The sequence below is a fragment of the Schistocerca americana genome, unplaced genomic scaffold (assembly GCF_021461395.2).
Source record: "Schistocerca americana isolate TAMUIC-IGC-003095 unplaced genomic scaffold, iqSchAmer2.1 HiC_scaffold_13, whole genome shotgun sequence".
NCBI lineage: Eukaryota > Metazoa > Arthropoda > Insecta > Orthoptera > Acrididae > Schistocerca > Schistocerca americana.
Window position 1 is genome coordinate 32,455,701 of NW_025725371.1, and position 144,179 is coordinate 32,599,879.

The window sequence follows — 144,179 nt, forward strand, 5'->3', positions numbered from 1 at the left end:
TCACAGGAATGGTTCAAAGATAGTCAGTAAGAAGAGTCAGTTTTCTTCTACATAAGCCGGCATTGTGCCTTTTGTATTTAATTCCGATGCAATTTCTGTGTTTCATCGTCAATAAGAAGGTCAGAGGGACACAGTAAACCTGAAGTGAAGCATCGGAATCTATAACTAGTGTCACATGAATGGTTCATAACATAGACAGTAAGAAGAGTCAGTTTCCTTGTACTTAAGTCGGCATTGTGCCTTTTGTATTTAATTCCGATGCAATTTCTATAATTCATCGTCAATAAGAAGGTCAGAGGGATACAGTAAACCGGAAATGAAGCATCGGAATCTATAACTAGTGTCACGTGAATGGTTCAAAACATAGACAGTAAGAAGACTCAGTTATCTTGCACTTAAGTCGGCATTGTGCCTTTTGTATTTAATTCCGATGCCATTTCTGTGTTTCATCGTCAATAAGAAGGTCAGATGGATACAGTAAACCTGAAGTGAAGCATCGGAATCTATAACTAGATTCATAGGAATGGTTCAAAACGTAGACAGTAAGAAGAGTCAGTTTTCTTGTACGTAAGTCTGCATTGTGCCTTTTGTATTTAATTCCGATGCAATTTCTGTGCTTCATCGTCAGTAAGTAGGTCAGAGGGATACAGTAACCCTGAAGTGAAGCATCGGAATCTGTAACTAGTGTCACAGGAATGGTTCAAACATAGACAGTAAGAAGAGTCAGTTTTCTTGTACGTAAGTCTGCATTGTGACTTTTGTATTTAATTCCGATGCAATTTTATGTGTTTCATCATCAATAAGAAGGTCAGAGGAATACAGTAAACCTGAAGTGAAGCATCGGAATCTATAACTAGAATCACATGAATGGTTCAAACATAGACAGTAAGAATAATCAATTTCATTGTACATAAGTCGGAACTGTGCCTTTTGTATTTAATTCCGATGCAATTTCTGTGTTTCATCGTCAATAAGAAGGTCAGAGGGATACAGTAAAACTGAAGTGAAGCATCGGAATCTGTAACTAGTGACACATGAATTGTTCAAACATAGACAGTAAGAAGAGTCAGTTATCTTGCACTTAAGTCGGCATTGTGCCTTTTGTATTTAATTCCGATGCCATTTCTGTGTTTCATCGTCAATAAGAAGGTCAGAGGGATACAGTAAACCTGAAGTGAAGCATCGGAATCTATTACTAGTGTCACAGGAATGGCTCAAATCTTAGACAGTAAGAGGAGTCAGTTGTCCTGTACTTAAGTCGGCATTGTGCCTTTTGTATTTAATTCCGATGCAATTTCTATAATTCATCGTCAATAAGAAGGTCAGAGGGATACAGTAAACCGGAAATGAAGCATCGGAATCTATAACTAGTGTCACGTGAATGGTTCAAAACATAGACAGTAAGAAGACTCAGTTATCTAGCACTTAAGTCGGCATTGTGCCTTTTGTATTTAATTCCGATGCAATTTCTGTGTTCCATCGTCAAGAAAAAGGTCAGAGGGATACAGTAAACCGGAAATGAAGCATCGGAATCTATAACTAGTGTCACATGAATGGTTCAAAACATAGACAGTAAGAAGAGTCAGTTATCTTGCACTTAAGTCGGCATTGTGCCTTTTGTATTTAATTCCGATGCAATTTCTGTGCTTCATCGTCAAGAAGAAGGTCAGAGAGATACAGTAAACCTGAAGTGAAGCATCGGAATTAATAACTAGTGTCACAGGAATGGGTCAAAACATAGACAGTGAGAAGAGTCAGTTTTCTTGTACTTAAGTCGGCATTGTGCCTTTTCTATTTAATTCCGATGCAATTTCTGTGTTTCATCGTCAGTAAGTAGGTCAGAGGGATACAGTAACCCTGAAGTGAAGCATCGGAATCTGTAACTAGTGCCACAGGAATGGTTCAAACATAGACAGTAAGAAGAGTCAGTTTTCTTGTACGTAAGTCTGCATTGTGCCTTTTGTATTTAATTCCGATGCAATTTCTGTGTTTCATCATCAATAAGATGGTCAGAGGAATACAGTAAACCTGAAGTGAAGCGTCGGAATCTATAACTAGAATCACATGAATGGTTCAAACATAGACAGTAAGAAGAGTCAATTTTCTTGTACATAAGTCGGCACTGTGCCTTTTGTATTTAATTCCGATGTAATTTTTGTGTTTCATCGTCAATAAGAAGGTCAGAGGGATACAGTAAACCTGAAGTGAAGCATCGGAATCTGTAACTAGTGACACATGAATTGTTCAAACATAGACAGTAAGAAGAGTCAGTTTTCTTGTACATAAGCCGGCATTGTGCCTTTTGTATTTAATTCCGATGCAATTTCTGTGTTTCATCGTCAATAAGAAGGTCAGAGGGATACAGTAAACCTGAAGTGAAGCATCGGAATCTATTACTAGTGTCACAGGAATGGCTCAAAACTTAGACAGTAAGAGGACTCAGTTGTCTTGTTCTTAAGTCGGCATTGTGCCTTTTGTATTTAATTCCGTTGCAATTTCTGTGTTTGATCGTCAATAAGAAGGTCAGAGTGATACAGTAAAAATGAAGTGAAGCATCGGAATCTATAACTAGTGTAACAGGAATGGTTCAAACCATAGACAGTGTGAAGAGTCAGATTTCTTGATCATAAGTCGGCATTGTGCCTTTTGTATTTAACTCCGATGCAATTTCTGTGTTTCATCGTCAATAAAAAGGTCGGAGGTATACAGTGAACCTGAAGTGAAGCATCGGAAACTATAACTAGTGTCACAGGAATGGTTCAAAACATAGACAGAAAGAAGAGTCAGTTTTCTTGTACTTAAGTCGGCATTGTGCCTTTTGTATTTAATTCCGATGCAATTTCTGTGTTTCATCGTCAGTAAGTAGCTCAGAGGGATACAGTAACCCTGAAGTGAAGCATCGGAATCTATAATTAGTGTCACAGGAATGGTTCAAAACATAGACAGAAAGAAGAGTCAGTTTTCTTGTACTTAAGTCGGCATTGTGCCTTTTGTATTTAATTCCGATGCAATTTCTGTGTTTCATCGTCAGTAAGTAGCTCAGAGGGATACAGTAACCCTGAAGTGAAGCATCGGAATCTATAATTAGTGTCACAGGAATGGTTCAAACATAGACAGTAAGAAGAGTCAGTTTTCTTGTACGTAAGTCTGCATTGTGCCTTTTGTATTTAATTCCGATGCAATATCTGTGTTTCATCGTCCATACGAAGGTCAGAGGGATACAGTAAACCTGAAGTGAAGCATCGGAATCTGTAACTAGCGTCACAGGAATGGTTCAAACATAGACACTAAGAAGATTCAGTATGCTTGTACTTAAGACGGCATTTTGCCTTTTCTATTTAATTCCGATGCAATTTCTGTGTTTCACGGTCAATAAGAAGGTCAGAGGGGTACAGTGAACCTGAGGTGAAGCATCGGAATTTATAACTAGTGTCACAGGAATGGTTCAAAACTCAGACAGTAGGAAGAGTCAGTCTTCTTGTACTTAAGTCGGCAATGTTTTGAACCATTCCTCTGACACTAGTTACAGATTCCGATGCTTCACTTCAGGTTTACTGTATCCCTCTCACCTTCTTATTCGCGATGAAACATAAATTGCATCGCAATTAAATACATAATGGACAATGCCGACTTAAGTACAAGAAGAATGACTCATCTTACTGACTGTTTTGAACCATTCCTGTGTCACTAGTTATAGATTCCGAAGCTTCACTTCAGGTTTCACTCTATCCCTTTCACCTTCTTATTGACGATGAAACACAGAAATTGCATCGGAATTAAATACAAAAGGCACAATGCCAACTTAAGTACAAGAAGACTGACTCTTCTTACTGACTATGATTTGAACCATTCCTGTGAAACCAGTTATAGATTCCGATGCTTCTCTTCAGGTTTACTGTATCCCTTGTACCTTCTTATTGACGATGAAATACAGATATTGCATCGGAATTAAATTGAAATTGCACAATGCCGACGTAAGTACAAGAAGACTGACTCGTCTTACTGACTATGTGTTGAACCACTCCTGTGACACTAGTTAGAGATTCCAAAGCTTCACTTCAGGTTTACTGTATGCCTTGGACCTTCTTGTTGACGATGAAACACCGAAATTGCATCGGAATTAAATACAAAAGGCACAATGCCGACTTAAGTACAAGAAGACTGACTCTTCTTACTGACTATGTTTTGAACCATTCCTGTAACACTAGTTATAGATTCCGATGCTTCACTTCAGGTTTACTGTATCCCTCTCACCATCTTATTCGCGATGAGACACGAATTGCATCGGAACTAAATACCTAATGCACAATGCCGACTTAAGTACAAGAAGACTGACTCTTCTTACTGACTGTTTTGAACCATTCCTGTGACACTAGTTATAGATTCCGATGCTTCACTTCAGGTCTCACAGTATCCCTCTGACCTTCTTATTGACGATGAAACACAGAAATTGCATCGGAATTGATTACAAAAGGCACAATGCCAACTTAAGTACAAGAAGACTGTTTCTTCTTACTGACTATGATTTGAACCATTCCTGTGAAACCAGTTATAGATTCCGATGCTTCTCTCCAGGTTTACTGTATCCCTTGTACCTTCTTATTGACGATGAAATACAGATATTGCATCGGAATTAAATAGAAATTGCACAATGCCGACGTAAGTACAAGAAGACTGACTCTTCTTACTGACTATGTTTTGAACCATTCCTGTGACACTAGTTATAGATTCCGATGCTTCACTTCAGGTTTACTGTATCCCTCTCACCTTCTTATTCGCGATGAAACATAAGTTGCATCGGAATTAAATACATAATGCACAATGCCGACTTAAGTACAAGAAGACTGACTCTTCTTACTGACTGATTTGAACCATTCCTGTGACACTAGTTATAGATTCCGAAGCTTCACTTCAGGTTTCACTGTATCCCTCTGACCTTCTTATTGACGATGAAACACAGAAATTGCATCGGAATTAAATACAATAGGCACAATGCCAACTGAAGTACAAGAAGACTGACTCTTCTTACTGACTATGATTTGAACCTTTCCTGTGAAACCAGATATAGATTCCGATGCTTCTCTTCAGGTTTTTTGTATCCCTTGTACCTTCTTATTGACGATGAAATACAGATATTGCATCGGAATTAAATAGAAATTGCACAATGCCGACGTAAGTACAAGAAGACTGACTCTTCTTACTGACTATGTGTTGAACCACGCCTGTGACACTAGTTAGAGATTCCAAAGCTTCACTTCAGGTTCACTGTATCCCTTGGACCTTCTTATTGACGATGAAACACTGAAATTGCATCGGAATTAAATACAAAAGGCACAATGCCGACTTAAGTACAAGAAGACTGACTCTTCTTACTGTCTATGTTTTGAACCATTCCTGTGACGCTAGTTACAAATTCCGATGGTTCACTTCAAGGTTACTGTATCCCTCTGACCTTCTTATTGACGAAGAAACACAGAAATTGCATCGGAATTAAATACAAAAGGCACAATGCCGACTTAAGTACAAGAAGACTGACTCTTCCTACTGTCTATGCTTTGAACCATTCTTGTGACACTAGTTATAGATTCCGATGCTTCACTTAAGGTTTACTGTATCCCTCTGACCTTCTTATTGACGATGAAACACAGAAATTGCATCGGAATTAAATAGAAATTGCACAATGCCGACGTAAGTACAAGAGGACTGACTCTTCTTACTGACTATGATTTGAACCATTCCTGTGACACTAGTTAGAGATTCCAAAGCTTCACTTTAGGTTTACTGTATCCCTCTGACTTTCTTATTGGCGATGAAACAGAAATTGCATAGGAATTAAATACAAAATGCACAATGCCGACTTAAGTACAAGAAGACTGACTCTTCTTACTTACTGTATTGAACCATTCCTGTGACACTAGTTATAGATTCCGATGCATCACTTCAGGTTTCACTGTATCCCTCTGACCTTCTTATTGACAATGAAACACAGAAATTGCATCGGAATTATATACAAAAGGCACAATGCCAACTTAAGTTCAAGAAGACTGACTCTTCTTACTGACTATGATTTGAACCATTCCTGTGAAACCAGTTATAGATTCCGATGCTTCTCTTCGGGTTTACTGTATCCCTTGTACCTTCTTATTGACGATGAAATACAGATATTGCATCGGAATTAAATAGAAATTGCACAATGCCGACGTAAGTACAAGAAGACTGACTCTTCTTACTGACTTTGTGTTGAACCACTCCTGTGACACTAGTTAGAGATTCCAAAGCTTCACTTCAGGTTCCCTGTATTCCTTGGACCTTCTTATTGACGATGAAACACCGAAATTGCATCGGAATTAGATACAAAAGGCACAATGCTGACTTAAGTACAAGAAGACTGACTCTTGTTACTGACTATGTTTTGAACCATTCCTGTAACACTAGTTATAGATTCCGATGCTTCACTTCAGGTTTACTGTATCCCTCTCACCTTCTTATTCGCGATGAAACATAAATTGCATCGGAACTAAATACATAATGCACAATGCCGACTTAAGTACAAGAAGACTGACTCTTCTTACTGACTGTTTTGAACCATTCCTGTGACACTAGTTATAGATTCCGATGCTTCACTTCAGGTTTCACTGTATCCCTCTGACCTTCTTATTGACGATGAAATACAGAAATTGCATCGGAATCAAATACAAAAGTCACAATGCCAACTTAAGTACAAGAAGACTGTTTCTTCTTACCGACTATGATTTGAACCATTCCTGTGAAACCAGTTATAGATTCCGATGCTTCTCTTCAGGTTTACTGTATCCCTTGTACCTTCTTATTGACGATGAAATACAGATATTGCATCGGAATTAAATAGAAATTGTACAATGCCGACGTATGTACAAGAAGACTGACTCTTCTTACTGACTGTTTTGAACCATTCCTGTGACACTAGTTATAGATTCCGAAGCTTCACTTCAGGATTACTGTATCCCTCTGACCTTCTTATTGGCGATGAAACAGAAATTGCATCGGAATTAAATACAAAATGCACAATGCCGACTTAAGTACAAGAAGACTGTTTCTTCTTACCGACTATGATTTGAACCATTCCTGTGAAACCAGTTATAGATTCCGATGCTTCTCTTCAGGTTTACTGTATCCCTTGTACCTTCGTATTGACGATGAAATACAGATATTGCATCGGAATTAAATAGAAATTGCACAATGCCGACGTAAGTACAAGAAGACTGACTCTTCTTACTGACTGTTTTGAACCATTCCTGTGACACTAGTTATAGATTCCGAAGCTTCACTTCAGGATTACTGTATCCCTCTGACTTTCTTATTGGCGATGAAACAGAAATTGCATCGGAATTAAATACAAAATGCACAATGCCGACTTAAGTACAAGAAGACTGACTCTTCTTACTTACTGTATTGAACCATTCCTGTGACACTAGTTATAGATTCCGATGCTTCACTTCAGGTTTACTGTATCCCTTGGACGTTCTTATTAACGATGAAACACAGAAATTGCATCGGAATTAAATAGAAAAGGCACAATGCCGACTTAAGTACAAGGAGACTGACCCTTCTTACTTACTGTATTGAACCATTCCTGTGTCACTAGTTATAGATTCCGATGCTTCACTTCAGGTTTACTGTAACCCTTGGACGTTCTTATTAACGATGAAACACAGAAATTGCATTGGAATTAAATAGAAAAGGCACAATGGCGACTTAAGTACAAGAAGACTGACTCTTCTTACTGACTATGTTTTGATCCCCTCCTGTGACGCTAGTTACAGATTCCGATTCTTCACTTCAGGTTTACTGTATCCCTCTGACCTTCTTATTGACGGTGAAAAACAGAAATTGCATCGGAATTAAATACAAAAGACACAATGCCGACTTAAGTACAAGAAGACTGACTCTTCTTACTGACTATGTTTTGAACCATTCCTGTGACACTAGTTATAGATTCCGATGCTTCACTTCAGGTTTACTGTATCCCTCTGACCTTCTTATTGACGATGAAACACAAAAAATTGCATCGGAAATAAATACAAAAAGCACGATGCAGACTTAAGTACATGTATACTGAATCTTCCTACTGTCTATGTTTTGAACCATTCCTGTGAAACTAGTTAGAGATTCCGATGCTTCCCTTCAGGTTTACTGTATCCCTTTGACCTTCTTATTGACGATGAAAAACAGATATTGCATCGGATTTAAATACAAAAGGCACAATGCCGACTTAAGTACAAGAAGACTGACTCTTCTTACTGACTATGTTTTGAACCATTACTGTGACACTGGTTATAGATTCCCTTGTTTCACTTCAGGTTTACTGTATCCCTCTGACCTTCTAATTGACGATGAAACACAGAAATTGCATCGGAATTAAATACAAGAGGCTCAATGACGACTTTAGTACAAGAAGACTGACTCTTCTTACTGACTGTTTTGAACCATTTATGTGACATTAGTTATAGATTCCGACGCTTCACTTCAGGTTTACTGTTTCCCTCTGATATTCTTATTGACGATGAATCACAGAAATTGTATGGGAATTAAATACAAAATGCACAATGCCGACTTAAGTACAAGAAGACTGACTCTTCTTTTTGTCTATGTTTTGAACCATTCCTGTGACACTAGTTAGAGATTCCGATGCTTCCCTTCAGGTTTACTTTATCCCTCTGACCGTCTTATTGACGATGAAAAACAGAAATTGCATCGGAATTAAATACAAAAGGCACAATGCCGACTTAAGTACAAGAAGACTGACTCTTCTTACTGACTATGCTTTGAATCATTCCTGTGACACTAGTTATAGATTCCGATGCATCAGTTCAGGTTTACTGTATCCCTCTGATCTTCTTATTGACGATGAAACACAGAAATTGCATCGGAATTAAATACAAAAGGCACAATGCCGACTTAAGTAAAAGAAGACTGACTCTTCTTACTGTCTATGTTTTGAACCTATTCTGTGACACTAGTTTTAGATTCCGATGCTTCACTTCAGGTTTACTGAATCCCTCTGCCACTCTTATTGACTATGAAAAACAGAAATTACATCGGAATTAAATACAAAAATCACAATGCCGACTTAAGTACAAGAAGACTGACTCTTCTTACTGTCTATGTTTTGAACCATTCTGTGACACTAGTCATAGATTCCGAAGCTTCACTTCAGGTTTACTGTATCAGTTGGACCTTCTTATTGACGATGAAAAACAGGCCGATGTATTGCATCTCGACGCAACTTGAGTGTTCCATCGTCATTAGGAGAACATAAACTTTACAATTAACAATCAGTTTTGCGTCGGATCCGAAAATCTAGAGTCACAGGAGAACGACAATATGGTGCCCGAGGCAGCAAAAGACCCTTGGAGACAAATCGGCTGGAGGCCAATGTATTGAATCGCGACGCAACTTGAGTGTTCCATCGTCATTAGGAGGCCCTGAACGTTACAATTAACAATCAGTTTTGCGTCGGATTCGAAAATCTAGAGTCACTGGAGACGGACCATAAGTTGCCCGAGGCAGCAATAGACCCTTGGAGACAAGTCGGCTGAAGTTCGATGTATTAAATCTCGACGCAATTTGAGTGTTCCATCGTCATTAGTAGGCCCTGAACGTTACAATTAACAATCAGTTTTGCGACGGATTAGAAAATCTAGACCCCCTTATGGTGCCCGAGGCAGCAAAAGACCCTTGGAGACAAGTCGGCTGGAGGACGATGTATTGACTCTCGACGCAATTTGACTGTTCCATCGTCATTAGGAGGCCCTGAACGTTACAATTAACTATCAGTTCTGCGTCGGATTCGAAAATCTAGTCTCACAGGAGAGCGACCATATGGTGCCCGAGGCAGCAATAGACCCATGGAGACAAGTCGGCTGGAGGCCGATGTATTGCATCTCGACGCATTTTGAGTGTTCCATCGACATTAGGTGGCCCTGAACGTCACAATTAACTATCAGTTTTGCGTCGGGTTCGAAAATCTAGACTCACAGGAGAACGATCATAAGCTGCCCGAGGCAGCAATAGACCCTTGGAGACAAGTCGGCTGGAGAACGATTTATTGGATCGCGACGCAATTTGAGTGTTCCTTCGTCATTAGGAGGCCCTGAACGTTACAATTAACTATCAGCTTTGCGTCGGATTCGAAAATCTAGACTCACTGGAGACGGGACCATAAGTTGACCGAGGCAACAACATCCCCTTGGAGACCAGTCCGCTGGAGGACGATGTATTGAATCGCGACGCAATTTGAGTGTTCCTTCGTTATTAGGAGGCCTTGAACGTTACAATTAACTATCAGTTTTGCTTCGGATTCGAAAATCTAGACTCACTGGAGACGGACCATTAGTTGCCCGAGGCAGCAATATCCCCTTGGAGACCAGTCCGCTGGAGGACGATGTATTGTATCTCGACGCAATTTGAGTGTTCTAACGTCATTAGGAGGCGCTGAACGTTACAATTCACTATCATTTTTGCGTCGGATCGAAAATCTAGACTCACAGGAGAAGGATCATATGGTGCCCGAGACAGCATTATTCCCTTGGAGACAAGTCGGCTGGAGGCCGATGTATTGACTCTCGACGCAATTTGAGTGTTCCATCGTCATTAGGAGAACATAAACTTTACAATTAACAATCAGTTCTGCGTCGGATTCGAAAATCTAGATTCACAGGAGAGCGACAATATGGTGCCCGAGGCAGCAATAGACCCTTGGAGACAAGTCGGCTGGAGGCCGATGTATTAAATCTCGAAGCAATTTGAGTGTTCCATCGTCATTAGGTGGCCCGGAACGGTACAATTAACTATCAGTTTTTCGTCCGATTGTAAAATCTAGACTCACAGGAGAACGACCATAAGGTGCCCGAGGTAGCAAAAGACCCTTGGAGACAAATCGGCTGAATGCCGATGTATTGAATCTCGACGAAATTTGAGTGTTCCATCGTCATTAGGAAGCCCTGAACATTACAATTATCAATCAGTTTCGCGTCGGATTCGAAAATCTAGACTCACAGAAAAGCGACGATTAGGAGCCCGAGGCAGCAATATCCTCTTGGATACAAGTCGGCTAGAGGACGATGTTTGAATCTCGAAGCAATTTGAGTGCTCCATCGTCATTAGGAGGCCCTGAACGTTACAATTAACAATCAGTTTTGCGTCGGATTAGAAAATCTAGACTCACAGGAGAACGACGATAAGGTGCCGTAGACCCTTGGAGACAAGTCGGCTGGAGGACGGTGTATTGGATCGCGACGCAATTTGAGTGTTCCTTCGTCATTAGGAGGCCCTGAACTTTACAAGTAACTATCAGTTTTGCGTCGGATTCGAAAATCTAGAGTCACTGAAGACGGACCATAAGTTGCCCGAGGCAGCAATATCCCCTTGGAGTCCGCTGGAGGACGATGTATTGAATCGCGACGCAACTTGAGTGTTCCATCGTGATTAGGAGGCCTTGAACGTTACAATTAACTATCAGTTCTGCGTCGGATTCGAAAATCTAGACTCACAGGAGAGGGACCATAAGGAGCCCGAGGCATAACAGACCCTTGGAGACAAGTCGGCTGGTGGCCGATGTATTGAATCTCGACCCAATTCGAGTGTTCCAACGTCATTAGGAGGGCATTAACGTTACAATTAACTATCAGTTCTGCGTCGGATTCGAAAATCTAGACTCACAGGAGAACGACCATAAGGTGCCCGAGGCAGCAATAGACCCTTGGAGACAAGTCGGCTGAAGGACGATGTATTAATTCTCGACGCTATTTGAGTGTTCCATCGTCATTAGGGGGCCCTGAACGTTACAATTAACTGTCATTTTAGCGTCGGATTCGAAAATCTACTCACAGGAGAACGATCGTAAGGTGCCCGAGACAGCAATATCCCCTTGGAGACATGTCGGCTGAAGGACGATGAATTGGATCGCGACGCAATTTGAGTGTTCCAACGTCATTAGGAGGGCATTAACGTTAGAATTAACTATCATTTTTGCGTCGGATTCGAAAATCTAGACTCACAGGAGAGCGACCATATGGTGCCCCAGGCAGTAATAGACCCTTGTAGTCAAGTCAGCTGGGGGACGATGTTTTGACTCTCGAGCCAATTTCAGTGTTCCATCGTCATTAGGATGCGCTGAACGTTACAATTAACTATCATTTTAGCGTCGGATTCGAATATCTAGTCACAGGAGAAGGATCATTTGGTGCCCGAGTCAGCAAAATCCCCTAGGATACAAGTCGGCCGGAGGACGATGTATTAAATCTCGACGCAATTTGAGTGTTCCATCGTCATTAGGAGGCCCTGAACGTTACAATTAACTATCAGTTTTGCGTCGGGTTCGAAAATCTAAACTCACAGGAGAACGATCATAAGGTGCCCGAGGCAGCAATATCCCCTTGGATACAAGTCGGCTGGAGGACGATGTATTGAATCTCGACGCAATGTTAGTGTTCCATCGTTATTATGAGGCCCTGAACGTTACAATTAACAATCAGTTTTGCGTCGGATTACAAAATGTAGACACACAGGAGAACGACCATAAGGTGCCCGACGCTGCAATTGACCCCTGGAGACAAGTCGGCTGAAGGACGATGTATTGAATCTCGACGCAATTTGAGTGTTCCATCGACATTAGGAAGCCCTGAACATTACAATTAACAATCAGTTTCGCGTCGGATTCGAAAATCTAGACTCACAGGAGAGCGACCATTAGGAGCCCGAGGCAGCAATATCCTCTTGGATACAAGTCGGCTAGAGGACGATGTATTGAATCTCGACGCAATTTGAGTGTTCCATCGTCATTAGGAGGACAGAACGTTACAATTAACTATCATTTTTGCGTCGAATTCGAAAATGTAGTCTCACAGGAGAACGACCGTAAGGTGCCCGAGGCTGCAATAGACCCTTGGAGACAAGTCGGCTGGAGGACGATGTAATGGATCGCGACGCAATTTGAGTGTTCTAACGTCATTAGGAGGCGCTGAACGTTATAATTCACTATAATTTTTGCGTCGAATCGAAATTCTAGACTCACAGGAGAAGGATCATATGGTGCCCTGAGACAGCAATATCCCCTTGGAGACAAGTCGGCTGGAGGCCGATGTATTGACTCTGGACGCAATTTGAATGTTCAATCGTCATTAGGAGGCCCTGAACGTTACAATTAATTATCAGTTATGCGTCGGATTCGTAAATGTAGACTCAGAAGTGAACGACCAAAAGGTGCCCGAAGCAGCAGTAGACTCTTGGAGACAAGTCGGCTGGAGGCCGGTGTATTGAATTTCGATGCAATTTGAGTTTCCATCGTCATTAGGAGGCCCTGAACGTTACAATTAATTATCAGATTTGCGTCGGATTCGAAAATCTAGAGTCACAGTAGAACGAACATAAGTTGCCCGAGGCAGCAATATCCCCTTGGAGACAAGTCGGCTGAAGGACGATGTATTGAATCTCGACGCAATTTGAGTTTTACATCGTCATTAGGAGACCCTGAACGTTACAATTAACTATCAGTTTTGCGTCGGATCCGTTAATCTAGACTCACAGGAGATCGACCATAAGGTGCCCCAGGCAGTAATAGACCCTTGGAGACAAGTCGGCTTGAGGACGATTTATTGGATGGCGACGCAATTTTAGTGTTCCATCGTAATTAGGAGGCTCTGAATGTTACAATTAACTATCGGTTTTTGGTCGGATTCGAAATTCTGGACTTACTGGCGACGGACCATAAGGTGCCCGAGGCAGCAATATCCCCTTGGAGACTAGTTCGCCGGAGGACGATGTATTGAATCTGGACGCAATTTGAGTGTTCCATCGCCATGAGGAGACCCTGAACTTTACTAATAACTATCAGTTATGTGTCGAATTCGAAAATCTAGACTCACAGGAGAACGACCACAAGGTGCCCGAGGCAGCAATAGACGTTTGGAGACAAGTCGGCTGGAGGCAGATGTATTAAATCTCGACGCAATTTGAGTGTTCCATCGTCATTAAGAGGCGCTGAACGTTGCAATTAACTATCAGTAATGCGTCGGATTCGAAAATCTAGACTCATTGGATGGCGACGCAATTTTAGTGTTCCATCGTAACTAGGAGGCTCTGAATGTTACAATTAACTATCGGTTTTTGGTCGGATTCGAAATTCTGGACTCACTGGAGACGGACCATAAGGTGCCCGAAGCAGCAATATCCCCTTGGAGACCAATCCGCTTTAGGACGATGTATTGAATCGCTACACAATTTGAGTGCTCCATCGTCATTAGGAGGCCCTGAACGTTACAGTTAACTATCAGTTATGCGTCGGATTCGAAATTCTAGACTCACAGGAGAACGATCATAAGGTGCCCGAGGCAGCAATAGACCCTTGGAAACAAGTCGGCTGGAGGACGATGTATTGAATCTCGACGCAATTTGAGTGTTCCATCGTCATTAGGAGGCCCTGAACGTTACAATTAACTATCAGTTTTTCGTCGGATTCGAAAATCTAGACTCTCTGGAAACGGACCATAAGGTGCCCGAGGCAGCAATATCCCCTTGGAGACCAGTCCGCTGGAGGCCGATGTATTGAATCTCGACGCAATTTGAGTGTTCCATCGTCATTAGGAGGCCCTGAACGTTACAATTAACTATCAGTTCTGCGTCCGATTCGAAAATCTAGACGATGCAATTTCTGTGTTTCATCGTCAATAAGAAGGTCAGAGGGATACAGTAAACCTGAAGTGAAGCATCGTAATCTATAACTAGTGTCACAGGAATGGTTCAAAACAGTCAGTACGAAGAGTCAGTCTTCTTGTACTTAAGTCGGCATTGTGCATTTTGTATTTAATTCCGAAGCAATTTCAGTGTTTCATCGTCAATAAGAAGGTCCAAGGGATACAGTAAACCTGAAGTGAACCATCGGAATCTATAACTAGCGTCACAGGAATGGTTCAAAACATAGACAGTAAGAAGGGTCAGCCTTCTTGTACCTAAGTCGGAATTGTGCCTTATGTATTTAATTCCGATGCAATTTCTGTATTTCGTCGCCAATAAGAAGGTCCAAAGGATACAGTAAACCTGAAGTGAAGCATCGGAATCTATAACTAGTGTCACAGGAATGGTTCAAAATAGTCAGTAAGAAGAGTCAGTCTTCTTGTACTTAAGTCAGCATTGTGAATTTTGTATTTAATTCCGATGAAATATCTGTGTTTCATCGTCATAAGAGGGTCCAAGGGATACAGTAGACCCGGAGTGAAGCATCGGAATCTATAACTAGTTTCACAGGAATGGTTCAAAACGTAGTCAGTAAGAAGAGTCAGACTTCTTGTACTTAAGTCGGCATTGTGCCTTTTCTATTTAATTCCAATGCAATTTCTGTGTTTCATTGTCAATAAGAAGGTCAGAGGGATACAGTAAACCTGAAGGGAAGCATCGTAATCTCTAACTAGTGTCACAGGAATGGCTCAAAACATAGTCAGTAAGAAGAGTCAGTCTTCTTGTACTTAATTCGGCATTGTGCCTTTTGTATTTAATTCCGATGCAATCTCTGTGTTTCATCGTCAATAAGAAGGTCCAAGGGATACAGTAAACCTGAAGTGAAGCATCGGAATCTGTAACTAGCGTCACAGGAATGGTTCAAAACATAGACACTAAAGAAGATTCAGTATGCTTGTACTTAAGACGGCATTTTGCCTTTTCTATTCAATTCAGATGCAATTTCTGTGTTTCATCGTCAATAAGAAGGTCAGAGGGATACAGTGAACCTGAGGTGAAGCATCGGAATCTATAACTAGTGTCACAGGAATGGTTCAAAACATAGACAGTAGGAAGAGTCATCCTTCTTGTACTTAAGTCGGCATTGGGCCTTTTGTATTTAGTTCCGATGCAATTTCTGTGTTTCATCGTCAATAAGAAGGTCCTAGAGATAGAGTAAACCTGAAGTGAAGCATCGGAATCTATAACTAGTGTCACAGGAATGGTTCAAATCATAGTCAGTAAGAAGAGTCAGTCTTCTTGTACTTAAGTCAGCATTGTGAATTTTGTATTTAACTCAGATGCAATTTCTGTGTTTCATCGTCAATAAGAGGGTCCAAGGTATACAGTAGACCTGGAGTGAAGCATCGGAATCTATAACTAGTTTCACAGGAATGGTTCAAAACGTAGTCAGTAAGAAGAGTCAGACTTCTTGTACTTAAGTCGGCATTGTGCCTTTTCTATTTAATTCCAATGCAATTTCTGTGTTTCATCGTCAATAAGAAGATCAGAGGGATACAGTAAACCTGAAGGGAAGCATCGGAATCTCTAACTAGTTTCACAGGAATGGTTCAAAACGTAGTCAGTAAGAAGAGTCAGACTTCTTGTACTTAAGTCGGCATTGTGCCTTTTCTATTTAATTCCAATGCAATTTCTGTGTTTCATCGTCAATAAGCAGCTCTGAGGGATACAGTAAGCCTGAAGTGAACCATCGGAATCTATAACTAGTGTAACTGGAATGGTTCAAAACATAGACAGTAAGAGGAGTCAGGCTTCTAGTACCTTAGTCGACATTGTGCCTTTTCTATTTAATTCCGATGCAATTACTGTGTTTCATCGTCAATAAGACGGTCCAAGGGATATAGTAAACCTGAAGTGATTCATCGTAAACTATAACTAGTGTCACAGGAATGGTTCATAACATAGTCAGTAAGAAGAGACAGTCTTCTAGTACTTAAGTCGGCATTGTGCTTTTTCTATTTAATTCCGATGCAATTTCTGTATTTCATCGTCAATAAGAAGGTCAGAGGGATACAGTAAACCTGAAGTGAAGCATCGTAATCTATAACTAGTGTTACAGGAATGGTTCAAAACAGTCAGTACGAAGAGTCAGTTTTCTTGTACTTAAGTCGGCATTGTGCCTTTTGTATTTAATCCCGAAGCAATTTCTGTGTTTCATCGTCAATAAGAAGGTCCAAGGGATACAGTAAACCTGAAGTGGAGCATCGGAATCTATAACTAGTGTCACAGGAATGGTTCAAAACAAAGGCAGTAAGAAGAGTCAGTCTTCTTGTACTTAAGTCGGCATTGTGATTTTCTATTTAATTCCGATGCAATTTCTGTATTTCGTCGCCAATAAGAAGGTCCAAAGGATACAGTAAACCTGAAGTGAAGCATCAGAATCTGTAACTAATGTCACAGGAATCGTTCAAAGCATAGGCAGTAGGATGAGTCATCCTTCTTGTACTTAAGTCGGCATTGGGCCTTTTGTATTTAGTTCCGATGCAATTTCTGTGTTTCATCGTCAATAAGAAGGTCCTAGGGATAGAGTAAACCTGAAGTGAAGCATCGGAATCTATAACTAGTGTCACAGGAATGGTTCAAAACATAGTCAGTAAGAAGAGTCAGTCTTCTTGTACTTAAGTCGGCATTGTGCCTTTTGTATTTAATTCCGATGCAATTTCTGTGTTTCATCGTCAATAAGTAGGTCAGAGGGATACAGTAAACCTGAAGTGAAGCATCGGAATCTATAACTAGTGTCACAGGAATGGTTCAAAATAGTCAGTAAGAAGAGTCAGTCTTCTTGTACTTAAGTCTGCATTTGAATTTTGTATTTAATTCCGATGCAATTTCTGTGATTCATCGTCAATAAGAGGGTCCAAGGGATACAGTAGACCTGGAGTGAAGCATCGGAATCTATAACTAGTTTCACAGGAATGGTTCAAAACGTAGTCAGTAAGAAGAGTCAGACTTCTTGTACTTAAGTCGGCATTGTGCCTTTTCTATTTAATTCCAATGCAATTTCTGTGTTTCATCGTCAATAAGAAGGTCAGAGGGATACAGTAAACCTGATGGGAAGCATCGGAATCTCTAACTAGTGTCACAGGAATGGTTCAAAACATAGTCAGTAAGAAGAGTCAGTCTTCTTGAACTTAATTCGGCATTGTGCCTTTTGTATTTAATTCCGATGCAATCTCTGTGTTTCATCGTCAATAAGAAGGTCCAAGGGATACAGTATACCTGAAGTGAAGCATCGGAATCTGTAACTAGCGTCACAGGAATGGTTCAAAACATAGACACTAAGAAGATTCAGTATGCTTGTACTTAAGACGGCATTTTGCCTTTTCTATTTAATTCCGATGCAATATCTGTGTTTCATCGTCTATAAGAAGGTCAGAGGGATACAGTGAATATGAGGTGAAGCATCGGAATCTATAACTAGTGTCACAGGAATGGTTCAAAACATAGACAGTAGGAAGAGTCATCCTTCTTGTACTTAGGTCGGCATTGGGCCTTTTGTATTTAGTTCCGATGCAATATCTGTGTTTCATCGTCAATAAGAAGGTCTTAGGGATAGAGTAAACCTGAAGTGAAGCATCGGAATCTATAACTGGTGTCACAGGAATGGTTCAAAACATAGTCAGTAAGAAGAGTCAGTCTTCTTGTACTTAAGTCAGCATTGTGAATTTTGTATTTAATTCAGATGCAATTTCTGTGTTTCATCGTCAATAAGAGGGTCCAAGGGATACAGTAGACCTGGAGTGAAGCATCGGAATCTATAACTAGAGTCACAGGAATGGTTCAAAACGTAGTCAGTAAGAAGAGTCAGACTTCTTGTACTTAAGTCGGCATTGTGCCTTTTCTATTTAATTCCAATGCAATTTCAGTGTTTCATCGTCAATAAGAAGGTCAGAGGGATACAGTAAACCTGAAGGGAAGCATCGGAAACTCTAACTAGTTTCACAGGAATGGTTCAAAACATAGTCAGTAAGAAGAGTCAGTCTTCTTGTACTTAATTCGGCATTGTGCCTTATGTATCTAATTCCGATGCAATCTCTGTGTTTCATCGTCAATAGGAAGGTCAGAGGGATACAGTGAACCTGAGGTGAAACATCGGAATCTATAACTAGTGTCACAGGAATGGTTCAAAACATACACAGTAGGAAGAGTCAGTCTTCTTGTACTTAAGTCGGCATTGTGCCTTTTCTATTTAATTCCGATGCAATTTCTGTGTTTCATCGTCAATAAGAAGGTCAGAGGGATACAGTTACCCTGAAGTGAAGCATCGTAATCTGTAACTTATGTCACAGGAATGGTTCAAAACATAGACAGTAAGAAGAGTCAGTCTTCTTGTACTTAAGTCGGCATTGTGCCTTTTCTATTAAATTCCGATGCAATTTCTGTATTTCATCGTCAATAAGAAGGTCCATGGGATACAGTAAGCCTGAAGTGAAGCATCGGAATCTATAACTAGTGTCACTGGAATGGTTCAAACATAGACAGTAAGGAGACTCGGTCTTCTTGTACTTACGTCGGCATTGTGCCTTTTGTATTCAATTCCGATGCAATTTCTGTGTTTCATCGACAATAAGAAGGTCAGAGGGATGCAATAAACCTAAAGTGAAACATCGGAATCTATAACTAGTGTCACAGGAATGGTTCAAAACATCGACAGTAAGAAGTGGCAGTCTTCTTGTACGTAAGTCGGCATTGTGCCTTTTGTATTTAATTCCGATGCAATTTCTGTGTTACATCGTCAATAAGAAGGTGCACGGGATACAGTAAACCTGAAGTGAAGAATCGGAATCTATAACTAGTGTCACAAGAATGGTTCAAAACATAGACAGTAAGAAGAGTCAGTCTTCTAGTACTTAAGTCGGCATTGTCCCTTTAGTATTTCATTCCGATGCAATTTCTGTGTTTCATCGTCAATAAGAAGGTCAGAGGGATACATTAAACCTGAAGTGAAGCATCGTAATCTATAACTAGTGTCACAGGTATGGTTCAAAACAGTCTGTAAGAAGAGTCAGTCTTCTTGTACTTAAGTCGGCATTGTGCTTTTCTATTTAATTCCGATGCAATTTCTGTATTTCGTCGCAAATAAGAAGGTCCAAAGGATACAGTAAACCTGAAGTGAAGCATCGGAATCTATAACTAATGTCACAGGAATCGTTCAAATCATAGACAGTAGGAAGAGTCATCCTTCTTGTACATAAGTCGGCATTGGGCCTTTTGTATTTAGTTCCGATGCAATTTCTGTGTTTCATCGTCAATAAGAAGGTCCTAGGGATAGAGTAAACCTGAAGTGAAGCATCGGAATCTGTAACTAGTGTCACAGGAATGGTTCAAAACATAGTCAGTAAGAAGAGTCAGTCTTCGTGTACTTAAGTTGGCATTGTGCCTTTTGTATTTAATTCCGATGCAATTTCTGTGTTTCATCGTCAATACAAAGGTCCAAGGGATACAGTAAACCTGAAGTGAAGCATCGGAATCTAAAACTAGTGTCACAGGAATTGATCAAAACATAGTCAGTAAGAAGCGTCATTCTTCTTGTACTTTAGTTGGCATTGTTCCTTTTCTATTTAATTCCGATCCAATTTCTGTGTTTCATCGGCAATTAGTAGGTCAGTGGGATACAGTAAACCTGAAGTGAAGCATCGGAATCTATAACTAGTGTCACAGGAATGGTTCAAAACAGTCAGTAAGAAGAGTCAGTCTTACTGTACTTAAGTCGGCGTTGTGAATTTTGTATTTACTTCCGATGCAATTTCTGTGTTTCATCGTCAATAAGAGGGTCCAAGGGATACAGTAGACCTGGAGTGAAGCATCGGAATCTATAACTAGTGTCACAGGAATGGTTCATATCATAGACAGTAAGAAGAGTCAGTCTTCTTGTACTTAAGTCGGCATTGTGCCTTTTGTATTTAATTCCGATGCAATTTCTGTGTTTAATCGTCAAAAAGAAGGTCAGAGGGATACAGTACACCTGAAGTGAAGCATCGGAATCTATAACTAGTGTCACAGGAATGGTTCAAACATAGACAGTAGGAAGAGTCAGTCTTCTTGTACTTAAGTCAGCATTGTGCCTTTTGTATTTAATTCCGATGCAATCTCTGTGTTTCATCGTCAATAGGAAGGTCCAAGGGATACAGTAAACCTGAAGTGAAGCATCGGAATCTGTAACTAGCGTCACAGGAATGGTTCAAAACATAGACACTAAGAAGATTCAGTATGCTTGTACTTAAGACGGCATTTTGCCTTTTCTATTTAATTCCGATGCAATTTCTGTGTTTCATCGGCAATTAGTAGGTCAGAGGGATACAGTAAACCTGAAGTGAAGCATCGGAATCTATAACTAGTGTCACAGGAATGGTTCAAAACAGTCAGTAAGAAGAGTCAGTCTTACTGTACTTAAGTCGGCGTTGTGAATTTTGTATTTACTTCCGATGCAATTTCTGTGTTTCATCGTCAATAAGAGGGTCCAAGGGATACAGTAGACCTGGAGTGAAGCATCGGAATCTATAACTAGTGTCACAGGAATGGTTCATATCATAGACAGTAAGAAGAGTCAGTCTTCTTGTACTTAAGTCGGCATTGTGCCTTTTGTATTTAATTCCGATGCAATTTCTGTGTTTAATCGTCAAAAAGAAGGTCAGAGGGATACAGTACACCTGAAGTGAAGCATCGGAATCTATAACTAGTGTCACAGGAATGGTTCAAACATAGACAGTAGGAAGAGTCAGTCTTCTTGTACTTAAGTCAGCATTGTGCCTTTTGTATTTAATTCCGATGCAATCTCTGTGTTTCATCGTCAATAAGAAGGTCAGAGGGATACAGTGAACCTGAGGTGAAGCATCGGAATCTATAACTAGTGTCACAGGAATGGTTCAAAACATACACAGTAGGCAGAGTCTGTCTTCTTGTACTTAAGTCGGCATTGTGCCTTTTCTATTTAATTCCGATGCCATTTCTGTGTTTCATCGTCAATAAGAAGGTCAGAGGGATACAGTAACCCTGAAGTGAAGCATCGTAATCTGTAACTTATGTCACAGGAATGGTTCAAAACATAGACAGTAAGAAGAGTAGGTCTTCTTGTACTTAAGTCGGCATTGTGCATTTTCTATTAAATTCCGATGCAATTTCTGTATTTCATCGTCAACAAGAAGGTCCATGGGGTACAGTAAGCCTGAAGTGAAGCATCGGAATCTATAACTAGTGTCACTGGAATGGTTCAAAACATAGACAGTAAGGAGACTCGGTCTTCTTGTACTTACGTCGGCATTGTGCCTTTTTTATTCAATTCCGATGCAATTTCCGTGTTTCATCGACAATAAGAAGGTCAGAGGGATACAATAAACCTAAAGTGAAACATCGGAATCTGTAACTAGTGTCACAGGAATGGTTCAAAACATCGACAGTAAGAAGTGGCAGTCTTCTTGTACGTAAGTCGGCATTGTGCTTTTTGTATTTAATTCCGATGCAATTTCTGTGTTACATCGTCAATAAGAAGGTGCACGGGATACAGTAAACCTGAAGTGAAGCATCGGAATCTATAACTAGTGTCACAAGAATGGTTCAAAACATAGACAGTAAGAAGAGTCAGTCTTCTTGTACTTAAGTCGGCATTGTCCCTTTAGTATATCATTCCGATGCAATTTCTGTGTTTCATCGTCAATAAGAAGGTCAGAGGGATACATTAAACCTGAAGTGAAGCATCGTAATCTATAACTAGTGTCACAGGTATGGTTCAAAACAGTCTGTAAGAAGAGTCAGTCTTCTTGTACTTAAGTCGGCATTGTGCCTTTTGTATTTAATTCCGAAGCAATTTCTGTGTTTCATCGTCAATAAGAAGGGCCAAGGAATACAGTAAACCTGAAGTGAAGCATCGGAATCCATAACTAGTGTCACAGGAATGGTTCAAAACAAAGGCAGTTAGATGAGTCAGTCTTCTTGTACTTAAGTCGGCATTGTGCTTTTCTATTTAATTCCGATGCAATTTCTGTATTTCGTCGCCAATAAGAAGGTCCAAAGGATACAGTAAACCTGAAGTGAAGCATCGGAATCTATAACTAATGTCACAGGAATCGTTCAAATCATAGACAGTAGGAAGAGTCATCCTTCTTGTACATAAGTCGGCATTGGGCCTTTTGTATTTAATTCCGATGCAATTTCTGTGTTTCATCGTCAATACAAAGGTCCAAGGGATACAGTAAACCTGAAGTGAAGCATCGGAATCTAAAACTAGTGTCACAGGAATTGATCAAAACATAGTCAGTAAGAAGCGTCAGTCTTCTTGTACTTTAGTTGGCATTGTTCCTTTTCTATTTAATTCCGATCCAATTTCTGTGTTTCATCCTCAATTAGTAGGTCAGAGGGATACAGTAAACCTGAAGTGAAGCATCGGAATCTATAACTAATGTCACAAGAGTCGTTCAAAACAAAGACAGTAGAAAGTGTCAGTCTTCTTGTACTTAAGTCGGCATTGTGCCTTTTCTAATTAATTCCGATGCAATTTCAGTGATTCATCGTCAATAAGAATGTCAGAGTTCTACAGTAACCCTGAAGTGAAGCATCGGTATCTGTAACTAGCGTCACAGGAATGGTTCAAAACATAGTCAGTAATAAGAGTCAGTCTTCTTGTACTTAAGTCCGCATTGTGCCTTTTCTATTTAATTCCGATGCAATTTCTGTGTTTCATCGCCAATAAGAAAGTGCAAGGGATACAGTAAACCTGAAGTGAAGCATCGGAATCCATAACTAGTGTCACAGGTATGGTTCAAAAGATAGTCAGTAAGGAGAGTCAGTCTTCTTGTGCTTAAGTCGGCATTGTGCCTTTTCCATTTAATTCCGATGCAATATCTGTGTTTCATCGTCAATACGAAGGTCAGAGGGATACAGTAAACCTGAAGTGAGGCATCGGGATCTATAACTAGTGTCACAGGAATGGTTCCAAACATAATCAGTATGAAGAGTCAGTCTTCTTGTACTTAAGTCGGCATTGTGCCTTTTCTATTTAATTCCGATGCTATTTCTGTGTTTCATCGTCAATAAGAAGGTCTAAGGGATACAGTAAACCTGAAGTGAATCATCGTAATCTATAACTAGTGTCACAAGAATGGTTCTAAACATAGTCAGTACGCAGAGTCAGTCTTCTTGTACTTAAGTGGGCATTGTGCCTTTTGTATTTAATTCCGATGCAATTTCTGTGTTTCGTCGTCAATAAGGAGGTCTCAGGGATACAGTAAACCTGAAGTGAACCATCGGAATCTATAACTAGCGTCACAGGAATGGTTCAAAACATAGACAGTAAGAAGGGTCAGCCTTCTTGTACCTAAGTCGGAATTGTGCCTTATGTATTTAATTCCGATGCAATATCTGTGTTTCATCGTCAATAAGAAGGTGCAAGGGGTACAGTAAACCTGAAGTGAAGCATCGGAATCAATAACTAGTGTCACAGGAATGGTTCAAAACATAGACAGTAAGAGGAGTCAGTCTTCTTGTACATAAGTCGGCATTGTGCCTTTTGTATTTAATTCCGATGCAATTTCTGTGTTTCATCGTCAGTAAGAAGGTCAGAGGGATACAGTAAACCTGAAGTGAAGCATCGGAATCTATAACTAGTGTCACAGGAATAGTTCAAAACAGTCAGTAAGAAGAGTCAATCTTCTTGTACTTAAGTCGGCATTCTGCCTTTTGTATTTAATTCCGATGCATTTTCTGTGTTTCATCGTCAATAAGAAGGTCCAAGGGATACAGTAAACTTGAAGTGAAGCATCGGAATCTATAACTAGTGTCACAGTAATGGTTCAAATCGTAGACAGTAAGAAGAGTCAGTCTTCTTGTACTTAAGTCGGCAATGTGCCTTTTGTATTCAATTCCGATGCAACTTCTGTGTTTCATCGACAATAATAAGGTCAGAGGGATACAGTAAACCTGAAGTGAAGCATCGGAATCTATAACTAATGTCACAGGAATCGTTCAAAGCATAGACAGTAGAAAGAGTCAGTCTTCTTGTACTTAAGTCGGCATTGTGCTTTTCTATTTAATTCCGATGCAATTGCTGTATTTCGTCGCCAATAAGAAGGTCCAAAGGATACAGTAAACCTGAAGTGAAGCATCGGAATCTATAACTAATGTCACAGGAATCGTTCAAAGTATAGACAGTAGGAAGAGTCATCCTTCTTGTACTTAAGTCGGCATTGGGCCTTTTGCATTTAGTTCCGATGCAAATTTCTGTGTTTCATCGTCAATAAGTAGGTCCAAGGGATAGAGTAAACCTTAAGTAAAGCATCGGAATCTGTAACTAGTGTCACAGGAATGGTTCAAAACATAGTCAGTAAGAAGAGTCAGTCATCTTGTACTTAAGTCGGCATTGTGCCAATTGTATTTAATTCCGATGAAATTTCTGTGTTTCACCGTCAATACAAAGGTCCAAGGGATACAGTAAAAATGAAGTGAAGCCTCGGAATCTAAAACTAGTGTCACAGGAATTGATCAAAACATAGTCAGTAAGAAGAGTCAGTCTTCTTGTACTTAAGTTGGCATTGTGCCTTTTGTATTTAATTCCGATGCAATTTCTGTGTTTTATCGTCAACAAGTAGGTCAGAGGGATACAGTAAACCTGAAGTGAAGCTTCGGAATCTATAACTAGTGTCACAGGAATGGTTCAAAACAATCAGTAAGTAGAGTCAGTCTTCCTGTACTTAAGTCGGCATTGTGAATTTTGTATTTAATTCCGATGCAATTACTGTGTTTCATCGTCAATAAGGGGGTCCAAGGGTTACAGTAGACATGGAGTGAAGCATCGGAATATATAACTAGTGTCACAGGAATGGTTCATATCATAGACAGTATGAAGAGTCAGTCTTCTTGTACTTAAGTCGGCATTGTGCCTTTTGTATTTAACTCCGATGCAATTTCTGTGTTTAATCGTCAAAAAGAAGGTCAGAGGGATACAGTACACCTGAAGTGAAGCATCGGAATCTATAACTAGTGTCACAAAAATGGATCAAACATAGACAGTAGGAAGAGTCAGTCTTCTTGTACTTAAGTCGGCATTGTGGCTTTTCTATTTAATTCCGATGCAATTTCTGTGTTTCATCGTCAATAAGAAGGTCCAAGGGATACAGTGAACCTGAAGTGAAGCATCGGAATCTATAACTAGTGTCACAAAAATGGTTCAAACATAGACAGTAGGAAGAGTCAGTCTTCTTGTACTTAAGTCGGCATTGTGCCTTTTGTATTCAATTCCGATGCAATTTCTGTATTTCGTTCGCTAATAAGAAGGTCCAAAGGATACAGTAAACCTGAAGTGAAGCATCGGAATCTATAACTAATGTCACAGGAATCGTTCAAAAAAAAGACAGTAGAAAGTGTCAGTCTTCTTGTACTTAAGTCGGCATTGTGCCTTTTCTATTTAATTCCGATGCAATTTCTGTGATTCATCGTCAATAAGAATGTCAGAGTTCTACAGTAACCCTGAAGTGAAGCATCGGAATCTGTAACTAGCGTCACAGGAATGGTTCAAAACATAGTCAGTAAGAAGAGTCAGTCTTCTAGGACTTAAGTCCGCATTGTGCCTTTTCTATTTAATTCCGATGCAATTTCTGTGTTTCATCGCCAATAAGAAGGTGCAAGGGATACAGTAAACCTGAAGTGAAGCATCGGAATCTATAACTAGTGTCACAGGAATGTTTCAAAAAATAGTCAGTAAGGAGAGTCAGTCTTCTTGTACTTAAGTCGGCATTGTGCCTTTTGTATTTAATTCCGATGAAATTTCTGTGTTTCGTCGTCAATAAGAAGGTCTCACGGATACAGTAAACCTGAAGTGAACCATCGGAATCTATAACTAGTGTCACAGGAATGGTTCAAACATAGACAGTAAGAAGGGACAGCCTTCTTGTACCTAAGTCGGCATTGTGCCTTTTGTATTTAATTCCGAAGCAATAACTGTGTTTCATCGTCAATTAGAAGGTGCAAGAGATACAGTAAACCTGAAGTGAATCATCGTAATCTATAACTAGTGTCACAGGAATGGTTCAAACATAGTCAGTACGATTAGTCATTCTTCTACTTAAGTCGGCATTGTGCCTTTTGTATTTAATTCCGATGCATTTTCTGTGTTTCATCGTCAATAAGAGGGTCCAAGGGATACAGTAAACCTGAAGTGAAGCATCGGAATCTATAACTAGTGTCACAGGAATGATTCAAATCATAGACAGTAAGAAGAGTCAGTCTTCTTGTACTTAAGTCGGCAATGTGCCTTTTCTATTTAATTCCAATGCAATTTCTGTATTTCGTCGCCAATAAGACGGTCCAAAGGATACAGTAAACCTGAAGTGAAGCATCGGAATCTATAACTAATGTCACAGGAATCGTTCAAAACATAGACAGTAGGAAGAGTCAGTCTTCGTGTACTTAAGTCGGCATTGTGCCTTTCTATTTAATTCCGATGCAATTTCTGTGTTGCATCGACAATAAGAAGGTTAGAGGGATACAGTAAACCTGAAGTGAAGCATCGGAATCTATAACTAGTGTCACAGGAATGGTTCAAAACAGTCAGTAAGAAGAGTCAGTCTTACTGTACTTAAGTCGGCGTTGTGAATTTTGTATTTACTTCCGATGCAATTTCTGTGTTTCATCGTCAATAAGAGGGTCCAAGGGATACAGTAGACCTGGAGTGAAGCATCGGAATCTATAACTAGTGTCACAGGAATGGTTCATATCATAGACAGTAAGAAGAGTCAGTCTTCTTGTACTTAAGTCGGCATTGTGCCTTTTGTATTTAATTCCGATGCAATTTCTGTGTTTAATCGTCAAAAAGAAGGTCAGAGGGATACAGTACACCTGAAGTGAAGCATCGGAATCTATAACTAGTGTCACAGGAATGGTTCAAACACAGACAGTAGGAAGAGTCAGTCTTCTTGTACTTAAGTCAGCATTGTGCCTTTTGTATTTAATTCCGATGCAATCTCTGTGTCTCATCGTCAATAAGAAGGTCAGAGGGATACAGTGAACCTGAGGTGAAGCATCGGAATCTATAACTAGTGTCACAGGAATGGTTCAAAACATACACAGTAGGCAGAGTCTGTCTTCTTGTACTTAAGTCGGCATTGTGCCTTTTCTATTTAATTCCGATGCCATTTCTGTGTTTCATCGTCAATAAGAAGGTCAGAGGGATACAGTAACCCTGAAGTGAAGCATCGTAATCTGTAACTTATGTCACAGGAATGGTTCAAAACATAGACAGTAAGAAGAGTAGGTCTTCTTGTACTTAAGTCGGCATTGTGCCTTTTCTATTAAATTCCGATGCAATTTCTGTATTTCATCGTCAACAAGAAGGTCCATGGGGTACAGTAAGCCTGAAGTGAAGCATCGGAATCTATAACTAGTGTCACTGGAATGGTTCAAAACATAGACAGTAAGGAGACTCGGTCTTCTTGTACTTACGTCGGCATTGTGCCTTTTTTATTCAATTCCGATGCAATTTCCGTGTTTCATCGACAATAAGAAGGTCAGAGGGATACAATAAACCTAAAGTGAAACATCGGAATCTGTAACTAGTGTCACAGGAATGGTTCAAAACATCGACAGTAAGAAGTGGCAGTCTTCTTGTACGTAAGTCGGCATTGTGCTTTTTGTATTTAATTCCGATGCAATTTCTGTGTTACATCGTCAATAAGAAGGTGCACGGGATACAGTAAACCTGAAGTGAAGCATCGGAATCTATAACTAGTGTCACAAGAATGGTTCAAAACATAGACAGTAAGAAGAGTCAGTCTTCTTGTACTTAAGTCGGCATTGTCCCTTTAGTATATCATTCCGATGCAATTTCTGTGTTTCATCGTCAATAAGAAGGTCAGAGGGATACATTAAACCTGAAGTGAAGCATCGTAATCTATAACTAGTGTCACAGGTATGGTTCAAAACAGTCTGTAAGAAGAGTCAGTCTTCTTGTACTTAAGTCGGCATTGTGCCTTTTGTATTTAATTCCGAAGCAATTTCTGTGTTTCATCGTCAATAAGAAGGGCCAAGGAATACAGTAAACCTGAAGTGAAGCATCGGAATCCATAACTAGTGTCACAGGAATGGTTCAAAACAAAGGCAGTTAGATGAGTCAGTCTTCTTGTACTTAAGTCGGCATTGTGCTTTTCTATTTAATTCCGATGCAATTTCTGTATTTCGTCGCCAATAAGAAGGTCCAAAGGATACAGTAAACCTGAAGTGAAGCATCGGAATCTATAACTAATGTCACAGGAATCGTTCAAATCATAGACAGTAGGAAGAGTCATCCTTCTTGTACATAAGTCGGCATTGGGCCTTTTGTATTTAATTCCGATGCAATTTCTGTGTTTCATCGTCAATACAAAGGTCCAAGGGATACAGTAAACCTGAAGTGAAGCATCGGAATCTAAAACTAGTGTCACAGGAATTGATCAAAACATAGTCAGTAAGAAGCGTCAGTCTTCTTGTACTTTAGTTGGCATTGTTCCTTTTCTATTTAATTCCGATCCAATTTCTGTGTTTCATCCTCAATTAGTAGGTCAGAGGGATACAGTAAACCTGAAGTGAAGCATCGGAATCTATAACTAATGTCACAGGAGTCGTTCAAAACAAAGACAGTAGAAAGTGTCAGTCTTCTTGTACTTAAGTCGGCATTGTGCCTTTTCTAATTAATTCCGATGCAATTTCAGTGATTCATCGTCAATAAGAATGTCAGAGTTCTACAGTAACCCTGAAGTGAAGCATCGGTATCTGTAACTAGCGTCACAGGAATGGTTCAAAACATAGTCAGTAATAAGAGTCAGTCTTCTTGTACTTAAGTCCGCATTGTGCCTTTTCTATTTAATTCCGATGCAATTTCTGTGTTTCATCGCCAATAAGAAAGTGCAAGGGATACAGTAAACCTGAAGTGAAGCATCGGAATCCATAACTAGTGTCACAGGTATGGTTCAAAAGATAGTCAGTAAGGAGAGTCAGTCTTCTTGTGCTTAAGTCGGCATTGTGCCTTTTCCATTTAATTCCGATGCAATATCTGTGTTTCATCGTCAATACGAAGGTCAGAGGGATACAGTAAACCTGAAGTGAGGCATCGGGATCTATAACTAGTGTCACAGGAATGGTTCCAAACATAATCAGTATGAAGAGTCAGTCTTCTTGTACTTAAGTCGGCATTGTGCCTTTTCTATTTAATTCCGATGCTATTTCTGTGTTTCATCGTCAATAAGAAGGTCTAAGGGATACAGTAAACCTGAAGTGAATCATCGTAATCTATAACTAGTGTCACAAGAATGGTTCTAAACATAGTCAGTACGCAGAGTCAGTCTTCTTGTACTTAAGTGGTCATTGTGCCTTTTGTATTTAATTCCGATGCAATTTCTGTGTTTCGTCGTCAATAAGGAGGTCTCAGGGATACAGTAAACCTGAAGTGAACCATCGGAATCTATAACTAGCGTCACAGGAATGGTTCAAAACATAGACAGTAAGAAGGGTCAGCCTTCTTGTACCTAAGTCGGAATTGTGCCTTATGTATTTAATTCCGATGCAATATCTGTGTTTCATCGTCAATAAGAAGGTGCAAGGGATACAGTAAACCTGAAGTGAAGCATCGGAATCAATAACTAGTGTCACAGGAATGGTTCAAAACATAGACAGTAAGAGGAGTCAGTCTTCTTGTACATAAGTCGGCATTGTGCCTTTTGTATTTAATTCCGATGCAATTTCTGTGTTTCATCGTCAGTAAGAAGGTCAGAGGGATACAGTAAACCTGAAGTGAAGCATCGGAATCTATAACTAGTGTCACAGGAATAGTTCAAAACAGTCAGTAAGAAGAGTCAATCTTCTTGTACTTAAGTCGGCATTCTGCCTTTTGTATTTAATTCCGATGCATTTTCTGTGTTTCATCGTCAATAAGAAGGTCCAAGGGATACAGTAAACTTGAAGTGAAGCATCGGAATCTATAACTAGTGTCACAGTAATGGTTCAAATCGTAGACAGTAAGAAGAGTCAGTCTTCTTGTACTTAAGTCGGCAATGTGCCTTTTGTATTCAATTCCGATGCAACTTCTGTGTTTCATCGACAATAATAAGGTCAGAGGGATACAGTAAACCTGAAGTGAAGCATCGGAATCTATAACTAATGTCACAGGAATCGTTCAAAGCATAGACAGTAGAAAGAGTCAGTCTTCTTGTACTTAAGTCGGCATTGTGCTTTTCTATTTAATTCCGATGCAATTGCTGTATTTCGTCGCCAATAAGAAGGTCCAAAGGATACAGTAAACCTGAAGTGAAGCATCGGAATCTATAACTAATGTCACAGGAATCGTTCAAAGCATAGACAGTAGGAAGAGTCATCCTTCTTGTACTTAAGTCGGCATTGGGCCTTTTGCATTTAGTTCCGATGCAAATTTCTGTGTTTCATCGTCAATAAGTAGGTCCAAGGGATAGAGTAAACCTTAAGTAAAGCATCGGAATCTGTAACTAGTGTCACAGGAATGGTTCAAAACATAGTCAGTAAGAAGAGTCAGTCATCTTGTACTTAAGTCGGCATTGTGCCAATTGTATTTAATTCCGATGAAATTTCTGTGTTTCACCGTCAATACAAAGGTCCAAGGGATACAGTAAAAATGAAGTGAAGCCTCGGAATCTAAAACTAGTGTCACAGGAATTGATCAAAACATGGTCAGTAAGAAGAGTCAGTCTTCTTGTACTTAAGTTGGCATTGTGCCTTTTGTATTTAATTCCGATGCAATTTCTGTGTTTTATCGTCAACAAGTAGGTCAGAGGGATACAGTAAACCTGAAGTGAAGCTTCGGAATCTATAACTAGTGTCACAGGAATGGTTCAAAACAATCAGTAAGTAGAGTCAGTCTTCCTGTACTTAAGTCGGCATTGTGAATTTTGTATTTAATTCCGATGCAATTACTGTGTTTCATCGTCAATAAGGGGGTCCAAGGGTTACAGTAGACATGGAGTGAAGCATCGGAATATATGACTAGTGTCACAGGAATGGTTCATATCATAGACAGTATGAAGAGTCAGTCTTCTTGTACTTAAGTCGGCATTGTGCCTTTTGTATTTAACTCCGATGCAATTTCTGTGTTTAATCGTCAAAAAGAAGGTCAGAGGGATACAGTACACCTGAAGTGAAGCATCGGAATCTATAACTAGTGTCACAAAAATGGATCAAACATAGACAGTAGGAAGAGTCAGTCTTCTTGTACTTAAGTCGGCATTGTGGCTTTTCTATTTAATTCCGATGCAATTTCTGTGTTTCATCGTCAATAAGAAGGTCCAAGGGATACAGTGAACCTGAAGTGAAGCATCGGAATCTATAACTAGTGTCACAAAAATGGTTCAAACATAGACAGTAGGAAGAGTCAGTCTTCTTGTACTTAAGTCGGCATTGTGCCTTTTGTATTCAATTCCGATGCAATTTCTGTATTTCGTTCGCCAATAAGAAGGTCCAAAGGATACAGTAAACCTGAAGTGAAGCATCGGAATCTATAACTAATGTCACAGGAATCGTTCAAAAAAAAGACAGTAGAAAGTGTCAGTCCTCTTGTACTTAAGTCGGCATTGTGCCTTTTCTATTTAATTCCGATGCAATTTCTGTGATTCATCGTCAATAAGAATGTCAGAGTTCTACAGTAACCCTGAAGTGAAGCATCGGAATCTGTAACTAGCGTCACAGGAATGGTTCAAAACATAGTCAGTAAGAAGAGTCAGTCTTCTAGGACTTAAGTCCGCATTGTGCCTTTTCTATTTAATTCCGATGCAATTTCTGTGTTTCATCGCCAATAAGAAGGTGCAAGGGATACAGTAAACCTGAAGTGAAGCATCGGAATCTATAACTAGTGTCACAGGAATGTTTCAAAAAATAGTCAGTAAGGAGAGTCAGTCTTCTTGTACTTAAGTCGGCATTGTGCCTTTTGTATTTAATTCCGATGAAATTTCTGTGTTTCGTCGTCAATAAGAAGGTCTCAGGGATACAGTAAACCTGAAGTGAACCATCGGAATCTATAACTAGTGTCACAGGAATGGTTCAAACATAGACAGTAAGAAGGGACAGCCTTCTTGTACCTAAGTCGGCATTGTGCCTTTTGTATTTAATTCCGAAGCAATAACTGTGTTTCATCGTCAATTAGAAGGTGCAAGAGATACAGTAAACCTGAAGTGAATCATCGTAATCTATAACTAGTGTCACAGGAATGGTTCAAACATAGTCAGTACGATTAGTCATTCTTCTACTTAAGTCGGCATTGTGCCTTTTGTATTTAATTCCGATGCATTTTCTGTGTTTCATCGTCAATAAGAGGGTCCAAGGGATACAGTAAACCTGAAGTGAAGCATCGGAATCTATAACTAGTGTCACAGGAATGATTCAAATCATAGACAGTAAGAAGAGTCAGTCTTCTTGTACTTAAGTCGGCAATGTGCCTTTTCTATTTAATTCCAATGCAATTTCTGTATTTCGTCGCCAATAAGACGGTCCAAAGGATACAGTAAACCTGAAGTGAAGCATCGGAATCTATAACTAATGTCACAGGAATCGTTCAAAACATAGACAGTAGGAAGAGTCAGTCTTCGTGTACTTAAGTCGGCATTGTGCCTTTCTATTTAATTCCGATGCAATTTCTGTGTTGCATCGACAATAAGAAGGTTAGAGGGATACAGTAAACCTGAAGGGAAGCATCGGAATCTATAACTAGTGTCACAGGAATGGTTCCAAACATAGTCAGTAAGAAGAGTCAGTCTTCTTGTACTTAAGACGGCATTGTGCCTTTTCTATTTAATTCCGATGCAATTTCTGTGTTTCATCGTCAATAAGAAGGTCCAAGGGATACCGTAAACCTGAAGTGAATCATCGTAATCTATAACTAGTGTCACAGGAATGGTTCAAAACATAGTCAGTACGATGAGTCATTCTTGTACTTAAGTCGGTTTTGTGCCTTTTGTATTTATTTCTGATGCTATTTCTGTGTTTCATGGTCAATAAGAAGGTTAGAGGGATACAGCAAACCTGAAGTGAAGCATCGGAATCTATAACTAGTGTCACAGGAATGGTTCAAAACATAGACAGCAAGAAGGGTCAGTCTTCTTGTACTTAAGTCGGCATTGTGCCTTTTCTATTTAATTCCGATGCAATATCTGCGTTTCATCGTCAAGAAGAAGGTGCAAGGGATACATTAGACCTGAAGTGAAGCATCGGAATCTTTAACTAGTGTCACAGGAATGGTCAAAACATAGTCAGTAAGAAGAGTCAGTCTTCTTGTGCTTATGTCGGCATTGTGCCTTTTCTATTTAATTCCAATGCAATATCTGTGTTTCATCGTCAATAAGAAGGTCGGAGGGATACAGTAAACCTGAAGTGTGGCATCGGAATCTATAACTAGTGTCACAGGAATGGTTCCAAACATAGTCAGTAAGAAGAGTCAATCTTCTTGTACTTAAGTCGGCATTGTGCCTTCTCTATTTAATTCCGATGCAATTTCTGTGTTTCATCCTCAATAAGAAGGTCCAAGGGATACAGTAAACCTGAAGTGAATTAGCGTAATCTATGACTAGTGTCACAAGAATGGTTCAAAACACAGTCAGTACGAAGAGTCAGTCTTCTTGTACTTAAGTCGGCATTGTGCCTTTTGTATTTCATTCCGATGCAATTTCTGTGTTTCGTCGTCAATAAGAAGGTACGAGGGATACAGTAAACCTGAAGTGAAGCATCGGAATCTGTAAGTAGTGTCACAGGAATGGTTCAAAACATAGACAGTAAGAAGGGTCAGTCTTCTTGTACTTAAGTCGGCATTGTGCCTTTTGTATTTAATTCCGATTCAATTTCTGTGTTTCATCGTCAATAAAATGGACAGAGGGAAACATGAACCTGAAGTGAAGCATCGAAATCTATAACTAGTGTCACAGGAATTGTTCAAAACAGTCAGTAAGAAGAGTCAATCTTCTTGTACTTAAGTCGGAATTGTGCCTTTTGTATTTAATTCCGATGTATTTTCAGTGTTTCATCGTCAATATGAAGGTCCAAGGGATACAGTAAACCTGAAGTGAAGCATCGGAATCTATAACTAGTGTCACAGGAATGGTTCTAATCTTAGACAGTAAGAAGAGTCAGTCTTCTTGTACTTAAGTCGGCAATGTGCATTTTCTATTTAATTCCAATGCAATTTCTGTATTTCGTCGCCAATAAGAAGATCCAAAGGATACAGTAAACCTGAAGTGAAGCATCGGAATCCGTAACTAGTGTCACAGGAATGGTTCAAGACATTGACAGTAGGAAGAGCCAGTCTTTTTGTACTTAAGTCGGCATTACGCCTTTTGTATTTAATTCGGATGCAATATCTGTGTTTCATCGTCAATAAGAATGTCCAAGGGATACAGTAAACCTGAAGTGAAGCATCGGAATCTGTAACTAGCGTCACAGGAATGGTTCCAAAGATAGTCAGTAAGGAGAGTCAGTCTTCTTGTGCTTAAGTCGGCATTGTGCCTTTTCCATTTAATTCCGATGCAATATCTGTGTTTCATCGTCAATACGAAGGTCAGAGGGATACAGTAAACCTGAAGTGAGGCATCGGAATCTATAACTAGTGTCACAGGAATGGTTCCAAACATAATCAGTAAGAAGAGTCAGTGTTCTTGTACTTAAGTCGGCATTGTGCCATTTCTATTTAATTACGATGCAATTTCAGTGTTTCATCGTTAATAAGAGGGTCCAAGGGATACAGTAAACCTGAAGTGAATCATCGTAATCTATAAGTAGTGTCACAAGAATGGTTCTAAACATAGTCAGTACGATGAGTCATTCTTGTACTTAAGTCGGTATTGTGCCTTTTGTATTTATTTCCGATGCTATTTCTGTGTTTCATGGTCAATAAGAAGGTCAGAGGGATACAGTAAACCTGAAGTGAAGCATCGGAATCTATAACTAGTGTCACAGGAATGGTTCAAAACATAGACAGCAATAAGGGTCAGTCTTCTTGTACTTAAGTCGGCATTGTGCCTTTTCTATTTAATTCCGATGCAATATCTGCGTTTCATCGTCAAGAAGAAGGTGCAAGGGATACATTAGACCTGAAGTGAAGCATCGGAATCTTTAACTAGTGTCACAGGAATGGTCAAAACATAGTCAGTAAGAAGAGTCAGTCTTCTTGTGCTTAAGTCGGCATTGTGCCTTTTCCATTTAATTCCGATGCAATATCTGTGTTTCATCGTCAATAAGAAGGTCAGAGGGATACAGTAAACCTGAAGTGAGGCATCGGAATCTATAACTAGTGTCACAGGAATGGTTCCAAACATAATCAGTAAGAAGAGTCAATCTTCTTGTACTTAACTCGGCATTGTGCCTTTTGTATTTAATTCCGATGCAATTTCTGTGTTTCGTCGTCAATAAGAAGGTCTGAGGGATCCAGTAAACCTAAAGTGAAGCATCGGAATCCATAAATAGTGTCACAGGAATGGTTCAATACATAGACAGTGAGAAGGGTCAGTCTTCTTGTACCTAAGTCGGCATTGTGCATTTTGTATTTAATTCCGATGCAATATCTGTGTTTCATCGTGAAAAAGAAGGTCAGAGGGTTACAGTAAGACTAAAGTGAAGCATCGGAATCTATAACTAGTGTCACAGGAATGGTTCAAAACAGTCAGTAAGAAGAGTCAGTCTTCTTGTACTTAAGTCGGCAGTGTGCCTTTTGTATTTCATTCCGATGCAATTTCTGTACTTCGTCACCAATACGAAGGTCCAAAGGATACAGTAAACATGAAGTGAAGCATCGGAATCTACAACTAATGTCACAGGAATCGTTCAAAACATAGACAGTAAGAAGAGTCAGTCTTCTTGTACTTAAGTCAGCATTGTGCCTTTTGTATTTAATTCCGATGCAATTACTGTGTTTCTACGTCAAAAAGAAGGTCATAGGGATACAGTAAACCTGAAGAGAAGCATTGGAATCTGTAACTAGCGTCACAGGAATGGTTCAAAACATAGTCAGTAAGAAGAGTCAGTCTCCTTGTACTTGAGTCGGCATTGTAATTTCTCTATTTAATGCCGATGCAATTTCAGTGTTTCATCGTCAATAAGAATGTCAGAAGGATACAGTTACCCTGAAGTGAAGCATTGGAATCCTTAACTAGTGTCACAGGAATGGTTCAAAACATAGTCAGTAAGAAGAGTCGGTCTTCTTGTACTTAAGTCGGCATTTTGCCTTTTCTATTTAATTCCGATGCAATATCTGTGTTTCATCGTCAACAAGAAGGTCCAAGGGATACAGTAAACCTGAAGTGAATCATCGTAATCTATAACTGGTGGCACAGGAATGGTTCAGAACATAGTCAGTACGATGAGTCATTCTTCTACTTAAGTCGACATTGTGCCTTTCGTATTTAATTCCGATGCATTTTCTGTGTTTCATCGTCAATAAGAAGGTCCAAGGGATACAGTAAACCTGAAGTGAAGCATCGGAATCTATAACTAGTGTCACAGGAATGGTTCAAATCATAGACAGTAAGAAGAGTCAGTCTTCTTGTACTTAGGTCGGCAATGTGCCTTTTCTATTTAATTCCAATGCAATTTCTGTATTTCGTCGCCAATAAGAAGGTCCGAAGGATACAGTAAACCTGAAGTGAAGCATCGGAATCTATAACTAAGGCCACAGGAATCGTTCAAAGCATAGACAGTAGGAGGAGTCAGTCTTCTTGTACTTAAGTCGGCATTGTGCCTTTTCTATTTAATTCCGATGCAATTTCTGTGTTGCATCGACAATAAGAAGGTTAGAGGGATACAGTAAACCTGAAGTGAAGCATCGGAATCTATAACTAGTGTCACAGGAATGGTTCCAAACATAGTCAGTAAGAAGAGTCAGTCTTCTTGTACATATGTCGGCATAGTGCCTTTGCTATTTAATTCCGATGCAATTTCTGTGTTTCATCGTCAGTAAGAAGGTCCAAGGGATACAGTAAACCAGAAGTGAATCATCGTAATCTATAACTAGTGTCACAGGAATGGTTCAAAACATAGTTAGTACGATGAGTCATTCTTGTACTTAAGTCGGTATTGTGCGTTTTATACTTATTTCCGCTGCTATTTCTGTTTTTCATGGTAAATAAGAAGGTCACAGGGATTCAGTAAACCTGAAGTGAAGCATCGGAATCTATAACTAGTGTCACAGGAATGGTTCAAATCATAGACAGTAAGAAGGGTCAGTCTTCTTGTACTTAAGTCGGCATTGTGCAATTTGTATTTAATTCCGATGCAATATCTGTGTTTCATCATCAAGAAGAAGGTGCAAGGGATACAGTAAACCTGAAGTGAAGCATCGGAAGCTTAAACTAGTGTCACAGGAATGGTTCAAAGCATAGTCAGTAAGAAGAGTCAGTCTTCTTGTGCTTAAGTCGGCATTGTGCCTTTTCTATTTAATTCCAATGCAATATCTGTGTTTCATCGTCAATAAGAATGTCAGAGTGATACAGTTACCCTGAAGTGAAGCATCGGAATCTATAACTAGTGTCACAGGAATGGTTCAAAACATAGTCAGTAAGAAGAGTCGCTCTTCTGGTACTTAAGTCGGCATTTTGCCTTTTCTATTTAATTCCGATGCAATATCTGTGTTTCATCGTCAACAAGAAGGTCCAAGGGATACAGTAAACCTGAAGTGAATCATCGTAATCTATAACTGGTGTCACAGGAATGGTTCAAAACATAGTCAGTACGATGAGTCATTCTTCTACTTAAGTCGACATTGTGCCTTTCGTATTTAATTCCGATGCATTTTCTGTGTTTCATCGTCAATAAGAAGGTCCAAGGGATACAGTAAAACCTGAAGTAAAGCTTCGGAATCTATAACTAGTGTCACAGGAATGGTTCAAATCATAGACAGTAAGAAGAGTCAGTCTTCTTGTACTTAGGTCGGCAATGTGCCTTTTCTATTTAATTCCAATGCACGTTCTGTATTTCGTCGCCAATAAGATGGTCCGAAGGATACAGTAAACCTGAAGTGAAGCATCGGAATCTATAACTAAGGTCACAGGAATCGTTCAAAACATAGACAGTAGGAAGAGTCAGTCTTCTTGTACTTAAGTCGGCATTGTGCCTTTTCTATTTAATTCCGATGCAATTTCTGTGTTGCATCGACAATAAGAAGATTAGAGGGATACAGTAAACCTGAAGTGAAGCATCGGAATCTATAACTAGTGTCACAGGAATGGTTCAAAACATAGTCAGTAAGAAGAGTCGGTCTTCTTGTACTTAAGTCGGCATTGTGCCTTTTCTATTTCATTCCTATCCAATATCTGTGTTTCATCGTCAATAAGAAGGTCAGAGGGATAAAGTAAACCTGAAGTGAGGCATCGGATTCTATAACTAGTGTCACAGGAATGGTTCCAAACATAGTCAGTAAGAAGAGACAGTCTTCTTGTACTTATGTCGGCATTGTGCCTTTGCTATTTAATTCCGATGCAATTTCTGTGTTTCATCGTCAGTAAGAAGGTCCAAGGGATACAGTACACCAGAAGTGAATCATCGTAATCTATAACTAGTGTCACAGGAATGGTTCAAAACATAGTTATTACGATGAGTCATTCTTGTACTTAAGTCGGTATTGTGCCTTTTATACTTATTTCCGATGCTATTTCTGAGTTTCATGGTCAATAAGAAGGTCAGAGGGATTCAGTAAACCTGAAGTGAAGCATCGGAATCTATAACTAGTGTCACAGGAATGGTTCAAATCATAGACAGTAAGAAGGGTCAGTCTTCTTGTACTTAAGTCGGCATTGTGCATTTTGTATTTAATTCCGATGCAATATCTGTGTTTCATCGTCAAGAAGAAGGTGCAAGGGATACAGTAAACCTGAAGTGAAGCATCGGAATCTGTAACTAGTGTCACAGGAATGGTTCAAAACATAGACAGTAAGAAGGGTCAGTCTTCTTGAACTTAAGTCGGAATTGTGCATTTTGTATTTAATTCTGATGCAATATCTGTGTGTCATCGTCAATAAGAAGGTGCAAGGGATACAGTAAACCTGAAGTGAAGCATCGGAATCTATAACTAGTGTCACAGGAATGGTTCAAATCATAGACAGTAAGAAGAGTCAGTCTTCTTGTACTTAAGTCGGCTTTGTGCCTTTTGTATTTAATTCCGATGCAATTTCTGTGTTTCATCGTCAATAAGAAGTTCAGAGGGAAACATGAACCTGAAGTGAAGCATCGGAATCTATAACTAGTGTCACAGGAATGGTTCAAAACAGTCAGTAAGAAGAGTCAATCTTCTTGTACTTAGGTCGGCATTGTGCCTTTTGTATTTAATTCCGATGCATTTTCTGTGTTTCATCGTCAATAATAAGGTCCAAGGGATACAGTAAACCTGAAGTGAAGCATCGGAATCTATAACTAGTGTCGCAGGAAAGGTTCTAATCATAGACAGTAAGAAGAGTCAGTCTTCTAGTACTTAAGACGGCATTGTGCCTTTTGTATTTAATTCCGATGCAATATCTGTGTTTCGTCGTCAATAAGAACGTCTGAGGGATACAGTAAGCCTGAAGTGAAGCATCGGAATCTATAAATAGTGTGACAGGAATGGTTCAAAACATAGACAGTATGAAGGGTCAGTCTTCTTGTACCTAAGTCGGCATTCTGCATTTTGTATTTAATTCCGATGCAATATCAGTGTTTCATCGTCAATAAGATTGTCAGAGGGATACAGTAACTCTGAAGTGAAGCATCGGAATCTGTAACTAGCGTCACAGGAATGGTTCAAAACATAGACTGAGAGAAGAATCAGTCTTCTTGTACTTAAGTCCGCATTGTGCCTTTTCTATTTAATTCCGATGCAATTACTGTGTCTCATCGTCAATAAGAAGGTCCAAGGGATACAGTAAACCTGAAGTGAAGCATCGGAATCTATAACTAGTGTCACTGGAATGGTTCAAAACATAGACAGTAAGAAGAGTCAGTCTTCGTGTACTTAAGTCGGCATTGTGCCTTTTGTATTTAATTCCGATGCATTTTCTGTGTTTCATCGTCAATAATATGGTCCAAGGGATACAGTAAACCTGAAGTGAGCATCGGAATCTATAACTAGTGTCACAGCAATGGTTCTAATCATAGACAGTAAGAAGAGTCAGTCTTCTTGTACTTAAGTCGGCAATGTGCCTTTTCTATTTAATTCCAATGCAATTTCTGTATTTCGTCGCCAATAAGAAGGTCCAAAGGATACAGTAAACCTGAAGTGAAGCATCGGATCTATAACTAATGTCACAGGTATCGTTCAAAACATAGATAGTAGGAAGAGTCAGTCTTCTTGTACTTAAGTCGGCATTGAGCATTTTGTATTTAATTCCGAAGCAATTTCTGTGTTTCATCGTCAAAAAGAAGGTCAGAGGGATACAGTAAGCCTGAAGTGAAGCATCGGAATCCGTAACTAGTGTCACAGGAACGGTTCAAGAGATAGACAGTAGGAAGAGCAAGTCTTTTTGTACTTAAGTCGGCATTACGCCTTTTGTATTTAATTCCGATGCAATATCTATGTTTCATCATCAATAAGGAGGTCCAAGAGATACAGTGAACCTGAAGTGAAGCATCGGAATCTGTAACTAGGGTCACAGGAATGGTTAAAAGCATAGTCAGTAAGAAGAGTCAGTCTTCTTGTACTTAAGTCGGCATTGTGCCTTTTCTATTTAATTCCGATGCAATTTCTGTGTTTCATCGTCAATACGAACGTGCAAGGGATACAGTAAACCTGAAGTGAAGCATCGGAATCTATAACTAGTGTCACAGGAATGGTTCAAAAGATAGTCAGTAAGGAGAGTCAGTCTTCTTGTGCTTAAGTCGGCATTGTGCCTTTTCCATTTAATTCCGATGCAATATCTGTGTTTTATCGTCAATAAGAAGGTCAGAGGGATACAGTAAACCTGAAGTGAGGCATCGGAATCTATAACTAGTGTCACAGGAATGTTTACAAACATAATCAGTAAGAAGAGTCAGTCTTCTTGTACTTAAGTCGGCATTGTGCCTTTCCTATTTAATTCCGATGCAATTTCAGTGTTTCATCGTCAATAAGAAGGTCCAAGGGATACAGTAAACCTGAAGTAAATCATCGTAATCTATAACTAGTGTCACAAGAATGGTTCTAAACATAGTCAGTACGAAGAGTCAGTCTTCTTGTACTTAAGTCAGCATTGTGCCTTTTCTATTTAATTCCGATTAAATTTCTGTGTCTCATCGTGAATAAGTAGGTCCAAGGGATACAGTAAACCTGAAGTGAAGCGTCGGAATCTATAACTAGTGTCACTGGAATGGTTCAAAACATAGACATTAAGAAGAGTCAGTCTTCTTGTACTTAAGTCGGCATTGTGCCTTTTCTATTTAATTTCGATGCAATTTTATGTGTTTCATCGTCAATAAGAAGGTCAGAGGGATAAACTAAACCTGAAGTGAAGCATCGGAATCTATAACTAGTGTCACAGGAATGGTTCAAAACATAGTCAGTAAGAAGAGTCTGTCTTCTTGTACTTAAGTCGGCATTGTGCCTTTTGTATTTATTTCCGATGCAATATCTGTGTTTCATCGTCAATAAGAAGGTCAGAGGGATACAGTAAACCTGAAGTGAGGCATCGGAATTTGTAACTAGTGTAACAGCAATGGTTCCAAACACAGTCAGTAAGAAGAGTCAGTCTTCTTGTACTTAAGTCGGCATTGTGCCTTTTGTATTTAATTCCGATGCAATTTCTGTGTTTCATCGTCAATAAGAAGGTCCAAGGGATACAGGATACCTGAAGTGAATCATCGTAATTTATAACTAGTGTCTAAGAAATGGTTCAAACATAGTCAGTACGAAGAGTCAGTCTTCTTATACTTAAGTCCGCAATGTGCCTTTTGTATTTAATTCCGATGCTATTTGTGTGTTTCATGGTCAATAAGAAGGTCAGAGGGATACAGTAAACCTGAAGTGAAGCATCGGAATATATAACTAGTGTCACAGGAATGGTTCAAAACATAGACAGTAAGAAGTGTCAGTCTTCTTGTACTTAATTGGCATAGTGCCTTTCGTATATAATTCCAATGCAATATCTGTGTTTCATCGTCAATAAGAAGGTGCAAGGGATACAGTAAACCAGGGCTATACAGTATATCTGAAGTGAAGCATCGGAATCTATAACTAGTGTCACAGGATTGGTTCAAAACTTAGACAGTAGGAAGAGTCAGTCTTCTTGTACTGAAGTCGGCATTGTGCCTTTTCTATTTAATTCCGATGCTATTTCTGTGTTTCATCGTCAAAAAGAAGGTCAGAGGGATACAGTAAGCCTGAAGTGAAGCATCGGAATCTATAACTGGTGTCACAGGAATGGTTCAAAACAGTCAGTTAGAAGAGTCAGTCTTCTTATACTTAAGTCGCCATTCTGCCTTTTGTATTTAATTCCGATGCAATTTCTGTGTTTCATCGTCAATAAGAAGGTCAGAGGGATACAGTAAACTTGAAGTGAAGCATCGGAATATATAACTAGTGTCACAGGAATGGTTCAAAACAGTCAGTAAGAAGAGTCAATCTTCTTGTACTTAAGTCGGCATTGTGCCTTTTGTATTTAATTCCGATGCATTTTCTGTGTTTCATCGTCAATAAGAAGGTCCAAGGGATACAGAAAACCTGAAGTTAAGCATCGGAATATATAACTAGTGTCACAGGTATGGTTCAAACATAGACAGTAAGAAGAGTCAATCTTCTTGTACTTAAGTCGGCATTGTGCCTTTTGTATTTAATTCCGATGCATTTTCTGTGTTTCATCGTCAATAAGAAGGTCTAAGGGATACAGTGAACCTGAAGTGAGGCATCGAAATCTATAAATAGTGTCACAGGAATGGTTCAAATCATAGACAGTCAGAAGGGTCAGTCTTCTTGTACCTAAGACGGCATTGTGCCTTTTGTATTTAATTCCGATGCAATATCTGTGTTTCATCGTCAATAAGATTGTCAGAGGGATACAGTAACCCTGAAGTGAAGCGTCGGAATCTGTAACTAGCGTCACAGGAATGGTTCAAAACATAGACAGAAAGAAGAATCAGTCTTCTTGTACTTAAGTCGGCATTGTGCCTTTTCTATTTAATTCCGATTAAATTTCTGTGTCTCATCGTGAATAAGAAGGTCCAAGGGATACAGTAAACCTGAAGTGAAGCATCGAAATCTATAACTAGTGTCACTGGAATGGTTCAAAACATAGACAGTAAGAAGAGTCAGTCTTCTTGTACATAAGTCGGCATTGTGCCTTTTCTATTTAATTTCGATGCAATTTTATGTGTTTCATCGTCAATAAGATGGTCAGAGGGATAAACTAAACCTGAAGTGAAGCATCGGAATCTATAACTAGTGTCACAGGAATGGTTCAAAACATAGTCAGTAAGAAGAGTCAGTCTTCTTGTACTTAAGTCGGCATTGTGCCTTTTGTATTTAATTCCGATGCAATATCTGTGTTACAACGTCAATAAGAAGGTCAGAGCGATACAGTAAACCTGAAGTGAGGCATCGGAATTTGTAACTAGTGTAACAGGAATGGTTCCAAACACAGTCAGTAAGAAGAGTCAGTCTTCTTGTACTTAAGTCGGCATTGTGCCTTTTGTATTTAATTCCGATGCAATTTCTGTGTTTCATCGTCAATAAGAAGGTCCAAGGGATACAGGATACCTGAAGTGAATCATCGTAATTTATAACTAGTGTCACAGGAATGGTTCAAAACATAGTCAGTACGAAGAGTCAGTCTTCTTATACTTAAGTCCGCAATGTGCCTTTTGTATTTAATTCCGATGCTATTTGTGTGTTTCATGGTAAATAAGAAGGTCAGAGGGACACAGTAAACCTGAAGTGAAGCATCGGAATATATAACTAGTGTCACAGGAATGGTTCAAAACATAGACAGTAAGAAGGGTCAGTCTTCTTGTACTTAATTGGCATTGTGCCTTTCGTATTTAATTCCGATGCAATATCTGCGTTTCATCGTCAATAAGATGGTGCAAGGGATACAGTAAACCAGGGCTATACCGTAAATCTGAAGTGAAGCATCGGAATCTATAACTAGTGTCACAGGAATGGTTCAAACATATACAGTAGGAAGCGTCAGTCTTCTTGTACTTAAGTCGGCATTGTGCCTTTCGTATTTAAGTCCGATGCAATTTCTGTGTTTCATCGTCAAAAAGAAGGTCAGAGGGATACAGTAAACCTGAAGTGAAGCATCGGAATCTGTAACTAGTGTCACAGGAATGATTCAAAACATAGACAGTAGGAAGAGTCAGTCTATTTGTACTTAAGTCGGCATTGTGCCTTTTGTATTTAATTCCGATGCAATTTCTATGTTTCATCGTCAATTAGAATGTCAGAGGGATACAGTAACCCTGAAGTGAAGCATCGGAATCTGTAACTAGCGTCACAGGAATGGTTCAAAACATAGACAGAAAGAAGAGTCAGTCTTCTTGTACTTTAGTCGGCATTGTGCCTTTTCTATTTATTTCCGATGCAATTTCTGTCTTTCATGGTCATTTAGATGGTCCCAGGGATACAGTAAACATGAAGTGAAGCATCGGAATCTATAACTAGTGTCACAGGAATGGTTCAAAACATAGTCAGTAAGAAGATTCAGTCTTCTAGTACTTAAGTCGGCATTGTGCCTTATCTATTTAATTCCGATGCAATATCTGTGTTTCATCGTCAATAAGAAGGTAAGAGGGATACAGAAAACCTGAATTGAGGCATCGGAATCTATAACTAGCGTCACAGGAATGGTTCAAAGCATAGACAGAAAGAAGAGTCAGTCTTCTTGTACTTAAGTCGGCATTGTGCCTTTTGTATTTAATTCCGATGCAATATCTGTGTTTCATCGTCAATAAGAAGGTGCAAGGGATACAGTAAACCTGAAGTGAAGCATCGGAATCTATAACTAGTGTCACAGGAATGGTTCAAAACATAGACAGTAAGAAGAGTCAGTCTTCTTCTACTTAAGTCGGCATTGTGCCTTTTGTATTTAATTCCGATGCAATTTCTGTGTTTCATCGTCAATAAGAAGGTGCAAGGGATACAGTAAACCTGAAGTGAAGCATCGGAATCTATAACTAGTGTCACAGGAATGGTTCAAAACAGTCAGTAAGAAGAGTCAATCTTCTTGTACTTAAATCGGCATTGTGCCTTTTGTATTTAATTCCGGTGCATTATCTGTGTTTCATCGTCAATAAGAAGGTCCAAGGGATACAGTAAACCTGAAGTGAAGCATCGGAATATTTAACTAGTGTCACAGGAATGGTTCAAACATACACAGTAAGAAGAGTCAGTCCTCTTGTACTTAGGCCGGCAATGTGACTTTTCTATTTAATTCCAATGCAATTTCTGTATTACGTCACCAATAAGAAGGTCTAAAGTATACAGTAAACCTGAAGTGAAGCATCGGAATCTATAAGTAATGTCACAGGAATCGTTCAAAACGTAGACAGTAGGAAGAGTCAGTCTTCTTGTACTTAAGTCGGCATTGTGCCTTCTCTATTTAATTCCGATGCAATTTCTGTGTTTCACCGTCAATAAGAATGTCAGAGGGATACAGTAAACCTGAAGTGAAGCATCGGAATCTATAAGTAATGTCACAGGAATCGTTCAAAACATAGACTGTAGGAAGAGTCAGTCTTCTTGTACTGAAGTCGGCATTGTGCCCTTTGTATTTAATTCCGAAGCATTTCTGTGTTTCAACGTCAAAAAGAAGGTCAGAGGTATACAGTAAACCTGAAGTGAAGCATCGGAATCTATAACTGGTGTCACAGGAATGGTTCAAAACAGTCAGTAAGAAGAGTCAGTCTTCTTATACTTAAGTCGGCACTCTGCCTTTTGTATTTAATTCCGATGCAATTTCTGTCTTTCATCGTCAATAAGAAGGTCAGAGGGATACAGTAAACCTGAAGTGAAGCATCGGAATCTATAACTAGTGTCACAGGAATGGTTCAAAACAGTTAGTAAGAAGAGTCGGTCTTCTTGTACATAAGTCGGCATTGTGCCTTTTGTATATAATTCCGATGCAATTTCTGTACTTCGTCGCCAATAAGAAGGTCCAAAGGATACAGTAAACCTGAAGTGAAGCGTCGGAATCTATAACTAATGTCACAGGAATCGTTCAAAACATAGACAGTAGGAAGTGTCAGTCTTCTTGTACTTAAGTCGGCATTGTGCCTTTTGTATTTAAGTCCGATGCAATTTCTGTGTTTCATCGTCAAAAAGAAGGTCAGAGGGATACAGTAACCTGAAGTGAAGCATCGGAATCTGTAACTAGTGTCACAGGAATGTTTCAAAACATAGACAGTAGGAAGAGTCAGTCTTTTTGTACATAAGTCGGCATTGTGCCTTTTGTATTTAATTCCGATGCTATTTCTGTGTTTAATCGTCAATAAGAATGTCAGAGGGATACAGTAACCCTGAAGTGAAGCATCGTAATCTGTAACTAGCGTCACAGGAATGGTTCAAAGCATAGACAGAAAGAAGAGTCAGTCTTCTTGTACTTAAGTCGGCATTGTGCTATTTCTATTTATTTCCGATGCAATTTCTGTGTTTCATCGTCAATAAGAAAGTCCCAGGGATACAGTAAACCTGAACTGAAGCATCGGAATCTATAACTAGTGTCACAGGAATGGTTCAAAACATAGACAGTAAGAAGAAACAGTCTTCTTGTACTTAAGTCGGCATTGTACCTTATCTATTTAATTCCGATGCAATTTCTGTGTTTCATCGTCAATAAGATGGTCACAGGGATACAGTAAGCCTGAAGTGAAGCATCGGAATCTATAACTAGTGTCACAGGAATGGTTCAAAACATAGTCAGTAAGAAGAGTCAGTCTTCTTGTACTTAAGTCGGCATTGTGCCTTATCTATTTAATTCCGATGTAATATCTGTGTTTCATCGTCAATAAGAAGGTCAGAGGGATACGGAAAACCTGACGTGAGGCATCGGAATCTATAACTAGTGTCACAGGAATGGTTCAAAACATAGTCAGTACGAAGGGTCAGTCTTCTTGTACTTAAGTCGGCATTGTGCCATTTGTACTTAATTCCGATGCTATTTCTGTGTTTCATGGTCAATAAGAAGGTCAGAGGGATACAGTAAACCTGAAGTGAACCATCGGAATCTATAACTAGTGTCACAGGAATGGTTCAAAACATAGACATTAAGAAGGGTCAGTCTTCTTGTACTTAAGTCGGCATTGTGCCTTTTGTACTTAATTCCGGTGCAATATCTCTGTTTCATCGTCAATAAGAAGGTGCAGGGTTATACAGTAAATCTGAAGTGAAGCATCGGAATCTATAACTAGTGTCACAGGATTGGTTCAAAACTTAGACAGTAGGAAGAGTCAGTGTTCTTGTACTGAAGTCGGCATTGTGCCTTTTCTATTTAATTCCGATGCAATTTCTGTGATTCGTCGTCAAAAAGAAGGTCAGAGGGATACAGTAAACCTGAAGTGAAGCATCGGAATCTATAACTGGTGTCACAGGAATGGTTCAAAACAGTCAGTAAGAAGAGTCAGTCTTCTTACACTTAAGTCGCCATACTGCCTTTTGTATTTAAATCCGATGCAATTTCTGTGTTTCATCGTCAATAAGAAGGTCAGAGGGATACAGTAAATCTGAAGTGAAGCATCGGAATATATAACTAGTGTCACAGGAATGGTTCAAAACAGTCAGTAAGAAGAGTCAATCTTCTTGTACTTAGGTCGGCATTGTGCCTTTTGTTTTTAATTCCGATGCATTTTCTGTGTTTCATCGTCAATAAGAAGGTCCAAGGGATACAGCAAACCTGAAGTTAAGCATCGGAATATATAACTAGTGTCACAGGAATGGTTCAAACATAGACAGTAAGAAGAGTCAATCTTCTTGTACTTAAGTCGGCATTGTGCCTTTTGTATTTAATTCCGATACATTTTCTGTGTTTCATCGTCAATAAGAAGGTCCAAGGGATACAGTAAACCTGAAGTGAAGCATCGGAATCTATAACTAGTGTCACAGGAATGGTTCAAATCATAGACAGTAAGAAGAGTCAGTCTTCTTGTACTTAAGTCAGCAATGTGCATTTTGTATTTAATTCCAATGCAATTTCTGTATTTCGTCGCCAATAAGAAGGTCCAAAGGATACAGTAAACCTGAAGTGAAGCGTTGGTATCTATAACTAATGTCACAGGAATCGTTCAAAACATAGACAGAAAGAAGAGTCAGTCTTCTTGTACTTAAGTCGGCATTGTGCCTTTTGTATTTAATTCCGATGCAAATTCTGTGTTTCATCGTCAATAAGAATGTCAGAGGGATACAGTAACCCTGAAGTGAAGCATCGGAATCTGTAACTAGCGTCACAGGAATGGTTCAAAACATAGACAGAAAGAAGAGTCAGTCTTCTTGTACTTAAGTCGGCATTGTGCCTTTTCTATTTATTTCCGATGCAATTTCTGTGTTTCATCGTCAATTAGAAGGTCCCAGGGATACAGTAAACATGAAGTGAAGCATCGGAATCTATAACTAGTGTCACAGGAATGGTTCAAAACATAGACAGTAAGAAGAGTCAGTCTTCTTATACGTAAGTCGGCATTGTGCCTTTTCTATTTAATTCCGATGCTATTTCTGTGTTCCATCGTCAATACGAAGGTCACAGGGATACAGTAAACCTGAAGTGAAGCATCGGAATCTATAACTAGTGTCACAGGAATGGTTCAAAACATAGTCAGTAAGAAGAGTCAGTCTTCTTGTACTTAAGTCGGCATTGTGCCTTATCTATTTAATTCCGATGCAAAATCTGTGTTTCATCGTCAATAAGAAGGTCAGAGGGATACAGAAAACCTGAAGTGAGGCATCGGAATCTATAACTAGCGTCACATTAATGGTTCAAAGCATAGTCAGTAAGAAGATTCAGTCTTCTTGTACTTAAGTCGGCATTGTGCCTTATCTATTTAATTCCGATGCAATATCTGTGTTTCATCGTCAATAAGAAGGTCAGAGGGATACAGAAAACCTGAAGTGAGGCATCGGAATCTATAACTAGCGTCACAGGAATGGTTCAAAACATAGACAGAAAGAAGTGTCAGTCTTCTTGTACTTAAGTCGGCATTGTGCCTTTTGTATTTAATTTCGAAGCTATTTCTGCATTTCGTCGTCAATTAGAAGGTCCAAAGGATACAGTAAACCTGAAGTGAAGCATCGGAATCAATAACTAATGTCACAGGAATCGTTCAAAGCATAGACAGTAGGAAGAGTCAGTCTTCTTGTACTTAAGTCGGCATTGTGCCTTTTGTATTTAATTCCGATGCAATTTCTGTGTTTCATCGTCAAAAAGAAGGTCAGAGGGATACAGTAAACCTGAAGTGAGGCATCGGAATCTGTATCTAGTGTCACAGGAATGGTTCAAAACATAGACAGTTGGAAGAGTCAGTCTTCTTGTACTTTAGTCGGCATTGTGCCTTTTGTATTTAATTCCGATGCAATATCTGTGTTTCATCGTCAATAAGAAGGTGCAAGGGGGACAGTAAACCTGAAGTGAAGCATCGGAATCTATAACTAGTGTCACAGGAATGGTTCAAAACATAGACAGTAAGAAGAGTCAGTCTTCTTCTACTTAAGTCGGCATTGTGCCTTTTGTATTTAATTCCGATGCAATTTCTGTGTTTCATCGTCAATAAGAAGGTCAGAGGAATACAGTAAACCTGAAGTGAAGCATCGGAATCTATAACTAGTGTCACAGGAATGGTTCAAAACAGTCAGTAAGAAGAGTCAATCTTCGTGTACTTAAGTCGGCATTGTGCCTTTTGTATTTAATTCCGGTGCATTTTCTATGTTTCATCGTCAATAAGAAGGTCCAAGGGATACAGTAAACCTGAAGTGAAGCATCGGAATATTTAACTAGTGTCACAGGAATGGTTCAAACATAGACAGTAAGAAGAGTCAGTCCTCTTGTACTTAAGCCGGCAATGTGCCTTTTCTATTTAATTCCAATGCAATTTCTGTATTTCGTCGCCAACAAGAAGGTCCAAAGGATACAGTAAACCTGAAGTGAAGCATCGGAATCTATAAGTAATGTCACAGGAATCGTTCAAAACATAGACAGTAGGAAGAGTCAGGCTTCTTGTACTTAAGTCGGCATTGTGCCTTTTCTATTTAATTCCGATGCATTTTCTGTGTTTCATCGTCAATAAGAATGTCAGAGGGATACAGTAACCCTGAAGTGAAGCATCGGAATATATAACTAGTGTCACAGGAATGGTTCAAACATAGTCAGTAAGAAGAGTCAGTCCTCTTGTACTTAAGCCGGCAATGTGCCTTTTCTATTTAATTCCAATGAAATCTCTGTATTTCGTCGCCAATACGTAGGTCCAAAGCATACAGTAAACCTGAAGTGAAGCGTCGGAATCTATAAGTAATGTCACAGAAATCGTTCAAAACATAGACTGTAGGAAGAGTCAGTCTTCTTGTACTTAAGTCGGCATTGTGCCCTTTGTATTTAATTCCGAAGCATTTCTGTGTTTCATCGTCAAAAAGAAGGTCAGAGGGATACAGTAAACCTGAAGTGAAGCATCGGAATCTATAACTGGTGTCACAGGAATGGTTCAAAACAGTCAGTAATAAGAGTCAGTCTTCTTATACTTAAGTCGGCACTCTGCCTTTTGTATTTAATTCCGATGCAATTTCTGTCTTTCATCGTCAATAAGAAGGTCAGAGGGATACAGTAAACCTGAAGTGAAGCATCGGAATCTATAACTGGTGTCACAGGAATGGTTCAAAACAGTCAGTAAGAAGAGTCAGTCTTCTTACACTTAAGTCGCCATACTGCCTTTTGTATTTAATTCCGATGCAATTTCTGTGTTTCATCGTCAATAAGAAGGTCAGAGGGATACAGTAAACCTGAAGTGAAGCATCGGAATATATAACTAGTGTCACAGGAATGGTTCAAAACAGTAAGTAAGAAGAGTCAATCTTCTTGTACTTAAGTCGGCATTGTGCCTTTTGTATTTAATTCCGATGCATTTTCTGTGTTTCATCGTCAATAAGAAGGTCCAAGGGATACAGCAAGCCTGAAGTTAAGCATCGGAATATATAACCAGTGTCACAGGAATGGTTCAAACACAGACAGTAAGAAGAGTCAATCTTCTTGTACTTAAGTCGGCATTGTGCCTTTTGTATTTAATTCCGATGCATTTTCTGTGTTTCATCGTCAATAAGAAGGTCCAAGGGATACAGTAAACCTGAAGTGAAGCATCGGAATCTATAACTAGTGTCACAGGAATGGTTCAAATCATAGACAGTAAGAAGAGTCAGTCTTCTTGTACTTAAGTCAGCAATGTGCATTTTGTATTTAATTCCAATGCAATTTCTGTATATCGTCGCCAATAAGAAGGTCCAAAGGATACAGTAAACCTGAAGTGAAGCATTGGAATCTATAACTAGTAACACAGGAATGGTTCAAAACAGTCAGTAAGAAGAGTCAGTCTTCTTGTACATAAGTCGGCATTGTGCCTTTTGTATTTAATTCCGATGCAAATTCTGTACTTCGTCGGCAATAAGAAGGTCCGAAGGTTACAGTAAACCTGAAGTGAAGCGTCGGTATCTATAACTAATGTCACAGGAATCGTTCAAAACATAGACAGTAGGAAGTGTCAGTCTTCTTGTACTTAAGTCGGCATTGTGCCTCTTGTATTTAAGTCCGATGCAATTTCTGTGTTTCATCGTCAAAAAGAAGGTCAGAGGGATACAGTAAACCTGAAGTGAAGCATCGGAAACTGTAACTAGTGTCGCAGGAATGATTCAAAACATAGACAGTAGGAAGAGTCAGTCTTTTTGTACTTAAGTCGGCATTGTGCCTTTTGTATTTAATTCCGATGCAATTTCTATGTTTCATCGTCAATAAGAATGTCAGAGGGATACAGTAACCCTGAAGTGAAGCATCGGAATCTGTAACTAGCGTCACAGGAATGGTTCAAAACATAGACAGAAAGAAGAGTCAGTCTTCTTGTACTTAAGTCGGCATTGTGCCTTTTGTATTTAATTACGAAGCTATTTCTGCATTTCGTCGCCAATTAGAAGGTCCAAAGGATACAGTAAACCTGAAGTTAAGCATCGGAATCAATAACTAATGTCATAGGAATCGTTCAAAACATAGACAGTAGGAAGAGTCAGTCTTCTTGTACTTAAGTCGGCATTGTGCCTTTTGTATTTAATTCCGATGCCATTTCTGTGTTTCATCGTCAAAAAGAAGGTCAGAGGGATACAGTAAACCTGAAGTGAGGCATCGGAATCTGTATCTAGTGTCACAGGAATGGTTGAAAACATAGACAGTTGGAAGAGTCAGTCTTCTTGTACTTTAGTCGGCATTGTGCCTTTTGTATTTAATTCCGATGCAATATCTGTGTTTCATCGTCAATAAGAAGGTCCAAGGGATACAGTAACCCTGAAGTGAAGCATCGGAATCTGTAACTAGCGTCGCAGGAATGGTTTAAATCATAGACAGAAAGAAAAGTCAGTCTTCTTGTACTTAAGTCGGCATTGTGCCTTTTCTTTTTAATTCCAATGCAATTTCTGTGTTTCATCGTAGATAAGAAGGTCCAAGGGATACAGAAAACCTGAAGTGAAGCATCGGAATCTATAACTTGTGTCACAGGAATGGTTCAAAACATAGTCAGTAAGAAGAGTCAGTCTTCTTGTACTTAAGTCGACATTGTGCCTTTACTATGTAATTCCGATGCATTATCTGTGTTTCAACGTCAATAAGAAGGTCAGAGGGATACAGTAAACCTGAAGTGAGGCATCGGAATCTATAACTAGTGTCACAGGAATGGATCCAAACATAGTCAGTAAGAAGAGTCAGTCTTCTTGTACTTAAGTCGGCATTGTGCTTTTGTATTTAATTCCGATGCAATTTCTGTGTTTCTTCGTCAATAAGAAGGTCCAAGGGATACAGTAAACCCAAAGTGAAGCATCGGAATCTATAACTAGTGTCACAGGAAAGGTTCAAAACATAGACAGTAAGAAGAGTCAGTCTTCTTGTACTTAAGTCGGAATTGTGCTTTTTGTATTTAATTCCGATGCAATTTCTGTATTTCATCGTCAAAAAGAAGTTCAGAGGGATACAGTAAACCTGAAGTGAATCATCGTAATCTATAACTAGTGTCACAGGAATGGTTCAAAACATAGTCAGTACGAAGAGTCAGTCTTCTTGTACTTAAGTCGGCATTGTGCCTTTTGTTTTTAATTCCGATGCAATTTCTGTGTTTCATCGTCAATAAGAAGGTCAGTGGGATACAGTAAACCTGTAGTGAAGCATGGGAATCTATAACTAGTGTCACAGGAATGGTTCTAAACATAGACAGAAAGAAGGGTCAGTCTTCTTGTACTTAAGTCGGCATTGTGCCTTTTGTATTTAATTCCGATGCAATATCTGTGTTTCATCGTCAATAAGAAGATGCAAGGGATACAGTAAACCTGAAGTGAAGCATCGGAATCTATAACTAGTGTCACAGGAATGGTTCTAAACATAGACAGTAAGAAGGGTCAGTCTTCTTGTACTTAAGTCGGCATTGTGCTTTTGTGTTTAATTCCGATGCAATTTCTGTGTTTCTTCGTCAATAAGAAGGTCCAAGGGATACAGTAAACCTGAAGTGAAGCATCGGAATCTATAACTAGTGTCACAGGAAAGGTTCAAAACATAGACAGTAAGAAGAGTCAGTCTTCTTGTACTTACGTCGCCAATGTGCCTTATCTTTTTAATTCCAATGCAATTTATGTATTTCGTCGCCAATAAGAAAGTCCAAAGGATATAGTAAACCTGAAGTGAAGCATCGGAATCTATAACTAATGTCACAGGAATCGTTCAAACATAGACAGTAGGAGGAGTCAGTCTTCTTGTACTTAAGTCGGCATTGGGGCTTTTGTATTTAGTTCCGATGCAATTTCTGTGCTTCATCGTCAATAAGAAGGTCCTAGGGATAGAGTAAACCTGAAGTGAAGCATCGGAAACTATAACTAGTGTCACAGGAATGGTTCAATACGTAGACAGTAAGAAGGGTCAGTCTTCTTGTACTTAAGTCGGCATTGTGCCTTTTGTATTTAATTCCGATGCAATATCTGTGTTTCATCGTCAATAAGAAGGTGCAAGGGATACAGTAAACCTGAAGTGAAGCATCGGAATCTATAACTAGTGTCACAGGACAGTTCAAAACATAGACAGTAAGAAGAGTCAGTCTTCGTGTACTTACGTCGGCAATGTGCCTTATCTATTTAATTCCAATGCAATTTCTGTATTTCGTCGCCAATAAGAAAGTCCAAAGGATATAGTACACCTGAAGGGAAGCATCGGAATCTATAACTAATGTCACAGGAATCGTTCAAACATAGACAGCAGGAAGAGTCAGTCTTCTTGTACTTAAGTCGGCATTGTGCCTTTGTATTTAGTTCCGATACAATTTCTGTGTTTCATCGTCAATAAGAAGGTCCTAGGGATAGAGTTAACCTGAAGTGAAGCATCGGAAACTATAACTAGTGTCACAGGAATGGTTCAATACGTAGACAGTTAGAAGGGTCAGTCTTCTTGTACTTAAGTCGGCATTGTGCCTTTTGTATTTAATTCCGATGCAATATCTGTGTTTCACCGTCAATAAGAAGGTGCAAGGGATACAGTAAACCTGAAGTGAAGCTTCGGAATCTATAACTAGTGTCACAGGAATGGTTCAAAACATAGTCAGTAAGATGAGACAGTCTTTTTGTGCTTAAGTCGGCATTGTGCCTTTTCTATTTAATTCCAATGCAATATCTGTGTTTCATCGTCAATAAGAAGGTCAGAGGGATACAGTAAACGTGAAGTGAAGTCTCGGAATCTATAACAAGTGTCACAGGAATGGTTCAAAACAGTCAGTAAGAAGAGTCAGTCTTCTAGTACTTAAGTCGGCATTGTGCCTTTAGTATTTAATTCCGAAGCTATGTCTGCATTTCGTCGCCAATTAGAAGGTCCAAAGGATACAGTAAACCTGAAGTGAAGCAGCGGAATCAATAACTATTGTCACAGGAATCGATCAAAACATAAACAGTAGGAAGAGTCAGTCTTCTTGTACTTAAGTCGGCATTGTGCTTCTTGTATTTAAATCCGATGCAATTTCTGTGTTTCATCGTCAAAAAGAAGTTCAGAGGGATACAGTAAACCTGAAGTGAAGCATCGGAATCTATAACTAGTGTCACAGGAATGGTTCAAAACATAGACAGTAAGAAGAGTCAGTCTTCTTCTACTTAAGTCGGCATTGTGCCTTTTGTATTTAATTCCGATGCAATTTCTGTGTTTCATCGTCAATAAGAAGGTCAGAGGGATACAGTAAACCTGAAGTGAAGCATCGGAATCTATAACTAGTGTCACAGGAATGGTTCAAAACAGTCAGTAAGAAGAGTCAATCTTCTTGTACTTAAGTCGGCATTGTGCCTTTTGTATTTAATTACGTTGCATTTTCTATGTTTCATCGTCAATAAGAAGGTCCAAGGGATACAGTAAACCTGAAGTGAAGCATCGGAATATTTAACTAGTGTCACAGGAATGGTTCAAACATAGACAGTAAGAAGAGTCAGTCCTCTTGTACTTAAGCCGGCAATGTGCCTTTTCTATTTAATACCAATGCAATTTCTGTATTTCGTCGCCAACAAGAAGGTCCAAAGGATACAGTAAACCTGAAGTGAAGCATCGGAATCTATAAGTAATGTCACAGGAATCGTTCAAAACATAGACAGTAGGAAGAGTCAGTCTTCTTGTACTTAAGTCGGCATTGTGCCTTCTCTATTTAATTCCGATGCAATTTCTGTGTTTCATCGTCAATAAGATGTCAGAGGGATACAGTAACCCTGAAGTGAAGCATCGGAATATATAACTAGTGTCACAGGAATGGTTCAAACATAGACAGTAAGAAGAGTCAGTCCTCTTGTACTTAAGCCGGCAATGTGCCTTTTCTATTTAATTCCAATGCAATTTCTGTATTTCGTCGCCAATACGTAGGTCCAAAGCATACAGTAAACCTGAAGTGAAGCATCGGAATCTATAAGTAATGTCACAGGAATCGTTCATAACATAGACTGTAGGAAGAGTCAGTCTTCTTGTACTTAAGTCGGCATTGTGCCCTTTGTATTTAATTCCGAAGCATTTCTGTGTTTCATCGTCAAAAAGAAGGTCAGAGGGATACAGTAAACCTGAAGTGAAGCATCGGAATCTATAACTGGTGTCACAGGAATGGTTCAAAACAGTCAGTAAGAAGAGTCAGTCTTCTTATACTTAAGTCGGCACTCTGCCTTTTGTATTTAATTCCGATGCAAATTCTGTACTTCGTCGGCAATAAGAAGGTCCGATGGATACAGTAAACCTGAAGTGAAGCGTCGGTATCTATAACTAATGTCACAGGAATCGTTCAAAACATAGACAGTAGGAAGTGTCAGTCTTCGTGTACTTAGGTCGGCATTGTGCCTCTTGTATTTAAGTCCGATGCAATTTCTGTGTTTCATCGTCAAAAAGAAGGTCAGAAGGATACAGTAAACCTGAAGTGAAGCATCGGAAACTGTAACTAGTGTCACAGGAATTATTCAAAACATAGACAGTAGGAAGAGTCAGTCTTCTTGTACTTAAGTCGGCATTGTGCTTTTTGTCTTTAAATCCGATGCAATTTCTGTGTTTCATCGTCAAAAAGAAGTTCAGAGGGATACAGTAAACCTGAAGTGAAGCATCGGAATCTGTAACTAGTGTCACAGGAATGGTTCAACACATAGACAGTAGGAAGAGTCAGTCTTCTTGTACTTAAGTCGGCATTGTGCCTTTTGTATTTAATTCCGATGCAATATCTGTGTTTCATCGTCAATAAGAAGGTCCAAGGGATACAGTAACCCTGAAGTGAAGCATCGGAATCTGAAACTAGCGTCACAGGAATGGTTCAAAACATAGACAGAAAGAAGAGTCAGTCTTCTTGTAATTTAGTCGGCATATTGCCTTATCTAATCAATTCCGATGCAATATCTGTGTTTCATCGTCAATAAGAACGTCAGAGGGATACAGAAAACCTAAAGTGAGGCATCGGAATCTATAACTAGCGTCACAGGAATGGTTCAAAACATAGACAGAAAGAAGAGTCAGTCTTCTTGTACTTAAGTCGGCATTGTGCCTTTTCTATTTAATTCCGATGCAATATCTGTGTTTCAACGTCAATAACAAGGTCAGAGGGATACAGTAAACCTGAAGTGAGGCATCGGAATCTATAACTAGTGTCACAGGAATGGATCCAAACATAGTCATTAAGAAGAGTCAGTCTTCTTGTACTTAAATGGGCATTGTGCTTTTGTATTTAATTCCGATGCAATTTCTGTGTTTCTTCGTCAATAAGAAGGTCCAAGGGAAACTGTAAACCTAAAGTGAAGCATCGGAATCTATAACTAGTGTCACAGGACAGGTTCAAAACATAGTCAGTACGAAGAGTCAGTCTTCTTTTACTTAAGTCGGCATTGTGCCTTTTGTTTTTAATTCCGATGCAATTTCTGTGTTTCATCGTCAATAAGAAGGTCAGTGGGATACAGTAAACCTGAAGTGAAGCATCGGAATCTATAACTAGTGTCACAGGAATGGTTCCAAACATAGACAGTAAGAAGGGTCAGTCTTCTTGTACTTATGTCGGCATTGTGCCTTTTGTATTTAATTCCGATGCAATATCTGTGTTTCATCGTCAATAAGAAGGTGCAAGGGATACAGTAAACCTGAAGTGAAGCATCGGAATCTATAACTAGTGTCACAGGAATGGTTCAAAACATTGACAGTAAGAAGGGTCAGTCTTCTTGTATTTATGTCGGCATTGTGCTTTTGTATTTAATTCCGATGCAATTTCTGTGTTTCTTCGTCAATAAGAGGGTCCAAGGGATACAGTAAACCTAAAGTGAAGCATCGGAATCTATAACTAGTGTCACAGGAAAGGTTCAAAACATAGACAGTAAGAAGAGTCAGTCTTCTTGTACTTACGTCGGCAATGTGCCTTATCTATTTAATTCCAATGCAATTTCTGTATTTCGTCGCCAATAAGAAAGTCCAAAGGATATAGTACACCTGAAGTGAAGCATCGGAATCTATAACTAATGTCACAGGAATCGTTCAAACATAGACAGTAGGAAGAGTCAGTCTTCTTGTACTTAAGTCGGCATTGTGCCCTTTGTATTTAGTTCCGATACAATTTCTGTGTTTCATCGTCAATAAGAAGGTCCTAGGGATAGAGTTAACCTGAAGTGAAGCATCGGAAACTATAACTAGTGTCACAGGAATGGTTCAATACGTAGACAGTTAGAAGGGTCAGTCTTCTTGTACTTAAGTCGGCATTGTGCCTTTTGTAATTAATTCCAATGCAATATCAGTGTTTCATCGTCAATAAGAAGGTCAGAGGGATACAGTAAACCTGAAGTGAAGCCTCGGAATCTATAACAAGTGTCACAGGAATGGTTCAAAACAGTCAGTAAGAAGAGTCAGTCTTCTAGTACTTAAGTCGGCATTGTGCCTTTAGTATTTAATTCCGAAGCTATTTCTGCATTTCGTCGCCAATTAGAAGGTCCAAAGGATACAGTAAACCTGAAGTGAAGCATCGGAATCAATAACTATTGTCACAGGAATCGATCAAAACATAAACAGTAGGAAGAGTCAGTCTTCTTGTACTTAAGTCGGCATTGTGCTTTTTGTATTTAAATCCGATGCAATTTCTGTGTTTCATCGTCAAAAAGAAGTTCAGAGGGATACAGTAAACCTGAAGTGAAGCATCGGAATCTATAACTAGTGTCACAGGAATGGTTCAAAACATAGACAGTAAGAAGAGTCAGTCTTCTTCTACTTAAGTCGGCATTGTGCCTTTTGTATTTAATTCCGATGCAATTTCTGTGTTTCATCGTCAATAAGAAGGTCAGAGGGATACAGTAAACCTGAAGTGAAGCATCGGAAACTGTAACCAGTGTCACAGGAATGATTCAAAACATAGACAGTAGGAAGAGTCAGTCTTCTTGTACTTAAGTCGGCATTGTGCTTTTTGTCTTTAAATCCGATGCAATTTCTGTGTTTCATCGTCAAAAAGAAGTTCAGAGGGATACAGTAAACCTGAAGTGAAGCATCGGAATCTGTAACTAGTGTCACAGGAATGGTTCAACACATAGACAGTAGGAAGAGTCAGTCTTCTTGTACTTAAGTCGGCATTGTGCCTTTTGTATTTAATTCCGATGCAATATCTGTGTTTCATCGTCAATAAGAAGGTCCAAGGGATACAGTAACCCTGAAGTGAAGCATCGGAATCTGAAACTAGCGTCACAGGAATGGTTCAAGACATAGACAGAAAGAAGAGTCAGTCTTCTTGTAATTTAGTCGGCATTGTGCCTTATCTAATCAATTCCGATGCAATATCTGTGTTTCATCGTCAATAAGAAGGTCAGAGGGATACAGAAAACCTAAAGTGAGGCTTCGGAATCTATAACTAGCGTCACAGGAATGGTTCAAAACATAGACAGAAAGAAGAGTCAGTCTTCTTGTACTTAAGTCGGCATTGTGCCTTTTCTATTTAATTCCGATGCAATATCTGTGTTTCAACGTCAATAACAAGGTCAGAGGGATACAGTTAACCTGAAGTGAGGCATCGGAATCTATAACTAGTGTCACAGGAATGGATCCAAACATAGTCATTAAGAAGAGTCAGTCTTCTTGTACTTAAATAGGCATTGTGCTTTTGTATTTAATTCCGATGCAATTTCTGTGTTTCTTCGTCAATAAGAAGGTCCAAGGGAAACTGTAAACCTAAAGTGAAGCATCGGAATCTATAACTAGTGTCACAGGACAGGTTCAAAACATAGTCAGTACGAAGAGTCAGTCTTCTTGTACTTACGTCGGCAATGTGCCTTATCTATTTAATTCCAATGCAATTTCTGTATTTCGTCGCCAATAAGAAAGTCCAAAGGATATAGTACAGCTGAAGTGAAGCATCGGAATCTATAACTAATGTCACAGGAATCGTTCAAACATAGACAGTAGGAAGAGTCAGTCTTCTTGTACTTAAGTCGGCATTGTGCCTTTTGTATTTAGTTCCGATCCAATTACTGTGTTTCATCGTCAATAAGAAGGTCCTAGGGATAGAGTTAAGCTGAAGTGAAGCATCGGAAACTGTAACTAGTGTCACAGGAATGGTTCAATACGTAGACAGTTAGAAGGGTCAGTCTTCTTGTACTTAAGTCGGCATTGTGCCTTTTGTATTTAATTCCGATGCAATATCTGTGTTTCACCGTCAATAAGAAGGTGCAAGGGATACAGTAAACCTGAAGTGAAGCATCGGAATCTATAACTAGTGTCACAGGAATGGTTCAAAACATAGTCAGTAAGAAGAGACAGTCTTTTTGTGCTTAAGTCGGCATTGTGCCTTTTCTATTTAATTCCAATGCAATATCTGTGTTTCATCGTCAATAAGAAGGTCAGAGGGATACAGTAAACCTGAAGTGAAGCCTCGGAATCTATAACAAGTGTCACAGGAATGGTTCAAAACAGTCAGTAAGAAGAGTCAGTCTTCTAGTACTTAAGTCGGCATTGTGCCTTTAGTATTTAATTCCGAAGCTATTTCTGCATTTCGTCGCCAATTAGAAGGTCCAAAGGATACAGTAAACCTGAAGTGAAGCATCGGAATCCATAACTATTGTCACAGGAATCGATCAAAACATAAACAGTAGGAAGAGTCAGTCTTCTTGTACTTAAGTCGGCATTGTGCTTTTTGTATTTAAATCCGATGCAATTTCTGTGTTTCATCGTCAAAAAGAAGTTCAGAGGGATACAGTAAACCTGAAGTGAAGCATCGGAATCTATAACTAGTGTCACAGGAATGGTTCAAAACAGTCAGTAAAAAGAGTCAATCTTCTTGTACTTAAGTCGGCATTGTGCCTTTTGTATTTAATTCCGTTGCATTTTCTATGTTTCATCGTCAATAAGAAGGTCCAAGGGATACAGTAAACCTGAAGTGAAGCATCGGAATATTTAACTAGTGTCACAGGAATGGTTCAAACATAGACAGTAAGAAGAGTCAGTCCTCTTGTACTTAAGCCGGCAATGTGCCTTTTCTATTTAATTCCAATGCAATTTCTGTATTTCGTCGCCAACAAGAAGGTCCAAAGGATACAGTAAACCTGAAGTGAAGCATCGGAATCTATAAGTAATGTCACAGGAATCGTTCAAAACATAGACAGTAGGAAGAGTCAGTCTTCTTGTACTTAAGTCGGCATTGTGCCTTCTCTATTTAATTCCGATGCAATTTCTGTGTTTCATCGTCAATAAGAATGTCAGAGGGATACAGTAACCCTGAAGTGAAGCATCGGAATATATAACTAGTGTCACAGGAATGGTTCAAACATAGACAGTAAGAAGAGTCAGTCCTCTTGTACTTAAGCCGGCAATGTGCCTTTTCTATTTAATTCCAATGCAATTTCTGTATTTCGTCGCCAATACGTAGGTCCAAAGCATACAGTAAACCTGAAGTGAAGCATCGGAATCTATAAGTAATGTCACAGGAATCGTTCAAAACATAGACTGTAGGAAGAGTCAGTCTTCTTGTACTTAAGTCGGCATTGTGCCCTTTGTATTTAATTCCGAAGCATTTCTGTGTTTCAACGTCAAAAAGAAGGTCAGAGGGATACAGTAAACCTGAAGTGAAGCATCGGAATCTATAACTGGTGTCACAGGAATGGTTCAAAACAGTCAGTAAGATGAGTCAGTCTTCTTATACTTAAGTCGGCACTCTGCCTTTTGTATTTAATTCCGATGCAATTTCTCTCTTTCATCGTCAATAAGAAGGTCAGAGGGATACAGTAAACCTGAAGTGTAGCATCGGAATCTATAACTAGTGTCACAGGAATGGTTCACAACAGTCAGTAAGAAGAGTCGGTCTTCTTGTACATAAGTCGGCATTGTGCCTTTTGTATATAATTCCGATGCAATTTCTGTACTTCGTCGCCAATAAGAAGGTCCAAAGGATACAGTAAACCTGAAGTGAAGCGTCGGAATCTAAAACTAATATCACAGGAATCGTTCAAAACATAGACAGTAGGAAGTGTCAGTCTTCTTGTACTTAAGTCGGCATTGTGCCTTTTGTATTTAAGTCCGATGCAATTTCTGTGTTTCATCGTCAAAACGAAGGTCAGAGGGATACAGTAAACCTGAAGTGAAGCATCGGAATCTGTAACTAGTGTCACAGGAATGATTCAAAACATAGACAGTAGGAAGAGTCAGTCTTTTTGTACATAAGTCGGCATTGTGCCTTTTGTATTTAATTCCGATGCTATTTCTGTGTTTAATCGCCAATAAGTATGTCAGAGGGATACAGTAACCCTGAAGTGAAGCATCGTAATCTGTAACTAGCGTCACAGGAATGGTTCAAAGCATAGACAGGAAGAAGAGTCAGTCTTCTTGTACTTAAGTCGGCATTGTGCTATTTATATTTATTTCCGATGCAATTTCTGTGTTTCATCGTCAATAAGAAGGTCCCAGAGATACGGTAAACCTGAACTGAAGCATCGGAATCTATAACTAGTGTCACAGGAATGGTTCAAAACATAGACAGTAAGAAGAGTCAGTCTTCTTGTACTTAAGTCGGCATTGTACCTTATCTATTTAATTCCGATGCAATTTCTGTGTTTCATCGTCAATAAGAAGGTCACAGGGATACACTAAACCTGAAGTGAAGCATCGGAATCTATAACTAGTGTCACAGGAATGGTTCAAATCATAGTCAGTAACAAGAGTCAGTCTTCTTGTACTTAAGTCGGCATTGTGCCTTATCTATTTAATTCCGATGCAATATCTGTGTTTCATCGTCAATAAGAAGGTCAGAGGGATACACAAAACCTGACGTGAGGCATCGGAATCTATAACTAGTGTCACAGGAATGGTTCAAAACATAGTCAGTACGAAGAGTCAGTCTTCTTGTACTTAAGTCGGCATTGTGCCTTTTGTACTTAATTCCGATGCTATTTCTGTGTTTCATGGTCAATAAGAAGGTCAGAGGGATACAGTAAACCTGAAGTGAACCATCGGAATCTATAACTAGTGTCACAGGAATGATTCAAAACATAGACATTAAGAAGGGTCAGTCTTCTTGTACTTATGTCGGCATTGTGCCTTTTGTACTTAATTCCGGTGAAATATCTCTGTTTCATCGTCAATAAGAAGGTGCAGGGTTATACAGTAAATCTGAAGTGAAGCATCGGAATCTATAACTAGTGTCACAGGATTGGTTCAAAACTTAGACAGTAGGAAGAGTCAGTCTTCTTGTACTGAAGTCGGCATTGTGCCTTTTCTATTTAATTCCGATGCAATTTCTGTGATTCATCGTCAAAAAGAAGGTCAGAGGGATACAGTAAACCTGAAGTGAAGCATCGGAATCTATAACTGGTGTCACAGGAATGGTTCAAAGCAGTCAGTAAGAAGAGTCAGTCTTCTTATACTTAAGTCGCCATACTGCCTTTTGTATTTAATTCCGATGCAATTTCTGTGTTTCATCGTCAATAAGAAGGTCAGAGGGATACAGTAATCCTGAAGTGAAGCATCGGAATATATAACTAGTGTCACAGGAATGGTTCAAAACAGTCAGTAAGAAGAGTCAATCTTCTTGTACATAAGTCGGCATTGTGCCTTTTGTATATAATTCCGATGCATTTTCTGTGTTTCATCGTCAATAAGAAGGTCCAAGGGATACAGCAAGCCTGAAGTTAAGCATCGGAATATATAACTAGTGTCACAGGAATGGTTCAAACATAGACAGTAAGAAGAGTCAATCTTCTTGTACTTAAGTCGGCATTGTGCCTTTTGTATTTAATTCCGATGCATTTTCTGTGTTTCATCGTCAATAAGAAGGTCCAAGGGATACAGTAAACCTGAAGTGAAGCATCGGAATCTATAACTAGTGTCACAGGAATGGTTCAAATCATAGACAGTAAGAAGAGTCAGTCTTCTTGTACTTAAGTCAGCAATGTGCATTTTGTATTTAATTCCAATGCAATTTCTGTATTTCGTCGGCAATAAGAAGGTCCAAAGGATACAGTAAACCTGAAGTGAAGCATTGGAATCTATAACTAGTAACACAGGAATGGTTCAAAACAGTCAGTAAGAAGAGTCAGTCTTCTTGTACATAAGTCGGCATTGTGCCTTTTGTATTTAATTCCGATGCAAATTCTGTACTTCGTCGGCAATAAGAAGGTCCGAAGGATACAGTAAACCTGAAGTGAAGCGACGGTATCTATAACTAATGTCACAGGAATCGTTCAAAACATAGACAGTAGGAAGTGTCAGTCTTCTTGTACTTAGATCGGCATTGTGCCTCTTGTATTTAAGTCCCATGCAATTTCTGTGTTTCATCGTCAAAAAGAAGGTCAGAGGGATACAGTAAACCTGAAGTGAAGCATCGGAAACTGTAACTAGTGTCACAGGAATGATTCAAAACATAGACAGTAGGAAGAGTCAGTCTTCTTGTACTTAAGTCGGCATTGTGCTTTTTGTCTTTAAATACGATGCAATTTCTGTGTTTCATCGTCAAAAAGAAGTTCAGAGGGATACAGTAAACCTGAAGTGAAGCATCGGAATCTGTAACTAGTGTCACAGGAATGGTTCAACACATAGACAGTAGGAAGAGTCAGTCTTCTTGTACTTAAGTCGGCATTGTGCCTTTTGTATTTAATTCCGATGCAATATCTGTGTTTCATCGTCAATAAGAAGGTCCAAGGGATACAGTAACCCTGAAGTGAAGCATCGGAATCTGAAACTAGCGTCACAGGAATGGTTCAAAACATAGACAGAAAGAAGAGTCAGTCTTCTTGTAATTAAGTCGGCATTGTGCCTTATCTAATTAATTCCGATGCAATATCTGTGTTTCATCGTCAATAAGAAGGTCAGAGGGATACAGAAAACCTAAAGTGAGGCATCGGAATCTATAACTAGCGTCACAGGAATGGTTCAAAATATAGACAGAAAGAAGAGTCAGTCTTCTTGTATTTAAGTCGGTATTGTGCCTTTTCTATTTAATTCCGATGCAATATCTGTGTTTCAACGTCAATAACAAGGTCAGAGGGATACAGTAAACCTGAAGTGAGGCATCGGAATCTATAACTAGTGTCACAGGAATGGATCCAAACATAGTCAGTAAGAAGAGTCAGTCTTCTTGTACTTAAATAGGCATTGTGCTTTTGTATTTAATTCCGATGCAATTTCTGTGTTTCTTCGTCAATAAGAAGGTCCAAGGGAAACTGTAAACCTAAAGTGAAGTATCGGAATCTATAACTATTGTCACAGGAAAGGTTCAAAACATAGACAGTAAGAAGAGTCAGTCTTCTTGTACTTAAGTCGGCATTGTGCTTTTTGTATTTAATTCCGATGCAATTTCTGTGTTTAATCGTCAAAAAGAAGTTCAGAGGCATACAGTAAACCTGAAGTGAATCATCGTAATCTATAACTAGTGTCACAGGAATGGTTCAAACATAGTCATTACGAAGAGTCAGTCTTCTTGTACTTAAGTCGGCATTGTGCCTATTGTTTTTAATTCCGATGCAATTTCTGTGTTTCATCGTCAATAAGAAGGTCAGTGGGATACAGTAAACCTGAAGTGAAGCATCGGAATCTATAACTAGTGTCACAGGAATGGTTCCAAACATAGACAGTAAGAAGGGTCAGTCTTCTTGTACTTAAGTCGGCATTGTGCCTTTTGTATTTGATTCCGATGCAATATCTGTGTTTCATCGTCAATAAGAAGGTGCAAGGGATACAGTAAACCTGAAGTGAAGCATCGGAATCTATAACTAGTGTCACAGGAATGGTTCAAAGCATAGACAGTAAGAAGGGTCAGTCTTCTTGTATTTATGTCGGCATTGTGCTTTTGTAATTAATTCCGATGCAATTTCTGTGTTTCTTCGTCAATAAGAGGGTCCAAGGGGTACAGTAAACCTAAAGTGAAGCATCGGAATCTATAACTAGTGTCACAGGAAAGGTTCAAAACATAGACAGGAAGAAGAGTCAGTCTTCTTGTACTTACGTCGGCAATGTGCCTTATCTATTTAATTCCAATGCAATTTCTGTATTTCGTCGCCAATAAGAAAGTCCAAAGGATATAGTACACCTGAAGTGAAGCATCGGAATCTATAACTAATGTCACAGGAATCGTTCAAACATAGAGAGTAGGAAGAGTCAGTCTTCTTGTACTTAAGTCGGCATTGTGCCTTTTGTATTTAGTTCCGATACAATTTCTGTGTTTCATCGTCAATAAGAAGGTCCTAGGGATAGAGTTAACCTGAAGTGAAGCATCGGAAACTATAACTAGTGTCACAGGAATGGTTCAATACGTAGACAGTTAGAAGGGTCAGTCTTCTTGTACTTAAGTCGGCATTGTGCCTTTTGTATTTAATTCCGATGCAATATCTGTGTTTCACCGTCAATAAGAAGGTGCAAGGGATACAGTAAACCTGAAGTGAAGCATCGGAATCTATAACAAGTGTCACAGGAATGGTTCAAAACAGTCAGTAAGAAGAGTCAGTCTTCTAGTACTTAAGTCGGCATTGTGCCTTTAGTATTTAATTCCGAAGCTATTTCTGCATTTCGTCGCCAATTAGAAGGTACAAAGGATACAGTAAACCTGAAGTGAAGCATCGGAATCAATAACTATTGTCACAGGAATCGATCAAAACATAAACAGTAGGAAGAGTCAGTCTTCTTGTACTTAAGTCGGCATTGTGCTTTTTGTATTTAAATCCGATGCAATTTCTGTGTTTCATCGTCAAAAAGAAGTTCAGAGGGATACAGTAAACCTGAAGTGAAGCATCGGAATCTATAACTAGTGTCACAGGAATGGTTCAAAACATAGTCAGTACGAAGAGTTAGTCTTCTTGTACTTAAGTCGGCATTGTGCCTTTTCTATTTAATTCCGATGCAATATCTGTGTTTTAACGTCAATAACAAGGTCAGAGGGATACAGTAAACCTGAAGTGAGGCATCGGAATCTATAACTAGTGTCACAGGAATGGATCCAAATATAGTCAGTTAGAAGAGTCAGTCTTCTTGTACTTAAATAGGCATTGTGCTTTTGTATTTAATTCCGATGCAATTTCTGTGTTTCTTCGTCAATAAGAAGGTCCAAGGGAAACTGTAAACCTAAAGTGAAGTATCGGAATCTATAACTAGTGTCACAGGAAAGGTTCAAAACATAGACAGTAAGAAGAGTCAGTCTTCTTGTACTTAAGTCGGCATTGTGCTTTTTGAATTTAATTCCGATGCAATTTCTGTGTTTCATCGTCAAAAAGAAGTTCAGAGGGATACAGTAAACCTGAAGTGAATCATCGTAATCTATAACTAGTGTCGCAGGAATGGTTCAAAGCATAGTCAGTACGAAGAGTTAGTCTTCTTGTACTTAAGTCGGCATTGTGCCTTTTGTTTTTAATTCCGATGCAATTTCTGTGTTTCATCGTCAATAAGAAGGTCAGTGGGATACAGTAAACCTGAAGTGAAGCATCGGAATCTATAACTAGTGTCACAGGAATGGTTCTGAACATAGACTGCAAGAAGGGTCAGTCTTCTTGTACTTAAGTCGGCATTGTGCCTTTTGTATTTAATTCCGATGCAATATCTGTGTTTCATCGTCAATAAGAAGGTGCAAGGGATACAGTAAACCTGAAGTGAAGCATCGGAATCTATAACTAGTGTCACAGGAATGGTTCAAAACATAGACAGTAAGAAGGGTCAGTCTTCTTGTACTTAAGTCGGCATTGTGCTTTTGTATTTAATTCCGATGCAATTTCTGTGTTTCTTCGTCAATAAGAGGGTCCAAGGGATACAGTAAACCTAAAGTGAAGCATCGGAATCTATAACTAGTGTCACAGGAAAGGTTCAAACATAGACAGTAAGAAGAGTCAGTCTTCTTGTACTAACGTCGGCAATGTGCCTTATCTATTTAATTCCAATGCAATTTCTGTATTTCGACGCCAATAAGAAAGTCCAAAGGATATAGTACACCTGAAGTGAAGCATCGGAATCTATAACTAATAACACAGGAATCGTTCAAACATAGACAGTAGGAAGAGTCAGTCTTCTTGTACTTAAGTCGGCATTGTGCCTTTTGTATTTAGTTCCGATGCAATTTCTGTGTTTCATCGTCAAAAAGCAGTTCAGAGGGATACAGTAAACCTGAAGTGAAGCATCGGAATCTGTAACTAGTGTCACAGGAATGGTTCAACACATAGACAGTAGGAAGAGTCAGTCTTCTTGTGCTGAAGTCGGCATTGTGCCGTTTCTATTTAATTCCAAAGCAATATCTGTGTTTCATCTTCAATAAGAAGGTCAGAGCGATACAGTAAACCTGAAGTGAAGCCTCGGAATCTACAACAAGTGTCACAGGAATGGTGCAAAACAGTCAGTAAGAAGAGTCAGTCTTCTTGTGCTTAAGTCGGCATTGTGCCTTTAGTATTTAATTCCGAAGCCATTTCTGCATTTCGTCGCCAATTAGAAGGTCCAAAGGATACAGTAAAAATGAAGTGAAGCATCGAAATCAATAACTATTGTCAGAGGAGTCGATCAAAGCATAGACAGTAGGAGGAGTCAGTCTTCTTGTACTTACGTCGGCATTGTGCTTTTTGTATTTAATTCCGATGCAATTTCTGTGTTTCATCGTCAAAAAGAAGTTCAGAGTGATACAGTAAACCTGAAGTGAAGCATCGGAATCTGTAACTAGTGTCGTAGGAATGGTTCAACACATAGACAGTAGGAAGAGTCAGTCTTCTTGTACTTAAGTCGGCATTGTGCCTTTTGTATTTAATTCCGATGCAATATCTGTGTTTCATCGTCAATAAGAAGGTCCAAGGGATACAGTAACCCTGAAGTGACGCATCGGAATCTGTAACTAGCGTCACAGGAATGGTTCAAATCATAGACAGAAAGAAGAGGCAGTCTTCTTGTAATTAAGTCGGCATTGTGCCTTTTCTATTTAATTCCGATGCAATTTCTGTGTTTCATCGTCAATAAGAAGGTCCTAGCGATACAGTAAACCTGAAGTGAAGCATCGGAATCTATAACTAGTGTCACAGGAATGGTTCAAAACATAGACAGTAAGAAGAGTCAGTCTTCTTGTACTTAAGTCGGCATTGTGCCTTTTCTATTTAATTCCGATGCAATTTCTGTGTTTCATCGTCAAGAAGAAGGTCAGAGGGATACAGTAAACCTGAAGTGAAGCATCGGAATCTATAACTAGTGTCACAGGAATGGTATAAATCATAGTCAGTGAGAAGAGTCAGACTTCTTGTACTTAAGTCGGCATTGTGCCTTTTCTATTTAATTCCGATGCAATATCTGTGTTTCATCGTCAATAAGAAGGTCAGAGGGATACAGTAAACCTGAAGTGAGGCATCGGAATCTATAACTAGTGTCACAGGAATGGTTCAAATCATAGTCAGTACGAAGAGTCAGTCTTCTTGTGCTTAAGTCGGCATTGTGCCTTTTGTATTTAATTCCGATGCAATATCTGTGTTTCATCGTCAATAAGAAGGTGCAAGGGATACAGTAAACGTGAAGTGAAGCATCGGAATCTATAACTAGTGTCACAGGAACGGTTCTAAACATAGACAGTAAGAAGGGTCAGACTTATTGTACTTAAGTCGGCATTGTGCCTTTTGTATTTAATTCCGATGCAATTTCTGTGTTTCATCGTCAATAACAAGGTCAGAGGGATACAGTAAACCTGAAGTGAAGCATCGGAATCTATAAATAGTGTCACAGGAATGGATCAAAACTGTCAGTAAGAAGAGTCAATCTTCTTGTACTTAAGTCGGCATTGTGCCTTTTGAATTTAATTCCGATGCATTATCTGTGTTTCATCGTCAATAAGAAGGTCCAAGGATTACAGTAAACCTGAAGTGAGGCATCGGAATCTATAACTAGTGTCTCAGGAATGGTTCTAAACACAGACAGTAAGAAGGGTCAGTCTTCTAGTACTTAAGTCGGCATTGTGCCTTTTGTATTTAATTCCGATGCAATTTCTGTGTTTCATCGTCAAAGAGGTCAGAGGGATACAGTAAACCTGAAGTGAAGCATCGGAATCTATAACTAGTGTCACAGGAATGGTTCAAAACAGTCAGTAAGAAGAGTCAATCTTCTTGTACTTAAGTCGGCATTGTGCCTTTTGTATTTAATTCCGATGCATTTTCTGTGTTTCATCGTCAATAAGAAGGTCCAAGGATTACAGTAAACCTGAAGTGAGGCATCGGTATCTATAACTAGTGTCACAGGAAAGGTTCAAAACATAGACAGTAAGAAGAGTCAGTCTTCTTGTACTTACGTCGGCAATGTGATTTATCTATTTAATTCCAATGCAATTTCTGTATTTCGTCGCCAATAAGAAAGTCCAAAGGGTTTAGTAAACCTGAAGTGAGGCATCGGAATTTATAACTAATGTCACAGGAATCGTTCAAACATAATGTAGGAAGAGTCAGTCTTCTTGTACTTAAGTCGGCATTGTGTATTTTGTATTTAATTCCGATGCAATTTCTGTGTTTCATCGTCAGTAAGAAGATCAGAGGGATACAGTAAATCTGAAGTGAAGCATCGGAATATATAACTAGAGTCACAGGAATGGTTCGAAACACAGACAGTAAGAAGGGTAAGTCTTCTTGTACTTAAGCCGGCATTGTGCCTTTTGTATTTAATTCCGATGCAATATCTGTGTTTCATCGTCAATAAGAAGGTGCAAGGGATACAGTAAACGTGAAGTGAAGCATCGGAATCTATAACTAGTGTCACAGGAATGGTTCTAAACATAGACAGTAAGAAGGGTCAGACTTCTTGTACTTAAGTCGGCATTGTGCCTTTTGTATTGAATTCCGATGCAATTTCTGTGTTTCATCGTCAATAACAAGGTCAGAGGGATACAGTAAACCTGAAGTGAAGCATCGGAATCTATAAATAGTGTCACAGGAATGGATCAAAACAGTCAGTAAGAAGAGTCAATCTTCTTGTACTTAAGTCGGCATTGTGCCTTTTGAATTTAATTCCGATGCATTTTCTGTGTTTCATCGTCAATAAGAAGGTCCAAGGATTACAGTAAACCTGAAGTGAGGCATCGGAATCTATAACTAGTGTCTCAGGAATGGTTCTAAACACAGACAGTAAGAAGGGTCAGTCTTCTAGTACTTAAGTCGGCATTGTGCCTTTTGTATTTAATTCCGATGCAATTTCTGTGTTTCACCGTCAAAGTGGTCAGAGGGATACAGTAAACCTGAAGTGAAGCATCGGAATCTATAACTAGTGTCACAGGAATGGTTCAAAGCAGTCAGTAAGAAGAGTCAATCTTCTTGTACTTAAGTCGGCATTGTGTCTTTTGTATTTAATTCCGATGCATTTTCTGTGTTTCATCGTCAATAAGAAGGTCCAAGGATTACAGTAAACCTGAAGTGAGGCATCGGTATCTATAACTAGTGTCACAGGAAAGGTTCAAAACATAGACAGTAAGAAGAGTCAGTCTTCTTGTACTTACGTCGGCAATGTGATTTATCTATTTAATTCCAATGCAATTTCTGTATTTCGTCGCCAATAAGAAAGTCCAAAGGGTTTAGTAAACCTGAAGTGAAGCATCGGAATTTATAACTAATGTCACAGGAATCGTTCAAACATAATGTAGGAAGAGTCAGTCTTCTTGTACTTAAGTCGGCATTGTGTATTTTGTATTTAATTCCGATGCAATTTCTGTGTTTCATCGTCAGTAAGACGGTCAGAGGGATACAGTAAACCTGAAGTGAAGCATCGGAATATATAACTAGAGTCACAGGAATGGTTCGAAACACAGACAGTAAGAAGGGTCAGTCTTCTTGTACTTAAGCCGGCATTGTGCCTTTTGTATTTAATTCCGATGCAATATCTGTGTTTCATCGTCAATAAGAAGGTGCAAGGGATACAGTAAACCTGAAGTGAAGCATCGGAATCTATAACTAGTGTCACAGGAATGGTTCTAAACATAGACAGTAAGAAGGGTCAGTCTTCTTTTACTTAAGTCGGCCTTGTGCCTTTTGTATTTAATTCCGAAGCTATTTCTGCATTTCGTCGCCAATTAGAAGGCCCAAAGGATACAGTAAACCTGAAGTGAAGCTTCGGAATCAAAAACTAATGTCACAGGAATGGTTCTAAACATAGACAGTAAGAAGGGTCAGACTTCATGTACTTAAGTCGGCATTGTGCCTTTTGTATTTAATTCCGATGCAATTTCTGTGTTTCATCGTCAATAACAAGGTCAGAGGGATACAGTAAACCTGAAGTGAAGCATCGGAATCTATAAATAGTATCACAGGAATGGATCAAAACAGTCAGTAAGAAGAGTCAATCTTCTTGTACTTAAGTCGGCATTGTGCCTTTTGAATTTAATTCCGATGCATTTTCTGTGTTTCATCGTCAATAAGAAGGTCCAAGGATTACAGTAAACCTGAAGTGAGGCATCGGAATCTATAACTAGTGTCTCAGGAATGTTTCTTAACACAGACAGTAAGAAGGGTCAGTCTTCTAGTACTTAAGTCGGCATTGTGCCTTTTGTATTTAATTCCGATGCAATTTCTGTGTTTCATCGTCAAAGAGGTCAGAGGGATACAGTAAACCTGAAGTGAAGCATCGGAATCTATAACTAGTGTCACAGGAATGGTTCAAAACAGTCAGTAAGAAGAGTCAATCTTCTTGTACTTAGTCGGCATTGTGCCTTTTGTATTTAATTCCGATGCATTTTCTGTGTTTCATCGTCAATAAGAAGGTCCAAGGATTACAGAAAACCTGAAGTGAGGCATCGGTATCTATAACTAGTGTCACAGGAAAGGTTCAAAACATAGACAGTAAGAAGAGTCAGTCTTCTTGTACTTAAGTCGGCATTGTGTATTTTGTATTTAATTCCGATGCAATTTCTGTGTTTCATCGTCAGTAAGAAGATCAGAGGGATACAGTAAATCTGAAGTGAAGCATCGGAATATATAACTAGAGTCACAGGAATGGTTCGAAGCACAGACAGTAAGAAGGGTAAGTCTTCTTGTACTTAAGGCGGCATTGTGCCTTTTGTATTTAATTCCGATGCAATATCTGTGTTTCATCGTCAATAAGAAGGTGCAAGGGATACAGTAAACGTGAAGTGAAGCATCGGAATCTATAACTAGTGTCACAGGAATGGTTCTAAACATAGACAGTAAGAAGGGTCAGTCTTCTTTTACTTAAGTCGGCCTTGTGCCTTTTGTATTTAATTCCGAAGCTATTTCTGCATTTCGTCGCCAATTAGAAGGCCCAAAGGATACAGTAAACCTGAAGTGAAGCATCGGAATCAAAAACTAATGTCACAGGAATCGTTCAAAACATAGACAGCAGGAAGAGTCAGTCTTCTTGTACTTAAGTCGGCATTGTGCCTTTTGTATTTAATTCCGATGCAATTTCAGTGTTTCATCGTCAAAAAGAAGTTCAGAGGGATACAGTAAACCTGAAGTGAAGCATCGCAATCTGTAACTACTGTCGCAGGAATGGTTCAAAACAAAGACAGTAGGAAGAGTCAGTCTTCTTGTACTTAATTCGGCATTGTGCCTTTTGTATTTAATTCCGATGAAATATCTGAGTTTCATCGTCAATTAGAAGGTCCAACGGATACAGTAACCCTGAAGTGAAGCATCGGAATCTGTAACTAGCGTCACAGGAATGGTTCAAAACATAGACAGAAAGAAGAGTCAGACCTCTTGTACTTCAGTCGGCATTGTGCCTTTTCTATTTAATTCCGATGCAATTTCTGTAATTCATCGTCCATAAGAAGGTCCAAGGGATACAGTAAACCTGAAGTGAAGCATCGGAATTTTTAACTAATGTCACAGGAATCGTTCAAACATAACTGTTGGAAGAGTCAGTCTTCTTGTACTTAAGTCGGCATTGTGTATTTTGTATTTAATTCCGATGCAATATCTGTGTTTCATCGTCAATAAGAAGGTCAGAGGGATACAGTAAACCTGAAGTGAGGCATCGGAATCTATAACTAGTGTCACAGGAATGGTTCCAAACTTAGTCAGTAAGAAGAATCAGTCTTCTTGTACTTAAGTCGGCATTGTGCCTTTTCTATTTAATTCCGATGCAATTTCTGTGTTTCATCGTCAATAAGAAGGTACAAGGGATACGGTAAACCTGAAGTGAATCATCGTAATCTATAACAAGAGTCACAGGAATGGTTCAAAACATAGTCAGTACGAAGAGTCAGTCTTCTTGTACTTAAGTCGGCATTGTGCCTTTTGTATTTAATTCCGATGCAATTTCTGTGTTTCATCGTCAATAAGAAGGTCAGAGGGATACAGTAAACCTGAAGTGAAGCATCGGAATCTATAACTAGAGTCACAGGAATGGTTCTAAACATAGACAATAAGAAGGGTCAGTCTTCTTGTACCTAAGCCGGCATTGTGCCTTTTGTATTTAATTCCGATGCAATATCTGTGTTTCATCGTCAATAAGAAGGTGCAAGGGATACAGTAAACGTGAAGTGAAGCATCGGAATCTATAACTAGTGTCACAGGAATGGTTCTAAACATAGACAGTAAGAAGGGTCAGTCTTCTTGTACTTAAGTCGGCATTGTGCCTTTTGTATTTAATTCCGATGCAATTTCTGTGTTTCATCGTCAATAACAAGGTCAGAGGGATACAGTAAACCTGAAGTGAAGCATCGGAATCTATAAATAGTGTCACAGGAATGGATCAAAACAGTCAGTAAGAAGAGTCAATCTTCTTGTACTTAAGTCGGCATTGTGCCTTTTGAATTTAATTCCGATGCATTTTCTGTGTTTCATCGTCAATAAGAAGGTCCAAGGATTACAGTAACCCTGAAGTGAGGCATCGGAATCTATAACTAGTGTCTCAGGAATGGTTCTAAACACAGACAGTAAGAAGGGTCAGTCTTCTAGTACTTAAGTCGGCATTGTGCCTTTTGTATTTAATTCCGATGCAATTTCTGTGTTTCATCGTCAAAGAGGTCAGAGGGATACAGTAAACCTGAAGTGAAGCATCGGAATCTATAACTAGTGTCACAGGCATGGTTCAAAACAGTCAGTAAGAAGAGTCAATCTTCTTGTACTTAAGTCGGCATTGTGCCTTTTGTTTTTAATTCCGATGCATTTTCTGTGTTTCATCGTCAATAAGAAGGTCCAAGGATTACAGTAAACCTGAAGTGAGGCATCGGTATCTATAACTAGAGTCACAGGAAAGGTTCAAAACATAGACAGTACGAAGAGTCAGTCTTCTTGTACTTACGTCGGCAATGTGATTTATCTATTTAATTCCAATGCAATTTCTGTATTTCGTCGCCAATAAGAAAGTCCAAAGGGTTTAGTAAACCTGAAGTGAAGCATCGGAATTTATAACTAATGTCACAGGAATCGTTCAAACATAATGTAGGAAGAGTCAGTCTTCTTGTACTTAAGTCGGCATTGTGTATTTTGTATTTAATTCCGATTCAATTTCTGTGTTTCATCGTCAGTAAGAAGATCAGAGGGATACAGTAAATCTGAAGTGAAGCATCGGAATATATAACTAGAGTCACAGGAATGGTTCGAAGCACAGACAGTAAGAAGGGTAAGTCTTCTTGTACTTAAGCCGGCATTGTGCCTTTTGTATTTAATTCCGATGCAATATCTGTGTTTCATCGTCAATAAGAAGGTGCAAGGGATACAGTAAACGTGAAGTGAAGCATCGGAATCTATAACTAGTGTCACAGGAATGGTTCTAAACATAGACAGTAAGAAGGGTCAGACTTCTTGTACTTAAGTCGGCATTGTGCCTTTTGTATTTAATTCCGATGCAATTTCTGTGTTTTATCGTCAATAACAAGGTCAGAGGGATACAGTAAACCTGAAGTGAAGCATCGGAATCTATAAATAGTGTCACAGGAATGGATCAAAACAGTCTGTGAGAAGAGTCAATCTTCTTGTACTTAAGTCGGCATTGTGCCTTTTGAATTTAATTCCGATGCATTTTCTGTGTTTCATCGTCAATAAGAAGGTCCAAGGATTACAGTAAACCTGAAGTGAGGCATCGGAATCTATAACTAGTGTCTCAGGAATGGTTCTAAACACAGACAGTAAGAAGGGTCAGTCTTCTAGTACTTAAGTCGGCACTGTGCCTTTTGTATTTAATTCCGATGCAATTTCTGTGTTGCATCGTCAAAGTGGTCAGAGTTATACAGTAAACCTGAATCGAAACATCGGAATCTATAACTAGTGTCACAGGAATGGTTCAAAGCAGTCAGTAAGAAGAGTCAATCTTCTTGTACTTAAGTCGGCATTGTGTCTTTTGTATTTAATTCCGATGCATTTTCTGTGTTTCATCGTCAATAAGAAGGTCCAAGAATTACAGTAAACCTGAAGTGAGGCATCGGTATCTATAACTAGTGTCACAGGAAAGGTTCAAAACATAGACAGTAAGAAGAGTCAGTCTTCTTGTACTTACGTCGGCAATGTGATTTATCTATTTAATTCCAATGCAATTTCTGTATTTCGTCGCCAATAAGAAAGTCCAAAGGGTTTAGTAAACCTGAAGTGAAGCATCGGAATTTATAACTAATGTCACAGGAATCGTTCAAACATAATGTAGGAAGAGTCAGTCTTCTTGTACTTAAGTCGGCATTGTGTATTTTGTATTTAATTCCGATGCAATTTCTGTGTTTCATCGTCAGTAAGACGGTCAGAGGGATACAGTAAACCTGAAGTGAAGCATCGGAATATATAACTAGAGTCACAGGAATGGTTCGAAACACAGACAGTAAGAAGGGTAAGTCTTCTTGTACTTAAGCCGGCATTGTGCCTTTTGTATTTAATTCCGATGCAATATCTGTGTTTCATCGTCAATAAGAAGGTGCAAGGGATACAGTAAACCTGAAGTGAAGCATCGGAATCTATAACTAGTGTCACAGGAATGGTTCTAAACGTAGACAGTAAGAAGGGTCAGTCTTCTTTTACTTAAGTCGGCCTTGTGCCTTTTGTATTTAATTCCGAAGCTATTTCTGCATTTCGTCGCCAATTAGAAGGCCCAAAGGATACAGTAAACCTGAAGTGAAGCTTCGGAATCAAAAACTAATGTCACAGGAATGGTTCTAAACATAGACAGTAAGAAGGGTCAGACTTCATGTACTTAAGTCGGCATTGTGCCTTTTGTATTTAATTCCGATGCAATTTCTGTGTTTCATCGTCAATAACAAGGTCAGAGGGATACAGTAAACCTGAAGTGAAGCATCGGAATCTATAAATAGTGTCACAGGAATGGATCAAACAGTCAGTAAGAAGAGTCAATCTTCTTGTACTTAAGTCGGCATTGTGCCTTTTGTATTTAATTCCGATGCATTTTCTGTGTTTCATCGTCAATAAGAAGGTCCAAGGATTACAGTAAACCTGAAGTGAGGCATCGGTATCTATAACTAGTGTCACAGGAAAGGTTCAAAACATAGACAGTAAGAAGAGTCAGTCTTCTTGTACTTACGTCGGCAATGTGATTTATCTATTTAATTCCAATGCAATTTCTGTATTTCGTCGCCAATAAGAAAGTCCAAAGGGTTTAGTAAACCTGAAGTGAAGCATCGGAATTTATAACTAATGTCACAGGAATCGTTCAAACATAATGTAGGAAGAGTCAGTCTTCTTGTACTTAAGTCGGCATTGTGTATTTTGTATTTAATTCCGATGCAATTTCTGTGTTTCATCGTCAGTAAGAAGATCAGAGGGATACAGTAAATCTGAAGTGAAGCATCGGAATATATAACTAGAGTCACAGGAATGGTTCGAAGCACAGACAGTAAGAAGGGTAAGTCTTCTTGTACTTAAGCCGGCATTGTGCCTTTTGTATTTAATTCCGATGCAATATCTGTGTTTCATCGTCAATAAGAAGGTGCAAGGGATACAGTAAACGTGAAGTGATGCATCGGAATCTATAACTAGTGTCACAGGAATGGTTCTAAACATAGACAGTAAGAAGGGTCAGTCTTCTTTTACTTAAGTCGGCCTTGTGCCTTTTGTATTTAATTCCGAAGCTATTTCTGCATTTCGTCGCCAATTAGAATTCCCAAAGGATACAGTAAACCTGAAGTGAAGCATCGGAATCAAAAACTAATGTCACAGGAATCGTTCAAAACATAGACAGTAGGAAGAGTCAGTCTTCTTGTACTTAAGTCGGCATTGTGCCTTTTGTATTTAATTCCGATGCAATTTCAGTGTTTCATCGTCAAAAAGAAGTTCAGAGGGATACAGTAAACCTGAAGTGAAGCATCGGAATCTGTAACTACTGTCGCAGGAATGGTTCAAAACAAAGACAGTAGGAACAGTCAGTCTTCTTGTACTTAAGTCGGCATTGTGCCTTTTGTATTTAATTCCGATGAAATAACTGAGTTTCATCGTCAATTAGAAGGTCCAAGGGATACAGTAACCATGAAGTGAAGCATCGGAATCTGTAACTAGCGTCACAGGAATGGTTCAAAACATAGACAGAAAGAAGAGTCAGACCTCTTGTACTTCAGTCGGCATTGTGCCTTTTCTATTTAATTCCGATGCAATTTCTGTAATTCATCGTCCATACGAAGGTCCAAGGGATACAGTAAACCTGAAGTGAAGCATCGGAATTTATAACTAATGTCACAGGAATCGTTCAAACATAACTGTAGGAAGAGTCAGTCTTCTTGTACTTAAGTCGGCATTGTGTATTTTGTATTTAATTCCGATGCAATTTCTGTGTTTCATTGTCAGTAAGAAAGTCAGAGGGATACAGTAAACCTGAAGTGAAGCATCGGAATCTATAACTAGTGTCACAGGAATGGTTTAAATCATAGTCAGTGAGAAGAGTCAGACTTCTTGTACTTAGGTCGGCATTGTGCCTTTTCTATTTAATTCCGATGCAATATCTGTGTTTCATCGTCAATAAGAAGGTGCAAGGGATACAGTAAACCTGAAGTGAAGCATCGGAATCTATAACTAGAGTCACAGGAATGGTTCTAAACATAGAAAGTAAGAAGGGTCAGTCTTCTTGTACTTAAGCCGGCATTGTGCCTTTTGTATTTAATTCCGATGCAATATCTGTGTTTCATCGTCAATAAGAAGGTGCAAGGGATACAGTAAACGTGAAGTGAAGCATCGGAATCTATAACTAGTGTCACAGGAATGGTTCTAAACATAGAAAGTAAGAAGGGTCAGTCTTCTTGTACTTAAGTCGGCATTGTGACTTTTGTATTTAATTCCGATGCAATTTCTGTGTTTCATCGTCAATAACAAGGTCAGAGGGATACAGTAAACCTGAAGTGAAGCATCGGAATCTATAAATAGTGTCACAGGAATGGATCAAAACAGTCAGTAAGAAGAGTCAATCTCCTTGTACTTAAGTCGGCATTGTGCCTTTTGAATTTAATTCCGATGCATTTTCTGTGTTTCATCGTCAATAAGAAGGTCCAAGGATTACAGTAAACCTGAAGTGAGGCATCGGAATCTATAACTAGTGTCTCAGGAATGGTTCAAAACACAGACAGTAAGAAGGGTCAGTCTTCTAGTACTTAAGTCGGCATTGTGCCTTTTGTATTTAATTCCGATGCAATTTCTGTGTTTCACCGTCAAAGTGGTCAGAGGGATACAGTAAACCTGAAGTGAAGCATCGGAATCTATAACTAGTGTCACAGGAATGGTTCAAAGCAGTCAGTAAGAAGAGTCAATCTTCTTGTACTTAAGTCGGCATTGTGTCTTTTGTATTTAATTCCGATGCATTTTCTGTGTTTCATCGTCAATAAGAAGGTCCAAGGATTACAGTAAACCTGAAGTGAGGCATCGGTATCTATAACTAGTGTCACAGGAAAGGTTCAAAACATAGACAGTAAGAAGAGTCAGTCTTCTTGTACTTACGTCGGCAATGTGATTTATCTATTTAATTCCAATGCAATTTCTGTATTTCGTCGCCAATAAGAAAGTCCAAAGGGTTTAGTAAACCTGAAGTGAAGCATCGGAATTTATAACTAATGTCACAGGAATCGTTCAAACATAATGTAGGAAGAGTCAGTCTTCTTGTACTTAAGTCGGCATTGTGTATTTTGTATTTAATTCCGATGCAATTTCTGTGTTTCATCGTCAGTAAGACGGTCAGAGGGATACAGTAAACCTGAAGTGAAGCATCGGAATATATAACTAGAGTCACAGGAATGGTTCGAAACACAGACAGTAAGAAGGGTCAGTCTTCTTGTACTTAAGCCGGCATTGTGCCTTTTGTATTTAATTCCGATGCAATATCTGTGTTTCATCGTCAATAAGAAGGTGCAAGGGATACAGTAAACCTGAAGTGAAGCATCGGAATCTATAACTAGTGTCACAGGAATGGTTCTAAACATAGACAGTAAGAAGGGTCAGTCTTCTTTTACTTAAGTCGGCCTTGTGCCTTTTGTATTTAATTCCGAAGCTATTTCTGCATTTCGTCGCCAATTAGAAGGCCCAAAGGATACAGTAAACCTGAAGTGAAGCTTCGGAATCAAAAACTAATGTCACAGGAATGGTTCTAAACATAGACAGTAAGAAGGGTCAGACTTCATGTACTTAAGTCGGCATTGTGCCTTTTGTATTTAATTCCGATGCAATTTCTGTGTTTCATCGTCAATAACAAGGTCAGAGGGATACAGTAAACCTGAAGTGAAGCATCGGAATCTATAAATAGTATCACAGGAATGGATCAAAACAGTCAGTAAGAAGAGTCAATCTTCTTGTACTTAAGTCGGCATTGTGCCTTTTGAATTTAATTCCGATGCATTTTCTGTGTTTCATCGTCAATAAGAAGGTCCAAGGGTTACAGTAAACCTGAAGTGAGGCATCGGAATCTATAACTAGTGTCTCAGGAATGTTTCTTAACACAGACAGTAAGAAGGGTCAGTCTTCTAGTACTTAAGTCGGCATTGTGCCTTTTGTATTTAATTCCGATGCAATTTCTGTGTTTCATCGTCAAAGAGGTCAGAGGGATACAGTAAACGTGAAGTGAAGCATCGGAATCTATAACTAGTGTCACAGGAATGGTTCAAAACAGTCAGTAAGAATAGTCAATCTTCTTGTACTTAAGTCGGCATTGTGCCTTTTGTATTTAATTCCGATGCATTTTCTGTGTTTCATCGTCAATAAGAAGGTCCAAGGATTACAGTAAACCTGAAGTGAGGCATCGGTATCTATAACTAGTGTCACAGGAATGGTTCATAACATAGACAGTAGGAAGAGTCAGTCTTCTTGTACTTAAGTCGGCATTGTGCCTTTTGTATTTAATTCCGATGCAATTTCAGTGTTTCATCGTCAAAAAGAAGTTCAGAGGGATACAGTAAACCTGAAGTGAAGCATCGCAATCTGTAACTACTGTCGCAGAAATGGTTCAAAACAAAGACAGTAGGAAGAGTCAGTCTTCTTGTACTTAATTCGGCATTGTGCCTTTTGTATTTAATTCCGACGAAATATCTGAGTTTCATCGTCAATTAGAAGGTCCAACGGATACAGTAACCCTGAAGTGAAGCATCGGAATCTGTAACTAGCGTCACAGGAATGGTTCAAAACATAGACAGAAAGAAGAGTCAGACCTCTTGTACTTCAGTCGGCATTGTGCCTTTTCTATTTAATTCCGATGCAATTTCTGTAATTCATCGTCCATAAGAAGGTCCAAGGGATACAGTAAACCTGAAGTGAAGCATCGGAATTTTTAACTAATGTCACAGGAATCGTTCAAACATAACTGTTGGAAGAGTCAGTCTTCTTGTACTTAAGTCGGCATTGTGTATTTTGTATTTAATTCCGATGCAATTTCTGTGTTTCATCGTCAGTAAGAAGGTCAGAGGGATACAGTAAACCTGAAGTGAAGCATCGGAATCTATAACTAGTGTCACATGAATGGTTTAAATCATAGTCAGTGAGAAGAGTCAGACTTCTTGTACTTAGGTCGGCATTGTGCCTTTTCTATTTAATTCCGATGCAATATCTGTGTTTCATCGTCAATAAGAAGGTCAGAGGGATACAGTAAACCTGAAGTGAGGCATCGGAATCTATAACTAGTGTCACAGGAATGGTTCCAAACTTAGTCAGTAAGAAGAATCAGTCTTCTTGTACTTAAGTCGGCATTGTGACTTTTCTATTTAATTCCGATGCAATTTCTGTGTTTCATCGTCAATAAGAAGGTACAAGATATACGGTAAACCTGAAGTGAATCATCGTAATCTATAACTAGTGTCACAGGAATGGTTCAAAACATAGTCAGTACGAAGAGTCAGTCTTCTTGTACTTAAGTCGGCATTGTGCCTTTTGTATTTAATTCCGATGCAATTTCTGTGTTTCATCGTCAATAAGAAGGTCAGAGGGATACAGTAAACCTGAAGTGAAGCATCGGAATCTATAACTAGAGTCACAGGAATGGTTCTAAACATAGACAGTAAGAAGGGTCAGTCTTCTTGTACTTAAGCCGGCATTGTGCCTTTTGTATTTAATTCCGATGCAATATCTGTGTTTCATCGTCAATAAGAAGGTGCAAGGGATACAGTAAACGTGAAGTGAAGCATCGGAATCTATAACTAGTGTCACAGGAATGGTTCTAAACATAGACAGTAAGAAGGGTCAGTCTTCTTGTACTTAAGTCGGCATTGTGCCTTTTGTATTTAATTCCGATGCAATTTCTGTGTTTCATCGTCAATAACAAGGTCAGAGGGATACAGTAAACCTGAAGTGAAGCATCGGAATCTATAAATAGTGTCACAGGAATGGATCAAAACAGTCAGTAAGAAGAGTCAATCTTCTTGTACTTAAGTCGGCATTGTGCCTTTTGAATTTAATTCCGATGCATTTTCTGTGTTTCATCGTCAATAAGAAGGTCCAAGGATTACAGTAAACCTGAAGTGAGGCATCGGAATCTATAACTAGTGTCTCAGGAATGGTTCTAAACACAGACAGTAAGAAGGGTCAGTCTTCTAGTACTTAAGTCGGCATTGTGCCTTTTGTATTTAATTCCGATGCAATTTCTGTGTTTCATCGTCAAAGAGGTCAGAGGGATACAGTAAACCTGAAGTGAAGCATCGGAATCTATAACTAGTGTCACAGGCATGGTTCAAAACAGTCAGTAAGAAGAGTCAATCTTGTTGTACTTAAGTCGGCATTGTGCCTTTTGTATTTAATTCCGATGCATTTTCTGTGTTTCATCGTCAATAAGAAGGTCCAAGGATTACAGTAAACCTGAAGTGAGGCATCGGTATCTATAACTAGAGTCACAGGAAAGGTTCAAAACATAGACAGTAAGAAGAGTCAGTCTTCTTGTACTTACGTCGGCGTTGTGATTTATCTATTTAATTCCAATGCAATTTCTGTATTTCGTCGCCAATAAGAAAGTCCAAAGGGTTTAGTAAACCTGAAGTGAAGCATCGGAATTTACAACTAATGTCACAGGAATCGTTCAAACATAATGTAGGAAGAGTCAGTCTTCTTGTACTTAAGTCGGCATTGTGTATTTTGTATTTAATTCCGATGCAATTTCTGTGTTTCATCGTCAGTAAGAAGATCAGAGGGATACAGTAAATCTGAATTGAAGCATCGGAATATATAAGTAGAGTCACAGGAATGGTTCGAAGCACAGACAGTAAGAAGGGTAAGTCTTCTTGTACTTAAGCCGGCATTGTGCCTTTTGTATTTAATTCCGATGCAATATCTGTGTTTCATCGTCAATAAGAAGATGCAAGGGATACAGTAAACGTGAAGTGAAGCATCGGAATCTATAACTAGTGTCACAGGAAAGGTTCAAAACATAGACAGTAAGAAGAGTCAGTCTTCTTGTACTTACGACGGCAATATGCCTTATCTATTTAATTCCAATGCAATTTCTGTATTTCGTCGCCAATAAGAAAGTCCAAAGGGTTTAGTAAACCTGAAGTGAAGCATCGGAATTTATAACTAATGTCACAGGAATCGTTCAAACATAACTGTAGGAAGAGTCAGTCTTCTTGTACTTGAGTCGGCATTGTGTATTTTGTATTTAATTCCGATGCAATTTCTGTGTTTCATCGTCAATTAGAAGGTGCAAGGGATACAGTAAACGTGAAGTGAAGCATCGGAATCTATAACTAGTGTCACAGGAATGGTTCTAAACATAGACAGTAAGAAGGGTCAGTCTTCTTGTACTTAAGTCGGCATTGTGCCTTTTGTATTTAATTCCGATGCAATTTCTGTGTTTCATCGTCAATAACAAGGTCAGAGGGATACAGTAAACCTGAAGTGAAGCATCGGAATCTATAAATAGTGTCACAGGAATGGATCAAAACAGTCAGTAAGAAGAGTCAATCTCCTTGTACTTAAGTCGGCATTGTGCCTTTTGAATTTAATTCCGATGCATTTTCTGTGTTTCATCGCCAATAAGAAGGTCCAAGGATTACAGTAAACCTGAAGTGAGGCATCGGAATCTATAACTAGTGTCTCAGGAATGGTTCTAAACATAGACAGTAAGAAGGGTCAGTCTTCTAGTACTTAAGTCGGCATTGTGCCTTTTGTATTTAATTCCGATGCAATTTCTGTGTTTCATCGTCAAAGAGGTCAGAGGGATACAGTAAACCTGAAGTGAAGCATCGGAATCTGTAACTAGTGTCACAGGAATGGTTCAAAACAGTCAGTAAGAAGAGTCAATCTTCTTGTACTTAAGTCGGCATTGTGCCTTTTGTATTTAATTCCGATGCATTTTCTGTGTTTCATCGTCAATAAGAAGGTCAAAGGATTACAGTAAACCTGAAGTGAGGCATCGGAATCTATAACTAGTGTCACAGGAAAGGTTCAAAACATAGACAGTAAGAAGAGTCAGTCTTCTTGTACTTACGACGGCAATATGCCTTATCTATTTAATTCCAATGCAATTTCTGTATTTCGTCGCCAATAAGAAAGTCCAAAGGGTTTAGTAAACCTGAAGTGAAGCATCGGAATTTATAACTAATGTCACAGGAATCGTTCAAACATAACTGTAGGAAGAGTCAGTCTTCTTGTACTTAAGTCGGCATTGTGTATTTTGTATTTAATTCCGATGCAATTTCTGTGTTTCATCGTCAATTAGAAGGTCCAAGGGATACAGTAACCCTGAAGTGAAGCATCGGAATCTGTAACTAGCGTCACAGGAATGGTTCAAAACATAGACAGAAAGAAGAGTCAGTCCTCTTGTACTTCAGTCTGCATTGTGCCTTTTCTATTTAATTCCGATGCAATTTCTGTGTTTCATCGTCAATAAGAAGGTCCAAGGGATACAGTAAACCTGAAGTGACGCATCGGAATCTATAATTAGTGTCACAGGAAAGGTTCAAAATATAGACAGTAAGAAGAGTCAGTCTTCTTGTACTTAAGTCGGCATTGTGCCTTTGCTATTTAATTCCGATGCAATTTCTGTGTTTCATAGTCAATAAGAAGGTCAGAGGGATACAGTAAACCTGAAGTGTAGCATCGGAATCTATAACTAGTGTCACAGGAATGGTTCAAAACATAGTCATTTAGAAGAGTCAGTCTTATTGTACTTAAGTCGGCATTGTGCCTTTTCTATTTAATTCCGATGCAACATCTGTGTTTCATCGACAATAAGAAGGTCAGAGGGATACAGTAAACCTGAAGTGAGACATCGGAATCTATAACTAGTGTCACAGGAATGGTTCCAAACATAGTCAGTAAGAAGATTCGGTCTTCTTGTTCATAAGTCGGCATTGTGCCTTTTCTATTTAATTCAGATGCAATTTCTGTGTTTCATCGTCAATAAGAAGGTCCAAGGGATACAGTAAACCTGAAGTGAATCATCGTAATCTATAACTAGTGTCACAAGAATGGTTCAAAACATAGTCACTACGAAGAGTCAGTCTTCTTGTACTTAAGTCGGCATTGTGCCTTTTGTATTTAATTGCGATGCAATTTCTGTGTTTCATCGTCAATAAGAAGGTCAGAGGAATACAGTAAACCTGAAGTGAAGCATCGGAATCTATAACTAGTGTCACAGGAATGGTTCTAAACATAGACAGTAAGAAGGGTCGGTCTTCTTGTACATAAGTCGGCATTGTGCTTTTTGTATTTAATTCCGATGCAATATCTGTGTTTCATCGCCATTAGGAGGGTGCATGGGATACAGTAAACCTGAAGTGAAGCATCGGAATCTATAACTAGTGTCACAGGAATGGTTCTAAACATAGACAGTAAGAAGGGTCAGTCTTCTTGTACTAAAGTCGGCATTGTGCCTTTTGTATTTAATTCCGATGCAATTTCTGTGTTTCATCGTCAATAAAAAGGTCAGAGGGATACAGTAAACCTGAAGTGAAGCATCGGAATCTATAACTAGTGTCACAGGAATGATTCAAACAGTCAGTAAGAAGAGTCAATCTTCTTGTACTTAAGTCGGCATTGTGCCTTTTGTATTTAATTCCGATACATTTTCTGTGTTTCATCGTCAATAAGAAGGTCCTAGGGATAGAGTAAACCTGAAGTGAAGCATCGGAATCTATAACTAGAGTCACAGGAATGGTTCTAAACATAGACAGTAAGAAGGGTCAGTCTTCTTGTACTTAAGTCGGCATTGTGCCTTTTGTATTTAATTCCGATGCAATATCTGTGCTTCACCGTCAATAAGAAGGTGAAAGGGATACAGTAAACCTGAAGAGAAGCATCGGAATCTATAACTAGTGTCACAGGAATGGTTCAAACATAGTCAGTAAGAAGAGTCAGTCTTCTTGTGCTTAAGTCGGCATTGTGCCTTTTCTATTTAATTCCAAAGCAATATCTGTGTTTCATCGTCAATAAGAAGGTCCGAGGGATACAGTAAACCTGAAGTGAAGCATCGAAATCAATAACTATTGTCACAGGAGTCGATCAAAGCATAGACAGTAGGAAGAGTCAGTCTTCTTGTACTTACGTCGGCATTGTGCTTTTTGTATTTAATTCCGATGCAATTTCTGTGTTTCATCGTCAAAAAGAAGTTCAGAGTGATACAGTAAACCTGAAGTGAAGCATCGGAATCTGTAACTAGTGTCGTAGGAATGGTTCAACACATAGACAGTAGGAAAAGTCAGTCTTCTTGTACTTAAGTCGGCATTGTGCCTTTTGTATTTAATTCCGATGCAATATCTGTGTTTCATCGTCAATAAGAAGGTCCAAGGGATACAGTAATCCTGAAGTGACGCATCTGAATCTGTAACTAGCGTCAAAGGAAGGGTTCAAAACATAGACAGAAAGAAGAGGCAGTCTTCTTGTAATTAAGTCGGCATTGTGCCTTTTCTATTTAATTCCGATGCAATTTCTGTGTTTCATCGTCAATAAGAAGGTCCAAGGGATACAGTAAACCTGAAGTTAAGCATCGGAATCTATAACTAGTGTCACAGGAATGGTTTAAATCATAGTCAGTGAGAAGAGTCAGACTTCTTGTACTTAAGTCGGCATTGTGCCTTTTCTATTTAATTCCGATGCAATATCTGTGTTTCATCGTCAATAAGAAGGTCAGAGGGATACAGTAAACCTGAAGTAAGGCATCGGAATCTATAACTAGTGTCACAGGAATGGTTCCAAACTTAGTCCGTAAGAAGAATCAGTCTTCTTCTACTTATGTCGGCATTGTGCCTTTTCTATTTAATTCCGATGCAATTTCTGTGTTTCATCGTCAATATGAAGGTACAAGGGATACGGTAAACCTGAAGTGAATCATCGTAATCTATAACTAGTGTCACAGGAATGGTTCAAAACATAGTCAGTACGAAGAGTCAGTCTTCTTGTACTTAAGTCGGCATTGTGCCTTTTGTATTTAATTCCGATGCAATTTATGTGTTTCATCGTCAATAAGAAATTCAGAGGGATACAGTAAACCTGAAGTGAAGCATCGGAATCTATAACTAGAGTCACAGGAATGGTTCTAAACATAGACAGTAAGAAGGGTCAGTCTTCTTGTACTTAAGCCGGCATTGTGCTTTTTGTATTTAATTCCGATGCAATATCTGTGTTTCATCGTCAATAAGAAGGTGCAAGGGATACAGTAAACGTGAAGTGAAGCATCGGAATCTATAACTAGTGTCACAGGAATGGTTCTAAACATAGACAGTAAGAAGGGTCAGACTTCTTGTACTTAAGTCGGCATTGTGCCCTTTGTATTTAATTCCGATGCAATTTCTGTGATTCATCGTCAATAACAAGGTCAGAGGGATACAGTAAACCTGAAGTGAAGCATCGGAATCTATGAATAGTGTCACAGGAATGGATCAAAACAGTCAGTAAGAAGAGTCAATCTTCTTGTACTTAAGTCGGCATTGTGCCTTTTGAATTTAATTCCGATGCATTTTCTGTGTTTCATCGTCAATAAGAAGGTCCAAGGATTACAGTAAACCTGAAGTGAGGCATCGGAATCTATAACTAGTGTCTCAGGAATGGTTCTAAACACAGACAGTAAGAAGGGTCAGTCTTCTAGTACTTAAGTCGGCATTGTGGCTTTTCTATTTAATTCCGATGCAATATCTGTGTTTCATCGTCAATAAGAAGGTCAGAGGGATACAGTAAACCTGAAGTGAGACATCGGAATCTATAACTAGTGTCACAGGAATGGTTTCAAACATAGTCAGTAAGAAGAATCGGTCTTCTTGTCCATAGGTCGGCATTGTGCCTTTTCTATTTAATTCAGATGCAATTTCTGTGTTTCATCGTCAATAAGAAGGTCCAAGGGATACAGTAAACCTGAAGTGAATCATCGTAATCTATAACTAGTGTCACAAGAATGGTTGAAAACATAGTCACTACGAAGAGTCAGTCTTCTTGTACTTAAGTCGGCATTGTGCCTTTTGTATTTAATTGGGATGCAATTTCTGTGTTTCATCGTCAATAAGAAGGTCAGAGGAATACAATAAACCTGAAGTGAAGCATCGGAATCTATAACTAGTGTCACAGGAATGGTTCTAAACATAGACAGTAAGAAGGGTCAGTCTTCTTGTACATAAGTCGGCATTGTGCTTTTTGTATTTAATTCCGATGCAATATCTGTGTTTCATCGCCATTAAGAAGGTGCAAGGGATACAGTAAACCTGAAGTGAAGCATCGGAATCTATAACTAGTGTCACAGGAATGGTTCTAAACATAGACAGTAAGAAGGGTCAGTCTTCTTGTACTTAAGTCGGCATTGTGCCTTTTGTATTTAATTCCGATGCAATTTCTGTGTTTCATCGTCAATAAAAAGGTCAGAGGGATACAGTAAACCTGAAGTGAAGCATCGGAATCTATAACTAGTGTCACAGGAATGATTCAAACAGTCAGTAAGAAGAGTCAATCTTCTTGTACTTAAGTCGGCATTGTGCCTTTTGTATTTAATTCCGATACATTTTCTGTGTTTCATCGTCAATAAGATGGTCCTAGGGATAGAGTAAACCTGAAGTGAAGCATCGGAATCCATAACTAGTGCCACTGGAATGGTTCAAAACATAGACAGTAGGAAGAGTCAGTCTTCTTGTACTTCAGTCGGTATTGTGCTATTTGCATTTAATTCCGATGCAATATCTGTGTTTCATCGTGAATAAGAAGGTCCAAGGGATACAGTAACCCTGAAGTGAAGCATCGGAATCTGTAACTAGCGTCACAGGAATGGTTCAAAACATAGACAGAAAGAAGAGTCAGTCTTCTTGTACTTAAGTCGGCATTGTGCCTTTTCTAATTAATTCCGATGAAATTTCTGTGTTTCATCGTCAATAAGTAGGTCAGAGGGATACAGTAAACCTGAATTGAAGCATCAGAATCTATAACTAGTGTCACAGGAATGGTTCAAAACATAGTCAAAAGAAGAGTCAGTCTTCTTGTACTTAAGTCGGCATTGTGCCTTTTCTATTTAATTCAGATGCAATATCTGTGTTTCATAGTCAATACGAATGTCACAGGGATACAGTAAACCTGAAGTGAGGCATCGGAATCTATAACTAGTGTCACAGGAATGGTTCGAAACATAGTCAGTACGAAGAGTCAGTCTTCTTGTACTTAAGTCAGCACTGTGCCCTTTCTATTTAATTCCGATGCAATTTCTGCGTTTCATCGTCAATAAGAAGGTCCAAGGGATACAGTAAAACTGAAGTGAATCATCGTAATCTATAACTAGTGTCACAGGAATGGTTAAAACATAGTCAGTACGAAGAGTCAGTCTTCTTGTACTTAAGTCGGCATTGTGCCTTTTGTATTTAATTCCGATGCAATTTCTGTGATTCAACGTCAATTACAAGGTCAGAGGGATAAAGTAAACCTGAAGTGAAGCATCGGAATCTGTAACTAGTGTCACAGGAATGGTTAAAACATAGACAGTAAGAAGGGTCAGTCTTCCTGTACTTAAGTCGGCATTGTGCCTTTTGTAAATAATTCCGATGCAATATCTGTGTTTCATCGTCAATAAGAAGGTGCAAGGGATACAGTAAACCTGAAGTGAAGCATCGGAATCTATAACTAGTGTCACAGGAATAGTTCAAATCATATTCAGTAAGAACAGTCAGTCTTCTTGTACTTAAGTCGACATTGTGCCTTTTGTATTTAGTTCCGATGTAATTTCTGTGTTTCATCGTCGAATAGGAGGTCAGAGGTATACAGTAACCCTGAAGTAAAGCATCGGAATCTATAACTAGTGTCACAGGAATGGTTCAAAACGTAGACAGTAAGAAGGGTCAGTCTTCTTGTTCTTAAGTCGGCATTGTGCCTTTTGTATTTAATTCCGCTGCAATATCTGTGTTTCACCGTCAATAAGAAGATGCAAGGGATACAGTAAACCTGAAGTGAAGCATCGGAATCTATAACTAGTGTCACAGGAATGGTTCAAAACATTGTCAGTAAGAAGAGTCAGTCTTCTTGCGCTTATGTCGGCATTGTTCCTTTTCCATTTAATTCCAATGCAATATCTGTGTTTCATCGTCAATAAGAAGGTCAGAGGGATACAGTAAACCTGAAGTGAAGCCTCGGAATCTATAACACGTGTCACAGGAATGGTTCAAAACAGTCAGTAAGAAGAATCAGTCATCTTGTACTTAAGTCGGCAGTGTGCCTTTTGTATTTAATTCCGAAGCTATTTCTGCATTTCGTCGCCAATTAGAAGGTCCAAAGGATACAGTAAACCTGAAGTGAAGCATCGGAATCAATACCTAATGTCACAGGAATCGTTCAAAACACAGACAGTAGGAACAGTCAGTCTTCTTGTACTTAAGTCGGCATTGTGCCTTTTGTATTTAATTCCGATGCAATTTCTGTGTTTCATTGTCAAAAAGAAGTTCAGAGGGATAAAGTAAACCTGAAGTGAAGCATCGGAATCTCTAACTAGTGACACAGGAATGGTTCAAAACATAGCCAGTAGGAAGAGTAAGTCTTCTTGTACTTAAGTCGGCATTGTGCCTTTTGTATTTAATTCCGATGCAATATCTGTGTTTCATCGTCAATAAGAAGGTCCAAGGGAAACAGTAACCCTGAAATGAAGCATATGAATCTGTACCTTGCGTCACAGGAATGGTTCAAAACATAGACAGAAAGAAGAGTCAGTCTTCTTGTACTTAAGTCGGCATTGTGTCTTTTCTATTAAATTCCGATGCAATTTCTGTGTTTCATCGTCAATAAGAAGGTCCAAGGGATACAGTAAACCTGAAGTGAAGCATCGGAATCTATTACTAGTGTCACAGGAATGGTTCAAAACATCGACAGTAAGAAGAGTCAGTCTTCTTGTACTTAAGTCGGCATTGTGCCTTTTCTATTTAATTCCGATGCAATTTCTGTGTTTCATCGTCAATAAGAAGGCCAGAGGGATACAGTAAACCTGAAGTGAAGCATCGGAATCTATAACTAGTGTCACAGGAATGGTTCAAAGCGTAGTCAGTAAGAAGAGTGAGTCTTCTTGTTCTTAAGTCGGCATTGTGCCTTTTCTATTTACTTCCGACGCAATTTCTGTGTTTCATCGTCAATAAGAAGGTCAGAGGGATACAGTAAACCTGAAGTGAGGCATCGGAATCTATAACTAGTGTCACAGGAATGGTTCCAAACATAGTCAGTAAGAAGAATCAGTCTTCTTGTACTTAAGTCGGCATTGTGATTTTTCTATTTAATTCCGATGCAATTACTGTGTTTCATCGTCAAAACGACGGTCTAAGGGATACTGTAAACCTATAGTGAATCATCGTAATCCATAACTAGTGTCACTGGAATGGTTCAAAACATAGTCAGTACGAAGAGTCAGTCTTCTTGTACTTAAGTCGGCATTGTGCCTTTTGTATTTATTTGCGATGCAATTTCTCTGTTTCATCGTCAATAAGAAGGTCAGAGGGATACAGTAAACCTGAAGTGAAGCATCGGAATCTATAAGTAGTGTCACAGGAATGGTTCCAAACATAGACAGTAAGAAGGCTCAGTCTACTTGTACTTAAGTCGGCATTTTGCCTTTTGTATTTAATTCCGATGCAATATCTGTGTTTCATAGTCAATAAGAAGGCGCAAGGGATACAGTAAACCTGAAGTGAAGCATAGGAATCTATAAATAGTGTCACAGGAATGGTTCTAAACACAGACAGTACGAAGGGTCAGTCTTCTTGTACTTCAGTCGGCATTGTGCCTTTTCTATTTAATTCCAATGCAATTTCTGTATTTCGTCGCCAATAAGAAAGTCCAAAGGATATAGTAAACCTGAAGTGAAGCATCGGAATCAATAACTAATGTCACAGGAATCGTTCAAATATAGACAGTAGGAAGAGTCAGTCTTTTTGTACTTAAGTCGGCATTGTGCATTTTGTATTTAGTTCCGATGCAATTTCTGTGTTTCATCGTCAATAGGAAGGTCCTAGGGATAGAGTAAATCTGAAGTGAAGCATCGGAATCTATAACGAGTGTCACTGGAATGGTTCAAAACATAGTCAGTAAGAAGAGTAAGTCTTCTTGAACTTAAGTCGGCATTGTACCTTTTGTATTTAATTCCGATGCAATTTCTGTGTTTCATCGTCAAAAAGAAGGTCAGATGGATACAGTGAACCTGAAGTGTAGCATCGGAATCTATAACTAATGTCACAGGAGTCGTTCAAACATAGACAGTAGGAAGAGTCAGTCTTCTTGTACTTAAGTCGGCATTGTGCCTTTTGTATTTAGTTCCGATGCAATTTCTGTGTTTCATCGTCAAAAAGAAGTTCAGACGGATACAGTAAACGTAAAGTGAAGCATCGGAATCTATAACGAGTGTCACAGGAATGGTTCCAAACATAGTCAGTACGAAGAGTCAGTCTTCTTGTACTTAAGTCGGCATTGTGCCTTTTGTTTTAATTCCGATGCAATTTCTGTGTTTAATCGTCAATAAGAAGGTCAGAGGGATACAGTAAATCTGAAGTGAAGAATCGGAATATATAACTAGTGTCACAGGAATGGTTCTAAACATAGACAGTAAGAAGGGTCAGTCTTCTTGTACTTAAGTCGGCATTGTGCCTTTGTATTTAATTCCGATGCAATATCTGTGTTTCATCGTCAATAAGAAGGTGCAAGGGATACAGTAAACCTGAAGTGAAGCATCGGAATCTATATCTAGTGTCACAGGAATGGTTCTAAACATAGACAGTAAGAAGGGTCAGTCTTCTTGTACTTAAGTCGGCATTGTGCCTTTTCTATTTAATTCCGATGCAATATCTGTGATTCATCGACAATACGAAGGTGCAAGTGATACAGTAAACCTGAAGTGAAGCATCGGAATCTATAACTAGTGTCACAGGAATGGTTCAAAACATTGACAGTAGGAAGAGTCAGTCTTCTTGTACTTAAGTCGGCATTGTGCCTTTTCTATTTAATTCCGATGCAATTTCTGTGTTTCATCGTCAATAAGAAGGTCCTAGAAATAGAGTAAACCTGAAGTGAAGCTTCGGAATCTATAACTAATGTCACAGGAATCGTTCAAACATAGACAGTAGGAAGAAACAGTCCTCTTTTACTTAAGTCGGCATTGTGCATTTTGTATTTCATTCCGATGCAGTTTCTGTGTTTCATAATCAATAAGAAGGTCCAAAGGATACAGTAAACCTGAAGTGAAGCATCGGAATCTGTAACTAATGTCACAGGAATCGTTCAAAACATAGAGAGTAGGAAGAGTCAGTCTTCTAGTACTTAAGTCGGCATTGTGCCTTTTGTATTTAATTCCATTGCAATATCTGTGTTTCATCGTCAAAAAGAAGGTCAGAGGGATACAGTAAACCTGAAGTGAAGCCTCGGAATCTATAACTAGTGTCACAAGAATGGTTCAAAACATAGACACTAGGAAGAGTCAATCTTCTTGTACTTAAGTCGGCATTGTGCCATTTCTATTTAATTCCGATGCAATTTCAGTGTTTCATCGTCAATAAGAATGTCACAGTTATACAGTAACCCTGAAGTGAAGCATCGGAATCTGTAACTAGCGTCACAGGAATGGTTCAAAACATAGACAGAAAGAGGAGTCAGTCTTCTTGTACTTAAGTCGGCATTGTGCCTTTTGTATTTAATTCCGATGCAATAACTGTATTTCATCGTCAAAAAGAAGGTCAGAGGGATACAGTAAACCTGAAGTGAAGCTTCGGAATCTATAACAAGTGTCACAGGAATGGTTCAAAACAGTCAGTAAGAAGAGTCAGTCTTCTTGTACTTTAGTCGGCATTGTTCCTTTTGTATTTAATTCCGAAGCTATTTCTGCATTTTTTCGCCAATTAGAAGGTCCAAAGGATAAAGTAAAACTGAAGTGAAGCATCGGAATCAATAACTAATGTCACAGGAATCGTTCAAAACATAGACAGTAGGAAGAGTCAGTCTTCTTGTACTTAAGTCGGCATTGTGCCTTTTGTATTTAATTCCGAAGCAATTTCTGTGTTTCATCGTTAAAAAGAAGTTCAGAGGGATACAGTAAACCTAAAGTGAAGCATCGGAATCTATAACTAGTGTCACAGGAATGTTTCAAAACATAGTCAGTAAGAAGAGTGAGTCTTCTTGTACTTAAGTCGGCATTGTGCCTTTTCTATTTAATTCTGATGCAATTTCTTTGTTTCATCGTCAATAAGAAGGTCAGAGGGATACAGTAAACCTGAAGTGAGGCATCGGAATCTGTAACTAGTGTCACAGGAATGGTTGCAAACTTAGTCAGTAAGAAGAATCAGTCTTCATGTACTTAAGTCGGCATTGTGATTTTTCTATTTAATTCCGATGCAATTTCTGTGTTTCATCGTCAATACGACGGTCCAAGAGATACTGTAAACCTGAAGTGAATCATCGTAATCTATAACTAGTGTCACAGGAATGTTTCAAAACATAGTAAGTACGAAGAGTCGTATTCTTGTACTTATGTCGGCATTGTGCCTTTTGTATTTAATTCCGATGGAATTTCTGTGTTTCATCGTCAATACGAAGGTCAGAGGGATACAGTAAACCTGAAGTGAAGCATCGGAATCTATAACTAGTGTCACAGGAATGGTTCTAAACATAGACAGTAAGAAGGGTCAGTCTTCTTGTACTTAAGTCGGCATTGTGCCTTTTCTATTTAATTCCGATGCGATATCTGTGTTTCATCGTCAATAAGAAGGTGCAAGGGATACAGTAAACCTGAAGTGAAGCATCGGAATCTATAACTAAGGTCACAAGAATGGTTCAAAACATAGACGGTAGGAAGAGTCAGTCTTCTTGTAATTAAGTCGGCATTGTGCCTTTTCTATTTAATTCCGATGCAATTTCTGTGTTTCATCGTCACTAAGAAGGTCCTAGGGATAGAGTGAACCTGAAGTGAAGCATCAGAATCTATAACTAATGTCACAGGAATCGTTCAAACATAGACAGTTGGAAGAAACAATCCTCTTGTACTTAAGTCGGCATTGTGCCTTTTGTATTTAGTTCCGATGCAATTTCTGTGTTTCATCGTCAATAAGAAGGTCCAAAGGATACAGTAAACCTGAAGTGAAGCATCGGAATCTATAACTAATGTCACAGGAATCGTTCAAAACGTAGAGAGTGGGAAGAGTCAGTCTTCTAGTACTTAAGTCGGCATTGTGCCTTTTGTATTTAATTCCGATGCAATTTCTGTGTTTCATCGTCGAAAAGATGGTCAGAGGGATACAGTAACCCTGAAGTGAAGCATCGGAATCTGTAACTAGCGTCACAGGAATGGTTCAAAGCATAGACAGAAAGGGGAGTCAGTCTTCTTGTACTTAAGTCGGCATTGTGCCTTTTCCATTTAATTCCGATGCAATTTCTATGTTTCATCGTCAATAAGAAGGTCCAAGGGATACAGTAAACGTGAGTGAAGCATCGGATTCTATAACTAGTGTCACAGGAATGGTTCCAAACATAGACAGTAATAAGAGTTAGTTTACTTGTACTTAAGTCGGCATTGTGCCTTTTGTATTTAATTCCGAAGCTATTTCTGCATTTCGTCGCCAATTAGATGGTCCAAAGGATAAAGTAAACCTGAAGTGAAGCATCGGAATCAATAACTAATGTCACAGGAATCGTTCAAAACATAGACAGTAGGCAGAGTCAGTCTTCTTGTACTTAAGTCGGCATTGTGCCTTTTGTATTTAATTCCGATGCAATTTCTGTGTTTCATCGTCAAAAAGAGTGTCAGAGAGATACAGTAAACCTGAAGTGAAGCATCGGAATCTGTAACTAGTGTCACAGGAATGGTTCAAAACATAGTCAGTAAGAAGAGTCAGTCTTCTTGTACTTAAGTCGGCATTGTGCCTTTTCAATTTAATTCCGATGCAATTTCTGTGTTTCATCGTCAATAAGAAGGTCCAACGGATAAAGTAAACCTGAAGTGAAGCATCGGAATCAATAACTAATGTCACAGGAATCGTTCAAAACATAGACAGTAGGCAGAGTCAGTCGTCTTGTACTTAAGTCGGCATTGTGCCTTTTCTATTTAATTCCGATGCAATTTCTGTGTTTCATCGTCAATAAGAAGGTCCAACGGATACAGTAAACCTGAAGTGAATCATCGGAATCTATAACAAGTGTCACAGGAATGGTTCAAACATAGTCAGTACGAAGAGTCAGTCTTTTTGTACTTAAGTCGGCATTGTGCATTTTGTATTTAATTCCGATGCAATTTCTGTATTTCATCGTCAAAAAGAAGGTCAGAGGGATACAGTAAACCTGAAGTGAATCATCGGAATCTATAGCAAGTGTCACAGGAATGGTTCAAAACAGTCAGTAAGAAGAGTCAGTCTTCTTGTACTTAAGTCGGCATTGTGCCTTTTGTATTTAATTCCGAAGCTATTTCTGCATTTCGTCGCCAATTAGAAGGTCGAAAGGATAAAGTAAACCTGAAGTGAAGCATCGGAATCAATAACTAATGTCACAGGAATCGTTCAAAACATAGACAGTAGGCAGAGTCAGTCGTCTTGTACTTAAGTCGGCATTGTGCCTTTTCTATTTAATTCCGAAGCAATTTCTGTGTTTCATCGTCAAAAAGAGGGTCAGAGGGATACAGTAAACCTGAAGTGAAGCATCGGAATCTGTAACTAGTGTCACAGGAATGGTTCAAAACATAGTCAGTAAGAAGAGTCAGTCTTCTTGTACTTAAGTCGACATTGTGCCTTTTCTATTTAATTCCGATGCAATATCGGTGTTTCATCGTCAATAAGAAGGTCAGAGGGATACAGTAAACCTGAAGTGAGGCATCGGAAACTATAACTAGTGTCACAGGAATGGTTCCAAACATAGTCAGTAAGAAGAGTCAGTCTTCTTGTACTTAAGTCGGCATTGTGCCTTTTGTATTTAATTCCGATGCAATTTCTGTGTTTCATCGTCAATAAGAAGGTCCAAGCGATACAGTAAACCTGAAGTGAATCATCGTAATCTATAACTAGTGACACAGGAATGGTTCAAAACATAGTCAGTACGAAGAGTCAGTCTTCTTGTACTTAAGTCGGCATTGTGCATTTTGTATTTAATTCCGATGCAATTTCTGTATTTCATCGTCAAAAAGAAGGTCAGAGGGATACAGTAAATCTGAAGTGAATCATCGGAATTTTCAACAAGTGTCACAGGAATGGTTCAAAACAGTCAGTAAGAAGAGTCAGTCTTCTTGTACTTAAGTCGGCATTGTGCCTTTTGTATTTAATTCCGACGCTATTTCTGCATTTCGTCGCCAATTAAAAGGTCCAAAGGATAAAGTAAACCTGAATTGAAGCATCGGAATCAATAACTAATGTCACACTAATCGTTCAAAACATAGACAGTAGGCAGAGTCAGTCTTCTTGTACTTAAGTCGGCATTGTGCCTTTTGTATTTAATTCCGATGCAATTTCTGTGTTTCATCGTCAAAAAGAGGGTCAGAGGGATACAGTAAACCAGAAAGTGAAGCATCGGAATCTGTAACTAGTGTCACAGGAATGGTTCAAAACATAGACAGTAGGAAGAGTCAGTCTTCTTGAACTTAAGTCGGCATTGTGCCTTTTGTATTTAATTCCGATGCAATATCTGTGTTTCATCGTCAATAAGAAGGTCCAAAGGATACAGTAACCCTGAACTGAAGCATCGGAATCTGTAACTAGCGTCACAGCAATGGTTCAAAACATAGACAGAAAGAAAAGTCAGTCTTCTTGTACTTAAGTCGGCATTGTGCCATTTCTATTTAATTCCGATGCAATTTCTGTGTTTCATCGTCAATGCGAAGGTCCAAGGGATACAGTAAACCTGAAGTGAAGCATCGGAATCTATAACTAGTGTCACAGGAATGGTTCAAAACAGTCAGTAAGAAGAGTCAATCATCTTGTACTTAAGTCGGCAATGTGCCTTTTGTTTTTAATTCCGATGCATTTTCTGTGTTTCATCGTCAATAAGAAGGTCCAAAGGATAAAGTAAACCTGAAGTGAAGCATCGGAATCAGTAACTAATGTCACAGGAATCGTTCAAAACATAGACAGTAGGCAGAGTCAGTCTTCTTGTACTTAAGTCGGCATTGTGCCATTTGTATTTAATTCCGATGCATTTTCTGTGTTTCATCGTCAAAAAGAGGGTCAGAGGGATACAGTAAACCTGAAGTGAAGCATCGGAATCTGTAACTAGTGTCACAGGAATGGTTCAAAATATACACAGTAGGAAGAGTCAGTCTTCTTGAACTTAAGTCGGCATTGTGGCTTTTGTATTTAATTCCGATGCAATATCTGTGTTTCATCGTCAATAAGAAGGTCCAAAGGATACAGTAACCCTGAAGTGAAGCATCGGAATCTGTAACTAGCGTCACAGCAATGGTTCAAAACATAGACAGAAAGAAAAGTCAGTCTTCTCGTACTTAAGTCGGCATTGTGCCTTTTCTATTTAATTCCGATGCAATTTCTGTGTTTCATCGTCAATGAGAAGGTCCAAGGGATACAGTAAACCTGAAGTGAAGCATCGGAATCTGTAACTAGCGTCACAGGAATGGTTCAAAACACAGACAGAAAGGGGAGTCAGTCTTCTTGTACTTAAGTCGGCATTGTGCCTTTTCCATTTAATTCCGATGCAATTTCTATGTTTCATCGTCAATAAGAAGGTCCAAGGGATACAGTAAACCTGAGTGAAGCATCGGATTCTATAACTAGTGTCACAGGAATGGTTCCAAACATAGACAGTAATAAGAGTTAGTTTTCTTGTACTTAAGTCGGCATTGTGCCTTTTGTATTTAATTCCGATGCAATTTCTGTGTTTCATCGGCAATAAGAAGGTTAGAGGGATACAGTAAACCTGAAGTGAAGCATCGGAATCTGTAACTAGTGTCACAGGAATGGTTCAAAACATAGTCAGTAAGAAGAGTAAGTCTTCTTGTACTTAAGTCGGCATTGTGCCTTTTCTATTTAATTCCGATGCAATATCGGTGTTTCATCGTCAATAAGAAGGTCAGAGGGATACAGTAAACCTGAAGTGAGGCATCGGAAACTATAACTAGTGTCACAGGAATGGTTCCAAACATAGTCAGTAAGAAGAGTCATTATTCTTGTACTTAAGTCGGCATTGTGCCTTTTCTATTTAATTCCGATGCATTTTCTGTGTTTCATCGTCAATACGAAGGTCCAAGGGATACAGTAAACCTGAAGTGAATCATCGTAATCTATAACTAGTGTCACAGGAATGGTTCAAAACATAGTCAGTTCGAAGAGTCAGTCTTCTTGTACTTAAGTCTCCATTGTGCATTTTGTATTTAATTCCGATGCAATTTCTGTATTTCATCGTCAAAAAGTAGGTCAGAGGGATACAGTAAACCTGAAGTCAATCATCGGAATCTATAACAAGTGTCACAGGAATGGTTCAAAACAGTCAGTAAGAAGACTCAGTCTTCTTGTACTTAAGTCGGCATTGTGCCTTTTGTATTTAATTCCGCAGCTATTTCTGCATTTCGTCGCCAATTAGAAGGTCCAAGGGATACAGTAAACCTGAAGTGAATCATCGGAATCTATAACTAAGGTCACAAGAATGGTTCAAAACATAGACGGTAGGAAGAGTCAGTCTTCTTGTAATTAAGTCGGCATTGTGCCTTTTCTATTTAATTCCGATGCAATTTCTGTGTTTCATCGTCAATAAGAAGGTCAGAGGGATACAGTAAACCTGAAGTGAGGCATCGGAATCTGTAACTAGTGTCACAGGAATGGTTGCAAACTTAGTCAGTAAGAAGAATCAGTCTTCATGTACTTAAGTCGGCATTGTGATTTTTCTATTTAATTCCGATGCAATTTCTGTGTTCATCGTCAATACGACGGTCCAAGAGATACTGTAAACCTGAAGTGAATCATCGTAATCTATAACTAGTGTCACAGGAATGTTTCAAAACATAGTCAGTACGAAGAGTCGTCTTCTTGTACTTAAGTCGGCATTGTGCCTTTTGTATTTAATTCCGATGGAATTTCTGTGTTTCATCGTCAATACGAAGGTCAGAGGGATACAGTAAACCTGAAGTGAAGCATCGGAATCTATAACTAGTGTCACAGGAATGGTTCTAAACATAGACAGTAAGAAGGGTCAGTCTTCTTGTACTTAAGTCGGCATTGTGCCTTTTCTATTTAATTCCGATGCGATATCTGTGTTTCATCGTCAATAAGAAGGTGCAAGGGATACAGTAAACCTGAAGTGAAGCATCGGAATCTATAACTAAGGTCACAAGAATGGTTCAAAACATAGACGGTAGGAAGAGTCAGTCTTCTTGTAATTAAGTCGGCATTGTGCCTTTTCTATTTAATTCCGATGCAATTTCTGTGTTTCATCGTCACTAAGAAGGTCCTAGGGATAGAGTAAACCTGAAGTGAAGCATCAGAATCTATAACTAATGTCACAGGAATCGTTCAAACATAGACAGTTGGAAGAAACAATCCTCTTGTACTTAAGTCGGCATTGTGCCTTTTGTATTTAGTTCCGATGCAATTTCTGTGTTTCATCGTCAATAAGAAGGTCCAAAGGATACAGTAAACCTGAAGTGAAGCATCGGAATCTATAACTAATGTCACAGGAATCGTTCAAAACGTAGAGAGTGGGAAGAGTCAGTCTTCTAGTACTTAAGTCGGCATTGTGCCTTTTGTATTTAATTCCGATGCAATTTCTGTGTTTCATCGTCGAAAAGAAGGTCAGAGGGATACAGTAACCCTGAAGTGAAGCATCGGAATCTGTAACTAGCGTCACAGGAATGGTTCAAAACATAGACAGAAAGGGGAGTCAGTCTTCTTGTACTTAAGTCGGCATTGTGCCTTTTCCATTTAATTCCGATGCAATTTCTATGTTTCATCGTCAATAAGAAGGTCCAAGGGATACAGTAAACGTGAGTGAAGCATCGGATTCTATAACTAGTGTCACAGGAATGGTTCCAAACATAGACAGTAATAAGAGTTAGTTTACTTGTACTTAAGTCGGCATTGTGCCTTTTGTATTTAATTCCGAAGCTATTTCTGCATTTCGTCGCCAATTAGAAGGTCCAAAGGATAAAGTAAACCTGAAGTGAAGCATCGGAATCAATAACTAATGTCACAGGAATCGTTCAAAACATAGACAGTAGGCAGAGTCAGTCTTCTTGAACTTAAGTCGGCATTGTGCCTTTTGTATTTAATTCCGATGCAATTTCTGTGTTTCATCGTCAAAAAGAGTGTCAGAGAGATACAGTAAACCTGAAGTGAAGCATCGGAATCTGTAACTAGTGTCACAGGAATGGTTCAAAACATAGTCAGTAAGAAGAGTCAGTCTTCTTGTACTTAAGTCGGCATTGTGCCTTTTCAATTTAATTCCGATGCAATTTCTGTGTTTCATCGTCAATAAGAAGGTCCAACGGATAAAGTAAACCTGAAGTGAAGCATCGGAATCAATAACTAATGTCACAGGAATCGTTCAAAACATAGACAGTAGGCAGAGTCAGTCGTCTTGTACTTAAGTCGGCATTGTGCCTTTTCTATTTAATTCCGATGCAATTTCTGTGTTTCATCGTCAATAAGAAGGTCCAACGGATACAGTAAACCTGAAGTGAATCATCGGAATCTATAACAAGTGTCACAGGAATGGTTCAAACATAGTCAGTACGAAGAGTCAGTCTTTTTGTACTTAAGTCGGCATTGTGCATTTTGTATTTAATTCCGATGCAATTTCTGTATTTCATCGTCAAAAAGAAGGTCAGAGGGATACAGTAAACCTGAAGTGAATCATCGGAATCTATAGCAAGTGTCACAGGAATGGTTCAAAACAGTCAGTAAGAAGAGTCAGTCTTCTTGTACTTAAGTCGGCATTGTGCCTTTTGTATTTAATTCCGAAGCTATTTCTGCATTTCGTCGCCAATTAGAAGGTCGAAAGGATAAAGTAAACCTGAAGTGAAGCATCGGAATCAATAACTAATGTCACAGGAATCGTTCAAAACATAGACAGTAGGCAGAGTCAGTCGTCTTGTACTTAAGTCGGCATTGTGCCTTTTCTATTTAATTCCGAAGCAATTTCTGTGTTTCATCGTCAAAAAGAGGGTCAGAGGGATACAGTAAACCTGAAGTGAAGCATCGGAATCTGTAACTAGTGTCACAGGAATGGTTCAAAACATAGTCAGTAAGAAGAGTCAGTCTTCTTGTACTTAAGTCGACATTGTGCCTTTTCTATTTAATTCCGATGCAATATCGGTGTTTCATCGTCAATAAGAAGGTCAGAGGGATACAGTAAACCTGAAGTGAGGCATCGGAAACTATAACTAGTGTCACAGGAATGGTTCCAAACATAGTCAGTAAGAAGAGTCAGTCTTCTTGTACTTAAGTCGGCATTGTGCCTTTTCTATTTAATTCCGATGCAATTTCTGTGTTTCATCGTCAATAAGAAGGTCCAAGCGATACAGTAAACCTGAAGTGAATCATCGTAATCTATAACTAGTGACACAGGAATGGTTCAAAACATAGTCAGTACGAAGAGTCAGTCTTCTTGTACTTAAGTCGGCATTGTGCATTTTGTATTTAATTCCGATGCAATTTCTGTATTTCATCGTCAAAAAGAAGGTCAGAGGGATACAGTAAATCTGAAGTGAATCATCGGAATTTTCAACAAGTGTCACAGGAATGGTTCAAAACAGTCAGTAAGAAGAGTCAGTCTTCTTGTACTTAAGTCGGCATTGTGCCTTTTGTATTTAATTCCGACGCTATTTCTGCATTTCGTCGCCAATTAAAAGGTCCAAAGGATAAAGTAAACCTGAATTGAAGCATCGGAATCAATAACTAATGTCACACTAATCGTTCAAAACATAGACAGTAGGCAGAGTCAGTCTTCTTGTACTTAAGTCGGCATTGTGCCTTTTGTATTTACTTCCGATGCAATTTCTGTGTTTCATCGTCAAAAAGAGGGTCAGAGGGATACAGTAAACCAGAAAGTGAAGCATCGGAATCTGTAACTAGTGTCACAGGAATGGTTCAAAACATAGACAGTAGGAAGAGTCAGTCTTCTTGTACTTAAGTCGGCATTGTGCCATTTCTATTTAATTCCGATGCAATTTCTGTGTTTCATCGTCAATGCGAAGGTCCAAGGGATACAGTAAACCTGAAGTGAAGCATCGGAATCTATAACTAGTGTCACAGGAATGGTTCAAAACAGTCAGTAAGAAGAGTCAATCATCTTGTACTTAAGTCGGCAATGTGCCTTTTGTTTTTAATACCGATGCATTTTCTGTGTTTCATCGTCAATAAGAAGGTCCAAAGGATAAAGTAAACCTGAAGTGAAGCATCGGAATCAGTAACTAATGTCATAGGAATCGTTCAAAACATAGACAGTAGGCAGAGTCAGTCTTCTTGTACTTAAGTCGGCATTGTGCCATTTGTATTTAATTCCGATGCATTTTCTGTGTTTCATCGTCAAAAAGAGGGTCAGAGGGATACAGTAAACCTGAAGTGAAGCATCGGAATCTGTAACTAGTGTCACAGGAATGGTTCAAAATATACACAGTAGGAAGAGTCAGTCTTCTTGAACTTAAGTCGGCATTGTGGCTTTTGTATTTAATTCCGATGCAATATCTGTGTTTCATCGTCAATAAGAAGGTCCAAAGGATACAGTAACCCTGAAGTCAAGCATCGGAATCTGTAACTAGCGTCACAGCAATGGTTCAAAACATAGACAGAAAGAAAAGTCAGTCTTCTCGTACTTAAGTCGGCATTGTGCCTTTTCTATTTAATTCCGATGCAATTTCTGTGTTTCATCGTCAATGAGAAGGTCCAAGGGATACAGTAAACCTGAAGTGAAGCATCGGAATCTGTAACTAGCGTCACAGGAATGGTTCAAAACACAGACAGAAAGGGGAGTCAGTCTTCTTGTACTTAAGTCGGCATTGTGCCTTTTCCATTTAATTCCGATGCAATTTCTATGTTTCATCGTCAATAAGAAGGTCCAAGGGATACAGTAAACCTGAGTGAAGCATCGGATTCTATAACTAGTGTCACAGGAATGGTTCCAAACATAGACAGTAATAAGAGTTAGTTTTCTTGTACTTAAGTCGGCATTGTGCCTTTTGTATTTAATTCCGATGCAATTTCTGTGTTTCATCGGCAATAAGAAGGTTAGAGGGATACAGTAAACCTGAAGTGAAACATCGGAATCTGTAACTAGTGTCACAGGAATGGTTCAAAACATAGTCAGTAAGAAGAGTAAGTCTTCTTGTACTTAAGTCGGCATTGTGCCTTTTCTATTTAATTCCGATGCAATATCGGTGTTTCATCGTCAATAAGAAGGTCAGAGGGATACAGTAAACCTGAAGTGAGGCATCGGAAACTATAACTAGTGTCACAGGAATGGTTCAAAACATAGTCAGTTCGAAGAGTCAGTCTTCTTGTACTTAAGTCTCCATTGTGCATTTTGTATTTAATTCCGATGCAATTTCTGTATTTCATCGTCAAAAAGTAGGTCAGAGGGATACAGTAAACCTGAAGTCAATCATCGGAATCTATAACAAGTGTCACAGGAATGGTTCAAAACAGTCAGTAAGAAGACTCAGTCTTCTTGTACTTAAGTCGGCATTGTGCCTTTTGTATTTAATTCCGCAGCTATTTCTGCATTTCGTCGCCAATTAGAAGGTCCAAAGGATAAAGTAAACCTGAAGTGAAGCATCGGAATCAATAACTAATGTCACAGGAATCGTTCAAAACATAGACAGTAGGCAGAGTCAGTCTTCTTGTACTGAAGTCGGCATTGTGCCTTTTTTTTTTAATTCCGATGCAATTTCTGTGTTTCATCGTCAAAAAGAGGGTCAGAGGGATACAGTAAACCTGAAGTGAAGCATCGGAATCTGTAACTAGTGTCACAGGAATGGTTCCAAACATAGACAGTAGGAAGAGTCAGTCTTCTTGAACTTAAGTCGGCATTGTGCCTTTTGTATTTAATTCCGATGCAATTTCTGTGTTTCATCGTCAATGAGAAGGTCCAAGGGATACAGTAAACCTGAAGTGAGGCATCGGAATCTATAACTAGTGTCACAGGAATGGTTCAAAACAGTCAGTAAGAAGAGTCAATCATCTTGTACTTAAGTCGACAATGTGCCTTTTGTTTTTAATTCCGATGCATTTTCTGTGTTTCATCGTCAATAAGAAGGTCCAAGGGATACAGTAAGCCTGAAGTGAAGCATCGGAATCTATAACTAGCGTCACAGAAAAGGTTCAAAACATAGACAGTAATAAGAGTCAGTCTTCTTGTACTTACGTCGGCAATGTGCCTTTCCTATTTAATTCCAATGCAATTTCTGCATTTCGTCGCCAATAAGAAAGTATAAAGGATATATTAAACCTGAAGTGAAGCATCGGAATCTATAACTATTGTCACAGGAATCGTTCATATATAGACAGTAGGAAGAGTCAGTCTTCTTGTACTTGAGTCGGCATTGTGCCTTTTGTATTTAGTTCCGATGCAATTTCTGTGTTTCATCGTCAATAAGAAGGTCCTAGGGATAGAGTAAACCTGAAGTGAAGCATCGGAATCTATAACAAGTGTCACAGGAACGGTTCAAAACATAGACAGTAAGAAGGGTCAGTCTTCTTGTACTTAAATCGACATTGTGCCTTTTGTATTTCATTCCGATGCAATTTCTGTACTTCGTCGCCAATAAGAAGGTCCAAAGGATAAAGTAAACCTGAAGTGAAGCATCGGAATCAATAACAAATGTCACAGGAATCGTTGAAAACATAGACAGTAGGAAGAGTCAGTCTTCTGTTACTTAAGTCGGCATTGTGCCTTCTGTATTTCATTCCGATGGAATTTCTGTGTTTCATCGTCAAAACGAAGGACACAGGGATACAGTAAACCTGAAGTGAAGCATCGGAATGTGTAACTAGTGTCCCAGGAATGGTTAAAAACATAGACAGTAGGAAGAGTCAGTCTTTTTGTACTTAAGTCGGCATTGTGCCTTTTGTATTTAATTCCGATGCAATATCTGTGTTTCATCGTCAATAAGAAGGTCCAAGGGATACAGTAAACCTGAAGTGAAGCATCGGAATCTGTAACTAGCGTCACAGGAATGGTTCAATACACAGTCAGTAAGAGGAGTCAGTCTTCTTGTACTTAAGTCGGCATTGTGCCTTTTCTGTTTAATTCCGATGCAATTTCTGTGTTTCATCGTCAATAAGAAGGTCTGAGGGATACAGTAAACCTGAAGTGAAGCATCGGAATCTATAACTAGTGTCACAGGAATGGTTCAAAACATAGACAGTAAGAAGAGTCAGTCTTCTTCTACCTACGTCGGCATTGTGCCTTTTGTATTAAATTCCGATGCAATGTCTGTGTTTCATCGTCAACAAGAAGGTCAGAAAGATACAGTAAACCTGGAGTGAGGCATCGGAATCTATAACTAGTGTCACAGGAATGGTTCCAAACATAGTCAGTAAGAGGAGTCTATCTTCTTGTTCTTAAGTCGGCATTGTGCCTTTTGTATTTAATTCCGATGCAATATCTGTGTTTCATCGTCAATAAGAAGGTCCAAGGGATACTGTAAACCTGAAGTGAAGGATCGGAATCTATAACTAGTGTCATAGGAATGGTTCAAAACATAGACAGTAAGATGGGTCAGTCTTTTTGTACTTAAGTCGGCATTGTGCCTTTTGTATTTAATTCCGATGCAGTATCTGTGTATCATCGTCAATAAGAGGTTGCAAGGGATACAGAAATCCTGGAGTGAAGCATCGGAATCTATAACTAGTGTCACAGGAATGGTTCAAAACAGTCAGTAAGAAGAGTCAATCATCTTGTACTTAAGTCGGCAATGTGCCTTTTGTTTTTAATTCCGATGCATTTTCTGTGTTTCATCGTCAATAAGAAGGTCCAAGCGATACAGTAAACCTGAAGTGAAGCATCGGAATCTATAACTATCGTCACAGAAAAGGTTCAAAACATAGACAGTAATAAGAGTCAGGCTTCTTGTACTTACGTCGGCAATGTGCCTTTTCTATTTAATTCCAATGCAATTTCTGTATTTCGTCGCCAATAAGAAAGTCCAAAGGATATAGTAAACCTGAAGTGAAGCATCGGAATCTATAACTAACGTCACAGGAATCGTTCATACATAGACAGTAGGAAGAGTCAGTCTTCTTGTACTTAAGTCGGCATTGTGCCCTTTGTATTTAGTTCCGATACAAATTCTGTGTTTCATCGTCAATAAAAAGGTCCTAGGGATAGAGTAAACCTGAAGTGAAGCATCGGAATCTATAACTAGTGTCACAGGAATGGTTCAAAACATAGTCAATAAGAAGAGTCAGTCTTCTTGTACTTAAGTCGGCATTGTGCCTTTTGGATTTAATTCCGATGCAATTTCTGTGTTTTTTCGTCAAAAAGACGGTCAGAGCGATACAGTGAACCTGAAGTGAATTATCGGAATCTATAACTAGTGTCACAAGAATGGTTCAAAACTTAGACAGTAGGAAGAGTCAGTCTTCTTGTACTTAAGTCGGCATTGTGCCTTTTCTAACTAATTCCGATGCAATTTCTGTGTTCTTCGTCAATAAGAAGGTCCAAGAGTTACTGTAAACCTAAAGTGAAGCATCGGAATCTATAACTAGAGTCACAGGAATGGTTCAAAACATAGGCAGTAAAAAGAGTCAGTCTTCTTGTACTTAAGTCGGCAATGTGCTTTCTCTATTTAATTCCAATGCAATTTCTGTATTTCGTCGCCAATAAGAAGGTCCAAAAGATATAGTAAATCTGAAGTGAAGCATCGGAATCTATAACTAATGTCACAGGAATCGTTCATACATAGACAGTAGGAAGAGTCAGTCTTCTTGTACTTAAGTCGGCATTGTGCCTTATGTATTTAGTTCCGATGCAAATTCTGTGTTTCATCGTCAATAAAAAGGTCCTAGGGATAGAGTAAACCTGAAGTGAAGCATCGGAATCTGTAACTAGTGTCACAGGAATGGTTCAAAACATAGTCAATAAGAAGAGTCAGTCTTCTTGTACTTAAGTCGGCATTGTGCCTTTTGTATTTAATTCCGATGCAATATCTGTGTTTCACCGTCGATACGACGGTGCAAGGGATACAGTAAACCTGAAGTGAAGCATCGGAATCTATAACTAGTGTCACAGGTATGGTTCAAAACATAGTCAGTAAGAAGAGTCAGTCTTCTAGTGCTTAAGTCGGCATTGTGCATTTTCTATTTAATTCCCATGCAATTTCTGTGTTTCATCGTCAATAAGAAGGTCCTAGGGATAGAGTAAACCTTAAGTGAAGCATCGGAATCTATAACTAGTGTCACAGGATAGGTTCAAAACATAGACAGTAAGAAGGGTCAGTCTTCTTGTACTAAAGTCGGCATTGTGCCTTTTGTATTTCATTCCGATGCAATTTCTGTACTTCGTCGCCAATAAGAAGGTCCAAAGGATAAAGTAAACCTGAAGTGAAGCATCGGAATCAATAACAAATGTCACAGGAATCGTTCAAAACATAGACAGTAGGAAGAGTCAGTCTTCTGTTACTTAAGTCGGCATTGTGCCTTCTGTATTTCATTCCGATGCAATTTCTGTGTTTCATCGTCAAAACGAATTACACAGGGATACAGTAAACCTGAAGTGAAGCATCGGAATGTGTAACTAGTATCACAGGAATGGTTAAAATCATAGACAGTAGGAAGAGTCAGTCTTTTTGTACTTAAGTCGGCATTGTGCCTTTTGTATTTAATTCCGATGCAATATCTGTGTTTCATCGTCAATAAGAAGGTCCAAGGGATACAGCAAACCTGAAGTGAAGCATCGGAATCTGTAACTAGCGTCACAGGAATGGTTCAAAACACAGTCAGTAAGAGGAGTCAGTCTTCTTGTACTTAAGTCGGCATTGTGCCTTTTCTGTTTAATTCCGATGCAATTTCTGTGCTTCATCGTCAATAAGAAGGTCTGAGGGATACAGTAAACCTGAAGTGAAGCATCGGAATCTATAACTAGTGTCTCAGGAATGGTTCAAACATAGACAGTAGGATGAGTCAGTCTTCTTGTAGTTAAGTTGGCAATGTACCTTTTCTATTTAATTCCGATGCAATGTCTGTGTTTCATCGTCAATAAGAAGGTCAGAGGGATACAGTAAACCTGGAGTGAGGCATCGGAATCTATAACTAGTGTCACAGGAATGGTTCCGAACATAGTCAGTAAGAGGAGTCAATCTTCTTGTACTTAATTCGGCATTGTGCCTTTTGTATTTAATTCCGATGCAATATCTGTGTTTCATCGTCAATAAGAAGGTCCAAGGGATACAGTGAACCTGAAGTGAAGCATCGAAATCTATAACTAATGTCATAGGAATGGTTCAAAACATAGACAGTAAGAAGGGTCAGTCTTCTTGTACTTAAGTCGGCATTGTGCCTTTTGTATTTAATTCCGATGCAGTATCTGTGTATCATCGTCAATAAGAGGGTGCAAGGGATACAGAAAACCTGGAGTGAAGCATCGGAATCTATAACTAGTGTCACAGGAATGGTTCAAAACATAGACAGTAAGAAGAGTCAGTGTTCTTCTACCTACGTCGGCATTGTGCCTTCAATATTAAATTCCGATGCAATTTCTGTGTTTCATCGTAAATAAGAAGGTCAGAGGGATACAGTAAACCTGCAGTGAAGCATCGGAATCTGTAACTAGCGTCACAGGAATGGTTCAAAACATAGACAGAAAGAAGAGTCAGTCTTCTTGTACTTAAGTCGGCATTGTGCCTTTTCTATTTAATTCCGAAGCAATTTCTGTGTTTCATCGTCAATAAGAAGGTCCAAGGGATACAGTAAACCTGAAGTGAAGCATCGGAATCTATAACTAGTGTCACAGGAATGGTTCAAACATAGACAGTAAGAGGAGTCAGTGTTCTTGTACTTAAGTCGGCATTGTGCCTTTTCTATTTAATTCGGATGCAATTTCTGTGTTTCATCGTCAATAAGAAGGTCAGAGGGATACAGTAAACCTGAAGTGAAGCATCGGAATCTATAACTAGTGTCACAGGAATTGTTCAAAACATAGTCAGTAAGAAGAGTCGGTCTTCTTGTACTTAAGTCGGCGTTGTGCCTTTTTTGTATTTAATTCCGATGCAATTTCTGTGTTGCAACGTCAATAAGAAGGTCAGAGGGATACAGTAAACCTGAAGTGAAGCATCGGAATCTAAAACTAGTGTCACAGGAATGGTTCAACACAGTCAGTAAGAAGAGTCAATCTTCTTGTACTTAAGACGGCATTGTGCCTTTTGTACTTAATTCCGATTCATTTTCTGTGTTTTATCCACAATATAAAGGTCCAAGGGATACAGTAAACCTGAAGTCAAGCATCGGAATCTATAACTAGTGTCACAGGAATGGTTCAAAACAGTCAGTAAGAAGAGTCAGTCATCTTGTACTTAAGTCGGCATTGTGCCTTTTGTATTTCATTCCGATGCAATTTCTGTACTTCGTAGCCAATAAGAAGGTCCAAAGGATACAGTAAACCTGAAGTGAAGCATCGGAATCTATTACTAATGTCACAGGAATCGTTCAAAACATAGTAGGAAGGGTCAGTCTACTTGTACTTAAGTCAGCATTGTGCATTTGTATTTAACTCCGATGCAGCTTCTGTGTTTCATCGTCAAAACGAAGGTCAGAGGGATACAGTAAACCCGAAGTGAAGCATCGGAATCTGTAACTAGTGTCACAGGAATGGTTCAAATCATAGACAGTAGGAAGAGTCAGTCTTTTTGTACTTAAGTCGGCATTGTGCCTTTTGTATTTAATTCCGATGCAATATCTAAGATTCATCGTCTATAAGAAGGTCCAAGGGATACAGTAAACCTGAATTGAAGCATCGGAATCTATAACTAGTGTCACAGGAATGGTTCAAAACATAGACAGTAGGATGAGTCAGTCTTCTTGTAGTTAAGTCGGCATTGTACCTTTTCTATTTAATTCCGATGCAATTTCAGTGTTTCATCGTCAATAAGAATGTCAGAGGGATACAGTAACCCTGAAGTGAAGCATCGGAATCTATAAGTAGTGTCACAGGAATGGTTCAAAACATAGTCAGTAAGGAGATTTTGTCTTCTTGTACTTAAGTCGGCATTGTGCCTTTTGTATTTAATTCCGATGCAATATCTGTGTTTCATCGTCAATAAGAATGTCCAAGGGATACAGTAAACCTGAAGTGAAGCATCGGAATCTATAACTAATGTCACAGGAATCGTTCAAAACATAGACAGTAGGAAGAGTCAGTCTTCTTGCACTAAAGTCGGCATTCTACCTTTTCTATTTAATTCCGATCGCAAATTCAGTGTTTCATCGTCAATAAGAATATCAGAGGGATACAGTAACCCTGAAGTGAAGCATCGGAATCTGTAACTAGCGTCACAGGAATGATTCAAAACATAGACAGTAAGAGGAGTCAGTCTTCTTGTACTTAGGTCGGCATTGTGCCTTTTCTATTTATTTCCGATGCAATTTCTGTGTTTCATCGTCAATAAGAAGGTCAGAGGGATACAGTAAACCTGAAGTGAAGCATCGGAATCTATAACTAGTGTCACAGGAATTGTTCAAAATATAGTCAGTAAGAAGAGTCGGTCTTCTTGTACTGAAGACGGCATTGTGTCTTTTGTATTTAATTCCTATGGAATTTCTGTGTTTCATCGTCAATAAGAAGGTCAGAGGGATACAGTAAACCTGAAGTCAAGCATCGGAATCTATAACTAGTGTCACAGGAATGGTTCAAAACAGTCAGTAAGAAGAGTCAGTCATCTTGTACTTAAGTCGGCAATGTGCCTTTTCTATTTAATTCCAATGCAATTTCTGTATTTCGTCGCCAATAAGAAGGTCCAAAGGAAACAGTAAACCTGAAGTGAAGCATCGGAATCTATAACTAATGTCACAGGAATCGTTCAAATCATAGACAGTAGGAAGAGTCAGTCTTCTTGTACTTAAGTCGGCATTGTGCCTTTTGTATTTAAATCCGATGCAATTTCTGTGTTTCATCGTCAATAAGAAGGTCCAAGGGATACAGTAAACATGAAGTGAAGCATTTGAATCTATAACTAGTGGCACAGGAATGGTTCGAAACAGTCAGTAAGAAGAGTCAGTCCTCTTGTACTGAAGTCGGCAATGTGATTTTTCTATTTAATTCCAATGCAATTTTTGTATTTCGTCGCCAATAAGAAAGTCCAAAGGAAACAGTGAACCTGAAGTGAAGCATCGGAGTCTATAACTAATGTCACTGGAATCGTTCAAAACATAGACAGTAGGAAGAGTCAGTCTTCTTGTACTGAAGACGGCATTGTGCCTTTTCTGTTTAATTCCGATGCAATATCTGTGTTTCATCGTCAATATGAACGTCCAAGGGATACAGTAACCCTGAAGTGAAGCATCGGAATCTATAACTAGTGTCACAGGAATGGTTCAAATCATAGACAGTAGGAAGAGTCAGTCTTCTTGTACTTAAGTCGGCATTGTACCTTTTCTATTTAATACCAATGCAATTTCAGTGTTTCATCGTCAATAAGAATGTTAGAGGGATACAGTAACCCTGAAGTGAAGCATCGGAATCTGTAACTAGCGCCACAGGAATGGTTCAAAACATAGACAGAAAGAAGAGTCAGTCTTCTTGTACTTCAGTCGGCATTGTTCCTTTTCTATTTAATTCCGATGCAATATCTGTGTTTCATCGTCAATAAGAAGGTCCAAGGGATACAGTAAACCTGAAGTGAAGCATCGGAATCTATAACTAGTGTCACAGGAATGGTTCAAATCATAGACAGTAAGAAGAGTCAGTCTTTTTGTACTTAATTCGGCATTGTGCCTTTTCTATTTAATTCCGATGCAATTTCTGTGTTTCATCGTCAATAAGAAGGTCCAAGGGATACAGTAAACCTGAAGTGAATCATCGTAATCTATAACTAGTGTCACAGGAATGGTTCAAAACATAGACAATAAGAAGGGTCAGTCTTCTTGTACTTAAGTCGGCATTGTGCCTTTTGTACTTAATACCGATGCAATATCTGTGTTTCATCGTCAATAAGAAGGTCAGAGGGATACAGTAAATCTGAAGTGAAGCATCGGAATCTATAACAAGTGTCACAGGAATGGTTCAAAACAGTCAGTAAGATGAGTCAGTCTTCTTGTACTTAAGTCGGCATTGTGCCTTTTGTATTTAATTCCGAAGCTATTTCTGCATTTCGTCGCCAATTAGAAGGTCCAAAGGATACAGTAAACCTGAAGTGAAGCATCGGAATCAATGACTAATGTCACAGGAATCGTTCAAAGCATAGACAGTAGGAAGAGTCAGTCTTCTTGTTCTTAAGTCGGCATTGTGCCTTTTGTATTTAATTCCGATGCAATTTCTGTGTGTCATCGTTAAAAGAAGGTCAGAGGGAAACCGTAAACCTGAAGTGAAGCTTCGGAATCTGTAACTAGTGTCACAGGAATGGTTCAAAACATAGTCAGTAAGAAGGGTCAGTCTTCTTGTTCTTAAGTCGGCATTGTGCCTTTTCTATTTAATTCCGATGCAATTTCTGTGTTTCATCGTCAATATGAATGTCAGAGGGATACAGTAACCCTGAAGTGAAGCATCGGAATCTGTAACTAGCGTCACAGGAATGGTTCAAAACATAGACAGAAAGAAGAGTCAGTCTTCTTGTACATAAGTCGGCATTGTGCCTTTTGTATTTAATTCCGTTGCAATTTCTGTGTTTCATCGTCAATAAGAGGGTCCAAGGGATACAGTAAACCTGAAGTGAAGCATCGGAATCTATAACTAGTGTCACAGGAATGGTTCAAAACATAGACAGTAAGAAGAGTCAGTCTTCTTGTAATTACGTCGGCATTGTGCCTTTTCTATTTAATTCCGATGCAATTTCTGTGTTTCATCGTCAATAAGAAGGTCAGAGGGATACAGTAAACAGGAATTGAAGCATCTGAATCCATAACTAGTGTCACAGGAATGGTTCAAAACATAGTCAGTAAGAAGAGTCAGTCTTCTTGTACTTCAGTCGGCATTGTACCTTTTCTATTTAATTCCGATGCAATATCTGTGTTTCATCGTCAATAGGAAGGTCAGTGGGATACAGTAAACCTGAAGTGAAGCATCGGAATCTATAACTAGTGTCACAGGAATGGTTCAAATCATAGACAGTAAGAAGAGTTAGTCTTTTTGTACTTAATTCGGCATTGTGCCTTTTCTATTTAATTCCGATGCAATTTCTGTGTTTCATCGTCAATAAGAAGGTCCAAGGGATACAGTAAACCTGAAGTGAATCATCGTAATCTATAACTAGTGTCACAGGAATGGTTCAAAACATAGACAATAAGAAGGGTCAGTCTTCTTGTACTTAAGTCGGCATTGTGCCTTTTGTACTTAATACCGATGCAATATCTGTGTTTCATCGTCAATAAGAAGGTCAGAGGGATACAGTAAATCTGAAGTGAAGCATCGGAATCTATAACAAGTGTCACAGGAATGGTTCAAAACAGTCAGTAAGATGAGTCAGTCTTCTTGTACTTAAGTCGGCATTGTGCCTTTTGTATTTAATTCCGAAGCTATTTCTGCATTTCGTCGCCAATTAGAAGGTCCAAAGGATACAGTAAACCTGAAGTGAAGCATCGGAATCAATGACTAATGTCACAGGAATCGTTCAAAGCATAGACAGTAGGAAGAGTCAGTCTTCTTGTTCTTAAGTCGGCATTGTGCCTTTTGTATTTAATTCCGATGCAATTTCTGTGTGTCATCGTTAAAAGAAGGTCAGAGGGAAACCGTAAACCTGAAGTGAAGCTTCGGAATCTGTAACTAGTGTCACAGGAATGGTTCAAAACATAGTCAGTAAGAAGGGTCAGTCTTCTTGTTCTTAAGTCGGCATTGTGCCTTTTCTATTTAATTCCGATGCAATTTCTGTGTTTCATCGTCAATATGAATGTCAGAGGGATACAGTAACCCTGAAGTGAAGCATCGGAATCTGTAACTAGCGTCACAGGAATGGTTCAAAACATAGACAGAAAGAAGAGTCAGTCTTCTTGTACATAAGTCGGCATTGTGCCTTTTGTATTTAATTCCGTTGCAATTTCTGTGTTTCATCGTCAATAAGAGGGTCCAAGGGATACAGTAAACCTGAAGTGAAGCATCGGAATCTATAACTAGTGTCACAGGAATGGTTCAAAACATAGACAGTAAGAAGAGTCAGTCTTCTTGTAATTAAGTCGGCATTGTGCCTTTTCTATTTAATTCCGATGCAATTTCTGTGTTTCATCCTCAATAAGAAGGTCAGAGGGATACAGTAAACATGAATTGAAGCAACTGAATCCATAACTAGTGACACAGGAATGGTTCAAAACATAGTCAGTAAGAAGAGTCAGTCTTTTTGTACTTCAGTCGGCATTATGCCTTTTCTATTTAATTCCGATGCAATATCTGTGTTTCATCGTCAATAGGAAGGTCAGTGGGATACAGTAAACCTGAAGTGAGGCATCGGAATCTATAACTAGTGTCACCGGAATGGTTCCAAACATAGTCAGTAAGAAGAGTCAGTCTTCTTGTACTTAAGTCGGCATTGTGAGTTTTCTCTTTAATTCAGATGCAATTTCTGGGTTTCATCGTCAGTAAGAAAGTCCAAGGGAGACAGTAATCCTGATGTGAATCATCGTAATCTATAAGTAGTGTCACAGGAATGGTTCAAAACATAGTCAGTACGAAGATTCAGTCTTCTTGTACTAAAGTCGGCATTGTGCCTTTTGAATTTAATTCCGATGCAATTTCTGTATTTCATCGTCGATAAGAAGGTCAGAGGGATACAGTAAACCTGAAGTGAAGCATCGGAATCTATAACAAGTGTCACAGCAATGGTTCAAAACATAGACAGTAAGAAGGGTCAGTCTTCTTGTATTTAAGTCGGCATTGTGCCTTTTGTATTTAATTCCGAAGCTATTTCTGCATTTCGTCGCCAATTAGAAGGTCCAAAGGATACAGTAAACCTGAAGTGAAGCATCGGAATCAATGACTAATGTCACAGGAATCGTTCAAACATAGACAGTAGGTAGAGTCAGTCTTCTTGTTCTTAATTCGGCATTATGCCTTTTGTATTTAATTCCGATCCAATTTCTGTGTTTCATCGTTAAAAGAAGGTCAGAGGGATACCGTAAACCTGAAGTGAAGCATCGGAATCTGTAACTAGCGTCACAGGAATGGTTCAAACATAGACAGAAAGAAGAGTCAATCTTCTTGTACTTAAGTCGGCATTGTGCCTTTTGTATTTAATTCCGTTGCAATTTCTGTGTTTTATCGTCAATAAGAGGGTCCAAGGAATACAGTAAACCTGAAGTGAAGCATCGGAATCTATAACTAGTGTCACAGGAATGGTTCAAAACATAGACAGTAAGAAGAGTCAGTCTTCTTGTAATTAAGTCGGCATTGTGCCTTTTCTATTTAATTCCGATGCAATTTCTGCGTTTCATCGTCAATAAGAAGGTCCAAGGGATACAGTAATCCTGATGTGAATAATCGTAATCTATAAGTAGTGTCACAGGAATGGTTCAAAACATAGTCAGTACGAAGATTCAGTCATCTTGTACTAAAGTCGGCATTGTGCCTTTTGAATTTAATTCCGATGAAATTTCTGTATTTCATCGTCGATAAGAAGGTCAGAGGGATACAGTAAACCTGAAGTGAAGCATCGGAATCTATAACAAGAATCACTGGTATGGTTCAAAACAGTCAGTAAGAAGAGTCAGTCTTCTTGTACTTAAGTCAGAATTGTGCCTTTTGTATTTAATTCGGATGCAATTTCTGTGTTTCATCGTCAATAAGAAGATCCAAGGGATACAGTAAACCTGAAATGAAGCATCGGAATCCATAACTAGTGTCACAGGAATGGTTCAAAACATAGATAGTTGGAAGAGTCAGTCCTCTTGTACTTAAGTCGGCATTTTGCCTTTTGTATTTAATTAAGGTGCAATATCTGTATTTCATCGTCAACAAGAAGGTCCAAGGGATACAGTGAACCTGAAGTGAAGCATCGGAATCTGTAACTAGCGTCACATTAATGGTTCAAAACATAGTCAGTAAGAAGAGTCAGTCTTCTTGTACTTAAGTCGGCATTGTGCCTTTTCTATTCAATTCCGATGCTATTTCAGTGTTTCATCGTCAATAAGAATGTCAGAGGGATACAGTAACCCTGAAGTGAAGAATCGTAATCTATAACTAGCGTCACAGGAATGGTTCAAAACATAGACAGAAAGAAGAGTCAGTATTCTTGTACTTAAGTCGGCATTGTGCCTTTTGTATTTAATTCCGTTGCAATTTCTGTGTTTCATCGTCAATAAGAGGGTACAAAGGATACAGTAAACCTGAAGTGAAGCATCGGCATCTATAACTAGTGTCACAGGAATGGTCCAAAACATAGACAGTAAGAAGAGTCAGTCTTCTTGTACTTAAGCCGGCATTGTGCCTTTTCTATTTAATTCCGATGCAATATCTGTGTCTCATCGTCAATAAGAAGGTCAGAGGGATACAGTAAACATGAAGTGAAGCATCGGAATCCATAACTAGTGTCACAGGAATGGTTCAAAACATAGTCAGTTATAAGAGTCAGTCTTCTTGTGCTTCAGTCGGCATTGTGCCTTTTCTATTTAATTCCGATGCAATATCTGTGTTTCATCGTCAATAAGAAGGTCAGAGGGATACAGTAAACCTGAAGTGAGGCATCGGAATCTATAACTAGTGTCACCGGTGTGGTTCCAAACATAGTCAGGAAGAAGAGTCAGTCTTCTTGTACTTAAGTCGGCATTGTGCCTTTTCTATTTAATTCCGATGCAATTTCTGTGTTTCATCGTCAATAAGAAGGTCCAAGGGATACAGTAATCCTGAAGTGAATCATCGTAACCTATAACTAGTGTCACAGGAATGGTTCAAATCATAGTCAGTACGAAGATTCAGTCTTCTTGTACTTAAGTCGGCATTGTGCCTTTTATATTTAATTCCGATGCAATTTCTGTGTTTCATCGTCAATAAGAAGGTCAGAGGGATACAGTAAACCTGAAGTAAAGCATCGGAATCTATAACAAGTGTCACAGGTATGGTTCAAAACAGTCAGTAAGAAGAGTCAGTCTTCTTGTACTTAAGTCGGCATTGTGCCTTTTGTATTTAATCCCGATGCAATTTCTGTGTTTCATCGTCAATAAGAAGGTCAGAGGAATACAGTAAACCTGAAGTGAAGCATCGGAATCTATAACTAGTGTCACAGGAATGGTTCAAAACATAGACAGTAGGAAGAGTCAGTCTTCTTGTACTTAAGTCGGCATTGTGCCTTTTCTATTTAATTCCGATGCAATTTCTGTGTTTCATCGGCAATAAGAAGGTCGAAAGGATACAGTACACCTGAAGTGAAGTTTCGGAATCTATAACTAATGTCACAGGAATCGTTCAAAACATAGACAGTAGGAAGAGTCAGTCTTCTTGTACTTAAGTCGGCATTGTGCTTTTTGTATTTATTTCCGATGCAATTTCTGTGTTTCATCGTCACAAAGAAGGTCAGAGGGATACAGTAAACCTGAAGTGAAGCATCGGAATCTATAACTAGTGTCACAGGAATGGTTCAAAACATAGACAGTAGGAAGAGACAGCCTTCTTGTACTTAAGTCGGCATTGTGCCTCTTCTATTTATTTCCGATGCACTATCTGTGTTCCATCGTCAATAAGGAGATCCAAGGGATACAGTAAACCTGAAATGAAGCATCGGAATCTATAACTAGTGTCACAGGAATCGTTCAAAACACAGACAGTAGGAAGAGTCAGTCCTCTTGTACTTAAGTCGGCATTGTGCCTTTTGTATTGAACTCCGATGCAATTTCTGTGTTTCATCGTAAATAAGAAGGTCCAAGGGATACAGTAAACCTGAAGTGAAGCATCGGAATCTGTAACTAGCGTCATAGGAATGGGTCAAAACATAGTCAGTAAGAAGAGTCAGTCTTCTTGTACTTAAGTCGGCATTGTGCCTTTTCTATTTACTTCCGATGCAATTTCTGTGTTTCATCGTCAATAAGAAGGTCCAAGGGATACAGTAAACCTGAAGTGAAGTATCGGAATCAATAACTAGTGTCACAGGAATGGTTCAAAACATAGACAGTAGGATGAGTCGGTCTTCTTGTACTTAAGTCGGCATTGTGCCTTTACAATTTAATTCCGATGCAATATCTGTGTTTCATTGTCAATAAGAAGGTAAGAGGGATGCAGTAAACCTGAAGTGAGGCATCGGAATATATAACTAGTGTCACAGGAATGGTTCCAAACATAGTCAGTAAGAAGAGTCAGTCTTCTTGTTCTTAAGTCAGCATTGTGCCTTTTGTATTTAATTCCGATGCAATTTCTGTGTGTCATCGTTAAAAGAAGGTCAGAGGGAAACCGTAAACCTGAAGTGAAGCTTCGGAATCTGTAACTAGTGTCACAGGAATGGTTCAAAACATAGTCAGTAAGAAGGGTCAGTCTTCTTGTTCTTAAGTCGGCATTGTGCCTTTTCTATTTAATTCCGATGCAATTTCTGTGTTTCATCGTCAATATGAATGTCAGAGGGATACAGTAACCCTGAAGTGAAGCATCGGAATCTGTAACTAGCGTCACAGGAATGGTTCAAAACATAGACAGAAAGAAGAGTCAGTCTTCTTGTACATAAGTCGGCATTGTGCCTTTTGTATTTAATTCCGTTGCAATTTCTGTGTTTCATCGTCAATAAGAGGGTCCAAGGGATACAGTAAACCTGAAGTGAAGCATCGGAATCTATAACTAGTGTCACAGGAATGGTTCAAAACATAGACAGTAAGAAGAGTCAGTCTTCTTGTAATTAAGTCGGCATTGTGCCTTTTCTATTTAATTCCGATGCAATTTCTGTGTTTCATCCTCAATAAGAAGGTCAGAGGGATACAGTAAACATGAATTGAAGCAACTGAATCCATAACTAGTGACACAGGAATGGTTCAAAACATAGTCAGTAAGAAGAGTCAGTCTTTTTGTACTTCAGTCGGCATTGTGCCTTTTCTATTTAATTCCGATGCAATATCTGTGTTTCATCGTCAATAGGAAGGTCAGTGGGATACAGTAAACCTGAAGTGAGGCATCGGAATCTATAACTAGTGTCACCGGAATGGTTCCAGACATAGTCAGTAAGAAGAGTCAGTCTTCTTGTACTTAAGTCGGCATTGTGAGTTTTCTCTTTAATTCAGATGCAATTTCTGGGTTTCATCGTCAGTAAGAAAGTCCAAGGGAGACAGTAATCCTGATGTGAATCATCGTAATCTATAAGTAGTGTCACAGGAATGGTTCAAAACATAGTCAGTACGAAGATTCAGTCTTCTTGTACTAAAGTCGGCATTGTGCCTTTTGAATTTAATTCCGATGCAATTTCTGTATTTCATCGTCGATAAGAAGGTCAGAGGGATACAGTAAACCTGAAGTGAAGCATCGGAATCTATAACAAGTGTCACAGCAATGGTTCAAAACATAGACAGTAAGAAGGGTCAGTCTTCTTGTATTTAAGTCGGCATTGTGCCTTTTGTATTTAATTCCGAAGCTATTTCTGCATTTCGTCGCCAATTAGAAGGTCCAAAGGATACAGTAAACCTGAAGTGAAGCATCGGAATCAATGACTAATGTCACAGGAATCGTTCAAACATAGACAGTAGGAAGAGTCAGTCTTCTTGTTCTTAATTCGGCATTATGCCTTTTGTATTTAATTCCGATCCAATTTCTGTGTTTCATCGTTAAAAGAAGGTCAGAGGGATACCGTAAACCTGAAGTGAAGCATCGGAATCTGTAACTAGCGTCACAGGAATGGTTCAAACATAGACAGAAAGAAGAGTCAATCTTCTTGTACTTAAGTCGGCATTGTGCCTTTTGTATTTAATTCCGTTGCAATTTCTGTGTTTTATCGTCAATAAGAGGGTCCAAGGAATACAGTAAACCTGAAGTGAAGCATCGGAATCTATAACTAGTGTCACAGGAATGGTTCAAAACATAGACAGTAAGAAGAGTCAGTCTTCTTGTAATTAAGTCGGCATTGTGCCTTTTCTATTTAATTCCGATGCAATTTCTGCGTTTCATCGTCAATAAGAAGGTCCAAGGGATACAGTAATCCTGATGTGAATAATCGTAATCTATAAGTAGTGTCACAGGAATGGTTCAAAACATAGTCAGTACGAAGATTCAGTCATCTTGTACTAAAGTCGGCATTGTGCCTTTTGAATTTAATTCCGATGAAATTTCTGTATTTCATCGTCGATAAGAAGGTCAGAGGGATACAGTAAACCTGAAGTGAAGCATCGGAATCTATAACAAGAATCACTGGTATGGTTCAAAACAGTCAGTAAGAAGAGTCAGTCTTCTTGTACTTAAGTCAGCATTGTGCCTTTTGTATTTAATTCGGATGCAATTTCTGTGTTTCATCGTCAATAAGAAGATCCAAGGGATACAGTAAACCTGAAATGAAGCATCGGAATCCATAACTAGTGTCACAGGAATGGTTCAAAACATAGATAGTTGGAAGAGTCAGTCCTCTTGTACTTAAGTCAGCATTTTGCCTTTTGTATTTAATTAAGGTGCAATATCTGTGTTTCATCGTCAACAAGAAGGTCCAAGGGATACAGTGAACCTGAAGTGAAGCATCGGAATCTGTAACTAGCGTCACATTAATGGTTCAAAACATAGTCAGTAAGAAGAGTCAGTCTTCTTGTACTTAAGTCGGCATTGTGCCTTTTCTATTCAATTCCGATGCTATTTCAGTGTTTCATCGTCAATAAGAATGTCAGAGGGATACAGTAACCCTGAAGTGAAGAATCGTAATCTGTAACTAGCGTCACAGGAATGGTTCAAAACATAGACAGAAAGAAGAGTCAGTATTCTTGTACTTAAGTCGGCATTGTGCCTTTTGTATTTAATTCCGTTGCAATTTCTGTGTTTCATCGTCAATAAGAGGGTACAAAGGATACAGTAAACCTGAAGTGAAGCATCGGCATCTATAACTAGTGTCACAGGAATGGTCCAAAACATAGACAGTAAGAAGAGTCAGTCTTCTTGTACTTAAGCCGGCATTGTGCCTTTTCTATTTAATTCCGATGCAATATCTGTGTCTCATCGTCAATAAGAAGGTCAGAGGGATACAGTAAACATGAAGTGAAGCATCGGAATCCATAACTAGTGTCACAGGAATGGTTCAAAACATAGTCAGTTATAAGAGTCAGTCTTCTTGTGCTTCAGTCGGCATTGTGCCTTTTCTATTTAATTCCGATGCAATATCTGTGTTTCATCGTCAATAAGAAGGTCAGAGGGATACAGTAAACCTGAAGTGAGGCATCGGAATCTATAACTAGTGTCACCGGTGTGGTTCCAAACATAGTCAGGAAGAAGAGTCAGTCTTCTTGTACTTAAGTCGGCATTGTGCCTTTTCTATTTAATTCCGATGCAATTTCTGTGTTTCATCGTCAATAAGAAGGTCCAAGGGATACAGTAATCCTGAAGTGAATCATCGTAACCTATAACTAGTGTCACAGGAATGGTTCAAATCATAGTCAGTACGAAGATTCAGTCTTCTTGTACTTAAGTCGGCATTGTGCCTTTTATATTTAATTCCGATGCAATTTCTGTGTTTCATCGTCAATAAGAAGGTCAGAGGGATACAGTAAACCTGAAGTAAAGCATCGGAATCTATAACAAGTGTCACAGGTATGGTTCAAAACAGTCAGTAAGAAGAGTCAGTCTTCTTGTACTTAAGTCGGCATTGTGCCTTTTGTATTTAATCCCGATGCAATTTCTGTGTTTCATCGTCAATAAGGAGGTCAGAGGAATACAGTAAACCTGAAGTGAAGCATCGGAATCTATAACTAGTGTCACAGGAATGGTTCAAAACATAGACAGTAGGAAGAGTCAGTCTTCTTGTACTTAAGTCGGCATTGTGCCTTTTGTATTTAATTCCGATGCAATTTCTGTGTTTCATCGTCAATAAGTAGGTCAGAGGGATACAGTAAACCTGAAGTGAAGCATCGGAATCTATAACTAGTGTCACAGGAATGGTTCAAAACATAGACAGTAGGAAGAGACAGCCTTCTTATACTTAAGTCGGCATTGTGCCTCTTCTATTTATTTCCGATGCACTATCTGTGTTCCATCGTCAATAAGGAGATCCAAGGGATACAGTAAACCTGAAATGAAGCATCGGAATCTATAACTAGTGTCACAGGAATCGTTCAAAGCACAGACAGTAGGAAGAGTCAGTCCTCTTGTACTTAAGTCGGCATTGTGCCTTTTGTATTTAATTAAGATGCAATATCTGTATTTCATCGTCAACAAGAAGGTCCAAGGGATACAGTAAACCTGAATTGAAGCATCGGAATCTGTAACTAGCGTCACATTAATGGTTAAAAACATAGTCAGTAAGAAGAGTCAGTCTTCTTGTACTTAAGTCGGCATTGTGCTTTTTCTATTTAATTCCGATGCAATTTCGTGTTTCATCGTCAATAAGAACGTCCAAGGGATACAGTAAACCTGAAGTGAAGCATCGGAATCTATAACTAGTGTCAGAGGAATGGTGCAAATCATTGACAGTAGGAAGAGTCAGTCTTCTTGTACTTAAGTCGGCATTGTGCCGTTTCTATTTAATTCCGATGCTATTTCAGTTTTTCATCGTCAATAAGAATGTCAGAGGGATACAGTAACCCTGAAGTGATGCATCGGAATCTGTAACTAGCGTCACAGGAATCGTTCATAACATAGACAGTACGAAGAGTCAGTCTTCTTGTACTTAAGTCAGCATTGTGCCTTTTGTATTGAACTCCGATGCAATTTCTGTGTTTCATCGTAAATAAGAAGGTCCAAGGGATACAGTAAACCTGAAGTGAAGCATCGGAATCTGTAACTAGCGTCATAGGAATGGGTCAAAACATAGTCAGTAAGAAGAGTCAGTCTTCTTGTACTTAAGTCGGCATTGTGCCTTTTCTATTTAATTCCGATGCAATTTCTGTGTTTCATCGTCAATAAGAAGGTCCAAGGGATACAGTAAACCTGAAGTGAAGTATCGGAATCAATAACTAGTGTCACAGGAATGGTTCAAAACATAGACAGTAGGATGAGTCGGTCTTCTTGTACTTAAGTCGGCATTGTGCCTTTACAATTTAATTCCGATGCAATATCTGTGTTTCATTGTCAATAAGAAGGTAAGAGGGATGCAGTAAACCTGAAGTGAGGCATCGGAATATATAACTAGTGTCACAGGAATGGTTCCAAACATAGTCAGTAAGAAGAGTCAGTCTTCTTGTTCTTAAGTCAGCATTGTGCCTTTTCTATTTAATTCCGATGCAATATCTGTGTTTCATCGTCAATAAGAAGGTCCAAGGGATACAGTAAACCTGAAGTGAATCATCGTAATCTGTAACTAGTGTCACAGGAATGGTTCAGAACATAGTCAGTGCGAAGAGTAAGTCTTCATGTACTTAAGTCGTCATTGTGCCTTTTGTAATTAATTCCGATGCTATTTCTATGTTTCATGTTCAGTAAGAAGGTCAGAGGGATACAGTAAACCTGAAGTGAAGCATCGGCACCTATAACTAGTGTCACAGGAATGGTTCAAAACATAGACAGTAAGAAGGGTCAGTCTTCTTGTACTTAAGTCGGCATTGTGCCTTTTGTATTTAATTCCGATGCAATATCTGTGTTTCATCGTCAATAAGAAGGTGTAAGGGATACAGTAAACCTGAAGTGAAGCATCGGAATCTATAACTAGTGTCACAGGAATGGTTCAAAACATAGACAGTAATAAGAGCCAGTCTTCTTGTACTTAAGTCGGCATTGTGCCTTTTGTATTTAATTCCGAAGCATTATCTGTGTTTCTTCGTCAATAAGAAGGTCCACGGGATACAGTATACCAGAAGTGAAGCCTCGGAATCTATAATTAGTGTCACAGGAATGGTTCAAAACATAGACAGTAGGAAGATTCAGTCCTCTTGTACTTAAGTCGGCAATGTGCCTTTTCTATTTAATTCCAATGCAATTTCTGTATTTCATCGCCAATAAGAATGTTCAAAGGAAACAGTAAATCTGAAGTGAAGCATCGGAAACGACAACTAATGTCACAGGAATCGTTCAAAACATAGACAGTAAGAAGAGTCAGTCTTCTTGTACTTAAGTCGGCATTGTGCCTTTTGTATTTAATTCCGATGCAATTTCTGTGTTTCATCGTCAATAAGAAGGTCCAACGGATACAGTAAACATGAAGTGAAGCATCGGAATCTATAACTAGTGTCACAGGAATGGTTCAAATCATAGACAGTAGGAAGAGTCAGTCTTCTTGTACCTAAGTCGGCATTGTACCTTTTCTATTTAATTCAGATGCAATTTCAGTGTTTCATCGTCAATAAGAATGTCAGAGGGATACACTAACCCTGAAGTAAAGCATCTTAATCTGCAACTAGCGTCACAGGAATGGTTCAAACAAAGACAGAAAGAAGAGTCAGTCTTCTTGTACTTAAGTCGGCATTGTGCCTTTTCTATTTAATTCCGATGCAATTTCTGTGTTTCATCGTCAATAAGAAGGTCCAAGGGATACAGTAAACCTGAAGTGAATCATCGTAATCTATAACTAGTGTCACAGGAATGGTTCAAAACATAGTCAGTACGAAGAGTCAGTCTTCTTGTACTTAAGTCGGCATTGTGCCTTTTCTATTTAATTCCGATGCAATTTCTGTGTTTCATCGTCAATAAGAAGGTCCAAGGGATACAGTAAACCAGAAGTGAAGCATCGGAATCTATAACTAGTGTCACAGGAATGGTTCAAAACACAGACATTAAGAAGAGTCAGTCCTCTTGTACTTAAGTCGGCAATGTGCTTTTTCTATTTAATTCCAATGCAATTTCTGTATTTCATCGCCAATAAGAAGGTCCAAAGGAAACAGTAAGCCTGAAGTGAAGCATCGGAATCTATAACTAATGTCACAGGAATCGTTCAAAACATAGACAGTAGGAAGAGTCAGACTTCTTGTACTTAAGTCGGCATTGTACCTTTTCTATTTAATTCCGATGCAATTTCAGTGTTTCATCGTCAATAAGAAATTCAGAGGGATACAGTAACCCTGAAGTGAAGCATCGCAATCTGTAACAAGCGTCACAAGAATGGTTCAAACATAGACAGAAAGAAGAGTCAGTCTTCTTGTACTTAAGTCGGCATTGTGCCTTTTCTATTTAATTCCGATGCAATTTCTGTGTTTCATCGTCAATAAGAAGGTCCAAGGGATACAGTAAACCTGTAGTGAAGCATCGGAATCTATAACTAGTGTCACAGGAATGGTTCCAAACATAGTCAGTATGAAGCGTCAGTCTTCTTGTACTGAAGTCGGCATTGTGCCTTTTCTATTTAATTCTGATGCAATTTCCGTGTTTCTTCGTCAATAAGAAGGTTAGAGGAATACAGTAATTCTGAAGTGAAGCATCGGAATCTATAACTAGTGGCACAGGAATGGTTCAAAACAGTCAGTAAGAAGAGTCAGTCCTCTTGTACTTAAGTCGGCAATGTGACTTTTCTATTTAATTCCAATGCAATTTCTGTATTTCGTCGCCAATAAGAAAGTCCAAAGGAAGCAGTAAACCTGAAGTGAAGCATCGGAATCTATAACTAATGTCACTGGAATCGTTCAAAACATAGACAGTAGGAAGAGTCAGTCTTCTTGTACTTAAGTCGGCATTGTACCTTTTCTATTTAATTCCGATGCAATTTCAGTGTTTCATCGTCAATAAGAATGTTAGAGGGGTACAGTAACCCTGAAGTGAAGCATCGGAATCTGTAACTAGCGTCACAGGAATGGTTCAAAACATAGACAGAAAGAAGAGTCAGTCTTCTTGTACTTCAGTCGGCATTGTTCCTTTTGTATTTAATTCCGAAGCTATTTCTGCATTTCGTCGCCAATTAGAAGGTCCAAAGGATACAGTAAACCTGAAGTGAAGCATCGGAATCAATGACTAATGTCACACGAATCGTTCAAAACATAGACAGTAGGAAGAGTCTGTCTTCTTGTCCTTAAGTCGGCATTGTGCCTTCTGTATTTAATTCCGATGCAATTTCTGTGTTTCATCGTCAATAAGAACGTGCAAGGTATACAGTAAACCTGAAGTGAAGCATCGGAATCTATAACTAGTGTCACAGGAATGGTTCAAAACATAGACAGTAGGAAGAGTCAGTCTTCTTGTACTTAAGTCGGCATTGTGCCTTTTCTATTTAATTCCGATGCAATTTCAGTGTTTCATCGTCTATAAGAATGTCAGAGGGATACAGTAACCCTGAAGTGAAGCATCGGAATCTGTAACTAGCGCCACAGGAATGGTTCAAAACATAGACAGAAAGAAGAGTCAGTCTTCTTGTACTTAAGTCGACATTGTGCATTTTGTATTTAATTCCGTTGCAATTTCTGTGTTTCATCCTCAATAAGAGGGTCCAAGGGATACAGTAAACCTGAAGTGAAGCATCGGAATCTATAACTAGTGTCACAGGAATGATTCAAAACATAGACAGTAAGAATAGTCAGTCTTCTTGTAATTAAGTCGGCATTTTGCCTTTTCTATTTAATTCCGATGCAATATCTGTGTTTCATCGTCAATAAGAAGGTCAGAGGGATACAGTAAACATGAAGTGAAGCATCGGAATCCATAACTAGTGTCACAGGAATGGTTCAAAACATAGTCAGTAAGGAGAGTCAGTCTACTTGTACTTCAGTCGGCATTGTGCCTTTTCTATTTAATTCCGATGCAATATCTGTGTTTCATCGTCAATAAGAAGGTCAGAGGAATACAGTAAACCTGAAGTGAGGCATCGGAATCTATAACTAGTGTCACCGGAATGGTTCCAAACATAGTCAGTAAGAAGAGTCAGTCTTCTTGTACTAAAGTCGGCATTGTGCCTCTTCTATTTAATTCCGATGCAATTTCTGCGTTTCATCGTCAATAAGAAGGTCCAAGGGATACAGTAATCCTGATGTGAATCATCGTAATCTATAAGTAGTGTCACAGGAATGGTTCAAAACATAGTCAGTACGAAGATTCAGTCATCTTGTACTAAAGTCGGCATTGTGCCTTTTGAATTTAATTCCGATGCAATTTCTGTATTTCATCGTCGATAAGAAGGTCAGAGGGATACAGTAAACCTGAAGTGAGGCATCGGAATCTATAACAAGTGTCACAGGTATGGTTCAAAACAGTCAGTAAGAAGAGTCAGTCTTCTTGTACTTAAGTCGGCATTGTGCCTTTTGTATTTAATTCCGATGCAATTTCTGTGTTTCATCGTCAATAAGAAGATCCAAGGGATACAGTAAACCTGAAATGAAGCATCGGAATCTATAACTAGTGTCACAGGAATGGTTCAAAACATAGACAGTTGGAAGAGTCAGTCCTCTTGTACTTACGTCGGCATTGTGCCTTTTGTATTTAATTAGGATGCAATATATGTGTTTCATCGTCAACAAGAAGGTCCAAGGGATACAGTAAACCTAAAGTGAAGCATCGGAATCTGTAACTAGCGTCACATTAATGGTTCAAAACATAGTCAGTAAGAAGAGTCAGTCTTCTTGTACTTAAGTCGGCATTGTGCCTTTTCTATTTAATTCCGATGCAATTTCGTGTTTCATCGTCAATAAGAACGTCCAAGGGATACAGTAAACCTGAAGTGAAGCATCGGAATCTATAACTAGTGTCACAGGAATGGTTCAAATCATAGACAGTAGGAAGAGTCAGTCTTCTTGTACTTAAGTCGGCATTGTGCCTTTTCTATTCAATTCCGATGCTTTTTCAGTGTTTCATCGTCAATAAGAATGTCAGAGGGATACAGTAACCCTGAAGTGAAGAATCGGAATCTGTAACTAGCGTCACAGGAATGGTTCAAAACATAGACAGAAAGAAGAGTCAGTCTTCTTGTACTTAAGCCGGCATTGTGCCTTTTCTATTTAATTCCGATGCAATTTCTGTGTTTCATCGTCAATAAGAAGGTCAGAGGGATACAGTAAACATGAAGTGAAGCATCGGAATCCATAACTAGTGTCACAGGAATGGTTCAAAACATTGTCAGTAAGAAGAGTCAGTCTTCTTGTACTTCAGTCGGCATTGTGCCATTTCTATTTAATTCCGATGCAATATCTGTGTTTCACCGTCAATAAGAAGGTCAGAGGGATACAGTAAACCTGAAGTGAGGCATCGGAATCTATAACTAGTGTCACCGGTATGGTTCCAAACATAGTCAGTAAGAAGAGTCAGTCTTCTTGTACTTAAGTCGGCATTGTGCCTTTTCAATTTAATTCCGATGCAATCTCTGTTTTTCATCGTCAATAAGAAGGTCCAAGGGATACAGTAATCCTGAAGTGAATCATCGTAATCTATAACTAGTGTCACAGGAATTGTTCAAAACATAGTCAGTACGAAGATTCAGTCTTCTTGTACTTAAGTCGGCATTGTGCCTTTTATATTTAATTCCGATGCAATTTCTGTGTTTCATCGTCAATAAGAAGGTCAGAGGGATACAGTAAACCTGAAGTGAAGCATCGGAATCTATAACAAGTGTCACAGGTATGGTTCAAAACAGTCAGTAAGAAGAGTCAGTCTTCTTGTACTTAAGTCGGCATTGTGCCGTTTGTATTTAATTCCGATGCAATTTCTGTGTTTCATCGTCAATAAGAAGGTCAGAGGGATACAGTAAACCTGAAGAGAAGCATCGGAATCTATAACTAGTGTCACAGGAATGGTTCAAAACATAGACAGTAGGAAGAGTCAGTCTTATTGTACTTAAGTCGGCATTGTGCCTTTTCTATTTAATTCCGATGCAATTTCTGTGTTTCATCGGCAATAAGTAGGTCAAAAGGATACAGTAAACCTGAAGTGAAGTTTCGGAATCTATAACTAATGTCACAGGAATCGTTCAAAACATAGACAGTAGGAAGAGTCAGTCTTCTTGTACTTAAGTCGGCATTGTGCTTTTTGTATTTAATTCCGATGCAATTTCTGTGTTTCATCGTCAAAAAGAAGGTCAGAGGGATACAGTAAACCTGAAGTGAAGCATCGGAATCTATAACTAGTGTCACAGGAATGGTTCAAAACATAGACAGTAGGAAGAGACAGCCGTCTTGTACTTAAGTCGGCATTGTGCCTCTTCTATTTATTTCCGATGCACTATCTGTGTTCCATCGTCAATAAGAAGATCCAAGGGATACAGTAAACCTGAAATGAAGCATCGGAATCTATAACTAGTGTCACAGGAATGGTTCAAAACATAGACAATAGGAAGAGTCAGTCCTCTTGTACTTAAGTCGGCATTGTGCCTTTTGTATTTAATTAAGATGCAATATCTGTATTTTATCGTCAACAAGAAGGTCCAAGGGATACAGTAAACCTGAAGTGAAGCATCGGAATCTGTAACTAGCGTCACATTAATGGTTAAAAACATAGTCAGTAAGAAGAGTCAGTCTTCTTGTACTTAAGTCGGCATTGTGCTTTTTCTATTTAATTCCGATGCAATTTCGTGTTTCATCGTCAATAAGAACGTCCAAGTTATACAGTAAACCTGAAGTGAAGCATCGGAATCTATAACTAGTGTCAGAGGAATGGTTCAAATCATAGACAGGAGGAAGAGTCAGTCTTCTTGTACTTAAGTCGGCATTGTGCCTATTCTATTCAATTCCGATGCTATTTAAGTGTTTCATCGTCAATAAGGATGTCAGAGGGATACAGTAACCCTGAAGTGAAGCATCGGAATCTGTAACTAGCGTCACAGGAATGGTTCAAAACAAAGACAGAACGAAGAGTCAGTCTTCTTGTACTTAAGTCGTCATTGTGCCTTTTGTATTTAATTCCAATGCAATTTCTGTGTTTCATCGTCAGTAAGAAGGTCCAAGGGATACAGTAAACCTGAAGTGAAGCATCGGAATCTATAACTAGTGTCACAGGAATGGTTCAAAACATAGACAGCAAGAAGAGTCAGTCTTCTTGTACTTAAGTCGGCATTGTGCCTTTTCTATTTAATTCCGATGCAATTTCTGTGGTTCATCGTCAATAAGAAGGTCATAGGGATACAGTAAACCTGAAGTGAAGCATCGGAATCAATAAATAATGTCACAGGAACCGTTCAAAACATAGACAGTAGGAAGAGTCAGTCTTCTTGTACTTAAGTCGGCATTGTGCCTATTGTATTTAATTCCGATGCAATTTCTGTGTTTCATTGTCAAAAATATGGTCAGAGGAATACAGTAAACCTGAAGTGAAGCATCGGAATCTGTAACTAGCGTCACAGGAATGGTTCGAAACAGTCAGTAAGAAGAGTCAGTCTTCTTGTGCATAAGTCGGCATTGTACCTTTTGTATTTTATTCCGATGCAATTTCTGTACTTCGTCGCCAATAAGAAGGTCAGAGGGATACAGTAAACCTGAAGTGAAGCATCGGAATCTATAACTAGTGTCACAGGAATGGTTCGAAACAGTCAGTAAGAAGAGTCAGTCTTCTTGTACATAAGTCAGCATTGTGCCTTTTGTATTTAATTCCGATGCAATTTCTGTACTTCGTCGCCAATAAGAAGGTCCAAAGGATACAGTAAACCTGAAGTGAAGCATCGTTATCTATAACTAATGTCACAGGAATCGTTCAAAACATAGACAGTAGGAAGAGTCAGTCTTCTTGTACTTAAGTTGGCATTGTGCTTTTTGTATTTAATTCCGATGCAATTTCTGTGTTTCATCGTCAAAAAGAAGGTCGGAAGGATACAGTAATTCTGAAGTGAAGCATCGGAATCTGTAACTAGTGTCACAGGAATGGTTCAAAACATAGACAATAGGAAGAGTCAGTCTTTTTGTACTTAAGTCGGCATTGTGCCTTTTTTATTCAATTCCGGTGCAATTACTGTGTTTCATCGTCAATAAGAACGTCCAAGGGATACAGTAGCCCTGAAGTGAAGCATCGGAATCTACAACTAGTGTCACAGGAATGGTTCAAAACATAGGCAGTAGGAAGAGTCAGTCTTCTTGTACTTAAGTCGGCATTGTACCTTTTCTAATTATCTCCGATGCAATTTCAGTGTTTCATCGTCAATAAGAAGGACCAAAGGATACAGTAAACCTGAAGTGAAGCATCGGAATCTATAACTAATGTCACAGGAATCGTTCAAAACATAGACAGTAGGAAGAGTCAGTCTTCTTGTACTTAAGTCGGCATTGTGCCTTTTGTATTTAATTCCTATGCGATTTCTGTGTATCATCGTCAAAATGAAGGTCGAAGGGATACAGTAAACCTGAAGTGAAGCATCGGAATCTATAACAAGTGTCACAGGAATGGTTCAAAACAGTCACTAAGAAGAGTCAGTCTTCTTGTACATAAGTCGGCATTGTGCCTTTTGTATTTAATTCCGATGCAATATTTGTACTTCGTCGCCAATAAGAAGGTCCAAAGGATAAAGTAAATCTGAGGTGAAGCATCGGTATCTATAACTAATGCCACAGGAATCGTTCAAAACATAGACAGTAGGAAGAGTCAGTCTTCTTGTACTTAAGTCGGCATTGTGCCTTTTGTATTTAATTCCGATGCAATTTCTGTGTTTCATCGTCAAAAAGAAGGTTAGAAGGATACAGTAAACCTGAAGTGAAGCATCGGAATCTGTAACTAGTGTCACAGCAATGGTTCAAAACGTAGACAGTAGGAAGAGTCAGTCTTTTTGTACTTAAGTCGGCATTGTGCCTTTTGTATTTAATTCCGATGCAATTACTGTGTTTCATCGTCAATAAGAACGTCCAAGGGGATACAGTAACAGTGAAGTGAAGCATCGGAATCTATAACTAGTGTCACAGGAATGGTTCAAAACATAGACAGTAGGAAGAGTCAGTCTTCTTGTACTTAAGTCGGCATTGTACCTTTTCTATATAACTCCGATGCAATTTCAGTGTTTCATCGTCAATAAGAATGTCAGAGGGATACAGTAACCCTGAAGTGAAGCATCGGAATCTTTAACTAGCGTCGCAGGAATGGTTCAAAACATAGACAGAACGAAGAGTCAGTCTTCTTGTACTTAAGTCGGCATTGTTCCTTTTCTATTTAATTCCGATGCAATTTCTGTGATTCATCGTCAATAAGAAGGTCCAAGGGATACAGTAAAGCTGAAGTGAAGCATCGGAATCTATAACTAGTGTCACAGGAATGGTTCAAAACAATGACAGTAAGAAGAGTCAGTGTTCTTGTACTTAAGTCGGCATTGCGCCTTTTCTATTTAATTCCGATGCAATTTCTGTGTTTCATCGTCAATAAGAAGGTCAGAGGGATACAGTAAACCTGAAATGAAGCATCGAAAGCTATAACTAGTGTCACAGGAATGTTTCAAAACATAGACAGTAGGAAGAGTCAGTCCTCTTGTACTTAAGTCGGCATTGTGCCTTTTGTATTTAATTAAGGTGCAATATCTGTGTTTCATCGTCAACAAGAAGGTCCAAGGGATACAGTAAACCTGAAGTGAAGCATCGGAATCTGTAACTACCGTCACATTAATGGTTCAAACATAGTCAGTAAGAAGAGTCAGTCTTCTTGTACTTAAGTCGCCATTGTGCTTTTTCTATTTAATTCCGATGCAATTTCTGTGTTTCATCGTCATTAAGAACGTTTAAGGGATACAGTAAACCTGAAGTGAAGCATCGGAATCTACAACTAGTGTCACAGGAACGGTTCAAATCATAGACAGTACGAAGAGTCAGTCTTCTTGTACTTAAGTCGGCATTGTGCCTTTTCTATTTAATTCCGATGCTATTTCAGTGTTTCATCGTCAATAAGAATGTCAGAGGGATACATTAACCCTGAAGTGAAGCATCGGAATCTGTAACTAGCGTCACAGGAATGGTTCAAAACATAGACAGAAAGAAGGGTCAGTCTTCTTTTACTTAAGTCGGCATTGTGCCTTTTGTATTTAATTCCGATGCAATTTCTGTGTTTCATCGTCAATAAGAAGGTCCAAGGGATACAGTAAACCTGAAGTGAGGCATCGGAATCTATAACAAGTGTCACAGGAATGGTTCCAAACATAGTCAGTAAGAAGAGTCAGTCTTCTTGTACTTAAGTCGGCATTGTGCCTTTTCTATTTAATTCCGATGCAATTTCTGTGTTTCATCGTCAATAAGAAGGGCCAAGGGATACAGTAATCCTGAAGTGAAACATCGTAATCTATTACTAGTGTCACAGGAATGGTTCAAAACATAGTAGGTACGAAGAGTCGGTCTTCTTGCATTTAAGGCGGCATTGTGCCTTTTGTATTTAATTACGATGCAATTTCTGTGTTTCATCGTCAAAAAGAAGGTCAGAGGGATACAGTAAACCGGAAGTGAAGCATCTGAATCTATAACAAGTGTCACAGGAATGGTTCAAAACAGTCAGTAAGAAGAGTCAGTCTTCTTATACTTAAGTCGGCATTGTGCCTTTTGTATTTAATTCCGAAGCTATTTCTGCATTTCGTCGCCCATTAGAAGGTCCAAAGGATACAGTAAACCAGAAGTGAAGCATCTGAATGTATAACAAGTGTCACAGGAATGGTTCAAAACAGTCAGTAAGAAGGGTCAGTCTTCTTATACTTAAGTCGGCATTATGCCTTTTCTATTTAATTCCGATGCAATTTCTGTGTTTCATCGTCAATAAGAGGGTCCAAGGGATCCAGTTAACCTGAAGTGAATCATCGTAATCTATAACTAGTGTCACAGGAATGGTTCAAAACATAGTCAGTACGAGGAGTCAGTCTTCTTGTACTTTAGTCGGCATTGTGCCTTTTGTATTTAATTCCGATGCAATTTCTGTGATTCATCGTCAATAAGAAGGTCAGAGGGATACAGTAAACCTGAAGTGAAGCATCGGAATCTATAACTATTGTCACAGGAATGGTTCTAAACATAGCCAGTAAGAAGGGTCAGTCTTCTTGTACTTAAGTCGGCATTGTGCCTTTTGTATTTAATTCCGATGCAATTTCTGTGTTTCATCGTCAATAAGAAGGTCCAAGCGATACAGTAAACCTGAAGTGAATCATCGTAATCTATAACTAGTGTCACAGGAATGGTTCAAAACAGTCAGTAAGGAGAGTCAATCTTCTTGTACTTAAGTCGGCATTGTGCCTTTTGTATTTTATTCCGATGCATTTTCTGTGTTTCATCGTCAATAAGAAGGACCAAAGGATACAGTAAACCTGAAGTGAAGCATCGGAATCTATAACTAATGTCACAGGAATCGTTCAAAACATAGACAGTAGGAAGAGTCAGTCTTCTTGTACCTAAGTCGGCATTGTGCCTTTTGTATTTAATTCCGATGCAATTTCTGTGTTTCATCGTCAAAATGAAGGTCGAAGGGATACAGTAAACCTGAAGTGAAGCATCGGAATCTATAACAAGTGTCACAGGAATGGTTCAAAACAGTCAGTAAGAAGAGTCAGTCTTCTTGTACTTAAGTCGGCATTGTGCCTTTTGTATTTAATTCCGAAGCTATTTCTGCATTTCGCCGCTAATTAGAAAGTCCAAAGGATACAGTAAATCTGAAGTGAAGCATCGGAATCAATAACTAATGTCACAGGAATCGTTCAAAACATAGACAGTAGGAAGAGTCAGTCTTCTTGTACTTCAGTCGGCATTGTGCCTTTTGTATTTAATTCCGTTGCAATTTCTGTGTTTCATCCTCAATAAGAGCGTCCAAGGGATACAGTAAACCTGAAGTGAAGCATCGGAATCTATAACTAGTGTCACAGGAATGATTCAAAACATAGACAGTAAGAAGAGTCAGTCTTCTTGTAATTAAGTCGGCATTGTGCCTTTTCTATTTAATTCCGATGCAATATCTGTGTTTCATCGTCAATAAGAAGGTCAGAGGGATACAGTAAACATGAAGTGAAGCATCGGAATCCATAACTAGTGTCACAGGAATGGTTCAAAACATAGTCAGTAAGAAGAGTCAGTCTACTTGTACTTCAGTCGGCATTGTGCCTTTTCTATTTAATTCCGATGCAATATCTGTGTTTCATCGTCAATAAGAAGGTCAGAGGAATACAGTAAACCTGAAGTGAGGCATCGGAATCTATAACTAGTGTCACCGGAATGGTTCCTAACATAGTCAGTAAGAAGAGTCAGTCTTCTTGTACTTAAGTCGGCATTGTGCCTCTTCTATTTAATTCCAATGCAATTTCTGCGTTTCATCGTCAATAAGAAGGTCCAAGGGATACAGTAATCCTGACGTGAATCATCGTAATCTATAAGTAGTGTCACAGGTATGGTTCAAAACAGTCAGTAAGAAGAGTCAGTCTTCTTGTACTTAAGTCGGCATTGTGCCTTTTGTATTTAATTCCGATGCAATTTCTGTGTTTCATCGTCAATAAGAAGATCCAAGGGATACAGTAAACCTGAAATGAAGCATCGGAATCTATAACTAGTGTCACAGGAATGGTTCAAAACATAGACAGTTGGAAGAGTCAGTCCTCTTGTACTTACGTCGGCATTGTGCCTTTTGTATTTAATTAAGATGCAATATATGTGTTTCATCGTCAACAAGAAGGTCCAAGGGATACAGTAAACCTAAAGTGAAGCATCGGAATCTGTAACTAGCGTCACATTAATGGTTCAAAACATAGTCAGTAAAAAGAGTCAGTCTTCTTGTACTTAAGTCGGCATTGTGCCTTTTCTATTTAATTCCGATGCAATTTCGTGTTTCATCGTCAATAAGAACGTCCAAGGGATACAGTAAACCTGAAGTGAAGCATCGGAATCTATAACTAGTGTCACAGGAATGGTTCAAATCATAGACAGTAGGAAGAGTCAGTCTTCTTGTACTTAAGTCGGCATTGTGCCTTTTCTATTCAATTCCGATGCTATTTCAGTGTTTCATCGTCAATAAGAATGTCAGAGGGATACAGTAACCCTGAAGTGAAGAATCGGAATCTGTAACTAGCGTCACAGGAATGGTTCAAAACATAGACAGAAAGAAGAGTCAGTCTTCTTGTACTTAAGACGGCATTGTGCCTTTTGTATTTAATTCCGTTGCAATTTCTGTGTTTCATCGTCAATAAGAGGGTACAAAGGATACAGTAATCCTGAAGTGAAGCATCGGAATCTATAACTAGTGTCACAGGAATGGTCCAAAACATAGACAGTAAGAAGAGTCAGTCTTCTAGTACTTAAGCCGGCATTGTGCCTTTTCTATTTAATTCCGATGCAATTTCTGTGTTTCATCGACAATAAGAAGGTCAGAGGGATACAGTAAACATGAAGTGAAGCATCGGAATCCATAACTAGTGTCACAGGAATAGTTCAAAACATAGTCAGTAAGAAGAGTCAGTCTTCTTGTACTTCAGTCGGCATTGTGCCTTTTCAATTTAATTCCGATGCAATATCTGTGTTTCACCGTCAATAAGAAGGTCAGAGGGATACAGTAAACCTGAAGTGAGGCATCGGAATCTATAACTAGTGTCACCGGTATGGTTCCAAACATAGTCAGTAAGAAGAGTCAGTCTTCTTGTACTTAAGTCGGCATTGTGCCTTTTCAATTTAATTCCGATGCAATTTCTGTTTTTCATCGTCAATAAGAAGGTCCAAGGGATACAGTATTCCTGAAGTGAATCATCGTAATCTATAACTAGTGTCACAGGAATTGTTCAAAACATAGTCAGTACGAAGATTCAGTCTTCTTGTACTTAAGTCGGCATTGTGCCTTTTATATTTAATTCCGATGCAATTTCTGTGTTTCATCGTCAATAAGAAGGTCAAAGGGATACAGTAAACCTGAAGTGAAGCATCGGAATCTATAACAAGCGTCACAGGTATGGTTCAAAACAGTCAGTAAGAAGAGTCAGTCTTCTTGTACTTAAGTCGGCATTGTGCCTTTTGTATTTAATACCGATGCAATTTCTGTGTTTCATCGTCAATAAGAAGGTCAGAGGGATACAGTAAACCTGAAGAGAAGCATCGGAATCTATAACTAGTGTCACAGGAATGGTTCAAAACATAGACAGTAGGAAGAGTCAGTCTTATTGTACTTAAGTCGGCATTGTGCCTTTTCTATTTAATTCCGATGCAATTTCTGTGTTTCATCGGCAATAAGTAGGTCAAAAGGATACAGTAAACCTGAAGTGAAGTTTCGGAATCTATAACTAATGTCACAGGAATCGTTCAAAACATAGACAGTACGAAGAGTCAGTCTTCTTGTACTTAAGTCGGCATTGTGCTTTTTGTATTTAATTCCGATGCAATTTCTGTGTTTCATCGTCAAAAAGAAGGTCAGAGGGATACAGTAAACCTGAAGTGAAGCATCGGAATCTATAACTAGTGTCACAGGAATGGTTCAAAACATAGCCAGTAGGAAGAGACAGCCGTCTTGTACTTAAGTCGGCATTGTGCCTCTTCTATTTATTTCCGATGCACTATCTGTGTTCCATCGTCAATAAGAAGATCCAAGGGATACAGTAAACCTGAAATGAAACATCGGAATCTATAACTAGTGTCACAAGAATGGTTCAAAACATAGACAGTAGGAAGAGTCAGTCCACTTGTACTTAAGTCGGCATTGTGCCTTTTGTATTTAATTAAGATGCAATATCTGTATTTTATCGTCAACAAGAAGGTCCAAGGGATACAGTAAACCTGAAGTGAAGCATCGGAATCTGTAACTAGCGTCACATTAATGGTTAAGAACATAGTCAGTAAGAAGAGTCAGTCTTCTTGTACTTAAGTCGGCATTGTGCTTTTTCTATTTAATTCCGACGCAATTTCGTGTTTCATCGTCAATAAGAACGTCCAAGTTATACAGTAAACCTGAAGTGAAGCATCGGATTCTATAACTAGTGTCAGAGGAATGGTTCAAATCATAGACAGGAGGAAGAATCAGTCTTCTTGTACTTAAGTCGGCATTGTGCCTATTCTATTCAATTCCGATGCTATTTCAGTGTTTCATCGTCAATAAGGATGTCAGAGGGATACAGTAACCCTGAAGTGAAGCATCGGAATCTGTAACTAGCGTCACAGGAATGGTTCAAAACAAAGACAGAACGAAGAGTCAGTTTTCTTGTACTTAAGTCGTCATTGTGACTTTTGTATTTAATTCCAATGCAATTTCTGTGTTTCATCGTCAGTAAGAAGGTCCAAGGGATACAGTAATCCTGAAGTGAAGCATCGGAATCTATAACTAGTGTCACAGGAATGGTTCAAAACATAGACAGCAAGAAGAGTCAGTCTTCTTGTACTTAAGTCGGCATTGTGCCTTTTCTATTTAATTCCGATGCAATTTCTGTGGTTCATCGTCGATAAGAAGGTCATAGGGATACAGTAAACCTGAAGTGAAGCATCGGAATCAATAAATAATGTCACAGGAACCGTTCAAAACATAGATAGTAGGAAGAGTCAGTCTTCTTGTACTTAAGTCGGCATTGTGCCTATTGTATTTAATTGCGATGCAATTTCTGTGTTTCATTGTCAAAAATATGGTCAGAGGGATACAGTAAACCTGAAGTGAAGCATCGGAATCTGTAACTAGCGTCACAGGAATGGTTCGAAACAGTCAGTAAGAAGAGTCAGTCTTCTTGTGCATAAGTCGGCATTGTACCTTTTGTATTTTATTCCGATGCAATTTCTGTACTTCGTCGCCAATAAGAAGGTCAGAGGGATACAGTAAACCTGAAGTGAAGCATCGGAATCTATAACTAGTGTCACAGGAATGGTTCGAAACAGTCAGTAAGAAGAGTCAGTCTTCTTGTACATAAGTCGGCATTGTGCCTTTTGTATGTAATTCCGATGCAATTTCTGTACTTCGTCGCCAATAAGAAGGTCCAAAGGATACAGTAAACCTGAAGTGAAGCATCGTTATCTATAACTAATGTCACAGGAATCGTTCAAAACATAGACAGTAGGAAGAGTCAGTCTACTTGTACTTAAGTTGGCATTGTGCTTTTTGTATTTAATTCCGATGCAATTTCTGTGTTTCATCGTCAAAAAGAAGGTCGGAAGGATACAGTAATTCTGAAGTGAAGCATCGGAATCTGTAACTAGTGTCATAGGAATGGTTCAAAACATAGACAATAGGAAGAGTCAGTCTTTTTGTACTTAAGTCGGCATTATGCTTTTTTTATTCAATTCCGATGCAATTACTGTGTTTCATCGTCAATAAGAACGTCCAAGGGATACAGTAGCCCTGAAGTGAAGCATCGGAATCTACAACTAATGTCACAGGAATGGTTCAAAACATAGGCAGTAGGAAGAGTCAGTCTTCTTGTACTTAAGTCGGCATTGTACCTTTTCTAATTAATTCCGATGCAATTTCAGTGTTTCATCGTCAATAAGAATGTCAGAGGGATACAGTAACCCTTAAGTGAAGCATCGGAATCTGTGACTAGCGTCACAGGAATGGTTCAAGACTTAGACAGAAAGAAGAGTCAGTCTTCTTGTACTTAAGTCGGCATTGTTCCTTTTCTATTTAATTCCGATGCAATTTCTGTGTTTCATCGTCAATAAGAAGGTCCAAGGGATACAGTAAAGCTGAAGTGAAGCATCGGAATCTACAACTAGTGTCACAGGAATGGTTCAAAACATAGACAGTAAGAATAGTCAGTCTTCTTGTACTTAAGTCGGCATTGTGCCTTTTCTATTTAATTCCGATGCAATTTCTGTGTTTCATCGTCAATAAGAAGGTCAGAGGGATACAGTAAACCTGAAGTGAAGCATCGGAATCTATTACTAGTGTCACAGGAATGGTTCAAAACTTAGTCATTAAGAAGAGTCAGTCTTCTTGTACTTAAGTCGGCATTGTGCCTTTTCTATTTAATTCCGATGCAATTTCAGTGTTTCATCGTCAATAAGAAGGTCCAAGGGATACAGTAAACCTGAAGTGAATCATCGTAATCTATAACTAGTGTCACAGGAATGGTTCAAAGCATAGTCAGTACGACGAGTCAGTCTTCTTGTACTTATGTCGGCATTGTGCCTTTTGTATTTAATTCCGATGCTATTTCTGTGTTTCATGGTCGATAAAAAGGTCAGAGGACTACAGTAAACCTGAAGTGAAGCATCGGAATCTATAACTAGTGTCACAGGAATGGTTCAAAACATAGACAGTAAGAAGGGTCAGTCTTCTTGTACTTAAGACGGCATTGTGCCTTTTGTACTTAATACCGATGCAATATCTGTGTTTCATCGTCAATAAGAAGGTGCAAGGGATACAGTAAATCTGAAGTGAAGCATCGGAATCTATAACTAGTGTCACAGGAATGGTTCAAAACATAGAAAAAAAGAATAGTCAGTCTTCTTGGACTTAAGTCGGCATTGTGCCTTTTCTATTTAATTCCGAAGCAATTTCTGTGTTTCATCGTCAATAAGAAGGTCAGAGGGATACAGTAAACCTGAAGTGAAGCATCGGAATCTATAACTAGTGTCACAGGAATGGTTCAAAACATAGTCATTAAGAAGAGTCAGTCTTCTTGTACTTAAGTCGGCATTGTGCCTTTTCTATTTAATTACGATGCAATTTCTGTGTTTCATCGTCAATAAGAAGGTCCAAGGGATACAGTAAACCTGAAGTGAATCATCGTAATCTATAACTAGTGTCACAGGAATGGTTCTAAACAGTCAGTAAGGAGAGTCAATCTTCTTGTACTTAAGTCGGCATTGTGCCTTTTGTATTTAATTCCGATGCATTTTCTGTGTTTCATCGTCAATAAGAAGGACCAAAGGATACAGTAAACCTGAAGTGAAGCATCGGAATCTGTAACTAATGTCACAGGAATCGTTCAAAACATAGACAGTAGGAAGAGTCAGTCTTCTTGTACTTAAGTCGGCATTGTGCCTTTTGTATTTAATTCCGATCCGATTTCTGTGTATCATCGTCAAAATGAAGGTCGAAGGGATTCAGTAAACCTGAAGTGAAGCATCGGAATCTATAACAAGTGTCACAAGAATGGTTCAAAACAGTCACTAAGAAGAGTCAGTCTTCTTGTACATAAGTCGGCATTGTGCCTTTTGTATTTAATTCCGATGCAATATTTATACTTCGTCGCCAATAAGAAGGTCCAAAGGATAAAGTAAATCTGAGGTGAAGCATCGGTATCTATAACTAATGCCACAGGAATCGTTCAAAACATAGACAGTAGGAAGAGTCAGTCTTCTTGTACTTAAGTTGGCATTGTGCCTTTTGTATTTAATTCCGATGCAATTTCTGTGTTTCATCGTCAAAAAGAAGGTTAGAAGGATACAGTAAACCTGAAGTGAAGCATCGGAATCTGTAACTAGTGTCACAGCAATGGTTCAAAGCGTAGACAGTAGGAAGAGTCAGTCTTTTTGTACTTAAGTCGGCATTCTGCCTTTTGTATTTAATTCCGATGCAGTTACTGTGTTTCATCGTCAATAAGAACGTCCAAGGGATACAGTAACAGTGAAGTAAAGCATCGGAATCTATAACTAGTGTCACAGGAATGGTTCAAAACATAGACAGTAGGAAGAGTCAGTCTTCTTGTACTTAAGTCGGCATTGTACCTTTTCTATAT